Raw genomic sequence first — 108450 nt, forward strand, 5'->3', positions numbered from 1 at the left:
CCTTGTCTCGCATTTGGTACTGTCTTGTGTGAATCTCGTACGTCATAGGTAATTGTACTCTTGCCGTGTCTTGAGATCTGTACTGTCTTATGTCAATCACGCACGTCATTGCTTAATTTCATCCACGCCTTGTCTCGCATTTGGTACTGTCTTGTGTGAATCTCGTACGTCATAGGTAAATGTACCCCTGCCTTGTCTTTAAATTCCTCATGTCTTATGTCAATCACGCACGTCATTGCTTAATTTCACCCACGCCTTGTCTCGCATTTGGTACTGTCTTGTGTGAATCTCGTACGTCATAGGTAATTCTACTCTTGCCGTGTCTTGAGATCTGTAGTGTCTTATGTAAATCACGCACGTCATTGCTTAATTTCATCCACGCCTTGTCTCGCATTTGGTACTGTCTTGTGTGAATCTCGTATGTCATAGGTAAATCTACTCTTGCCGTGTCTTGAGATCTATAGTGTCTTATGTCAATCACGCACGTCATTGCTTAATTTCACCCACGCCTCGTCTTGCATTTGGTACTGTCTTGTGTGAATCTCCTACGTCATAGGTAAATGTACTCTTGCCGTGTCTTGAGATCTGTACTGTCTTATGTAAATCACGAACGTCATTGCTTAATTTCACCCACGCCTTGTCTCGCATTTGGTACTGTCTTGTGTGAATCTCGTACGTCATAGGTAAATGTACCACTGCCTTGTCTTTAAATTCCTCATGTCTTATGTAAATCACGAACGTCATTGCTTAATTTCACCCACGCCTTGTCTCGCATTTGGTACTGTCTTGTGTGAATCTCGTACGTCATAGGTAAATGTACCACTGCCTTGTCTATAAATTCCTCATGTCTTATGTAAATCACGAACGTCATTGCTTAATTTCATCCACGCCTTGTCTCGCATTTGGTACTGTCTTGTGTGAATCTCGTACGTCATAGGTAATTGTACTCTTGCCGTGTCTTGAGATCTGTACTGTCTTATGTCAATCACGCACGTCATTGCTTAATTTCATCCACGCCTTGTCTCGCATTTGGTACTGTCTTGTGTGAATCTCGTACGTCATAGGTAATTGTACTCTTGCCGTGTCTTCAGATCTGTACTGTCTTATGTCAATCACGCACGTCATTGCTTAATTTCATCCACGCCTTGTCTCGCATTTGGTACTGTCTTGTGTGAATCTCGTACGTCATAGGTAATTCCACTCTTGCCGTGTCTTGAGATCTGTACTGTCTTATGTCAATCACGCACGTCATTGCTTAATTTCATCCACGCCTTGTCTCGCATTTGGTAGTCTTGTGTGAATCTCGTACGTCATAGGTAATTCTACTCTTGCCGTATCTTGAGATCTGTACTGTCTTATGTCAATCACGCACGTCATTGCTTAATTTCATCCACGCCTTGTCTCGCATTTGGTACTGTCTTGTGTGAATCTCGTACGTCATAGGTAAATCTACTCTTGCCGTGTCTTGAGATCTGTACTGTCTTATGTCAATCACGCACGTCATTGCTTAATTTCATCCACGCCTTGTCTCGCATTTGGTACTGTCTTGTGTGAATCTCGTACGTCATAGGTAAATGTACTCTTGCCGTGTCTTGAGATCTGTTGGTATCTTATCTGAATCACGCACGTCATTGCTAAATGCACCCCTGCCTTGTCTTCCAAGTGGTAGTGTCTCGGGTGAATCTCGTAAGTTATCGCTAAATGTACCCGTGCCTTGTCTTCGAAGTCGTTCTACTGTCTTGTGCAAATCTCGTATGTCATCATTAAACGCACACCTGCCTTGGAGGATAGAGAACTTTTAATTATACAGGGGTATTCGAAACTAAATTTTTCAAAGGCATATAGCAGCCGATCTGCACCAATCTGAGAGACACAACTCATGTCAGTTTGAAGAAACGTATATATCATCATGTCAAAGTCACGTCAATGTAAGTCCAAGGGTTTGCAGGATAGAGAACTTTTAATTTTTCACGGGTATTCGAAAGTCATTTTTCCAAAGGCATATATGTCCCGATGTGTAGGAAACTGAGAGACAAAACTCATGTCAGTTTCAGGAAGTCATCGCTAAATGCAGCCGTGCCTTGTCTTCCAAGTGGTACTACTGTCTTGTGCAAATCTCGTATGTTATCATTAAACGCACCCCTGCCTTGGCTTGGAAGAGGTAGTGTCTCGGGTGAATTTCGTAAGTCATCGCTAAATGTACCCGTGCCTTGTCTTCGAAGGGGTACTACTGTCTTGTGCAAATCTCGTATGTCATCATTAAACGCACACCTGCCTTGGCTTGGAAGAGGTAGTGTCTCGGGTAAATCTCGTAAGTCATCGCCAATTGCAGCCGTGCCTTGTCTTCCAAGTGGTACTACTGTCTTGTGCAAATCTCGTATGTCATCATTAAACGCACACTTGCCTTGGCTTGGAAGAGGTAGTGTCTCGGGTGAATCTCGTAAGTCATCGCTAATTGCAGCCGTGCCTTGTCTTCCAAGTGGTACTACTGTCTTGTGCAAATCTCGTATGTCATCATTAAACGCACACTTGCCTTGGCTTGGAAGAGGTAGTGTCTCGGGTGAATCTCGTAAGTCATCGCTAAATGCAGCCGTGCCTTGTCTTCCAAGTGGTACTACTGTCTTGTGCAAATCTCGTATGTCATCATTAAACGCACACTTGCCTTGGCTTGGAAGAGGTAGTGTCTCGGGTGAATCTCGTGTCATCGCTAAATGTACCCGTGCCTTGTCTTCGAAAGGGTACTACCGTCTTGTGCAAATCTCGTATGTCATCATTAAGCGCACACTTGCCTTGGCTTGGAAGAGGTAGTGTCTCGGGTGAATCTCGTAAGTCATCGCTAAATGTACCCGTGCCTTGTCTTCGAAGTCGTACTACTGTCTTGTGCAAATCTCGTATGTCATCACTAAACGCACACCTGCCTTGGCTTGGACGAGGTAGTGTCTCGGGTGAATCTCGTAAGTCATCGATAAATGCAGCCGTGCCTTGTCTTCCAAGTGGTACTACTGCCTTGTGCAAATCTCGTATGTCATCATTAAACGCACACTTGCCTTGGCTTGGACGAGGTAGTGTCTCGGGTGAATCTCGTAAGTCATCGCTAATTGCAGCCGCGCCTTGTCTTTGAAGTCGTACTACTGTCTTGTGCAAATCTCGTATGTCATCACTAAACGCACACCTGCCTTGGCTTGAAAGAGGAAGTGTCTCGGGTGAATCTCGTAAGTCATCGCTAAATGTACCAGTGCCTTGTCTTCGAAGTCGTAATACTGTCTTGTGCAAATCTCGTATGTCATCACTAAACGCACACCTGCCTTGGCTTGGACGAGGTAGTGTCTCGGGTGAATCTCGTAAGTCATCGCTTAATGTGCCAGTGCCTTGTCTTCGAACTCGTACTACTGTCATGTGCAAATCTCGTATGTCATCACTAAACGCACACCTGCCTTGGCTTGGACGAGGTAGTGCCTCGAGTGAATCTCGTAAGTCATCGATAAAAGTGCCAGTGCCTTGTCTCCCGATCTGTAGGAAACTGAGAGACAAAACTCGTGTCAGTTTGAGGTAACATATACGTTATCGTCATGTCAAAGTCACGTAAATGTAAATCCGAGGGTTTGGAGGATAGAGAACTTTTAATTTTACAGGGGTATTCGAAACTCAATTTTTCAAAGGCATATAGCAGCCGATCTGCACCAATCTGAGAGACACAACTCATGTCAGTTTGACGTAACGTATATATCATCGTCATGTCAAAGTCACGTCAATGTAATTTCAAGAGTTTGCAGGATAGAGAACTTTTAATTTATCACGGGTATTCGAAAGTCATTTTTTCAAAGGCATATTTCTCCCGATCTCTAGGAATTTCAGAGACAAAAATCATGTCAGTTTGAGGTAACATATATGTCATCGTCATGTCAAAGTCTCGTCAGTGTAAGTCCAAGAGTTTGCAGGATAGAGAACTTTTAATTTTTTAAGGTTATTCGAAAGTTAACTTTTCAAAGGTATATACTTCCCGATCTGTAGGAAACAGAGAGACAAAACTCATGTAAGTTTGAGGTAACATGTATGTCATCGTCATGTCAAAGTCACGTCAATATCAGTTCTAGGGTTTGCAGGACAGAGAACTTTTAATTTTTCAGGGGTATTCGAAACTCAATATTTCAAAGGCATATAGCTGCCGATCTGCAGGAATCTGAGAGACAAAACTCATGTCAGTTTGAGGTAACATATATGTCATCGTCATGTCAAAGACACGTCAATGTAAGTTCAAGGGTTTGCAGGATAGAGAACTTTTAATTTGTGAACGTTATTCGAAAGTCACTTTTTCAAAGGCATATAGCTGCCGATCTGTAGGAACCTGAGAGACACAACTCATGTCAGTTTGACGTAACGTATATATCATCGTCATGTCAAAGTCACGTCAATGTAATTTCAAGGGTTTGCAGGATAGAGAACTTTTAATTTATCACGGGTATTCGAAAGTCATTTTTTCAAAGGCATATTTCTCCCGATCTCTAGGAATTTCAGAGACAAAAATCATGTCAGTTTGAGGTAACATATATGTCATCGTCATGTCAAAGTCTCGTCAGTGTAAGTCCAAGAGTTTGCAGGATAGAGAACTTTTAATTTTTTAAGGTTATTCGAAAGTTAACTTTTCAAAGGTATATACTTCCCGATCGGTAGGAAACAGAGAGACAAAACTCATGTAAGTTTGAGGTAACATGTATGTCATCGTCATGTCAAAGTCACGTCAATATCAGTTCTAGGGTTTGCAGGACAGAGAACTTTTAATTTTTCAGGGGTATTCGAAACTCAATATTTCAAAGGCATATAGCTGCCGATCTGCAGGAATCTGAGAGACAAAACTCATGTCAGTTTGAGGTAACATATATGTCATCGTCATGTCAAAGACACGTCAATGTAAGTTCAAGGGTTTGCAGGATAGAGAACTTTTAATTTGTGAACGTTATTCGAAAGTGACTTTTTCAAAGGCATATAGCTGCCGATCTGTAGGAACCTGAGAGACACAACTCATGTCAGTTTGACGTAACGTATATATCATCGTCATGTCAAAGTCACGTCAATGTAATTTCAAGGGTTTTCAGGATAGAGAACTTTTAATTTATCACGGGTATTCGAAAGTCATTTTTTCAAAGGCATATTTCTCCCGATCTCTAGGAATTTCAAAGACAAAAATCATGTCAGTTTGAGGTAACATATATGTCATCGTCATGTCAAAGTCTCGTCAGTGTAAGTCCAAGAGTTTGCAGGATAGAGAACTTTTAATTTTTTAAGGTTATTCGAAAGTTAACTTTTCAAAGGTATATACTTCCCGATCGGTAGGAAACTGAGAGACAAAACTCATGTCATTTTGTGGTAACATATATGTCATCGTCTTGTCAAAGTCACGTAAGTATAAGTCCAAGGGTTTGGAGGATAGAGAACTTTTAATTTTTGAAGGTTATTCGAAAGTCAATTTTTCAAAGGCATACATCTCCCGATCTGTAGGAATCTGAGAGACACAACTCATGTCAGTTTGAGGTAACGTATATATCATCGTCATGTCAGAGTCACGTCAATGTAAGTCCAAGAGTTTGCAGGATAGAGAACTTTTAATTTTTGAAGGTTATTCGAAAGTTAATTTTTCAAACGTATATATCTCCCGATCTGTAGGAAACTGAGAGACATAACTCATGTCAGTTTGAGGTAACATATATGTCATCGTCATGTCAAAGTCACGTCAATGTAAGTCCAAGGGTTTGGAAGGTAGAAAACTTTTAATTTTACAGGGGTATAAGAAACTCAATTATTCAAAGGCATATATCTCCAGATCTGTAGGAATCTGAGAGACACAACTCATGTCAGTTTGACGTAACGTATATATCATCGTCATGTCAAAGTCACGTCAATGTAAGTTCAAGGGTATGCAGAATAGAGAACTATTAATTTATCACGGGTATTCGAAAGTCATTTTTTCAAAGGGATATTTCTCCCGATCTCTAGGAATCTGAGAGACAAAAGTCATGTCAGTTTGAGGTAACATATATGTCATCGTCATGTCAAAGTCACATCAATGTAAGTCCAAGGGTTTGGAGGATACAGAACTTTTAATTTTTCAGGGGTATTCGAAACTCAATTTTTCAAAAGCATATAGCTGCCGATCTGCTGGAATCTGAGAGACACAACTCATGTCAGTTTGAAGAAACGTATATATCATCATGTCAAAGTCACGTCAATGTAAGTCCAAGGGTTTGCAGGATAGAGAACTTTTAATTTTTCACGGGTATTCGAAAGTCATTTTTCCAAAGGCATATATGTCCCGATCTGTAGGAAACTGAGAGACAAAACTCATGTCAGTTTCAGGAAGTCATCGCTAAATGCAGCCGTGCCTTGTCTTCCAAGTGGTACTACTGTCTTGTGCAAATCTCGTATGTTATCATTAAACGCACCCCTGCCTTGGCTTGGAAGAGGTAGTGTCTCGGGTGAATTTCGTAAGTCATCGTTAAATGTACCCGTGCCTTGTCTTCGAAGGGGTACTACTGTCTTGTGCAAATCTCGTATGTCATCATTAAACGCACACCTGCCTTGGCTTGGAAGAGGTAGTGTCTCGGGTGAATCTCGTAAGTCATCGCTAATTGCAGCCGTGCCTTGTCTTCCAAGTGGTACTAATGTCTTGTGCAAATCTCGTATGTCATCATTAAACGCACACTTGCCTTGGCTTGGAAGAGGTAGTGTCTCGGGTGAATCTCTTAGTCATCGCTAAATGTACCCGTGCCTTGTCTTCGAAGGGGTACTACCGTCTTGTGCAAATCTCGTATGTCATCATTAAACGCACACTTGCCTTGGCTTGGAAGAGGTAGTGTCTCGGGTGAATCTCGTAAGTCATCGCTAAATGTACCCGTGCCTTGTCTTCGAAGCCGTAATACTGTCTTGTGCAAATCTCGTATGTCATCACTAAACGCACACCTGCCTTGGCTTGGAAGAGGTAGTGTCTCGGGTCAATCTCGTAAGTCATCGCTAATTGCAGCCGTGCCTTGTCTTCCAAGTGGTACTACTGTCTTGTGCAAATCTCGTATGTCATCATTAAACGCACACTTGCCTTGGCTTGGAAGAGGTAGTGTCTCGGGTGAATCTCGTAAGTCATCGCTAAATGTACCCGTGCCTTGTCTTCCAAGTGGTACTACTGTCTTGTGCAAATCTCGTATGTCATCACTAAACGCACACTTGCCTTGGCTTGGAAGAGGTAGTGTCTCGGGTGAATCTCGTAAGTCATCGCTAATTGCAGCCGTGCCTTGTCTTCCAAGTGGTACTACTGTCTTGTGCAAATCTCGTATGTCATCACTAAACGCACACTTGCCTTGGCTTGGAAGAGGTAGTGTCTCGGGTGAATCTCGTAAGTCATCGCTAATTGCAGCCGTGCCTTGTCTTCCAAGTGGTACTACTGTCTTCTGCAGATCTCGTATGTCATCACTAAACGCACACTTGCCTTGGCTTGGAAGAGGTAGTGTCTCGGGTGAATCTCGTAAGTCATCGCTAAATGCAGCCGTGCCTTGTCTTCCAAGTGGTACTACTGTCTTGTGCAAATCTCGTATGTCATCATTAAACGCACACTTGCCTTGGCTTGGAAGAGGTAGTGTCTCGGGTGAATCTCGTAAGTCATCGCTAAATGTACCCGTGCCTTGTCTTCGAAGTCGTACTACTGTCTTGTGCAAATCTCGTATGTCATCACTAAACGCACACCTGCCTTGGCTTGGACGAGGTAGTGTCTCGAGTGAATCTCGTAAGTCATCGATAAAAGTGCCAGTGCCTTGTCTCCCGATCTGTAGGAAACTGAGAGACAAAACTCGTGTCAGTTTGAGGTAACATATACGTTATCGTCATGTCAAAGTCACGTCAATGTAAGTCCGAGGGTTTGGAGGATAGAGAACGTTTAATTTTACAGGGGTATTCGAAACTCAATTTTTCAAAGGCATATAGCAGCCGATCTGCACCAATCTGAGAGACACAACTCATGTCAGTTTGACGTAACGTATATATCATCGTCATGTCAAAGTCACGTCAATGTAAGTCCAAGGGTTTGCAGGATAGAGAACTTTTAATTTATCACGGGTATTCGAAAGTCATTTTTTCAAAGGCATATTTCTCCCGATCTCTAGGAATTTCAGAGACAAAAATCATGTCAGTTTGAGGTAACATATATGTCATCGTCATGTCAAAGTCTCGTCAGTGTAAGTCCAAGAGTTTGCAGGATAGAGAACTTTTAATTTTTTAAGGTTATTCGAAAGTTAACTTTTCAAAGGTATATACTTCCCGATCTGTAGGAAACAGAGAGACAAAACTCATGTAAGTTTGAGGTAACATGTATGTCATCGTCATGTCAAAGTCACGTCAATATCAGTTCTAGGGTTTGCAGGACAGAGAACTTTTAATTTTTCAGGGGTATTCGAAACTCAATATTTCAAAGGCATATAGCTGCCGATCTGCAGGAATCTGAGAGACAAAACTCATGTCAGTTTGAGGTAACATATATGTCATCGTCATGTCAAAGACACGTCAATGTAAGTTCAAGGGTTTGCAGGATAGAGAACTTTTAATTTGTGAACGTTATTCGAAAGTGACTTTTTCAAAGGCATATAGCTGCCGATCTGTAGGAACCTGAGAGACACAACTCATGTCAGTTTGACGTAACGTATATATCATCGTCATGTCAAAGTCACGTCAATGTAATTTCAAGGGTTTTCAGGATAGAGAACTTTTAATTTATCACGGGTATTCGAAAGTCATTTTTTCAAAGGCATATTTCTCCCGATCTCTAGGAATTTCAAAGACAAAAATCATGTCAGTTTGAGGTAACATATATGTCATCGTCATGTCAAAGTCTCGTCAGTGTAAGTCCAAGAGTTTGCAGGATAGAGAACTTTTAATTTTTTAAGGTTATTCGAAAGTTAACTTTTCAAAGGTATATACTTCCCGATCGGTAGGAAACTGAGAGACAAAACTCATGTCATTTTGTGGTAACATATATGTCATCGTCTTGTCAAAGTCACGTAAGTATAAGTCCAAGGGTTTGGAGGATAGAGAACTTTTAATTTTTGAAGGTTATTCGAAAGTCAATTTTTCAAAGGCATACATCTCCCGATCTGTAGGAATCTGAGAGACACAACTCATGTCAGTTTGAGGTAACGTATATATCATCGTCATGTCAGAGTCACGTCAATGTAAGTCCAAGAGTTTGCAGGATAGAGAACTTTTAATTTTTGAAGGTTATTCGAAAGTTAATTTTTCAAACGTATATATCTCCCGATCTGTAGGAAACTGAGAGACATAACTCATGTCAGTTTGAGGTAACATATATGTCATCGTCATGTCAAAGTCACGTCAATGTAAGTCCAAGGGTTTGGAAGGTAGAAAACTTTTAATTTTACAGGGGTATAAGAAACTCAATTATTCAAAGGCATATATCTCCAGATCTGTAGGAATCTGAGAGACACAACTCATGTCAGTTTGACGTAACGTATATATCATCGTCATGTCAAAGTCACGTCAATGTAAGTTCAAGGGTATGCAGAATAGAGAACTATTAATTTATCACGGGTATTCGAAAGTCATTTTTTCAAAGGGATATTTCTCCCGATCTCTAGGAATCTGAGAGACAAAAGTCATGTCAGTTTGAGGTAACATATATGTCATCGTCATGTCAAAGTCACATCAATGTAAGTCCAAGGGTTTGGAGGATACAGAACTTTTAATTTTTCAGGGGTATTCGAAACTCAATTTTTCAAAAGCATATAGCTGCCGATCTGCTGGAATCTGAGAGACACAACTCATGTCAGTTTGAAGAAACGTATATATCATCATGTCAAAGTCACGTCAATGTAAGTCCAAGGGTTTGCAGGATAGAGAACTTTTAATTTTTCACGGGTATTCGAAAGTCATTTTTCCAAAGGCATATATGTCCCGATCTGTAGGAAACTGAGAGACAAAACTCATGTCAGTTTCAGGAAGTCATCGCTAAATGCAGCCGTGCCTTGTCTTCCAAGTGGTACTACTGTCTTGTGCAAATCTCGTATGTTATCATTAAACGCACCCCTGCCTTGGCTTGGAAGAGGTAGTGTCTCGGGTGAATTTCGTAAGTCATCGTTAAATGTACCCGTGCCTTGTCTTCGAAGGGGTACTACTGTCTTGTGCAAATCTCGTATGTCATCATTAAACGCACACCTGCCTTGGCTTGGAAGAGGTAGTGTCTCGGGTGAATCTCGTAAGTCATCGCTAATTGCAGCCGTGCCTTGTCTTCCAAGTGGTACTAATGTCTTGTGCAAATCTCGTATGTCATCATTAAACGCACACTTGCCTTGGCTTGGAAGAGGTAGTGTCTCGGGTGAATCTCTTAGTCATCGCTAAATGTACCCGTGCCTTGTCTTCGAAGGGGTACTACCGTCTTGTGCAAATCTCGTATGTCATCATTAAACGCACACTTGCCTTGGCTTGGAAGAGGTAGTGTCTCGGGTGAATCTCGTAAGTCATCGCTAAATGTACCCGTGCCTTGTCTTCGAAGCCGTAATACTGTCTTGTGCAAATCTCGTATGTCATCACTAAACGCACACCTGCCTTGGCTTGGAAGAGGTAGTGTCTCGGGTCAATCTCGTAAGTCATCGCTAATTGCAGCCGTGCCTTGTCTTCCAAGTGGTACTACTGTCTTGTGCAAATCTCGTATGTCATCATTAAACGCACACTTGCCTTGGCTTGGAAGAGGTAGTGTCTCGGGTGAATCTCGTAAGTCATCGCTAAATGTACCCGTGCCTTGTCTTCCAAGTGGTACTACTGTCTTGTGCAAATCTCGTATGTCATCACTAAACGCACACTTGCCTTGGCTTGGAAGAGGTAGTGTCTCGGGTGAATCTCGTAAGTCATCGCTAATTGCAGCCGTGCCTTGTCTTCCAAGTGGTACTACTGTCTTGTGCAAATCTCGTATGTCATCACTAAACGCACACTTGCCTTGGCTTGGAAGAGGTAGTGTCTCGGGTGAATCTCGTAAGTCATCGCTAATTGCAGCCGTGCCTTGTCTTCCAAGTGGTACTACTGTCTTCTGCAGATCTCGTATGTCATCACTAAACGCACACTTGCCTTGGCTTGGAAGAGGTAGTGTCTCGGGTGAATCTCGTAAGTCATCGCTAAATGCAGCCGTGCCTTGTCTTCCAAGTGGTACTACTGTCTTGTGCAAATCTCGTATGTCATCATTAAACGCACACTTGCCTTGGCTTGGAAGAGGTAGTGTCTCGGGTGAATCTCGTAAGTCATCGCTAAATGTACCCGTGCCTTGTCTTCGAAGTCGTACTACTGTCTTGTGCAAATCTCGTATGTCATCACTAAACGCACACCTGCCTTGGCTTGGACGAGGTAGTGTCTCGAGTGAATCTCGTAAGTCATCGATAAAAGTGCCAGTGCCTTGTCTCCCGATCTGTAGGAAACTGAGAGACAAAACTCGTGTCAGTTTGAGGTAACATATACGTTATCGTCATGTCAAAGTCACGTCAATGTAAGTCCGAGGGTTTGGAGGATAGAGAACGTTTAATTTTACAGGGGTATTCGAAACTCAATTTTTCAAAGGCATATAGCAGCCGATCTGCACCAATCTGAGAGACACAACTCATGTCAGTTTGACGTAACGTATATATCATCGTCATGTCAAAGTCACGTCAATGTAATTTCAAGGGTTTGCAGGATAGAGAACTTTTAATTTATCACGGGTATTCGAAAGTCATTTTTTCAAAGGCATATTTCTCCCGATCTCTAGGAATTTCAGAGACAAAAATCATGTCATTTTGAGGTAACATATATGTCATCGTCATGTCAAAGTCTCGTCAGTGTAAGTCCAAGAGTTTGCAGGATAGAGAACTTTTAATTTTTTAAGGTTATTCGAAAGTTAACTTTTCAAAGGTATATACTTCCCGATCTGTAGGAAACAGAGAGACAAAACTCATGTAAGTTTGAGGTAACATGTATGTCATCGTCATGTCAAAGTCACGTCAATATCAGTTCTAGGGTTTGCAGGACAGAGAACTTTTAATTTTTCAGGGGTATTCGAAACTCAATATTTCAAAGGCATATAGCTGCCGATCTGCAGGAATCTGAGAGACAAAACTCATGTCAGTTTGAGGTAACATATATGTCATCGTCATGTCAAAGACACGTCAATGTAAGTTCAAGGGTTTGCAGGATAGAGAACTTTTAATTTGTGAACGTTATTCGAAAGTCACTTTTTCAAAGGCATATAGCTGCCGATCTGTAGGAACCTGAGAGACACAACTCATGTCAGTTTGAGGTATCGTATATATCATCGTCATGTCAGAGTCACGTCAATGTAAGTCCAAGAGTTTGCAGGATAGAGAACTTTTAATTTTTGAAGGTTATTCGAAAGTTAATTTTTCAAACTTATATATCTCCCGATCTGTAGGAAACTGAGAGACATAACTCATGTCAGTTTGAGGTAACATATATGTCATCGTCATGTCAAAGTCACGTCAATGTAAGTCCAAGGGTTTGGAAGGTAGAAAACTTTTAATTTTACAGGGGTATAAGAAACTCAATTATTCAAAGGCATATATCTCCCGATCTGTAGGAATCTGAGAGACACAACTCATGTCAGTTTGAGGTAACGTATATATCATCGCCATGTCAGAGTCACGTCAATGTAAGTCCAAGAGTTTGCAGGATAGAGAACTTTTAATTTTTGAAGGTTATTCGAAAGTTAATTTTTCAAACGTATATATCTTCCGATCTGTAGGAAACTGAGAGACATAACTCATGTCAGTTTGAGGTAACATATATGTCATCGTCATGTCAAAGTCACGTCAATGTAAGTCCAAGGGTTTGGAAGGTAGAAAACTTTTAATTTTACAGGGGTATAAGAAACTCAATTATTCAAAGGCATATAGCAGCCGATCTGCAGGAATCTGAGAGACACAACTCATGTCAGTTTGACGTAACGTATATATCATCGTCATGTCAAAGTCACATCAATGTAAGTCCAAGGGTTTGGAGGATACAGAACTTTTAATTTTTCAGGGGTATTCGAAACTCAATTTTTCAAAAGCATATAGCTGCCGATCTTCTGGAATCTGAGAGACACAACTCATGTCAGTTTAAAGAAACGTATATATCATCATGTTAAAGTCACGTCAATGTAAGTCCAAGGGTTTGCAGGATAGAGAACTTTTAATTTTTCACGGGTATTCGAAAGTCATTTTTCCAAAGGCATATATGTCCCGATCTGTAGGAAACTGAGAGACAAAACTCATGTCAGTTTCAGTAAGTCATCGCTAAATGCAGCCGTGCCTTGTCTTCCAAGTGGTACTACTGTCTTGTGCAAATCTCGTATGTCATCATTAAACGCACACCTGCCTTGGCTTGGAAGAGGTAGTGTCTCGGGTGAATCTCGTAAGTCATCGCTAAATGCACCCGTGCCTTGTCTTCCAAGTGGTACTACTGTCTTGTGCAAATCTCGTATGTCATCATTAAACGCACACCTGCCTTGGCTTGGAAGAGGTAGTGTCTCGGGTGAATCTCGTAAGTCATCGATAAATGCAGCCGTGCCTTGTCTTCCAAGTGGTACTACTGTCTTGTGCAAATCTCGTATGTCATCATTAAACGCACACCTGCCTTGGCTTGGAAGAGGTAGTGTCTCGGGTGAATCTCGTAAGTCATCGCTAAATGCACCCGTGCCTTGTCTTCCAAGTGGTACTACTGTCTTGTGCAAATCTCGTATGTCATCATTAAACGCACACCTGACTTGGCTTGGAAGGAGTAGTGTCTCGGGTGAATCTCGTAAGTCATCGCTAAATGCACCCGTGCCTTGTCTTCCAAGTGGTACTACTGTCTTGTGCAAATCTCGTATGTCATCATTAAACGCACACCTGCCTTGGCTTGGAAGAGGTAGTGTCTCGGGTGAATCTCGTAAGTCATCGATAAATGCAGCCGTGCCTTGTCTTCCAAGTGGTACTACTGTCTTGTGCAAATCTCGTATGTCATCATTAAACGCACACCTGCCTTGGCTTGGAAGAGGTAGTGTCTCGGGTGAATCTCGTAAGTCATCGCTAAATGCACCCGTGCCTTGTCTTCCAAGTGGTACTACTGTCTTGTGCAAATCTCGTATGTCATCATTAAACGCACACCTGACTTGGCTTGGAAGGAGTAGTGTCTCGGGTGAATCTCGTAAGTCATCGCTAAATGCACCCGTGCCTTGTCTTCCAAGTGGTACTACTGTCTTGTGCAAATCTCGTATGTCATCATTAAACGCACACTTGCCTTGGCTTGGACGAGGTAGTGTCTCGGGTGAATCCCGTAAGTCATCGCTAAATGTACCCGTGCCTTGTCTTCGAAGGGGTACTACTGTCTTGTGCAAATCTCGTATGTCATCATTAAACGCACACCTGCCTTGGCTTGGACGAGGTAGTGTCTCGGGTGAATCCCGTAAGTCATCGCTAAATGTACCCGTGCCTTGTCTTCGAAGGGGTACTACTGTCTTGTGCAAATCTCGTATGTCATCATTAAACGCACACCTGCCTTGGCTTGGACGAGGTAGTGTCTCGGGTGAATCTCGTAAGTCATCGCTAAATGCACCCGTGCCTTGTGTTCGAAGTCGTACTACTCTCTTGTGCAAATCTCGTATGTCATCATTAAACGCACACCTGCCTTGGCTTGGAAGTCTTACTAGTGGTGGTGAATCATGTACATCATTGATAACTCCCCTTAACCCTTTTCTGCCTTCAATCTTCTAGGTCATTGGTAACTGTACCCAAGTCAAATGCCTCGAAACTAGTAGTCTGTTCACTGAGTCATGTACATCACCGACAACTAAATACGTAAGTCAAGTCATTATCAAGTGGCATTGTCTTACTTCAATCATGTATACCACACAAAATTCCAAAACAGTGGTACTTTATTCATCGTCTCATGTGCATCATTCCTAGCTACAGCCAAGTGAAATGCAAGGAAACTGTTGTAGTGACTTCACAGATCCAAGCACCACTTTTGTAACAGTACCTAGGTAAAGTGTGTTCCACATGCTACTCTGTCCGATCAAACACATTCAAAATTGGTAACTGTAGGTAAGTAAAACATTTCGAGAGTGGAAGAGTGTTCACTGAATCGCGTACATCAATAGTCACTGTACCTAAGTGAAATACGTGGAAAGTTGTACTGTGTTTCTTCAGACATGCATATCAGTGTAACTGGGACCATGCTAAATGTTTTCTAAGGTCGCTGTGTCTTGTGTGAATCCCTTATGTCATTACTAAACGCACGCTTCCCTTCTCTTCGAATTGGTAGTGTATTGTGTGAAACTCGTATATACGAAATTGCTAAATGTACCTCACCCTTGTCTTCGAAGTAGTAGTATCGCGGGTGAATCACGTAATACATTCCTAAGTGGTACTGTCTTGTGTTTATCTCGTACATCATCGCTAAGTGTACCCGTTCCTTGTTCTAGAAATGAAAATGTCTCGGCCATATATAGTAAGTCATAGGTAAATGTACTCTTGCCGTGTCTTATGGAATTGATCTTAATAAAGTATAAATAACAACGCACTTGCATACAACACACCATGGCATGGAACAGAATACATCATCATACAGTAGCATAAGACACAATAAATTGCCATTTGAAATATCATAAATTGTCTGTGTCATGTGACATATTTTTGTCTTACCCAACAAAATACGAGCTACAAAACATGCATGATGTGGGTGGGTGCGTGTTTGGGTTAATCTTCGTATGGATACATAGATTGGTAAATACATGAACGGATGGATAGATATATAGATGGGTAAATAGATAAATAGGCAGACACATAGACAGGAGACAGAGAAACAGATACACACAGAGAGAGAGAGAGATATTCAGATGTATAGAATAGATAGATTATATAGGTAGAGAAACCGAGATATCTAAAGCCGGCCTGATAATCTTTTATACTCGTACTATTCTGTGGCCTGAGTGAACAACCGTCTGTCATCAAATGTTATATGAGTAAGGATCGCTTTTCACTACATCCTCGAAGTTAATTCTGAAAATACCTAAACCCCATCTCTAATGAGTATTTGTATTCATAACATATTAATAATATAATTGGCTTCTTTCTCTAACTAACGAAATTAAAATATTTAAACCAAAAATGTATTCCACACATACTCAAGTATATCCACTCATGCAGCCAAAAAACTATTGTCATACGAAAAAAGTATAGCTCCTACTCATACATGCGATGCAACGCGCCCTACCCGCAGGGGCAGTCACCTTTACACGTCTATCATAAAAATAATGGACTTTCAGCTTCAAAAATGTACATAATCCACATCTTACGAGGTAAGAAATTACTTTTCTTTTACATCAAACATAGAAACACAACCGAACTTTCGAATTTTTGTCCCTAGTACACGGCGCGCGCACACACACACACACACACAACAATGACGACCTGTCTCTCATGATATCCATGAAACAAACCATTAACCCAAAACGCGGTAATCGCATACAAAAGAACGACCCAATCAACATCATCACCTTCCAGTATCAAGCGCTTTGCCACCGAGACTCGTTGCAGATTGCTACCTACAGCCCTACTACAACACATTCACGAAATAAGTAATTCACAAAATGCCATATTTCCTAGCTACTTATCGAAAAGCACATGCGAGGCCCAGATCTAAATAAAGTTTTGCTTCCTAAGGCTGGACGGAAATGTTACCCTCCGTCAGGCACCTTCCATGATTCAAACGACCGAAAAACCTAACGACTATCTCTCGCTCGTAATTCATTCACCGCAAACAACACGTGATTCGCAGCTCTCTTAACAAAATTCCGACATCGGCCAAGTTCCTAATAGCTCTACAGAATAACACGTACGCGATTATGCACCAGTAATGGAACAAAACGTATCTCACATTACGTCGAGCTGCCATATTCGACAGGTTCCAATACCAATAAGAAAACTTTGAGCAGATGCAAGGATAATATTAATATCAATCTTACGCGACTATTATCGGAAGACACGCATTTCATTCTTCATGAGGCCTCTTGTGAGCACGGGAACGAGGATGCCATTTCCATGAATTTAGTTACCATTCACTTGAGCTGATAGGGTTATTACCTACGAATAAATACACCGAAAGCGGACAAGTGACAATGCGTCTTCAACTTGAGCTTCGTTGCTTCGTCGAGGACTAACAAACACGTGCCTTATCTCACGAAACATCACAGACAATTTTCAGTAGGGTCCCAACCAGAACATGTGGACCTAACAGACACAAAGTTTTTATTATTATTATTATTATTATTCAGTGTTCTGTCTTACGACAGGTCCATTGCTCTGCCCAAAAAGAGTTCTCCAGTCTTGCCTATTCTCAGCTTCTCGCTTTAACTCCAGAAACTTCATCTTCTGTCGTCGGTTAGCTGTATCAATCTTCTTCCCAGTCCTCTCTTTCCTTCAACCTGGCCTTCGGTGATATCACTCAGTAACCCATTCCTTCTCATAATATGTCCCAGCCAGTTAGCTTTCCTTCGTGTAATCGCCTGCAGAATGCTTCTTTGCTCGTTGACTCTCCTCAATACTTCTTCGTTGGTCACTCGATCCGTCCACCTGATCTTCTCTATTCTTCTCCAACACCACATTTCAAAACTCTCCAGGTATTTCTGTTCCTTCTTCCTGAGTGTCCAAGTCTCTGCTCCATACGTAACACTTCACTAGTTTCTTCATCATCTCCAAGCCCAACTTGCTAGTGAGAAGTATCCTCTTCTTGACGAAAGCTGCCTTGGCCATGGCTATCCTTGCTTTAGACACAAAGTACTTGAGATAAAAGTAATTATTTTCTAATCTGCCCCCAGATATTATTAGCACGAGCAAAACAATCCTGATGACAAGAACATACGACCGTGGAAAATGCATACAACATATTTTTCAAAAATATTTAATTCACCTTTAAAATCAAACTGAGGATCGGAGGACAATGTTGAATTAAAATTTATGTCCTGTATCTTGATGACGATCGTCTTGATTTTGTAAAAGCAGTGACTACGAAAGCTCGGTCTTTTAAAAAACGACAACGGACGTTTATGTTTCTGAAAACGCAGACAATTCGTTCATTGTCTGAGCGCCTGGCACCTGAACAGAATCACGTACGCCTAAGATCCAAAACTCATTCACGGAATGGGTTGTATTCATTTGACATCCCAAACACTTAACGTATAACATTTCTTCTAGATTTCAGTTACGAAGAAAACATTTTGTACCCAATTCGATACGTTCCTTTAAAAGTCTGCGTTATTATCCGAGCCCTACCAAGACAAAAATGAACACATTTCACTTGTTTACGTGCTATTTCTTCAACTTGCATTATGATCTAAACATAATTATCCCAAACTCTATTCGACTAAAAATTTCTCATCTCACACGTGCGTCATCGACACCCTGACCTCTCCTCTCCTCTCCTCTCCTCTCCATGATGCTGACAGTACAAAGTGCGAAGCTACAACTCATTAACCATTGTCTTCAAATTACTGTCCTTACCGTGCTTATTAATAGCAATTAACTCGTGGTCGCTCTGTTAATAAAATCCGGTTCATCACCTTCACAGCCCAAGTTCGATTCTACGAATTAATATCGATTCCATTTTTTTCTAGAGCGATTTCCTTTCAACGACAGTCGTCCTCGGGGGACCTGTTTACCGACGTCCACATCACGACGAAAACTGAGCACGCAGAAACAGAACATTTTTACATCGCCAGATACTTACGTTTGTAAATAGTCACAAATTCGAGAGTTCTACAATATCCCTGAATGTTAAAAATTACGTCTGTCTGTAACCCGCTTAGTACGACGTAAGCCACTGACGATGACGCGTGACGCATTCCCCCAGTCGACCTGTATTGACTGCGATTTTACCAACGCGACGCATAAGTAAGCCGTGTCTTGCACGACGTAAACCGCGTGTTTTCGGCGTCGAGTTCAACATACCTGATTAGTATCTGACACGATTCCCATAATTGTCCTCCTTCACTACATACTTGTCAAAAATTTTAAAATTAAACTATAATATAGACATAAATCTACAAATTATGTCTACCGATGTTCATTCCCGTGTTCACATTCAATTTTATGTCTTCCCTTCGGGTTTTCAGACTCAAAATCCGTATTCACTTGTAATTTCTAAGTCATATCCGATTTTTACCACGATTAATATTTTATTTCGGGACAATCTGCAAGTCCGCGGTTCAACTACCGACAGCGGCACAATCAAGTTCGGTCCAATTCAATAATATACACAGAAGATACCGTGAATTTTTCCTTCGGGTAAAACCGGCTGGAACGTGATGCTGTCCGCGTATCTCCATCTAGCTAGCTGTTAAAGATGCACGTACCTAAACCTTCAATAACCCATACGCCTTCATGCCGTAGTGCGTAATTAAACACGGACGCAACTTATCTTTAAAAAGAAATTAGTCTATCACGTGTAAGTAATAAGATGAGAAAGAACGAGAAGATGAAGATTTGCAATTCGTTTTCCTTCAAGGATGGAAATAAGGACTTCATTAGATAAAACCTCTCAACTACGGGATACTGGCAAAAACTAAGCTACAAACTACTACGACTACTGCAACATTGAAGAGATAAATTTCACCCACCAGCGATAAACTGGAGGTTTCTCAGATGACGTCGTCGCTGGACATGGCAATCGTCCGTTGTTTCTCGTGTCGTCTGCTACAAGTTCACTCACGTTTCAGAGCTAAGCGCTACCTCCATTCACAAAGCAATGAGCAATTTGAGTTGACGTCTTTTTGGGGGGGGGGAGGCTCTCTATGACTTCTGTATTATTTGATTTATATATAATATGAGCGACGTTCTTTGCAAATGACTTGACAATGCGAGCTTTCATAACTCTGAAAGAACAAGGGAATTAATAGAAAGTGTCGGATGCAAAGTTGTATTTTTGCCACCAAACTCGCTAGATTTAAATCCAATTGAGAACTTTTGGTTTGTCATCAATGCACACTTTAATTTGCTAGTACGCTACTATATAATTAATAATTATAATGTAACAAGTCATGGAAATTTTAGCTGCTGTTAAAATCTGATCTCATTGAAAGTCAACTCATATGCGAAAATTTAAAGACGAAATAGTGACATATGTCGTTCTTCTACCTGTTATAAAGGGAGATGAAAACAGAGGTATACAAGCAAGTGTTACAGTTTTCGATGTTTCTACAATCGGAAAAAATAAAAGTACAAGTTATTTATTTATTTATTTATTAAATAACATCTTGAACATATAACAATCTGAAAACTTCATTTAAAATCTCAGTGTCGGGCGTTTCAATTATTTCGGCTTCAAAAAGCCTGTATTATTTTATTCACACTTAATTTGCATGTGATTTCGTTGTCCACTACGTCTCGTCCCTAATTTCAGTGTGAATCTCCCATCAATCCACACTTTAATGTCCTAGTACCGATGCCTACGATATTACAAAATTTCAATCATTTCTCAATCACTTTCACTGAATGAACTTTGTCTACGTCAGAGGTGGTCAAATTTGGACTGTACGTCTGTCCTGCAATATGATTGTAATCTAAGGGCAAAGCTATGTAAATAAACAACGATAATGTAGTTTTCAGCCCCATGAAATTTTTGCAAATTGAAAATCTTCCCCGCTTTATAGTTTGTGTTAGCAGACGCTTAAGTCACCTCAAAATTACTTAACTTGAAAAGCTAGCCGTTACTCAGATCATCAAAACAGAAAATCCAAACTTTTCAGAATCCGCAAATCTTCTACGTGAATTTCCGAAGCCCACCACTGCAACTTAACGCATGGTCTGTGATTTATTCCTCAACATTTCTAATATTGTGGGCAAACTAACTGCGTCTTTGCTGGATTCCGCTGATATTCCGTTGCAGCGCAGCGGCTGGACTGCAGGGTCGATGATGTTGTTAGTGGTTAAGAATGCATGCAGCTACAACTCTACTCTAACCCGTCCATCCTCTGAGGGTAGGAAGAAGGCGAAAAAGAAGAAAAGAAAGAAGAAAAAGAGTAAATAGAAAGAATCTGGATTCATTTTTCTCAAGGGATGGACACAAGAAAAACATTAATTGGAAATTCACAATTAAGGAAAATTGGAAGGAGTTTAACCCCTGCACCCCAGACGTTAGTCTTGTGTTAATTTAAAATTAAAGTAATTCGTTTCACTCACCAGCAAAGATGGCAGAAACGAAATATGCCGGAGAGATGACCGCCGACACTGGAAACACGACAAGAGTGCAGCGTCCGGGTGGAAGCGGCTGCGGAACTCCGGGTTCCCCGGAGCGTGTAGACGCAACCGCGCGGGTGAAAATGCCATGAAGATCCTCCTCTGAGTTTCGGAACCACGAAGATTCACTTGCTAGTGGAAAACCTGCCTTTCCCCTGAAACCAGACAATGTCCCATATAATGACAAGAATTTATATGTAGGGTCTGAAGCTCCATATTATTCATATTAATGGAATATAATTTCTCATTGTACTCACACGAGTCCATTTTCGGCGTCTCGTGTTGAATGGCGTAACAGACTTCACGATTATCCTGACCGCCGCGGAAACCTTAATTAAATGTCACGTGGTTGTTACTGCTGACCTAGAAGCTGACGAAGCATCTCCTTTTTTCAGACCATTTTGAATTGCAAAAAGAGTCAGACCAATGATTTCAAAAGATATGCCGATATTTACGGGCACTGAAATTGAACTGATGGGCAGTATCGGAAGGTAATTGAAAATAGTAGTCCATGAGTTTCGAACTCAGTACTGCCACATCATATCACGCAGCTCCTGTTGGATGATGTAAGTAGCGTCTGGAAGTACCGGATACACCACCTGGCGGTACATGACGGCTGCAGGATACAAGCATATTCTGGAAAACAAGTAAATATATATATATATTATTGTCACTGGTTTTTAAATTCGTGTTAATTTTCCAAAATTCCAGATGCAAATATAAGACAGCTCCCAATATCCCTCAGTAAACATTAGTGTTGGTAGTAATAAATTACTCGATTCTATACTGAAATATCAATCTGGAGTCAAGCACGTTGGCTCTGAGATCTCTGGCACACGATGAGTGCGAGATATTAGAATAATTGAAATATAACAGAAGAATTTGATTTTTTGGACATCCAGAAGTATATAATTCAATTCTTCCAGGATTTGGAATAATCTCCCATATCATCTGCCATGAAAAAGGAAAAAAAAAGCTTTCGGAAACCTAGGAATAATTTTTGCCAGTATATTCTCATAAGTCTTTGAGCTCAAAATTAGCAGCTTTTGGATGCACCAGCTACAAAACCACACGGTCCATGACGGCTACTGTTGAAACCTGCAAGGACATGGACATTAAGATGACCTTGAAAACCATAAAATGAGGATAGACAAATATAAAGAAGTTCGGTTTAATCTACGTGTTACATTTCCAACACCCAAGGAGTTCGACATAACATAAACATAACAGTGTGTTGTTCATTAATATTTACAACTTTTATTTATCAGACTAGAAGACAAAAGATTCTAAATTCATGGTCAACGTTATTTTGATTAGAACATACAAACAGCTTGGTTGAAAGTTATCTCCTAAACACAACACACTCTTTTCTGAAATGCTAGACTAATTATAGAAAAAGCACTCATTAAAAGCAGCTTGGGGGGGGGGGGGATGCGGGTATTATCTGTCCCGACACTACGCCTCGGCCTCGCAAGATAGAAATTTGTGCCTTACATCTTCAATCTGCGCGTAAATTGTGGTGATTGTGATGATTAAGTTTACCGACGTTTAGGAAGTGATATTGCTACCTCCATCATAACAGCGATGATGGTGGGCCCTTGTGATGACGCAACATCACAAAAGACATTCATAAAACATTCTTCGGTTATGATTATTTGCTCCCAAGTGATTTTGGACCTTAAGGGATAACATTTATAAATAACCGTTGCCATGGTAACGCTGCTAAGAGATGATGGGTCTAATCGGATAATTATTATGATTATTATTGTTTACTACTTTACATTTTTGCCGTCATTCTTAGCGGGCAATTTATTAGTCTTAAAATTTTGTCCGTTATACACCATAAAATGGCAGGATTCTTCTAAAAGATGAACTTGAAATTACATTCAATAAAGCGATAGCTGTCTACATTTAATGTGTCTTAAAATATGCTTCAGAATACTAAAAATCACGAGAAAGATCTCTAACGATTGTCTGTCGACGGGGAGAGATTCGAACCCGAAACCTATCGAGTAGGACAACTCAATATTTATTTCTTGTATGTTTACTTACCCAACTCTCCTGATCTGTGGAACTAACCCTGACCGATCATTAAACAGACTACGTGCGCGATGAGGGACCATTACATCAAAGGAAGACAGTGATTTCTATCTACACCAAGACATTCGAACAGCACCAGGTTCTAGCCAGTGTGCTCAACGGTTAAACGGGTACGGGGTTACTGCGACCTGCGGTAAACATCTGACCAGTAACGAAGTATTACGGAACAGAGAATGACGTCCACACGTTCATAATCCCATGCTCTGGCAAAACAGATACGGGTGTAATTTTTCAATATTCGATTTAAAAGAAATTGGATAATAATCATTTTATGCGGAAAAGTTTACAAAGATATAAGAGACTCAAACAAGGAACAGAAATGTGATTAGTCCGTGAAACATTAAACAAGAATAATCTCTTTTAAAATTGACATATTGCAGAGGATATAGAGTCTGGATGTAATGACTCATACAACCCGGATTTAAAGAAATCAGATATTATTCGTTCAAATATCATGTGGAGTAACAAATATTTCCGAGGAACATATTTCTTCCATCCTCAGGGCTAAAGATTGGTGAGCATTAATGTTACATTCTACAACATTAGGTGTAACTGGGAGGATAATATTAAAATTGTTCTTACGGAAATACTTTTCAAGTTTGCGAAATGGATTAATATAGCTCAGGAAAGACACCAGTGACGGGATTTTGTGAACACTACGCTGAACTTTCCATTCAAGGCGGATAATTTGACTAGCTGAGCCTATTGTTAGCTTCTTACTCCCACCTCAGAAATTCGCAAGACTACCTTTGATGGTCATATCGATGGCAAAGCATGTAAAATTAAAAAAAAAAAAGTTGTACGGCATCTGGTGTCATTTCAATAAAATAAATTCTTTCTAAAATAATTAATAATGCCATACACGCATACGATAAAAATATAAAATAAAGTCTCACTGATTATTACAGAAATTTGGACATATAATAATAATAATATTTGCTTTAAAGGGTTATTTTGATCTGGGACCATGCACAGCTACTGTATAACTCACAGTCGAACGCACGTATATGTACGATGGTGTCCGACGCTACCAGAAGCTTGCTGGAATATCGGATGGATACCGGCCTTGCGATACGACCTTAAGGTCAAAACGTGCCCCCCATTTCCAAACAACCATTCGCAGTCAATACTCTTCGTTTCTAACACGTACTACTAACATTACACAGACCGATTTTCGTCAAATTCGATATTAACTGTATGTCACTATCTGTTACCTTCCATTGGTACTATCAGCCATGACCCTCGTTATTAATTTATGTATTAAAAGTACAAATCCACGATTAAGAATATCCATAAATTTAAACTGGCATGCATCTAGGACAAAAAATTCTGAATGTTTTAGGCATTGGACAAGGCAGGTAGCTCCAAAATTGACTTTCGATATTACGCCCGTGCGCACAGACATGTTTAATTTGTTACCATGCACTCGGGCAAACATTACACGGATCCCTAGGGTCAAATCAACAGGTCACGCCGCCATTGTACCAATTCTTTCAAGTACTGCATAAATTTTTGACGGCGTCTCCACGAACAGCGGAGAATTTTATGGAAGTGCATTAAGACGCACTCTTTCAACCAAGGTCAACAGTTTATGACACGAAATAACAGAAAAAGATAATTATTTGTCTGAATTCGATTCTACAAGGAATTTAATCCATGGTTACACGTGATATGAGCAACGCGACAAAGTTGGAGAATGTGTAATATTCCTAAGAATTCCATTCACGCAGTGCATTTATTGAGACTATCTGCTGGTTTCTTCCAGCTTAAAACATGTTTTCAAACACGGCAGCAATTTCTTTCTCGTACTGAACACGTACACGTGTTCAACTTATCAAATGGGACACATGCTGGAAACAGCGACTTCTTCAAGTTTTGTTATTATTCTCGAGACAATGTTCAATGGCGCAACAAATATTCGAGCTGAGGAACGACTGGATTTTAGAGCAACACACACCTGAACGCGGTCCTAAATTCGTCAGAATCTGTCGAGAATCGATGAACCAATTTACTGTAACCTGAGTGTCAACCCATCCTAATCTTCGGAACTTATTAAAAACACAGATAGACAGAGAGAGAGAGAGAGAGAGATGCTTCAACTAAGTTAACAGTCCTATAATATTTCTTGATGATTTAGACAGGCGTAATACTTCGTTTCTCACTCTGTAAGACAATCCGAACTTGAAAACACTTAGGGAAAGAGATTGAAGATTATTTACAAGCGAGTGGGGCGAAGTAATACTGATAAAGAAAAAGGCATGTAAACGGTACATTAAGCCTTCAACAGAGAATGCTAAATACCAATTAGTTCAATTCTGAAAGTTTACTTCAACGTATGTACCAAGTGTTTTAATTATGATGCCTTTTATATTTATGGATTTTCTATGATTCTCGCTATAAACAGCGATCATTTCCTTAAACAGCGTTAACCAGTTGATTTTCGTAATGGTGAAGAGTTGTGTTTTCTTCGCGGTACGGACTGGATTCTTAAATATAATTCAGACGACCTACGGCTTCATGGGGTTAATGATGCTTATTTTTACATTTCAAAGAGCACACAAAAAGTTAAGTTATGAACCCTCTTAGGAAGGGAATGAATTATTTCGGAAGATTTAGTAGCGGTGAGACTTAATATTAAACTGTGTTTTTGTATAAAGAGTATCTAGAGATGTGAATCAGACTGCAGTGACTCACGATAGACTCAAATTTCGGTGTTCTTGCAGTTGTAAACCTTCAGTTTCCATAACAGAGGAATTTCATTGATTAGGAAAATAGATCAGGTACTCAATTTGACGATATTTTGTATTACTATACACAGAATAAACTGAAAGTCGACAAAACTGCAATTTTTATTAGCGAAGAGTAATTATAACTGTTATAAATCACGCCTTCATAGTTTTGTGACTCGAGATACTGTAAACTGGTGCAGCTTTAATTCAATATATATCTCTACTGTGTTGCTACAAGTGGACTTGAATATCAACGCACTTCCTCTTGGTCTACGCTCCTGTATTCCATCACCATCCTTCGGGATACAACGCAGAACGACACTTCGTTCTGATGACTGCCTCAATCAAGCAAAGGATGTTGAAAATGTTTCTCCATATTTTGGGAACCTCTGCTCTATACAGCACTACATTCTAGCAGCTCTGTCTAATTCCATCACCGCGTAAAGAACGCCTACTCAGTCGCGTCCCTGGCAGACGGCTAATCCAAATCAATACAGACTCCGTACGCAATACTCGGTCCACCTAACACCAACAGCATTTCCTTACGAAATTTATCCAACAGAAATGAAGTAAGGACGACCAGTCAGTTTTTAAAATTTCTGTGTCTATACACGAAGAGAAAGGCTTTGACCAGTTAAACGACTGTCAGCTACACGATGACTGCCGTACATGTTTACATCAAGAGAGACGCAAGAAACTGGTCTCATACCGCAAGTGTGCGTGTCCATTTGTCTGCATTTTCTCCTTTTCCAATCTTTCCCATCAACAATTCTCAAACGATCTGTAACTTTTCCATTCTGTTTCCAACTCATAAAAGAACTCGATTCCTTACCGTACGTAGAGGGTTTCAAACATTCTTTGATTTTGGCGATATCGGTACCTTCGCGAAATCCCATCCACGCAGACCAGGCTTTACTCAGACACTACATTACCGTCGAGACATACTAATTTCTAATTTCCCACAGAACACTATCTACGAAAGTCATTATAATTTTTAATCGACCTCGAAATAATACATCACCGTACTCACCCGAGTCCATCGCTCGCTGGTGCCTCATCGTTTCAGACGTCTCGAGCCAGACGACGTCACAGAGCAGCGTCCAGGAGCGAGACGTGGAAAAATCTTCTGGTTCAGAGGTTCACGACGGCGATGAAGAATGATGATATCATAATCACCGTGAATGTGAAGAGGGCTCCGCCAATCACCTCAAAGCAGACATAATGACAAGAATTTATAATTACGTCGCTTCTGTACGTACGCTCTGGAACTCGATCAGTGGGCATTATCTGACAATTTCTCATTGTACTCACCAGAGTCCTTAGTTCGCTGCTGCTGTAATATAATTTTCGGGTTGTCGTGTTAGCGACCTCACGATGTAAGCGGCCGTCATCCTCACCGCTCCGTAAACCTCAAGTCTTGAACGAGTGTCACGTGGTTGTTACCACTGACCTAGAAGGAGACGGAATGCGTGGGCAGTATCACAGAACAATCAAAACGTAAAATAGAATAATATCTCAGAATACTTAGTTCAGTGTTGCAACGTCATTTCGGCCATCTTGTCTTGTGTGACGCAGGCCAAGTCACGTTGTATCGGGAACAGCACGCAATATAAGTTTTTCTCTCAACGTACTTTCAGAACTCTCTACTTCAGAGGACGGAATATTTCATGCAACTCACCTTGAATGACTTAAGTAGGCTCGCGTTGTACAGGACGTAGCACCCGAGGACACAAAACAGGACACATGTACTCTCGCATGTGCGTTGTCACAGTCCTAGAGAAAAATATATAGACGATCTTATATCACTCCACTTTCTCCATGGAAAAGCGACGTAATTCACCTGTAAAGCCGCCAGACAGAAATGCCGATAAGTCAGGGTCGTTATCTATCCGACCAGGTTAAATCTGTATTCATTATGATAAGGTCAAATCCAGGAGTCAATTATAATCAATATTACAATTTTCATCGATTTGTGCTTACATTACACGTACAGTGAATGGCAAAAGAGGTGGAAATCCACACAATAAGAATTTATTATTATTTTCGCTTCAGATTCCAGGATTACATTTTCAATGGTGCAAGGGTTAATAAAATCTAACTCAAAGACGTTTGTAATTTCTAGAGAAAATCGGTTAGTATTTTCACTATCACGAATTCGCCTGCATTCTTTGGAGCCTCGTACTACCACCACGAAAGCTTCAACAACTCTTTGGCTGTCGAATAGATCGAGAATTCAACCAAACACAAGCTGAGACGTAATATCAAAATGGCCGACTGAAGCCCCAACTTACGTAAAGACTGTGTACATCCGCGCTGTACCGGAGCAGGAGAGAGACAACCGGAAAAAACTCAACTTGTTCGGAGAAAACAAGTTTCGCGGAGCATGCTGGGAAAGGCAAAGATAAAAAACTCATCCACCGCGTGTCGGCAGAGATGACTAAGGGGCAGATAAAATTATACGTCCAGTAATAAAACACTAAAAGCGAAAATACTACGAGCAGCGAAAATTCAATGATTTAATAGAATGAAACCAAATCGCGGGACGGAGGGTGAGCCTCAGACTGTAAATGGTCGTAGAGAATAAAACAAGGCTCGAAAAACGTAAAATAAACGGCAGCGTCCTCTGTGCGGGAACATCGGGACCCACCAAAAGCGCCGTCCCCCACAGAGGGCGCAAGTTATTATTTTGCTTTAAGAGGTTTGTTTTAAGTTCCTATGACCACTTAGCGGCTGGGGTTGAGCCCCCCTGTTGGTATTATTCCATATCAATTACCGCGCTTTCGTTGCTGGTACTATTTTCGAATTTTGAGTGGTCCTCTCATTATACCTAATCTTACTATGCTCTTGCTATATCCCCTAGACAAGATCTGTTGCCAGGTCGGTTAGTCGAAAGACTTGGACGACTCGCCTCGCCCACAAGGTTCTGTTTTCCGTAGCGTGCGAGCGCAAAGCCAACGAGTTGGACTCGTCCGACTCGGGCGGTTCGTTGGAACCCGCCACGAGGCGCCCGGCACCCAGGCCATTGTCCGGAGCCGGGTCCGCGCCACTGCTCGCTCAAGAAACGGCCTGGGCATCCACCTCCCTTCGGGGGGGGTTAGGGCGCGGGGGGGGGGTTAGGGCGCGGGGGGGGTTAGGGCGCGGGGGGGGGTTAGGGCGCGGGGGGGGGGTTAGGGCGTGGGGGGGTGTTAGGGCGCGGGGGTGGCGGCCCCGAGTTTAGAATTCTGGTTGTGGATCCTATGTGGTATAATATGGGGATTTTTGGTGGGGAATCCTGCGGGATCGTGGGTAATATTATGTGGTGAATCCCTGGGAATCCTGGGTTGCGATCGTGGGAAATTCTGTTGGAAATGTTTGGTGGCAGATTCTGCTAGATCTAGGTAGGGAATCCTTGGTGGGGATCCTAGGAAATCTGTGGGGAATACTAGGATGGTTATGGGGAGTCCTGGTAAATCCGAGGAATCCTGGAGGGGGTTATAGGGGTTTCTAGAGGTGATTGTCTTCGGGGATCCTGCCGTGGTCCTAGAGGGCAGTGTCCCTGGGGTTCATCAGGGAATCCTTGGGTCCTAGGGGATGCTGTGGTTCCTGGGATATAGTGATGCTGAAGGGATCCTGAGGGGATGGTCCCGGGGGGGGCGATCTTGGGTAGGGGTGATCATGAGGGTTGGCCCAAAGAAGGGGATAGCCCTGGGAAGGGGTGCGACTGGGGTAGTGGCCCTAGGGTGGCTGGCTAGCAGAAATATTGGTGAGAAGATATAACCTTGAGATTTTTTAAGACCAGTATCTACGAAACTATTGGGCCGAATTTGTCGTGGCTTCCTTGACCTATACGTGACCTCATTTTGACATGAGTATGGTCAATCAGGTATTTACCGTTTGGCATAAATACGTATGACCTTGAGAATTTTAAAGACCTCTATCTGGCAAACTATTGGGGCGATCTTGTCTTGACTTTGTCATGACCTTGACCTAACAGTGACATCAATGTTACAAGAGAATAATCACTCTGATAACTGATGAAGATGTGAGGGCGAAATAATGTACAACAGTGGTCCCCAACGCGGTGCCCGCGTTGATACGGAAAGAGGTTATACTGAATAATAAAGGCCGTTCAACCATGAACATTATAAAATCAAAGCACAGTTCTCTACGTACTAATGCCCATCTTGACGATTGCGAGCAGCAACATCATCCTACTCTCCCAAATTTGTAAAACTGGCCGCTGAAATGCAGTGTCAAACATCACACTAACTTCCCACTTGAGTAATAATAATTGTACTTATAAAAGTACGTATCTTTGATTGCGTGGTTTCTTGTATCAGTAAACGTCGTGTTGTTTTGTGTATTATTTGGTGTCCGTATCTTATTTGTCCAGAGAAAGGAAAAAAAAGGTTGGGGACCACTGACGTAAGGCAATACATGCCAAACATTATCATCAGTGCTTTTGGTGTAATCACGCACGTCTGCTGATATCGAAGTTTCAACGTTCCTACGTGCGGATATCCGTATATCCCATGTACACACAAGATCGAGATTAAATACATTTCTTTTGTACATTCATGTATGTCTGATGGTTGATATGGGTTGCCATTATCCACACATTGAAGGCAGATTCATATTTATTTATGACGGACTTTGCTCGATTGTCTTAACTACCACGCACCGTGTAACATAGCCGCAGAGCTCGACCGTCCATGTACGACGCAGTGCGAAGAATGAAACAATAAGAGAAAGGGGAGGGGGGAACTCCAAATTAAAATATAAATAAACATCACGTACAAGCAGCTTACCGTGTCTCGTTTGTGTGCGGTGTGTGGTAGTTGGCTGCCTGTGTTCTCAGTCAAAGTCACACGGTGCGTGATATCTGACTGGCTAACTTCTTCGGTGCGTGCTACTTTCCGCGTTGCCTGACAGCACAAGTCCCTCGGCGATCCCGACTACATAAGAATAAAATTAAGAATATATATACGCATGTGTATATAAATATGCATATATATTTTTGAGAGAATAAGAAATTTTGGTAGAATCAAAAAAGAGTAAAAACATAATATAATAAGAAATCACATAAAGTACGTCGCCGTGGCTTTTGTGTGTGCGCGCGAGTGCGGTGCATGCTACTTGGTCGGTCGAGTTCCGAGTCAATGTCCGGCGGTGCGTCGTAGTTTTCTGTTTCGCTTGGCACCACAAACCCCTCGGCGATACCGACTTGGTAAGAATAAAAAATAACAATATATATGCATACATACATACATTTTTATGTACGTATTTATATATTTTTTTTTAAATAAGTGTTAGTGAGCTGTCACGGGGAGGCTGCCCGTGCCTCTGGCGGCAGCCGAGGAGCCGACTGCCGGTGACTGCCGGCCTGCGGACCCCGACGACCGGCGATTGCTGATTTACGGGTGGCTCAGAACGCAGTGCCGCGAGCGAGGCAGGCCTCGAAGAGGGGACAGATACAATGGTCGGCCGGTCGCCGGGAACTCTTTCGCGGGAACGGCCCCATGGCCAGCCCGGACGAGACCGTGAGAAGCAGAGATTGGGTGCTGCACAGACGGAGTCTCGCATGGACTGGGTGTCATTCAACGTTTCTGGTAGGTATAGAATGGGAAAAATTTCGACATTTTCATAAATTTTCATAATTTTTTTGAAAAAACTAAAATTGCTGGAAATTGTCAAAAAAAAAAACACAAAACCCAAAATTTTTTTAAGTTTACATTTTTCAAATACTTTAAGCTTTCTGCGTCCTTTCAAAGTAAAAAACTATATTGAGGAGACTTTATGGCCTTACAATTTAATGACATTGCACATTAAACAACAAAGGTCCTAATACAGATCCTTGAAAGTTACCAGACAATAAATCAAAAGGAAATGACAAAACTACAGAATAACGTACTTGCGAATGTCTGCTGGTTAGGTAACTAAGAAATCAATCATATAACCAGCAGACAGTTCATAGTCACCAAGTTTGTGCAAACGTAAGACATGCGAAACAACACTGATAAATGTTTTAATATTTTCCGTCAAATCACAATTTTTAATAAGATGATAAAATATAAAATATTTAAAATATCATTTCACGTTCCGCGTCGAATGATCGATTTACAAATTGGAACGTCTCTTACGACATGTTTCGGTTATATTTAACTGTCTTCAGGTATAAATTAGATTGGTAAATTTAAAACTCGAATTACAATCCTTTACAATGTTATGCAGTTTATTGAAGATGTTCTTATCAGAATTACTCTTATATATTAGAACGAAGGTATTGTTTTTTTATATGGCGTGGTTCATCTGATGTTCATTATTAGTCTGTAAAGCAATGATTTAAAGAAAACATTAATAAATATGGAGTAATATAGAAAACAAAATGATAAAATCAACATAAAAGGCATCAGCTTGAGACTGGGAACAAGCTAAAGGGGAAAATAAATCCAAAAACGTAACCAGATTAGAAGTGGTGGATTTGGATTTACTAAAACCATGTTGACAAGGGATTTATTTAGAATTAAAATAATAAGAAACATGGTATGTACAATAATTTCAAATACTTTGGAAACATTATTAATTATGGTAGTAGGTCTATAGTTTATAACAGAAGCAGTTTTGTCTTCTTTTTTGAAAACTGGAACAATAGCTGCTTGTTTCCACAAAGTGGGAAATTGTTGCTGAGAGAAGCTAAAATTCAAAATAAATTTAAAAATAGTAGCAAGGATTTCAGAACCCTTAATAATAACACTTGGTATACCATCAAGTGCAACATCAATGTCCGAGGCAGAAAATAAAGGTAACACATCCAAACTGAAGGGGAAAGTCGGGGTGTGGCTGTGTCAGGGACACGCCCATGGGTTTTCACATGAATATGTCTGCGTTTGCGGGTAATATTTTCTTTGCGATATGGGAATGAAATAAAAGTAACGAAATGGATATATGGCTTTTATTTAGCACAACAAATATACAGAGTCTTAGCTAGTAATCGATGGCAATCATTTTCTATCGATCATTTTGTGATAAACCACCTGAGATATTAATTCAGTGAGCAAGTAGCCACCTACAGATGCACCCTAGTCAAACAATATCTATGTCACTGAAGTGGTAGCTAGCTAAGAACACAGACAAGCCAAATCAACTCATCCACATGAGAAAGTATCCTGCTTTGGACGCAACCAAACCCAACAAACCTAAGTTACTAAGGACGTATGCTGTTACGGACACAGCCTAGCCCAACCAACCTGAAGCGGATTAGACGAACGAATGAAGAGAACTGTGGACGCAGCCTAGCCCGACTAAATAAAGCGTATGCAGTAGTATCCCGTTTCGGACGCAGCCATCTCCCGGTAATCTACACACACAATCTTGTAGCCTGTTTCGTACGCGGTTTACGGAAAATAACTCTGCTTCGAGCAAAGCCTTGCCTAACCAACATATGTTCGTAGTGAGGTCGGTGAATGGTGGTGACCTGTGTAGTATGTGTAAGAAGCCTCCTGAGCATACAGCACAGCCAAACTAAATTATGCCCATAACAGAGCAGATCGCTGCAGAAAAAATTGATAGGAAGTGTCGGACACTGCCGCAGTTATTTTCGTGAAAACGTCAATCGTGTATATTGAAATTAAACAAAATTTTTGTTTTGAATCGTTTAATTCATTTGCAACTTACATTTATTGAATACAGGGTAGTGGTATGAGAAGTAGGATACATATGGCTTTGAAATTATTTGAATACCTCTTGCAAATGTCAAATCTATACAAGTTTTCCCTTGCGTGGTTGGTTTGTCCAAATCATTCACTTGTTCAAGTTTAAAGAATTTCTGAAGGTACGCACATCAGAGTTCTAAATTTTCGTCACTAGTGTCGAAATCGCCCATCAATACGAGCGGAATGTCACTATTATATTCTAGTTCGAATGTCTCTGCGTATTCACTGTATTGTTTCAATTGGCTTATGATGAGCAGCTTGATGTCATTATAAGAGAGTCCAGATGCTTGCTAATTCTGAACGAAAATATTAGTTCATAATTAATAGTTTAACTTGGGGATATTGCAAACATAATCATTTTTATAAATGATTATTTCTTAATTGGTACACATCCATACTTGACCCAGGCTCGTCAGATGCCGCCTGAGTTGTCCGAGCGCGCTTACGTTGCCTATATTCGCGGCAGTACTGCGCATTGGTTTTGGGTCCGGGCCCGGGGTTTTCGGTGTCATTCTCTTTGGAATTTTGTGCTCTACGCATTCGTGCCCGATTTTTGTAATTCTGGTTTTACTTTGCCCTCATATATCCCGACATTTTAACAGACAGACTTAACTCTATCACATGACAAGCTCATCTAATACATCATATTGCTCATGTACTTACACAATGCACGTCAAGTTGAGACAGATAAATCTGTAGCAGACAGGAGTGCACTTCGTGATCACAGCCAATTTCCTGTTGCGATACCAAGTTCCCCACCCCCTCGACACAAATGCATAAACAAACAGCATTCTGATTAAACATGTACTTTGGTTCTGGGGGGCACACCACTCAGGCACCATTGCTAAACTAGCATTACTTCACGTTCCAAGGCAAACATATTTAAATTCCTCAAGTAACTGTACAACGCACCAAACCCGCAAATAATACACACTACTGAGTACATAAATGTCACTTATCAATGGCGTTCATTTATTCGATTCCAACCGACTAACGAGAACACCCCATAATTTCCAGGCTCTTATTCCGTAACCTAATAACAGCCCACAAATATCACTGTTTGCACACAGAAACTTACGGCAATGATTCTTGCATTATGGCATTTTAAAACTGAATATTTGCAATTATGAACTCAAATAAATGTAGCAAGCAAACATCTTCCACAGCAAAACACTAACAACTCGCTGCACATAAACTACTTATGCCAGTCATGCCACACCTCCATGACTCCAAAGACTAAATCCACGCAACAAATCTTACCAACTTATGTCTTTCTCGCTCTCTCTCTCTCTGCGAACTTGGCCATAACGAATTCTAGCAGCGAACCCAATAAACTACGTATTGCATCGACATAAATCATCGAACCAGAATCCCAATCTACCACACGCCTTGTAGCCGAAGAGGTAACGTACGAGACTCTGGGGGATGACGTCGGCAGTTCGATACCCAGCGGATTCTTACAGTAGTATTAAGTTATAGAAATAAAACGAGGGCAGAAACGGGTTTGGTATTGCATACTTTACCTTCCTGATTTCTGCTCTCTAAAAAATTACCGAGGGTTTCGTGGGTGCGATATGGGAGCCCAAGATGAGAGGAAGGAGGGGTTATGTAAAAATATATTTATGAGGGAGCAGCCAAGGTGGTCAACCAACACCAAACAGACATATCATTTCATTTCCAGGTCAACAATCTTTAACCAAAACCACGTGTTCAAAGCACTGCAGTCGAAAAAGAAAGAATCCAGCCAAATAAATAAACAAATCTAACTGTCATCTACTGGGCATGAGATTTTTGCAAGCAAATCCAAATTCATAACAAACACCACACCCCAAACTTACAAGTTTTGTAACCTATCCCCTTGCTCAACACAGCAAACTCCATCGCCTGCAACTTATTCAGCGCCTCCTGTACTGTTCTCACGCTCGCCAACAAAAACGATCTATGAACGTACACGGGATAATGGGCTGTCAACGCCTCTATTAAGTCTGCCTCAGACAACGCCGGCGATAGATTCTTTGCTAATAAGGCATATCTCAAGAAGTGTTCCGACATGCTTTCTTTGTTCTTGTCAAACTTGGCGCGGTCGCTTGTATCTGCTAATTCCACAACAATTGGGTTATGGCGACCTTGAACGGCTCATAACTCTTCAAATCTTTGTGTATCGCCGTGCACCATTGTTTAGCATAGCCATCCGTTTCTGACTTAAAAGCAATCGGGAGCCAAACCGAATCTGTTTAGAATGGTCGCTGTAAGTTGGAAGCACAAGATCTAACAAGTGCGCACCATGACACTGCAACGGGCCTTGCTTAACCAATCCCTGCGTAATAGTTGTGTTGTTGCTGCTACAATCTACAGGTCCATCCGACAACACTGGCAGATTTGTACTTATTCTAACTTCACGTTCACTCTGCAGATGTTCGGATTCATGGCGGCAAACAGGCGTTACTGATTGGGTTGAGGTCCCGGGAACTAAACCATCTAAATTGTCACCAGAGGGCCTGTCTTTCTCATTGGTAGTTGGCTGGTCAAAAAGTCTACGAGCACCTGATAATTTCTCCTCCATTTTGCCTAATCTAGACATTACTTCCTCTATCTTGGATTGACTATCCTTCTCCACAGCATCCACACGATCTCGCAGTCTACGTAATTTAACCTCATTTCCTTTCTAAAATTTTGCAAATCCTGCCAAAAAGTTTCTAACTCACTGTCTACATCTTGCCTATGGTCGACTATTTTTTTGTTCATTTGTGCATTAATTCGCTTTGCTTCCGCAATGATCTCTCGCATCTGCTCATTCACACTGGCAAACTGTTGTTTAACTTTCTCGTTTACAAGTTTAATTTCACGTCGGGTACCTTCTCTAAGACTCACCATTTCTCTGGATAATATGTCTGCAGTTGATTCTATACGATTTAAAATACCCTCATTCGTATCTCTGTCCTCCTGCTGATTCTCTCCCTCTCCTTTCTATCTTCTAGCAAAGCGTCCCAAATTGCAGCTAGCAAGTCTGCTTGTGATTTTGGCATTTCGTTATCATCGTTCTTTCCACTTTCGGTGACTATCCCCCTTACTACAGCATGCTCTCCCCCGGCCAAAGATGCCATCGGCTCCCGGAGTGGGCCTTCTACGTCTGCCGACACATGTGGTCCCTGCGGTTCCCCTGTTCCATAGGTTTCACTGTCATACAAAGGTTGCCCACACGGTAACTCAGAATCTGAACTGTCGTCTATTTCTACTCTCGCATCTTCACACATAACTTTCTTGCTTCTCAGCTGCTTAGCTGCCATTTAAAAACATTTACTACTTTTCAGGACAAAAGGTCTTCAATACTTTCTTCTTCTTTCCATAATGGCATTATAATTCAGAAAAGAAATAAATTAAATAATTTCCTCAATTTTTCATTACAAGATTAACAGCAAATAGGTAACAAATTAAACGTAGAAAGTGCCTGACAGCCTGATTACTCACAGAAGCTACTGACACCATATCTACTATCAAATGGATGAACTTGCCTGTGACTGCCATCTGGTGAGTGGCTCTCGCTTGCTTGTCCTGCAATCTGTACGGAATCCCATGGACTGCGGAGATCTCCACATGTGGATCATCAAAACTGCAACAGCGAATCACAATGAGTAAAGATAATTACACTCACATCCTAATGTTCAATGGTCACAACAGTGGCCAATGCAGTAGCTGCTTCCTAAATCAGCAACTGATGTAAGAGGCACAGAGCAAATGGGAAATCTGGTTTTATGATATGACAAAGAAATACATTACTTGTAGAAGCCTCCTGGTACTGGCAGGATACTAAACACAAACTAATTGTGATACAGCCTCTAACGGGCTCACTGTACCAGTAAATAATGAGCTCTGGGTGCTCAGAGAAAAATCTATATCAGTGCCTCATAGACTGCCTTGGGACTTGCTTACAATTCTGCGAAGAAAAGCCAGTGATTAACAATCTGTTATGTCATGTTAGTACCATCAGGCTGGAAAAACATCTTTTATTTTGTACACTATTTTAATATCAAGAATGAGGTTAGTTTGACAATATTCTTCTGCCTCCAACTGCTCTTATATACCTTGGACAGGAGAAAAGCTGCTGCACTCTATTCTTGTCATCATTAAAATTCAGGGATGCCACCAAGAAACAGCAAATTATTTCCCAGCACTGACGACGGTAGAACGGATCCGTCGTGCTTGACTTCAGAGCACTAGATGCTGTCTCCACGACCTGGAAAACACAAGCAACAGTTTCAAGTTATAACGAGTGACAACGCAGGCCAGATTCACTGGTAAGGGAAGTAAAATGTTTTAGTTACAGTAACTTTCAAGTACTGCAATTACTGTAATACTCTAAACACCTTTTCTCCACATCAGGGCGCATGTCATATTTATTTCCAGAACCTTTGGGTTTCATGGACACCTAGACTTTTATTTTGCAAGCGGAAACAAGTTTGACAAATCTCAACAACACTGAAATAAAAATTAACTACAAGCATATAATTTTTGTATAATCTATGCTAACCCCAATAAACGTCAAAAAGAAACGTACTATACGCGTATCAAGTTATTTAATGATCTTGCACCAACAATTAAAACTCTAAATGATTTAAAGGTGTTCAAGCGTGCATTGAGAGGTCACCTCTTCACTCACTCTTTCCATTCTGCAGATTATTTCACCTCTGCTGAAATTTCTTCAGTTTTATGTATATCTATAATCTATATTTAAAGTGGTTTTGTATTTTTATTTAAAATTCTGAGGTTTATGTATATTAATTTGTAATTTTTTTAATACCTGTATTGCAGAATCTGAAGGTTATGTACATTCACATGTGAAACATGTCCTTCAATTGTGTCAAAAGTACTGAGGTTTACGTATATTGAATGAAGTCCTGAAGTTTATGTTTACTGTATGAAATGACTTGTTCTGCATCCTTTGGATTAGTCCTAAGAAGGATCTATGGAATGCAAAGAAACTCTACTCTCTAACATACCTGAATAATGCAATTCCTTATCCAAGTCACAAACACTCCAGGTGCTTCGTTCTGTCTCGTTCTTCACATCTCCAACTCCAAAAAAGCTGCTTCCCCATCACGCACACAACTGATCTTCTGAAACACTGATATTCAGACAAATTGGTCTGCCATGTCTTCGTGTGACACCGTGATACCAGTTCACATGAAAGTTGCCATTCAGCACATCCCCTGATCTCAAACTCCTCTTTCAGACAGACAAGGCACTCACACTAAATCTATAACCGTACACCTCCTCGGAAAGCAAGGTTATCGCACGAGGGCCTGAGGTCTTCCATGTGGCATTGTGAGGCATGCTACGAACACCCCATACTTGGTCACTAGGAATCAAAAGTGTGCAACTGTGGTGCGGTGGCCACATAACCAACATTACAACCTGTAACCCTAGCTGCTTACTTCTAGCTTCTTCACTGCGATAAGCTCTTGCACAAATTTAAATCAACAGCTACTGAATTTCCACATGCAAGTCACAAAACCTGAGGCTGCCAACACGTGTCTGTGGGTCATCCCAACCGCATAGCCTGATCAATTGTGTCCATCATGCATAATGGTAATGTCAGCTCCCGGTGCAAAGTCTTGCTACCTTCGTAGTAATGATGGACTCGAAACTGCGTAACGGCTATACTATCCCATATGCTTGCATTCACGCCTACCTGAAACAAAACCAAATACCGAAATAAACATCCGCATTGAGAGACCAGTATTAATTCTTCCTACGAAGGCACTCTACACCTCATTAATAAACAACTGGCCAACTAAACCGACCTTCCATGTAACCAAAATATTTCCCACTTTACGTCCTTCACACAGGGGAAAGATGACACACATCAATTCAAATAACATCAAATTAACTTGGACGACTTCTCAAAATATATATATATATATATATGTGTGTGTGTGTGTGTGAGTAAATCTGCACTAGACTCAGAATGCATCCCACTATCACGCCAACCGCAGAAATCGCCATTTTCCTCATACGCAGGGACGGCAACATCTAAAAAAACAGCGAACACATCGCGTCACCGCTGAACTAGCGATATTCGATGATCGTTACATGCCCACCCTGACGAACTCTTCTACCATCTAACGTCAAAATGGATGAAGTTGATGTCCCAACTCGCACACTCCACTGCACTGCCGATTGAAATGCTGGCTGAAATACCACTCCACAGATCGTAGTGACATCTTCTCACTTAAAATTGGAAGGAACTAAAGAAAAAAATGAAGGTGAAACGAGCCTACCAACTTCGCCTATAAGAAACCAACTACCAAACACTTCCATAACCTATAAAATCTTAAAATAATTTATGAATCCAACCACACCCAATAAACTACAGCTCAATCAACTTAGCACGAAGCACTATGAAACAAGTAACCCACAATTCGCCACTAGATCGCCTACATCCTAGCGCACATTTATCACACAACCTCTCTGTCACCGGATTGTTACTGCACCGAGCAACCTGACACCCTGCTCAGATCGATACCAGAAACAAATCTTGAATACCTGCAGGTCTACCTATAAATCACCCAGTGAAATCGTACACGTCCTTTCCAACAAGAACTTATCCTCGTCACATTTCATGTTGGCAGTCAAGACATCACGCAAATTCAGCAGCGACATTATCCCTGCTCGATAATTTCTTACAACTAAATTTGCGGAAGGTCGGAGACGACTCGCCAGCTGCGTCATTTGAAAAGTCAGACCAACATCACCTATAAGACACCAACTACCAAACATTTCCATAACCTAAATATCTTCCATCATTTATGAAAACAGGTGGTATTTCGTAAACTACAGCTCAATGAACTTAGCACGAAACACTATTAAACGATTATTGCATATGTCCCCACTACACAGCCTCTCTGCCACCAGGTTGTACTTCACGAGCATCTATAACACACCCAATGACCAAGTCCCCCGGTAACCGTACTTAAGAACACGAACTTACCTTCGTCAGACTTCATTTTGGCACATGCAGCAATCAACACTTAATACAAACTTTTTTGGTTTTGTGCGCTTTTCAGACAATTTCCAGTATTTTTTGGTTTTCCGAAAATTTTGAAAATTCTTTCCACCTGATGCCTTGCAGAACCGGTCTCTGTTGGACTGTTTCTGACGTAGTCTCTGACGAACGGTTTCTGTGGTTCACACGGTCTCTGACAATGCCGACTCTGAGAAACCCACGTGCGGCGGACGCCACGTAAGGCCGAGACGGGCAGAGACAAGGTCAGTCACACACCGAGTCCTGCTGAGGCCGGTTGCTGCAGATGCCGAGGCAGTCACCAACCGGATGAGATAGAGGCCGAGAGTTTTGTAAAATTTTGAAAATTTACAAATTTTTCAAAAGATCAAAAAATGCTGGAAATTGTCTGAAAAGTGCACAAAATCAAAAATTTCGATTTTTTTTGAAAAAATTTTGTAGTCGAAATATTTCAAATCTTTTTAGTTTTGTGTGCTTTTTGGACATTTTCCTACATTTACCTTGGTGAGAACAGGCCGGTAAAGAAGGGACCAGGTGCAATAACGATCGTGTCCAGCAAATACGTCAAAATCAGGTTCAGTAGGGATGTCGTCCGGTCGGTAGCAGGGCTGTCGTAAACTGGGCTGCGCTTTCGGCATCCCAGGCATAGCCCATGTCATGCAGAGACCGTGCGCTGCAAAGACTGGCCCGGCGGAGACCGACCCCTGCCGAGAGAGGCCCCGAACAGAAGCGGCCCTCGCAGAGACCAGGTGTGGCAAAACCTACTTTTGGTACACCATACCCGGCAGAGACCGGGACCAGTAGACACCAGGCCTAATGCAGACAGGATTCGTTGGAGACCAGCTTCGGATTGGACTGGACCGACAGTTACCGGGGTTGTACCGTATCCAATAGGTGCCGGGCCCTACAGAGACCGTTCCCGGCAGAAGCTGTGGAGGCTGAGACCAGGAAGGAGGCAGAGTGGGAGTGAGTAAGCGATATAGGGAACTAAGTGAATAGCGAGTGAGGAATGAGGAATTGTTTGGGTGAGTAAGTGACTGATTCAGGGCTTCAGTTTATGAATTAGTTTGTTACTGAATAAGTGGGGAATGAGTGAGAAGGATCGGAATGTGCAGGTGGTACAGTGGGTGAGTGACTGATTGATTGAGCGGTGGAAAGAGTTGTGGAGGTCTCGGGTAAAGGAGCGAAGGATCGAGGAAGTTGGAAAGCTCGCGGGGGGATGGCAAGAACGAAGGACGAATGTGGGGGAGTGAGGCAGTAGTAACAGAGTGATTGGGTGAATGAGACGGTGAGGGAGAGTGTAACCGAGTGAAAGAAGAGGTGAGGTTGTGAATGGGCGAGGGAACAAAGTATCGAGTTATCGATGGCCGAGGGAGTGAGCGATTGAGGGATTTGGTGAGTGGATTAGTGAAAATGGGTGAGTGCGCGAGTGAAGGAAGGACGGAGGGAGGGAGAGATCATAGGTGTCAGGAAGCCATCGAGTGTGTGAGTGAGAGACTGATGGATTGAAGGTGTGATAGTGAGGGGAAATTAGTAAGTCATGGAGCAAATGAGCTCGGCAATGAGCGAGGGATCGAGTGAGAAATGCAGGAGTGAGCTTGAGAGAATGAGCAAACCAGGGAGTAGTAGAGTCTGGGTGGGTGGGATCGATCAATGGAGCTGGAAAGCAAACAAAGAGAGAGAGAGCGATAAAGCGATCGAGTGAGAGGCTAGACTTCCAGCTGATTCTGGCTGAAAAGTTGTCGGTGAAAATTGCCCAAATTGTAATAATATAGATGATTTTGGTGCGTCAAGAAGATATAAATTAACGGAAAAAGCATTTAGTGTTTCAAGTGTATGAATAATATTAATTATCTCAACGGTATGCAGGGTAAAATTATTTCAGCACAAAATTTGTCAGACAGTTACAGGTTGAAATCCTCAAACAAGCGGTTAACTTAAAATGAGTGGTCAAGCATCGTGAATCGATTTCTTGTTAGGAACCACTGAACGGGAGGCTCGGGCAGTCCCACAGCTGGTAATGAGGACAATCGTCCTTCCTACTGGGAACTGAACACCGACCAGTCACAAATCTCACTGAGATATCTTAGCGCTTACAAAATGGAACAGTTTTATTGCTGCACTATTCGACTTTTCTCTAAGAAATATATATAAAATAATTCATGTTGGTCTGCACAGTGCTGCCATCCGCCAAGAAATAATTTCAAATTGTTCATAATTGTCTCACAAACGCCGAAAATGTTGTTTTAAGTGTAATTCATAATTAATTATAAGATTACAGCATAAGGGTTAATTAAAATGATGTATTTCACAGACACGATGCAGGAATGTTAAGCCATTACAAAGCGCCTTTCTGCTTCTGCAATTCCACACTCACCTCTTCTAGTTTGGTTTCAAGAGCCTTCAGGCGCACCGCCATCTCATCCTGACATTCTTCTCTCGACAGAAGACTGGGATAAAATCGCTGCAAAATTGAGGCAAAGTAAGCATTAACAGTTCAAATGAGGGAGACGAGAAATGTATATAATATTTTGACCATAATGCTTTACGAGAAGAGACCACTAGCGAGACGTGGTCAGGACATAAAAATTATTTATTTTTTCATTTACGTAGTGAAGTTTTCAGTATCTCAGACTGTTTTTACTGAATCACAGGATGATAGTGAATGATGAATTGGAAAGGATGTGGAAGGAACTGGTCACAGCCCCATTTGAAGTGCACTATCCTGGCAGTAATCTAAAGAGACTGAGAAAAATCATGAAACTCCTCAGTGATACAGAAATTGACCTTTAGGATATGAGGGCATGAACTAGAATGATCTGAAGATGGCTGTTTATGGGTTGCAGCAACATGTAGCCTGGTACTTGCTGCCTCTATCATCAGAACAATGAGCACGGACCTCTGAAACGTTAAATTGTGGGTATATATGTATGTTTTTTCTTATAGCTCATTTATGGATAAACCAATTTACAACAAACTTGGCATGCATATGCCTAGGAAACAGGAGATTTTAGAACGGTGGGTGTCCTGGGTTCAAGTCCTGGGGAGGGTGGCTTCTGCAGCCTGGGAACTAAGTACGACAGAAGAAAGGTGACATGACTGAAGTTATTTTGGTGACGAGATTGCAAGAAGAACTCTAAAAATCTGTCCTGGGTCAGAGACCTGATAAAGATGGTTTCTGTAGCTCAGATATAAAAAACTGTTCTGGGTCTGAGTCCCAGTGAAGAACTAAAGATGTTCTAATACCAAAGTTATTCTTTTTTGGGAGGAGACTGCACCCCAAATTATGTGATGTGACAAGACATTACGTTAAAGGAGCCACAATTTTAGCAGACTACGCAAAATGAAACTGCATTTATTCCCAGAATACTACTAAAACAATCCCATCCAAACAGCTGGTTTGTTAAAAGTTTTCAATTTCCTGTTTAAACTATGTTGCACTATAACAAACTCATGCTTTTCAATTTTCTGCAGTCAGTAATACCAACATGACGATGACATCGTCCATATGCATATAACAACTTCACAATGGCTAGACCAATTTTCGTTAAATTTGGAATGCACATGCCATTGACGAGTACTCAAAAGTCATACATTTTAAATTCCGATAATGTGACAGATGCTTGAACTAGTGAGGTGGAAAGATAATATTATCTGTGATGTCATAACCTAACCTACAGTCTTCGATAAACGTGCGCTGATATCATCAATTCAACTGTTTCAGCTAAATGTTGTAACATTTAAGATATTTATATTATTACTGTTTTATTTTCTCATGTTTGCCAACCTATGACAGTATCCTTCCAGTATTTCATGTAATAAAAATCAAATCATGGCAAATTTGCCATCACTGCATATTATGCATCAACTTCTGTAAGTTTTGTTAAAAGTGTTTCCTACAAATGTACATCTCCTAAGGTGCCAGCTGGTACACATCACGTATTTACCGGTTGAGCTAATTAGCTAACGACAATGTTTAAGAAAAAAGATGTTTGTTCACTTTCGCAGAAAATATCAAAGAAGAAGAATAAATTCTGTCTCTCTTTGCACTGGACTGGATATTAATCGATCTTCTTGATTATTTAATGATGCTGTATCAACAGCAGACATTACACAGTTTGTCAGATTAATTATGAACAGTGGGTGTGGATATATCATATTTTCCATTTATGTGGTTAAACTGATACACTTTATTCCAGACGCTTCAATCTATATGCTAAGACTTTGAAGAATTATAAATTAATGAATACATAATTTAGCGATCCCCTTCTGCACGTAATTTACATTCATAAACACCTAAATTTGCCAAATACAACTTCAAGTTATAATCTGCTTACATTTTTGTAATTTTCAACATATAGAAAGGATTACTAACATATTTCGTGAAGATCTACTCACATGGTCACGTTGATATTAGTAATGACAGGAAATAAAAAGAAAATAAGTAGTTCTAAAAACCTGTGGCAGTTCTGGTGCCACTGTACGACTGTGAAGAATGGGCAGTGACAAAGGAGGATGATAATAAGGATCGTGGTGGAAGAATGAAGCTTTCACAGTCAGTCAAGGACGTCGAGATAAAAGAGGAATTAAAATATACTGTCAATAGAAGAGAAAACAAAAGGTTCCAAAATCTAACAGGTAGAACATCCTCAGACAATCAGCTCTGGAAGAATACCAAAGGGAAGAAGGTATTTGGGTTGACATCTTGTTATGGGAGGCTGAAGCCAGAACAGGAAATACTACAAGACCCTGAAGTGATAATGATGACAATGAAGTTAAAACATACAAATATGATCTCTATTGGTAGGATATTCATATAACGTTTCATTAAAATCTATAAAATGGCTTAAGATTGCTGTCTTCTGCACGATCATCGCCCTGATGATGGAGGCAGCATTGACCTCTGAAACGTTGGTGGACATCTACCGTACTACATGGCGCAACAACCCAGAAGACAGCAATTTTCAGACTCACCACCGTGAAAACCTCAAATCCCGTATAAAATGGTTCATAAGTTATTAGATCATGGACATGATGGCACCATAAGTCTGTCTGTCCTTACATAACACGATTAGTCACATGAAAGCAAATGTTCAATAGGTATGTAAAACATGTTTAACTGAACTCAAGCATTAAATATTAGAGATTAAGTCCCTTTTTTTTAATCGTCTATGGTCGTAGCCTGACCGTCGTGGCTCTCATGTGAAAGTACCACGGTGGTTTCGCCTTGCCTTCTGTGGCCAGTCTTAACCCACCAGACTGGAAGAGGAGGACGGACAAACATCCATGCCTTAGTGGGACTCACACCCCCGTTGCAGCGGCCAGGCGCACGAGGATAACGCCTCAGACCACGCGGCCACTACGACCGGCTAAGTCCCTCTACATGTATGAAAATAAGGCAGCTTAGTAAGTACCTTGATTCTTGCTATAAGGGTCTGAAGACAGAGCTTTGCTGAGGCCAGCATCTGCGCCGTCTTCTCTGGTCTTGGGCACTTACTGCAGCACAGTAACGTGGCTGTGGAAAGAAAGCAACGTTGTTACAGAACTGCAGCACACAGTGGCCCTAAAATTCAACGACACTGATGAATGCACGTGGAAATCTCTACGCACATTCTCGAAAGACGATTTCTTCTGTTTAGTAAAAGCTAACGCATTTTGGTTTTAGATGGCTGAACTGAAGTGAATTTAGAAGACTCACCATCAATCAACTGAGAAGTTATCTGCATGGTGCCCAAAGTATCCTTGATATCCTTCTCAAAGCCTGAGTCCTGGATGGCACTCCAGAATGCTTTGTGCAGGTAAGACACGACTTTCTCCAGTTCATCATACGTTTCATTGTCAATGTTAGTCAGCGTCAGCTTCGCAAACAGCTGCCACAACTTTACATTATTCCTCACCTGAAATATAATTCACAATTAAGTAAAGTCAACCACGGTTCAGGGAGTACATAGTGGGCAAGGATGTCCACGTGTGCTATTCATCATGACCTGTCATCCTATCATCATAATCCCACTGAGCCAGAGCCCAGATATCTGTACAATATCCAGGAACAGGTGCTGTCACCTTCAAAGTACAGGTAGCCCTCGATTTGTGCCGATTCAGAATAACGCCGATTTTGAAACCAGCAAGTCAAAAAGTAAATAATAATAATAAAAAAAAAATACTATTATTTATAACGTTTTACAATGTTTCTCGTACTGATTCGTATACTAAATCGTAATTCTGACATTGCTCATTTTGAATAAAAATTATAAATACAGTCATCTCTGCAATTGCGTATGTTTCGTTAACGTGAATTTGCTCCAATGAGATCGATGAATCAGTAAAAGTTCTTTGTGAAATGCAAACTTTTGCATATGCGAGTTTGCTATTATGCAATTTCATTCCTTTCGCTTTAAACTTTCAAAGGATTAATTTAAACTCTGCGGAGGTACTGGGGTTATTTTTACTACGCGACTTTCTATAGGTCGGCGTCTTACATGAATGCAACTATCGCATAACAGCAGAGATGATTGTACACATCCATCACATGAAAGAATCGCAGTCAATCGCGGGGACCAACAAATTGCCGATTGTAAGTGCATAAAATATATTTTTTAAATTCCCTTTATTTTATTTACGTTATTTCAGGGCTTTAAATGTAATGCCATTATATTACTCGTCAATGTTTGGGTGCTGGGAACGCATGTCATTGACTTCACATTGATTTACATTATAAAAGAGTTTCAATTTATGCCGGTTCATCCAGGAAAGCATCCTTGGCGTAAATCGAGGGCTACCTATATTAGTAGTGAGTCAGTGTTTCTGCTGTTCAAAACATTTCTGGAATTTATCTTCTAGAATGCTCTTCAGGATGGCCATCACATTTCCCTGAATGTTGGCAATTTCTGAAAATCTGTGGCCCTTCAGTGTTATTTTAGTTTTGGGAATAGCCATAAGACGCATCAGTCTTCTCTGAAGAAAAACCTCACGTAACCCTGCCAATATTTCCAAATAATAATGTGCTGGTTGACTGTTCAACATTATTAAAAAAAAAATGAAGTGAACAATGCCCATGTGGGTTGGGGGGGGGGGGGCACAATCTTCACTTGAGCTCCTAACATATGTGCCTTCCTGAACCTCTTTAAACTTTTTATGCTGCTCAACTTTTTCACAGCGTCAACACCATAAGCCTATGTTAACATCTGCAGAGTTTCTCTTGTGCTTTTGTGTAACTTTGAACAAAAACTTTGTGTTAATACGTTGCTCCTACAACCTATCACTCAATTTTCTGTCGGGACAAAAACAAACACTTGCGTAACTCTGCCACTGCTTCGCTACAACTGCCTCATTTGCTTCACCGACACACAAGAAACAACCACAGACAGACATTTCATAACATGTCGCTTACTCACTACTAGATGCGACAAATACGAATGCATTTCAGGAACTTAATTGTCACACTCTGTATATTATTTAAAATTTACTGTGAAATTATATCTTATTTCTTTATTTTTTAAATTCTGTTCAGTTTTCACTCTACATAACTAATTAAACAGGCCAAAGTTTTAACCTGTTCATCAAGATATTTAAGAACGTTTTTACTTATTTGGCCAGAATCATTAGATTTTTAACACAAATTTCTTGATCCACAACATGTGTTGAATAAATTATAAACTTTTACACAAAACACATCTATGGGTTGCAGATTGCAAACCGCTGGACTATATGACTTCGCTATGCGTTGTATTCAACCTAAGAGTAAGGGATGGGTTGCAACTTACTCTCAGACAAGATATAACTTACGCACGACACATACTGATATATATCTGTCGACTGTTTGCAATGGGCCATTCCTCTAGCTGGTATGTTCAAGTTCTTTCCAAATCACATTACTTTCACAGCGTTATCACAGCTAGAAAGAAGAGGGCGCAATCTTTACCTCAAATATTTTTTCTATGACAATAAACTTACCTGTTGTGTAAGTCGAGTGAACAACTGCTCAGCCTTCTTTTTCAAGTCCCCTTGAGCTTCTGAGCTGCAGACACCATCTACTAGTATTTCCAGCACCAGCGTGTCAACATGCTTCTCTTTTAGGTCCAGGACCCTGTTGTAAGCCTGTATCACCTGAGGAAGAGCATGACAGAAATTGACCAAACGACATGATCCTGAAATTATAAAGAATATGGTGAACATCCATTAACAAACAGTTTCGTTGTTTGTATTGTTCTCAATTTGGAATGACAACAGACAAAATCAGAACAAATGAATATGTTGAAGGAACGAGGTAACAGGAAAACGCCCCACCCTCAATTTAGCCAGATGAGGAAGCAGCTCAGGAAGACATCTGGAAATCTAGAAAGATTATATTGTGATTCCTGTAAAAAGCCTCCCTCAGGAAAGGATGATAAATGACTAAATTTATGAATTTTAAAAGCAAAAAAATCTCCCTACATTATATACAACATCCAACATAACAGATCAAACACTATCAGATATTTTGCATTCGTCTTATCCTGGAGAAAAAATAGGAAAGGGCCCCTACAATGGGATAGGAGTGCTGTACAACATTATTATTATTAAAATTGGAATACCCCTTTAACTAGTTAGGCTAATTAAAACGCAAACCTAAAGTAAAGTTACAATGTAAATAAGCACCTAAGATGACTGATAAACAGTAGACTTTGATTGTGATTATCATTAAATTCCTTGATAAGCGACTGTATATATTTAGAGTGGCGGAAGATCAGTTTTGGCCTGCCGAAGGGAAGCAATTCTGCGAAGATACTTCAGATTTCCTTCCAGTGAAAATTAATCTAAATCGTATGTGGCAACAAAAAAATTTTCTTTAGGAGCATTGAAGATGGGAGGAAAAAAGAAAGAAAGAAAGAAAAAGAAAAGCTGTCCTGCTCCACGGCATGTAGGCGTTTAGAAGGAAAGGAGGTATAGCTCCTATTCATTCTGAACCTCAGCACTAGACAGGGGAAAGCGGTCAGCGTCACACACCAGCCCCACTTTACCCCTGCGAAAGGACCCTGGTACACAATGGACAAGAGGCTGGGAGGGTCCCAGGACACAGTTTTATACAAAGGATATGCCTAAGACTGCACTTTTAAGATGTTTTCCAGCTTAAGAAGTTCGTATTGCATGGTCCCTTGGAGAACTACAGAAGAGGAATCCACTGTACTGAATTTTATTCAGTACAGTACAGTACAATACACATGTATTTTAAAAAGACACTACAAATCTTGAACTGAGCCATGGACGTGTACTATGAGAGTGGAATGTAAATTGCAAGCAGTTGAAATGAAATTCCTGAGAACAATAGCGGAAAAAACTAGGAGAGATCAGATTAGAAATGTGTGTTGGGTGACAGCTCAAGATGGAGGAAACAGAGGACTGAGATGGTCCAAACATGTTAAATGAGTGGGTGTGAATAGAATACAAGAAATATTGGATATGACGATGAGTGGAAGAAGAACAAGATGGACAGACAAAGTTAAGTGAGATACAGAGAGGCGAGGACACTGGAGGACGGTAGATAAAATGCAAGGCTCCTATGCAAAATAACTTAAGGAGGAGGAAGAGGAAGGAGAAACAGCAATATAATAAATCAAGATACTTATAAAAAAAAAAAAAAAAAAATCAGTTAACCATCGAAATTGATGTAGTGTCAGACAATTTTTTACTTCTACAAAGAATCATATGTTACTGATGCCAAAGTGTGGTGACTGGCACTCGTGCTTTTACGCAGAAAATACCAAATCCATATCTCAGCCAAAAAAGCCAGATATCTCAAGGTGTTTGTGGTGACACCGCAGAATGATGCTGGACTAAGAACTTAAAATAGTTCAGCCACTTCTTCTGACTTACAGCCTGAACAGCCGATAAATCTTAAGCGAACTTCGAAGATGACGTACCTCGTGGAACTTGCCGATGCTAGTGCTCGCAAATATGTAATTTTCCCAAATATGCCAGTTCTCATAGTTCCACTTGAGAGATTCCTGCAGTGCCATCCATGCTCGGAACTTTTGGTCCATCTTCGAATATGCTTTAGACAGGTTGTTCCAGGCTTCAAAACTCTGAAACATGATCACGATTCAACTGCTTCAACTGGAAAGTTAAACATAACGCGCCCCAAAAATGTTTCTCTGACATTTCATTTAACTTCACACAGTGTGGTAGAGTCTAAGGGTTAATAAACTTTTTCACCAGCCACGAAACTAATGCAACTAAGCAGTACCATCCGAGTCTTCATGTCCGAGAACATGCAAATATGTAGAGGGAGGCACTCCGCCACTTCATCTGGAACTACACAAAACAAACTTCAACACTCATGTGGATTTTGTGAGTTTGCATTTTATTTATCAATATTTTCCCCATAAGACACTGCAAACATTTTATTTGAATTTTTTTGGCATATGTTAAAATTAAAGAATTATTCGAGAACGCAGAGGTAGGTGGGACAACCTGGTAGTTTTTCGGCTAAAGTTGAATTAAGGATAAGAATTATACCTCAGGATCAAGTGCACAATATCGCTGATAAGCTGTGGCACAGAGGGACCAATTCTCTTGGACCAGAGCAGCAAACCCCAGGAAATACCAGAGAGAAAGCTGCAGACTATTGATGGCAAGCGACTCCTGAAGGTGAGGAATGCTTTCAGCATACTGAAACACAAATAATCCATTAAATGGGAGGAAGTGATGCATTCTGTAAAAAATATTCTGTGCATTTCACGACGCAGTGTGATTCATCACCATCATTATTTTGTCAGAGACCAGGTCATATGTTCTGTTACAGGCGCTGTTTAAGTATTAGAGTTTAAATTCAAAACTGGTCCCAAACTAATTTCTCGTCTCCGAGTTTGCTGAATAAGGAGAACACATTCATTATCTGTTCCAAAACAGTTGTCTGTGACCATTTCAAAATAAGCTTCTTTTATGTTGCCTACTTACAAAGGAACAGCAAAGAGAAAACGGAAGCAGTCCTTCCTGGCTACAATCATATAAGAGATGCCTTACTTGGAATAACACAGTACGTACTTCGTTTGAGATGCATTTCAATAGCCAGTACTTCGTAGATAAATGCAAACATAAGCGAGAATATGAGCTACCTTCTTCTTGTTAAAGTAGTACAATGCCCAGTGCCGCTGAGCGCGCCCACTCTTGTGGCCTGACAACTCCCACGCCTTCTCATAGCACAGCGGATCATCTGTAGCATCTCCCATCAAGCACCACAATGTCACGGTCTCCTTCTTGTGTAGTTCTTTCTGTATTATTTCTGCAGCCTGAAATACACACATGAGACTCCATCAGATCTAACACCTCACAAAAAACTTGGTAACTGCAAAATTTCTCAAGCAAAGACATATAAATTCTTTAAAAGATAATACAAAGAACTTTACACAGCCTCTGACAGAAATGTCTGTTCTGTTTTACCTTATGCCTAAGGTTCAACAGGTTGTAGCACATGATAACTTTTTCCCAGAGTTGAAGTCGTAGGAAGATGTCCAAAGCACTCTTCACAACCCCAAGGGAAACTAACAGATCTGCCAGTTCAGTTTCAACCTTCCAGTGAGGTGGTAGATGTGAACAAAAAATGTAATGATGTCTCAGTCCGGCATGCGGATTCCTTTTAGTGAAGCACTGCACTAACTCCTGCAATAAACAGACTATAATGGAAACCACAGTAAGAGTCCGTAATTACGGCTGGTCTGCACCACCAGTTCAACTACTAGACAAACTAGGCAGTTGCAGTGAAGAATATGAACAGCCTACAACACAAGATTGGATAAGAGTGGCAAAAGAACTGCTGTTTGTGTTTGTGACCACTGCTAGCATGCGTACTCTTACATCACAATGCATATGCTCTTGTTAGTCAGTACATACATGAGTATGCATTGTACACTTGCTCATTTTAATAGTTCTTTTACAACGCCAGTAATCTTTCGTGAGTTCTAACTCGTCGAAAAGTGCTCTCAAATAAACTAAGAATAATTTAATACTTATAACTTCTTAAATTACAACAGACTGTTGAAAAAGAAAACATAAAATGTTACCTGACTTAAACTACTTGGCATTCTGTAACACTGCACATTAATTACTAAGCAAACTGAAATTGCTAAAATCAGTCCAGCTCTGTACGTATTACTGCTTTACGCTTCTACCACCAATGTTAACGGCCATTCCACTATGACTCAGTGTCAAGAGCCTAATCAGATTACACAAGTTCCAGAAGCCATTAAACATACTTCAGTCCGTACCCAATAACCTAGCGAGAACTTAAAAGATGGACGGAAGGTTACACCCATCTGACTGTAAAATAAATAAAGAACAAGTAGGAAACATAACCACCTACCTCCGTTTGCATCATGGCTCTCTCTACAGTGCGAGAATTGTGGCCTTCAAGACGGCAACGTTGGAGCAGAGCTGACATCTGCAAACTCCACAGAACGGGGTGAGACAAGAGACACTGTAAGAGACATTAATCACTTAAAAATGACCAACAGTTTATGCGACATACGTATCAATCAGTCGCAGCCCAAAAAATAAAAGTGCCAAGGTGGTCTCGCACAGAGTTCAAGGCTCAAAGAAATAGGAGGCTGTTTTTATCTTTATGTAAGCTATAAGTTCTTGTGTTTACAATGTATATAGAACTTCTAATATACTCTCAAAATCTGTTTTAATCATAATTTAATTCATGCATTTTTAGGCATTAGCACCACTGCTATATGCAGTGCTTCACTAATTAGAGAAGTAATGATGCCCGCCATATCTGTGATGTTAATGTCAAGAGTCTTCATGAAGAGATTAAATCTTTCCTGTGTGTACATTCTGAAGGCAGGCGCTTCCCACTTCAGTCTGAGCCATATTAAAATATTTCTGTTTATTTCTTGGTACAATCAACATTACTAGTGACATTACATACATGCACCACAATAGACTATTATTTTGTTGCTGAACACATTTGGAATTAGCACGAGGCACATACAAAAAGAGTACGGACATATATATGTTAGGGAGACAAGCGGTTTTAACCCCATATACTGCCACTGTAACTACTACATGTGATATGTTCATTTGAGTTATCTCGTTGGTTTTAAATGAGAGAGCTCTTCGACACAATTTTACTAAACCAGTCTATTTGGGCATCTGAGAACCAAGTAGGATTTGAGGTTGTCACAGCAGTGAGCATAAATAAATGTTGGTAAACTTCTACCAGACTACACAGCATGACAACCCAGAAAACAGCCATCTTCATCCTCAAACTAATTCGCATTCTGTAATAGACACTAACCTCACATATCAACATTTACACATCACAAAAAGTGCACTGAGACAAAATACGTCACCTGTCTGTTGCCTTTTTGTACCTTTATACAATGCGGATGGAAAGATTCGTATTGCTAATGACAATAAAATTCTAAAATGGCATAATTTCACAGCTTTCTACGAGGCGCGTCCCAAAAGTAAGTTTCCCTGAGGCCGTTTACAGAAACAAAACACAATTTCATGGAAATATTTATTGCAACAGATACAGCAAGTGTCCAGCTATTTTTCAACATATTCGCCACCGGAATTGAGACATTTGTCATACCGTGGGACCACCTGTGTCGTAGAAGTCTGCCGCCTGGGATTGGAACCACTGTGTGACAACCATCTCCGCCTCTCTGTCATTCTCAAAACGCTGACGCTGACCGGACAGGAATTTCTTGAGGTGTAGGAAAAGATGGAAATCACTGGGAGCGAGGTCCGGGCTGTAGGGTGAATGATTAAACACCTCCCAGCTGAACTCCTGCAGGAGACTTGCTGTCCGTCGAGCCGTGTGCGGCCTAGCGTTATCGTGCAGGAAGACAATACCGGCACTAAGCATCCCGCGCCGCTTGTTCTGAATGGCCCGTCGCTGAAAATTGTCTGCACCAGCGACGCACCATCTGCTTGCTCATAACGTTAGGCCCATAGACCCGGCACAGCTGACGATGAATTTCGATCGGCGCTATGCTCTGTGCATTCAAAAACTTTATCACTGACCGCACTTCACAGTCGGCAGGAGCTGGAATAAGAACCTCCACCTTCAACAGCTGCAACGATGCTACTGTGAGAACGCGGGAAGTACCGTTAGTGCATGCGCCATGCTACGTCATTGCTCTATCACGTACGCACAGTCGCTTCGCTCAATATAAGGTTTGCTAGCTGTGGGACGAGTGGGAAACTTACTTTTGGGACGCGCCTCGTATTAGAGAACTAATCCCTCTGACTGGATTGGCATTAGGACTCTCTAATGGGCCCAACTAAGTAGGCAATGAAGGCATGAAAAGACCCAGCTCCTGAAACGTAATGTTCTATTCGTAGACACAGGACAACGCACAAAGAAAAAAAAATCATACTAACTGTAAAATACCACTATCAGTAACTTTCACAATAAATAAAGAATCTGTCCTGCTACATGCCATGTAGACGCTTGGGAGGAGATACAAATACAGCAAAACCCTGTGAGTGTCCCAGTATTTTCATGTTAATCAATTAATCATAACAACTCCACTTAAAAAAGGCTATTCAAACATTCAAGTTGGTAGTGGAAACTAACCCCGTGGAGGAGAGTCCTTCTTGAGAAGGGACTAGTTGCTTGGCTAGTCAAAAAAAATTCCTGTAATATTTTTTTAAACTTTAGGCGCCCACAACAAACCACCAAGCCTAAGGTCATGTGCCATCTTCAGCCTTGCGACCAAACTCCTGTTTGCTGGCTGCCTGAGACCGCCAGTGAAAACAAGACGTAATTTAAGGATTTTCAAATATCAAACAGCTTAATCAGAAGGAAGTAACATGTAATCATATGTTACTGTTGTTGACGTCAAAGTATTTTATGATATGTGGTGCTGTGTTGTATTACGACACAGTGACGCGCTTCAACAATTCATAATGTGATACAATTCTTAACCATGATCTTAATATGGTAGAATATACAAATGATGAAGTTTTAACTGTTCATATTTTTATATTAACTTATTTTAACATACACTCATGTCGCACACTATTAACCATAATTTGAATTCAGCCAGTCAATAGGACACGACTTATGTGCGGTACTGCATAACAAAGATAAAAATGTTACGTTTTCACAAGGTTTCAGACACATGTTTTACGCTACTATACCACAATCAAGGCACAACATAGTCGCGCAGACAATTACCTGACGCCCGATGACGGACCGTACGTCCGAAACAGATCGCTTAGTAAAAAAATTAAATACTTAGACATGTAATTGAATGCTAGAGCTTGTAATATCTATTTGTTGCATGGAGACAGACAATAATAATTTTATCTTCTTCAGATAAAGCAGTGTTATTAAATACCCTGAGAGTCAATGAATCAATTGAAACATCAACGTTAACATTTCAGATTTATAACCTCGGAAATAAACTCAATTGTCTCTTACCATTAAGTACGGCATCAATTCTTCATCTGCCAGTTTGTCTTTGGGTTGAGACTTCAGGGTTTGCACACTGCAAAAACAAAAACAGTCCTCACAGCCCTTCATGGGAGGTGACACAAAAATGTTGGCAATTAGAATCATAAAAATGCTGACCCCAGATGACACCCAGTTTGTTTTGCTAGCTACACCACTTACTTGAGAACTGTTAATTCATGTTTCTCTGGTCCAAACTAACTTTTCTGAGGAAAACATTTATCAATTTAAAAATGTGGGTGCTTGAAAGTGAGGAGGCTAGGGCTCGATTTTGGGCTGTTACGCCATAGTAGTAGTAGTAGTAGTAGTAGCAGCTTGAAAGTGGACACACTCGCAATACAACAGCGCTACTTGTCTGCATGATGCCATTTAAACTTTCAAAACTTCTGTTCGGACATGTGCTTACAAAATTCCCAGGACAACAGCTTGCTCCAGGGGATGCAGGGTTGGAAATTCACCATCCGTTTCATTTGAGAATTTGATCTTATCCAATCTTACTTCATTATTAAGTCTCAAATCCTGAAACAATTCATTATAATATCAAAGTAGTGCAAAATAACTGTGATAAGTTCATTTAGTGTTACAAGGAAATGGTTTTTCTTTCCTTCAGTGTTGCCATCATGCCACAAAGACATGCAATTTCAAACAAAACTGCAGTGCTCGCAGCAGACGAAGCCAGCAGATAAAATCATAACACTTCACTTGAAAGCAATCACACACAGAAAGCTAAAATGATGTTTGAAAGATGGTGACTGACTCATAGCAGTAGCCAACTGCTACAAAGAAAAAGATCATAAAACCAGGGTAATTTAAATATAACCACTAATTACACACAGAAAAAAAATATTGCTAAAAATGGCAGGAAAATAAGTACGATCTAGGAACAAAAATATGAGGTGTCACTGTGTGTAACACTTTTTTTCATTCTTAGCATTACAATCCGCTGCCTAAGCAGTTCTCAGTCTGCAAACATTGTAAGTGTATTTGACTTTCTGGTGACAGCACTGATTGGTCAACATTACCTGCAAGCACCATTTCTCAATCTGACTAACGAACTCTTGACGTCAATAAAATTCAACACTTATAATTTATGCAGCCACAAGACATATCCAAATTTGGAATTATATGTAAAATGCAAATATAAATTTCCCAACACAAAACTGAAATTAGACAATGTATTAAAAAGGACTGTAAAATACTAAATTTTATGGACGTCTGTTCAGCCAGAGTGAAGATTTTTAAAACTTAAACTTGCACTCAAGAACAAGAGCATTCTGAATATTGCTAAAAATAATTAGACTGAAACATGTTACCTTTGGCAAGTGTTCTGACTGAGCAATGGGGAAATGAACAGGCCTGCTGCTTTCATCTACAGACACTCTCAGAGTGAGTTGGGCCAGCTCCCTCATTTGGAAGTGCGTCCTCTTACCAAGTGCACCTAAAGGAAATTAAAATAATTGTTACTTGGTGAGATTTCAGGTTCTCACAAGCAAGCACAAAGGCAGCAGTCCTCTGGGATATTGTGAAAGCTGACTAATGTTTCAGAGGCGCGTACTACCTTCTTCATCATGGCGATGAGTGTTACTTCCCGAATTGATGGATCTGATGTCAAACCTTCAGTATTTCTCTGTTATGGTCTGTGTCTTAGACAATAAATTACAAAGGGTCACTGCACTGTGCAAAAATTTTGAACTAAATATCAATTCAGGCAAATGTATAATTATAAAAATAAGACAGGGGGGCATCAAAAAAACAAAAATGTAGTAATCATAAGATGAGAATTTAGAAAACTTTCGAAGTCAAACAGTGACAAAAGGAAATATTGAAGAACTTACAGAAAAATTATACGTTATGAACACCATAACTCTGGAAATGCCTCACAGTGGGTAAAACATGCCCACGTAAAAGCTACTTTTCATCCATAGTAAAGTATGAAGCTGATGTTAGCACACCAAAGCTTAACATTTGCTGAGGCATTCAACAGCCAATCACAACAGCAGGGTGGGGACAGCATTAAGAGACATTTGTATTGTGGGAAATTCAGAGCAGTGCTGTCATGTTTTACTATTTAGTCATCGTGGGTCTGACCTGAATGGCCTTAATCAGCGGTACAATATACTTGGCGACACTTGTGATTTTGGCTCTGTACCATGAGATGAGTCAGCCCACCTCACGCACCCCATCCTGTTTCACAGTGTTCTTCTGATTAGCTTTCGCCAAAGATTCACGGAAAATGGAATCTGTATTAATAGCAGCAGAGGTATTTTCAGAGAAGCAGAGAACACAAAAAGAGCAAGAGAATTAGCAATGAGAAAATTAGAGAATTTATAAATGAACACCATGGAAGGCAAATCAAAAAGACAACAGAATAAGATGACATGGACATATTTCAACAATTAATGAAGATGGTGCCAAAACAAGGAAGTAAAACAAAGAATACCCAAGAGGGAGACAGATCAAGAGAACAGCTTATGAAGGAAGAACATGGGCAAAAAGTGAGGAGCTGTGGGAAGACAGAATAGTGGCGAGGCTTGGTTGCAATGCAATGATAAATTATAACATGTTGGTCAATACAAAAACAATTCAAGGCTGCCACTCTCACAAAATTGCTACTACTTCTTTGAAATCTGCAGTGATGCATAAGACAGCTTCCTGCAGAAAACATGTAAAGCTTATGAAGATTTCTGTCTTCTGGGTTGTTGCGCTGTGTAGCCTGGTCAATGTTAACCAACTTAACTACTTAGGTTATGTAGTTCTGAATGAGAAATCATAAGCTGATAACGCGAGAATGTAGCAATGGTTTTCAGCTATCAGAGGTACTATTCACGAATCTTCCTGCAGGGACTAACAAAATCACAATCACCTCGGTCAACATAGCTGGTACCTGGACAAGATTCAATTTCCCAATGAAATTTCCAAACTTTTGGAATTCATTCTCTTGGTGTTTCAATTCAAGCAGCTAAGAATAAATCACTCTTACTACCCTTCTGCCTCACCTACATCATGACACTTCTCAACTTACCAGTAAGCTCTAAGTTCATGTTAGCTGCCTTCAGTGCCACCTTACAGTGCTCTTGCGACTTCACGACGTGCCTGTAAAAGAGATGGATCTGCGCAGCCTCCAAATGGAAGCAGATGTGGTTGTGCTCTTTGGCCATCAGAGCTTCGCATTTCACCAGTTCTTCCAAAAGTGCTGTAATGCCCTTGTGTAGGGTAGGGGAAAACTCATCCAGGACTTGTTGGTGAACAAACAAGCATCGCAGGAGCCACCACTTGCTGCCCTGAGAACAAACAAAAACATTCTTTGTGTACTTCAGTTTTCACAGTCTGACTCCCCCTACAACTTGGTGTGTGCGTGACATCACAATTCTAGGAAATTTATATCAATTCCACTAGTAATTGAAAATGTACTTGACTGCAATTCAGAACTGAAACCTAAGATAAATGTTTTCAGTAAGGGACAGCCTAGACTTCCACAAATTACGACCCGCCCGTACGTCGTTCACGCGCCACGTAGTTTGGCCATAGTTATACTCTCAAAATACTGTGACCCAGTATAATTGAGCCAGAAGTCACACCATTACAGCACAGTTTAAACAAACGACCATGAAATTGATTATATCAAATTATACTATATTAATGTCTTAAAGGACATCTATAGCATTGAATGGTTGTGAAATTTCATAAAACAAAAATTTGCAACATTATATTTCTGACAAAAGTGTATCACAGTAGAGAGGTATTACTTGTGTGCACAGCAATAATAACACAATTATATTGTTTCTTTAGTGTGACAGAAGACGGATGCCAGAAGCATGTGAAAGATTCCCAAGGGTAATATGGTATTCCTGCAAATACACAAATGATGAGAATTTATATAAAAGAATGACCTGTACAGTTGGTAATGCTGTCATATTACTTGAAAAGGTGTTACTAATGACGTTTTCAAAATATATAAATTAATGTTCATATTATGCATATTTGAAATTCAAGATTCATGCAACTTGCACAAATTAGAAATTCAATTATGTAGTTCCTCTCTTCTGCTCATTCTGCACCCATAAACAATGTTTTTAATGGATATCTAGGGGAGTTAGTTCTGGTGGATAACCATGACCAATCCATTGGTCACGGAACTATTCATTCAGGTAATCCATCTTGTTCCAACTGAAATGTGAGGGTGCCCCATCACACTGGACGAAAACCTGTAAACGTGTTTCTGTTTTGTATAAGATGCTTGACTGACCCTGATGTTCTACATAAGGTTCAAATCATTTTGAATTTCAAATATCCACAAATACATAACCATTGAGAATTAGACCTGTATTCATATGACTTCTCTGACTCAGAATGACCTCATGAATAAGCTCCTGAAATATTCATATAAAATCAATGGACACATTCTATCAGATTCCTAATAATTTAATCTTCAAATGTAAATATCCATGTACTAACTAGCAGAGGCTGCGGCCTATCACAGCAAACTTGTAGACAGACACGTGCTAACAGCAACAGTTCTGGATGACTCATGACAGGACAGCAGATTTCTCCATCAAGAACCAGGCAAGCTGTTACCTCATCTTGTAACTGTTTCTCGCTCATGATGCTACCTTTATACCAAGACTGTAACCATGGTACAATACAGTCGTCGCAGGCTGGATACTGGTAATTTTCCAGTGGTGGACCTGTCCAATTGCTCTGTACAAATGCATAGAGACTGGCTATACCCATACAAAGAACTTCCAACTGCCTGTCAAACAAAAGAGTGATAAGTAGGATTTGAGGTTTTCACAGCAGTGAGTATGAAGAATTCCGTCTTCTGGGTTGTTGCGCTGTGTAGTCTGGTCGATGTTAACCAACGTTTCAGAGGTCATACTGCCTCCGTCATCAGCGTATGAAGATTTCTGTCTTCTGGGTTCTTGCGCTGTGTAGCCTGGTCAATGTTAACCAACGTTTCAGAGGTCATACTGCCTCCGTCATCAGGGCGATGAGTATGAAGATTTCTGTCTTCTGGGTTATTGCGCTGTGTAGTCTGGTCGATGTTAACCAACGTTTCGGAGGTCACACTGCCTCCGTCATCAGGGCGATGAACCATATTCATCGCCCTGATGACGGAGGCAGTATGACCTCTAAAACGTTGGTTAACATCGACCAGACTACACAGCGCAACAACCCAGAAGACAGAATTCTTCAAAAGAGTGATAAGCGTAAAAACCAGAATACCATAGTCGGAGCATTAATTTTTATTAAGTGTTTTGGAGTTACCAATACACAGAGTCAGACATAAATTGTAACCCACCTATTAACTTCTGATAGTTACGTTCTGTGTTGCGAATAACTCATTTCCTGGCAGTATGTTGCCATGGCAGGTTCCAAGTTAAGTGGGATAGTATTATTTTGGAAGAAGTTCCTTGCAAAGCAAACTGGAGATACAACTCCAAGAGTTAAAAAAGATATAATGGCTGGCACTGAAAGGTTAATTACATCCTCAAACATAAAAAATAACAGTTATAGTTAATGAGATCTTCATCATCAATATGCACTAAATTTCTGTACAATGAACCATTTTTAAGAAACCTGATAAAATTTAATTTCAGCTTCAAGTAAGCCAGTGTTATAGCAGACTGAATTATTCTCTACTAGTAGAACCTGAAGGTTACACATGCCTAACACGTTTGCGACTGGACATGAAAGCGAGCCAATCTCCTTTCATGAAGACCTAGATTAATTGCCATTTCTTGATCTTACAAATGGCAGTTCTCCCCAAGTCCAAAATTTTGTATGTATTTCTTGTGTCTCACATCCAAGCTACATCATAGCGTTGCAGATTTCACTTCCTCAACATTACTAAGTGACCTGCACAAATCATGAAGTTCCTCGTTATATAATAACATGAACTGCGCACTTACTTCATCCTCTTTAGGTCAACACAATTTCCTAAGCCATTTGCGTTCAAACTCTTGTTAGACTGATGTAACCATCTCATCAATTTCAGCACAGGAAATACCAAATTTCACTTACACCTGCTGAGTAATCTTTGGCATAAGCAGAACCTCCCTGCACCCTACAATGCATTCATTTTATGCTCCTTGTGCAAATAATGCTCAAAAATTAATCTTTATTATTCTATGATATAACCTTTGGTATAAATTTCTAGTGATCTACAAATTCTCACAACTCTGCAGTAACTTGTTACTTTCTTGTAGCAATTTCACTGAGTTGTTTCACAAACAATTACCCACAAACATGAAAACAGAGTAACAAAAATGGATACTCCTATTTGTTGAATGCAAGAAGAAAATGACTTCATACTTACTGTCTTGGTGTTGTACAGTTGTGATCCATGTATATTTTCACAGATTTCTCTAACAATACATCAAGGGTAACACTGTCACAATTGCCATCTAAATACTGGCAGTACACTTCTTGACATTTGGATGTTGTCAGTAACTCCATATACCTGCCATTTCTTATATCGTCCATAAACTGATTGACACTACCTACAAGAGCAATTGAAAATATTACTATAAATGTCTGGAAAAGTGACATTGACACAAATAAAAGTAAGCTGTGGAAAAATTATATAATGTCTATAGTAGAACGAGTGGTTAGGTTCTGCTCTTTGTGACAGGCCGAACAGCTCAAGGGCTAGAGCTCAGTCCGTTCAGAAGCTGTGTGACAGAAATATCAACAGCCAAACTATATTTTTGCAAGTTTTTACTTATTCTTTGCAAAGTGTTATTACTTTATTTCTCAGATGGAGAAGAATGGAGTGGATCTGTTTTGCTACGCTTTCAAATTACTATACAACATTCATGTGTACCTAATACTTTACATGCAAATACATTTAAGAAAACAATTTGCATTCACTGGAAACCACATTCCACCACGCTACATTTGGCACTACTGTAGGTTCCAATTCCCTTGCTTCATTCCCCCTCCTCGCTCCTGCCTTTACTTCTTTCAAAGCCACAGTACTTGTGATTGGTGCAGGTTTCAGCCGCCAATTCTGTTGAAAACACGATAACCAACTCCATAAAGCAGGGTCATTTCAGAAAGGCTAAATGTTGCTCAGTTAGTCCAAATATTCCCTGTTGTTTGTGAAACCTAAAGGTTTATTATAAAGCCAATTTTCCCATTAACATGTAATGCTTTTCAAGAATTTCTGTTTCTTTCTCAAGGATACAGCTCCCTCCTGTTAGAAATTCTTCACAATCTAGTGTGGATGAAGAATCCTTTGTGGGCCCATCCATGTCTATCATGTTTTTAGGAGGCAGGAAAATTGCATAATGAGATAAAATGGGAGATTCACCATGATGTTAAGTGAATGGCTGGGGATTTCCCATATGGAATTCCCCACCCAATCACTTTGGCAGGCAGGAAGACATGTAATGTGCATTATGAAATATTACATTCTTTACATGAAGTGTATGAAATAAATGCTTAAAGGGTTAGCCATGTCTCTCCAGCCATCTTCTTGCATGATGCAACATGAAAACCAATGATTTTAATAAAATTTGGTGTAGAGGCATACCGAATGAAAGTACTCACACTTTATACTTTTCCTGCTCTCCTACAATTTTTCTAATTATCTCTTCAGAAACTTTAGCTGCCTCTTTAAAACCATCTTTTGCACTTTCAACAGCCATTTCCTGTTTTATCAATAGTAGGAACTTCTAATTTCTCTACAATTTGTTCTTCTACCCAGTACTTATCTTCTTTCAAAGGAACTGCTAAGATTTTGGCACTGTAGACACATTATCTGAGGAATGTAATTTCACAATACTTTACATCAACACCAACCACCTGACCAACACTTATTTTCCAGCACAGCACACCAAGGCTAAATTTTCTTGGACAAGGAATATAATTGTTTTCATTTTTCTGCAAACTCTGAAACGTGTAGTTCATATTAAGCAAAGAATGCAGACTTTTCTTACTGAAAACAATCAATGCTGATAAAGCAGTAACAAATGAAATGGACATAACTGTATGAATGCTCTTGGTTTCTGCTACCGAAACTATTCTATTCCACATTTGATCTAATACTTCCTGATGTGATACATGATGGGCATATATGTAAAAAAAACTTATGCTGTGGAATCTCTCTCGTACAATACTTACAAATGCTTCAGCACTACTCACTGCATGCTGACCAGCTTTGCAAGTTGTACCTACTGCCTGTTTTACAGTTTCACCAGTTCTATCAACACCTTTACCACATGTGATGTGGCACGGAAATGCCATGAAACTGTCACTCACGACGTTCCTGGCAAAATGCTAAATTTGCAAGAAGGAATCATTTGACCTAACTACTTACTACCTCCATTCAACCGTCAGTCAATAATTAACAGGCTACACGTGCTATATCCCAGAAGAAAGATCAGTCACTATGTGAAAATCAAATCTCACCTGTTCCGTTAACATCGCCATCCAGAACCTCTTCAAACATCTCAATTTCTTCCATTTTTCGTCACGATATATTAACTAATATTTACAATCAGCGTGCTTTTCACACACAACACTTATTTCGATCAATAACATGCACGTAACCTACATTTCTGCATCACTGCAAGTTATACCAACATAACAATATAAACATAAAAGCATTGATCATAGCATTGCTTAAAGTTCATCAGTTAATCAGTGCCTTTGACCAGACGTAATGTGACACCATGCGGTTTTCGTTGTTCAAGATCGGCAACTTTGTGATGAAAGGTAACATTGGGTTGTAGCACTGTGTAGTCTTGTATGAGTTTACCCTGATGATGGAGGCAGCAAGGACCTCTGAAACGTCGGTAAACTTCTACCAGACGACACGGCGCCACAAACCAGAACACAGCCATCTTCAGACTCACCGCCGTTGAAACCTCAAATCCAACATTTCTGAGATCTTTGCAGCCTATATTCACGGCAATAAGACCTGCAGTTGGCAACGCACTTGTTCTGCCATCTATTATTGTCCATAAATAACACAACGTCGGCGAGGTGTCGGCTAATTCGATAAAACGGATAACTGTTATTCAACCTATATAAATTCTTCCCACCATTCATTGTCACTGCTGAACCTTTCTCATTATTAATCGAATGAATGATTTTGAAACACTGGTATTTTGGGGGGATACTGTACCATTTGGGTTTTTGCATGTCTAGCAGACTACATGGCGCAACAACCCAGAAGAGAGTAATCTTCAGACTCGCCGCCGTGAAAATCTCAAATCCTACAACTGAAAAGTAGTCTCCTTCTGCAATATTCATGTTTCACAGTGCTGGCTGAGGACAGAGTTCTGACTGTTTGTAATATTACTTAATGATGCTGTTTCAACTGCATAGTTTATTACATAATGTCAAAGAAGATTGGAATGTTACTGCAAAAGATATGAGTGTCAGAATCTGGGAGCAGCGAGTCATAGTCTTTTTAAAATTATCATCTTGGCATCGTTGAGTAAAACTATGAAAAACTCGGGATAGCTGGTAGCCTGATCTAAGCTTGAGCTAAATACCTGTGAAAAACAAATCTATTCCATTACTACAATACCAAGGTGCTTGGTAAAGGGAGGCAGTCCTCAAATGATACTGTGGCTAGAAAATGCTGCAGTAGTTGTCTTGAAAGATCAAGACCAAAGAATCTTTGCATAATTTGCTTTTTTTGAAGCGAGTAGAATTAATTTCGCTGATGGGAAAATATCTATTTTTACAGTAGCCAACTGTCCAATAAAAGTCTGTCCATTTCTTCCAAACAGTGTACTCTAAAATAAAAGATAATTACAAAAAATTTCCCAAATGACACATTTTAAGAGAAATGTGGTAAATACAAGATTTTCATGGAGAGAAAACACAAGGGGAATTATGGAGTACTGTATTTTTAACATCAGGTACAGGGATGTGCAAAATGTATACAATAGCACATTTCTTCAAAATATTAAGTCACATAAAAATAATAAATACAAAAGTGTTCCTCTTGGAGAGACAAACCCAGGAATAATTATATTTTGTTTTGATACTTTAGCACAGGAGTGTCCAAAAGAGTCACACAGTGTCATATAGAGAAAACAATAAATACAAAAAATGTTCCTCTTGGAGAGAGAACTTTGGGGAAATGTATGATATTTACCATTCACAAAATGAGACACAGGGCTGCCAAACATATTTATGCAACAGCATGCTATAAAAAATGGTGAAAGAGTTCCTCTTGCAGAGACAAACCCAGAAAAATTGCTAATTGTTTCTGTTTCAAAAAATTAAACACAAGGGTGTCCAAAAAACTTCATGCATTATAGAAAAATATAATCTTTCATGTTATGAAGACTGTAATTTCAAACAACTAAATATTATTTAACAGTGGATCATATTTTTATGTATTTGATTTCCTGTTGCATGTAAATTGTCACTGCTCGTCTTTCATAATGCACAATTCTTTGAATGAAGCTGTTGATGTTTCCAAGGAACCAAGTGACTACATCTTCAGAATATACCCTCCTTGCAGATGAGCCAGCAGTTCCCTGTGCAAAATCAGAATCTTCCTTCAATTTAACATGGTATTACTAGTCAACATAGTATAAAGATCACTCTGAAAACTTCCCTAGTCTTAAAAATTTTTACATAATATTTTTATAAAACATTTCACTTCTCAGGGGATCCTGTGTATGTATGGATCTCGTGCCTACATATTCAGAATCGGAGACTTTGGTTTATTACTGTCTTATTATCATTCCACCAACAAAAACAAATATTGTTCAATCATATTTGCTTGAAAAATGACACACATAAGTGACCGGACGACCTAAAGCAGCCCACATTACTGAAATTAGTGAAAGATACAACAATGTTTATATATATTACAAATTACAAATGACACACTTTATTCAAATTTACGTAGTCACAAAATTTCAGTTATATTTACAATGGATTGAAGCCTTGCATTTTTTTAAATCATCACATAAATATAAATATTGAAATACTGAGGATTTTGAGTAATGCACATTTTGATGAAGAAACTTACACCAGAGGTTTAAAATTGTGATACTTAAGTGTCAGCTGGTGTGGTGCAGACGTGTATGAACAAAATCAAACAGTAGTTGTGTGTAACAAATTCCAAATTTTTGTTCTCTTTATCTTTTGGGCATTGATCTGAATTATTTTAGTGCAGCAGTCCATGATCAACTACGGCTAATAATTGTCGTCTTTGTTTTACCAACTTCAGCATTTAGTGTTGGTACTCACTCCATGTAGCAGTCATTCTAGAGAATCTGATAGTTGTTCATGTAATCAAGATATTCTTTGTCTTTTACGAAACCTTACGGCACATCAGTGTGTTCACAAGGGCCCTCCATGTGTAACATTTACTAACATGCTGGGTTCTTTTAAGAAGTTATCGGCCCCTGAAACTGCATATCCAACATACTTATAGCTACCCTCTATATGGGAAATGTCTGTTCTATCAGGAACCTGAGGATGTGCCATGCTGTCATAGTTACTTAAGTTATTTGGAACTTCATTGAAGCCTACGATTCAGTTAGGAGAGAAGTATTTTAACTGAACTCAGAATAGCGAGAAAAGTAAAAGGTTGATTAAAAATATGTTTAAATGAACATATGGCAAACTCCTTATACATTAACATTTGATATGTTTCATACTTAGAACATTTTGAAAAAAGGAAATATATTATCACTCTGTTTTTGTACACTTTGCCATCAGAAGAGAACAAGAGAAGAGACCGCTTGGAACACACTGCCAGACAGAGACAATGTCTTAAACAAGGACACAGAAGCTGTGCAACAAATTAGGAGGTTGGTCTAGAAATGAACGAGAAGAACTAAACCTTTGCCCATGCGTTGTCACCAGAATGCAAATTATAATAAATCCTTTGACAACGCAGCATACAAACTAAGTTAATGTTGGAATTAAGAGCAGATTAAATTAAGAAAGATCTTACTACCATTCAGTTCAGACCAAGTTATTGAAATACTCTACAGCCTTGTACTGAAAATGTATTTGTAAAAGTTACAGAGTAAGCTGAAAAGGAAGAGGTGATTCTTACTTACAAATTTTAGCTGTTAGTTGTTAAGGGAGGCCATACAAAAATATTTATGACAGAAGGAAAGGGAATCTTTCAAAAAGGAAATGTTTGAAGGTTTTATATATATGGTCGTCTTTCTAGAGTACACTGATATTGTTTTCATGGATCAGAACGCAATACGGCAACCGTAAAGTAATGTTACATGATGTGATGCACGCCACGTCTTAAAGTCTATGGTGGAGCAACTAGGGATACTAGTGATGTGTCTTAAAAACACGCTGGACCTTTAAAGGTTAAATGGATTTTAATAATACAGAATGATGACATTAACTGGATGCAGCTGTATCAGGCCATGGTTCATGTGAAAACAGCGGGAAGTCCCAGGTTCTACAAAAACAGGAAGTTTCTTGATCAGTTGAACAGCTGCCAGCTTGTGAATGGAGAACCTGCAGCCTGAAGTTGGTCAACAGGAAGTAGGATAAAGAAAAGTGGAGGCACTGGTAAATTAAAATGAAAAGTGTGCGTGCTCTTGACAAGTGCTGATAGCTCCATGGATCACTTGCTGAAAGCACTTTCCATGTGCAGAATGTTCCATTTAAAACGCAACATTAAACGCTACACATAAATCCTTTCATGCAGAGAATGACGAAACCAATGGCGATACTGAATTCCTGCAGCCGCGTCTCAATGTCGCAACCGATGCACTGCTTGAAATCAGTATGGCCATAATTTCAGCTGTTTGCTCGATCAATGGGCAATCGTCACAGACATTCACTTCCTGTGTCCTGAAATGTTGTTACTAATTGGTGTATTTCAGTATACCTTGTCAGGACACGCACTAACAAATATTTTACAGACATCAGCGAATGATTTCAATGGAAAGTAATATTTGGGAATGAACACAATATATTTGCATTTGAACAGCCTTTTAGAAACTGGCATGAGCAGCAGCCTAGTAACCAGGGTGACCTTGACATGAGTGCCATGGGGGGAAGTTGGGAAGGTTTATTATATAGCGGTGGATCGACTTCGGATTTAATTTTTCTTATAGTATGTGATTGTTTTTGGGTTGCATTTTAAATGTTACATTCCATGTATGAAGCATTTACATGCACTAAAATACTTTCTTTTCCATATTCACCTTTAAATCGCTGATGTATTTTATTGCTTTTCTGAACTGAACATATTCGACCACTGTATAGAACATCCTTTGCTGTAGCGTATGGTACCATATTTAAAGAAGTTTGACCTTCAGAGTCCTCACCCTTTGATATGGCTGTTTCCTCTGCACAGGACACTCGAGTTGAGGGGTCACATGCAGGCTTCCCGCTGATTGCGCAGACACTGCTCAACCACTTGTGAACTGTCTTCAGTTTCTGGTGTTGAGTTTTTGCAAGACCTTAGAACGTTTGACCAAGTTTCAGGTGTGGCATATAAATTTGTTTTGCTGCTGGTTAAAGGTTTCATGGTGATGATCATGTCTGAAACTTCATCGCAGTCGTATCTTTGATTCAAAGAGCAGTCATAACTCTGGCACTCACGACATTTCTTGTAAGTGTCTGGTAGTGTGTCACAGTTTTGTGTTCTGTTATGTTCTTGTATTCCTCTCGCTGATGTTGAATTACACCATAAAACAGTGTGTGTCACTTTGTCTAACGCGTTGTTGGGAACGTCCCGATTCTTTGAGTACCTGTTAAATGAAGCGAGTTGTCTCATTTCTCTGTGGTTATTAACAGACCTGTTTAAACAGATAAGCAAATTGTAGTTGTGATGTTATCAAGCAAAGATGTGCTGTGAATGGGGTTGCTAATGTACAGATTTACGACTGTAGACATAATATTTATAGTTTCACCCCAGCTGTGAAGAAGATAGAGAAACTTATTTTTGGTTATGTGACCAACAGTTTCGTAGTTATTATCGTTAGAATGAGTGATGATTGAGTCCTGATAGGCAAGGAATTTACTCTCCACCGTCTTGTACAAATGAGGCTCACTAAAGATTCTACTCACCATGCATCCAAGGCTATTCACCCAGGGAGGGTGACGCCGACCACTTACCTCCGGTAATGCGTCTGCTCCCACCTAAACCTTTCCTAAACCTTCATGGCATGATCATCATTAATCAATGATGGTGTCAGTGCAGTTGGTCAGGATGAACAAGAATTGATTCTGATATCAGACGGTTCTTTACATTAAATTGTACCTGAACCCCTTCACATTTTCGTGAGTACATTTTTGAGAGAATTTAGCTGGAAAGAAATTTTAAAGATCTGACCTGGAAACACAGTTGTATTATTCAAGTACATTTTACGTTCATTCTTTGAATTTATTTTGTGTTGGTCTTGTATTAATACTTTATCCATTGTTTGACTTTCTCTTTAAAGTCTTTAAAATTTTAAAACCTTCAAAACTTCTGTGTTTTGAAGGAAGGATATTCCTTCATCTTGAGGTAGAAGGGGGTGGGGAGATGCCTATTCTGTTGCATCTCGTAGACCAAGCTATTCCTGATCTGCAGAGCACTTATTAGTTCACCAGTCTAACAGAGCCCTTTTTTACTTTGAAAACAAAGGAACATCAATCCTTTGAATGACAGTGATTTCTAAGGTCCTATGATTTCAGATTATAACCTACAGATGGGACAGTTTTTAAGCAGGATTTGAGGTTTTCAAGGCGATGAGTCAGAAGATGGCTGTCTTCTGGGTTTTTCGCATGTCTATCAGACTACATGGCACAGCAACCCAGAAGATAGCCATCTTCTTGGGACAGTTTTTGTTCTGTAGTCTTGACATTTGATTCACACTTATTACCAAATTAACCTTCAGACACAAAGAATTTGGTTTGAGACGGCAACAATCTAATGTCGAGGTGCGTATGTAAGTATTTCCATTTGCTACAGAACATGTTATTGCACACTTACGAGAGTCCTGATGTATAACCTCCACTGTGCCATGAGACTGCACATAACTTTATACTCAGACACTCACACAGAATGTAAGGAGCACTGATTGGTTTGGATTAGAGGATCAAACAACAGCTCAAGGAATAAGAAAAGGAAACGTCACTAGTTCCATCCTCACATGCAGCAATGAACAATGTCTACAAACTACACAATGCTAAATATGTGTCTAAGACAAACCTGCAGTTGTCCAGGTGAGAATTGACATAGACGACTGTCGTGTTCTTGAAAGACGATGCTTCTTTGTTCTTACCGCTATCGGACGGGCCGCAGCAAAGAGTCTTGTGGAAGGCCAGGCGGTACTTGGCAGACATGACATTGTAAAGCACAGGGTTCACTGTGCAGGAGAAGTAGTAGAAACATCCTATAACATATTGACAAATCTTTACGATAGTTGATGTTTGAAAGAAGTGATGAAATACGTCTTACCGTTGTATACAACCAGTAATATGAAACGCACTGTTCTGTACTTTCAATTTGCACGTATTTCCCCATGTTGGCATTTGGGTGTCAGAAAGCACTCTCATTGCCAAACTAATTATTTACCTAACAAAAGGTTTCGGTGATCAAACAAACGTAAGTTGTGTTACAAAACATTTCTGAGCATAATATTTTTCAAAGTTAGATTTCAGATTTATAAGGCAGTACTGGTATCAAATATTTTGGTATCCACTTCCAGGTCCACGTGGAAGCTTTGAAAAATTTACAGATAATTTTAATGAGTAGGCATATTTGTGCAAATACAACATTTGCATTAAAATGTATTCAGACATTGGGATTTGAACTTACAGATGCTATCTTCGCGTAAATGCCAGTCCCTAGCAGTGCCAACTCTATGAGGGAGCATGGCTACCAACCGAAGAAAAGCTTTAACCTCTGTTTTGCTTTCAGAGGTATCAGCAATGTCATTAACATTAATTCAATTTTTTCTTCAAATTAGGCATACGTAGTGGTGTCTGTTTAACAGAAAGAATGGAATTATGATGCCAGCTGAGCACTTACATCTGGTTCAAGTGCTTATTTTTTTTTGTGCAGAGCCTACAGTAGTCACATTCACACCACTCCTAAGAGGATCTGTACAATTGGATAACAAAATTAAAGAATAGATAAAATTGAGGAATTTATGATTCATACAGTTTGGAATCTTTCATCTTTCGATATCATTTGTAGAAACAGTGCATTCGATTCACGAGTATACTTGGTGTTGGCAATGAAAAGGTTCACAGATGTGTTCAACTAACCTGTGATGTAGTAGGCCCACTCATTGACCTTGTCGAAGTTGGATGACTGTTGGCCATAGATATAGAAGAGTCGCTGCATGTGAAAGGGGGCCCAGCACAGAAAGAATGTGACTACCACTGCCGCTGCAACACATTAAATGCAGTTTACTGGACATGCTCAGAGAAGTTAGCTTCTTGTAGCGCATTTTTGAGGCACAAACAAAGACATGCTTGTTTTTATAGTAAGCGTTTGAAACACCTGGATGTTATAATTTCACGAGAGCTCATGCCTTGACCTGCACAGCTGTCAACATACTGACGTTGCTTTGTAAACACAGTAATTTACCAAGCATCCTAATGATGGGCTTGGTCCGGGAGTCCAGGTGCTTGGCTTCACCTGGGAACTTGATCATGCGACGACGGATTGTAATGCCCATACGAATGTACAGCATTGCAATGATCACCATTGGTCCAAGGAAGAAGAGGAATGCACTCAGCTCATACATGGGCCAATAGGAAGGGCGAGCATTGTCCAACATGGCACAGAAGGCAGATTCTGGTATTTGGTGTGCGGAGCCTGAGATAAAAAATCATATTCAACCCTTTTAGTACAAAGATTAATTAGAGTGACTCCGGAAATAAGCGCTAAAAGATGTTGCAGAAGATGTGGTCCTGTGTAGAGTATCGAATGATCAGAATGTTTAAAACTGGAATAAATTAAAATGTATCTGCGATAAACTCCCTAAATTTAGAAATTTTAATTTTTGGTCTTGTGTTAAAATTTCAGGAGATGGGGTCTGGTGGTATCTGAAATCCAGACACTTTTCTGGGTTTATAGTATTACACGACCCTCTGAGCACAGCGAAACATAAAACAAAAAATCCACTCAAAATTTTTAAATGTATTTGTAACATGTTACTATACACAAGCATTACATCTCAATTAATTTGATTGGTTAACTAATTCCAAGTAACAGTGCCGTAAGTCATTCAACAAATGAATATTTTTTTTAATTTTTAATGTGCCTGAAGCTCCTACTTCCCGTCTCTGAGGTCCAGACAATCTGTCCATGAAAATATTTTGCAGACGTCAAGACTTATTTTCCTGAATTATTCATCCAATGAATGTTGTGTAGCTTTTTCATACAGAAGTTCAGGGTCCACATGAAGAACTCTGCTGTTGTTCAGACCTCGCAAATTCCTCCAACGTTGGTAATTCAATAATGAACTACTGAACCAGATTTAAGATCTGTTGACACAAAGAATAATGCGAACACTCGAAAAGTAGACTCATAATAAGTAAATTTAAATTTGGTATTGACTTTTTATCAGAAAAAGATATAGGGCTCAGTCACCAAGGCCTTTTTTTTGCAAAAATGGGGTGCGCCATGGTGAAGGTTATGTTACAATTAAGGCGGGAGAGATTCTATTCTGCAAATCACATTCCTCATGTCACAAAATTAATCTGAGATATGAAGGGCGTCGATACATGACACGGACTGAACTCTCTCACAAAAGGATTTATGGCGTTGATGATGAAATGTCAGCGATTTACCTGTACCTGGTGGATACTGCATGTAGTTGATTTTGGTGTAGACAGCAAACGGAGTGGCACTGACAAGGGACACGCACCACAGGATAACGATGACTCGTAGGGCGATCCTGGGGCTCGATGTGGTGTAGGAGTGGATGGGCTGGCAGATGGCAATGTAGCGCTCTGTGGAGAATGCCACGATGGTGAGAACTGATGTGTAGGAGGACCTAGAAAGGCACAGGCAAGTTTTAGAAAGAAGCAGGAAGCTTAAGTGGAATGAAGGAAAGACAAAGGAAAGGATAGCAGAAGGAAATAAAGAAGTTTTTTAAAAGAAAACACAAAGGAAGTGAAAATAAAGAATGGGGCAGAATGATAAAGGACAATGAAGGAAGGAAAGGGTCTCATATTAATTACTATTGTTCTCATCTTTGTCAGGTCCTTTCCTTCAGGAAAAAGTGTAAGAAAAAGGAAGAAGGTGAGTTCAGGCATTTTGATACAGAAGTTTAAAATGTGGAATCACAGGCTGAAATGCTAGAGAACCAAAAAGTTGACTTTATTTTACAGCGGATAAACTGAATGGATGGAAGTGGCCCTCACCGATTCCCAAGGATGATAGTCCACAGGTGATACGTTCTTATCCCGGAACGTGGGACGGACAACTGTACATTACTTCATAGTTAAAATATGAGGCGTTAAAACTAAAGAACGAGGTGTGGGCACGTAAAGAGACAGCCATATTACCTTAATTTGGGGAGTTTTCTGTATGGAGTAAACGTGTATTTTATTCAGCTTACATACACAAAATTAAGAATAAACCACATTTATTGCATGAAACCAAAACAAAATAAATATGAACGTGGATAATGTCAATGGTCATTCTGCAAGCTCAGGTCAAATTTCTCAGCATTTGAAAACTTCAAATGTTTGTCTTACATTAATATATATTTAATTTAATGACTCTAAATTCCAATGACACATAAAATGAAATTCTGCAACCTAAATATTTGTAACCAGCCACGATCCAATACAGTACAGTACATCTCCGATCTCTCATAAACCTGATACGACATTACTTCTTGGTCCATATACAAAACATTGACATCAATACGAAATACGAAATACAAACATATTAGTGACCTGTGATACTACAACGAATGAAGAAACAATATAAAGGACAAGAACATCAGAAAAATGAAGACTAAAAGTCATTAAAAATCATTAAAAAATCAGTAATTCAGTGAAAAGTTTTAATACATAACACCTGATGATGGCTATATATAGCCGAAACATGTCGTGTATGTTCCACATGTAAATCGAGTACTCGATAGGGAACGTAAAATGTTATTTTAATCTTTTAATAATATTATATTGTGATTGACGGCTAATTTTAATATATTTTTAATACTAAATATTTGTGTTTATTTCCTAAACCTAATTATAATACCACCCACCAGGACCAGAGTCTGAGGCCCTAAGCTATATTAAAAATAAGATGCCAAAAAAATTTTGGAGGCAAAATATGCATTTATTACTCTGATTAATGTGAACATTGAAGTAGAGTGAATGAAAATATTTTTTCATTGGTACACGGAGGTGACGACGTTGAGCTACACATTAAAAATTGTATTGTAATTTTTGAGCTGGAATGCAGTGGCCCAGGACATGCAAATCCTGCCCACCAAATCTAGAAACATGGATCGGATGATCAGGGAGGCCATCCCAGTGTAATGAGCCCGTAGTGACTTACATCTCGGATCCTAGGGCCCGCAGTTTGCACAGGGTCTCTCCCAGCACCCAGGGATATTGCTGCCAGTATATTCCCAACTCGTACGGCAGCCCTGCAGACACAGAGTACAGGTGATCAGGGTGGCAGAATTGCTTGGTGTTCGACGGCCTCGTACTTGAAAGTTTTATAAAGCACTGATACAAGAAGATAAAACATCACGCAAACCATTCTTGACTCATGTTCTCTCTGTCAAAAAATAAATAAAATTAAACAAGAAAAGGTGTTGTCTTAGGTGTTGGAAATGCCCGCCATGTTCAGCGACGCCTGAAGGAACCCAGTGACGTTTGAAATGCGCAGATCAATATTTTTATACACGTTCTGCTCAAACAACCCAAAGACAGAAATCCGATGGCGACAGATCAGGTGATCGGGGTGGCCACAAGTATCGAGAAATAAGGCGACCACCAAAAATACTCGCTCAAAATCGGCGTTGTGGAATTCGCTCTATGTGCTTTAGTCCGTTCTTAATGGAAAAAAACATTAAAATATCTATAGCACTGTGTAGGAATACATTTCCGTAGGACAGTCCACTCTGAAGACAAACTTTTATCATTGATTTTCGTGGAGAACGTCACAAAGTTTGACGGATATCGTCCAAAGAATTGTCACTGCCCGCATATTTCCTTTGTCACGGGAACGGTTGACCGTCGATTTGTTTGCCACAGGAGAATCGGCAAAGATGTCCACACATTCATTTTTGCACTCGTGAAAAAGACATCATCGCTCCTCCATTATCTGAAGACAAATGACTGACTGCGGCTAACATGACGTCACCTGCTAGGCCTCGTGTATAGCCACAACGATATTGCGTGTTTATTAATCCAATCAAACTGTACTCAACCGCAGACATCACTAAATATTTTAATATGGATAGCGCGGCATTTCGAACACCCTGTATTAACTTTTTTTTTGTATATGCAGTAAACGCGTGACGGGTTTCACATGCCTGCCTGCATGTCGGCTTCCCCGGATCATTAATTTATTTTACGTAAAGTTAATGCAGTATATTTTACTCTCATATAAACCATAATAGTAGGTAATTTGAAACTTCAAGTACACTACTTCATGAAATTAAAATTCAATCACGTGTACGCTGGGTCGAGTGCTCTTTCTACATACAACGGATATATCGATTTTCACCAAACTTGGCACGCTTATTTATTGAGACCAGAAAGATATCACATGAGGGCCACACTACCGAAAACTGTCCTGGGTTCCATTCCTGACGAGGAAATTTTACGTAGCTCCAAATTTTAGAGAAAAACGGAGCCAAGGCAAAATTTGTTAGTTTCGGAAAGGAGATTACAGAAACTAAGGTCAAAACCCGAAATCCCTCCTGGGTTCAAGTCTCGATGAAGATTTTTGGTTTAAGGATAATTGTTTCTATAATCTTCAACGATATTTGATGGTAGGGAAGACAAACATGACACACAAGAACTCATGACGACAGGCCCGAACATGTCTGAAGACGCGTGAGTCCTGTTTGTTTACCTTCCCTGAAAAGTGGAGTGTAGCCTCATCAGAGAACATGATTTTCCTCAGGAAATTGTCTCGAGCATGGTCAATGCAGTGTCCTTACGGGCGTAACTTCCTGCACCACTTGTAAGTGTAAGCTTGCAGAAGTAAACGTTTTCATAACATTCGATGCACTGTTGGATATGGTATTTGCAAATCACGTGATGCAACTCGCGTCGATTTACGAAAGTGGACAGCGGGCAGAAAACCTGCGCATCCATTCGACATTTTCATCAGACACGCGTGGACGCCCGGAACCTTTCTGATGCAGACACTTCCGGTCTCCTTAAACTGCATGTACCAGGTCTTGACAGTGGCGTCTTGTGATGCGTTGTTCTGAAAGGACTTTGGACCTGATCATCCGATTTCATTTCTATAAACTGCTCCACGTGCCGTGCCTTTTCCCGTGGGGGCGACTAACCTGACTCACCAAGATGGATGCTGTGCAGTGGAAAACAACGGGTGCTACCATCTACCTGGAACTCTGTAAAACTTTGAGAGGTTCTGTCGCAGATGACGCTCAAACACTGAGTCCATGTGTTTTAATGAAGGTTCTACTCACGAGTAAAGTTGTAAAGATGATTTATGAACACCCTGTATAATGACAATTTGTGACTGAAGACGAGGGTAGAGGAAACTACTTAAACGTCGCCTAGATGTATGTAAATTTTACTTCACACAATGCGTAACATCAAACTCAATACTGTTGTAAGTTACAGAGATTTTAAACATAAACCAGCTTTTGTAATGAAGTTTATGGAAACTTTCGGGTTGCACGAGGAATGAGACTTCGTTTGTCAAGTTCAATACATATTTTTTGCTCATAGAAACGAGTTATTTTTGTACGGCGCTCGAGTCTTATCTGTTACAGTCCGGGTGTCCCCAAATAGCTGCGTCATTTCAGGACGTACTCATTATCCATCGTCACACAGAATGTTCCGTTGATGAGAAACAATTGTTTTATTACAGGCTGATCGACGCGTTTGATAAGTTATCATCAAACACCTAACGAGCTTCGCATTTCCAAACTTTCAGGCTGATTGGTAACAGGCCCCAGCCAATTATAAAGTTACTGGCAGTTCATTGTTTATTAACGAGGTGGAACGAAATGAGTGTAACTTTGCTCGTTGAAATGTACATCAATCGGCGAGGACAAGTTGATCGAAGTGGCAGGGATTTGAGGTACTGAAGAAGTGGCTCGTTGTTACATGATCCATTTATCGAGGTTATTCGATAATAATTTTATCACGCATGTTACAATAAAACGAATTCAGAAGTGTCCGTTCTTTATAATATGTTTGAAATAAAAATAAACTTTATCGAGAAGCTAACAGTCGCCGAGCCACAAAAAAAGAAAATTCCTCGGAGTCCATAAAACCCAACGTTTCAAAACCGTCTCTACAAAAGCCTAGCACTAAACCCACCTTGTCCTAAGCGACAGAAGTGCAGTGAATATCCTAACCTCACTTTTCGTTTTTTTACATCCATTTTAATATTGTCATCCAACATCTCCAAAAGGAAATTCTCTTAAAAGTTTTAAGAATAAATTTCGTATGCTTTTATCGTGTCATCCATACATGCATCACCGACATCTTCCAACTTGATTTTATTGTATGCAAATGGTAAAAGGTCGTTTCTACGTGAAAAGATACGTACAAGAAACGAAGTTAAGAAAGTGACGCTGCTGATTCCCTTAATATCTTTGAAAATTACAACGTGCAATTAAACGAGACGGAAGGAAAATAATTTCTAGTGGTTCAGTACTGTGGTACCTGTAATGTAATTAGATTACCACAATTGACTACTGTCTGTAATAAAATAATACCGAAGTCAACGAGACACACAGAATTGCAAAGTGTGTATTTTCATGCTCTGCCTGAGATTTGAATCTCTAAGTTGGCCTACGCTAGTGCGAGGTTCTTAAAATTATTGGAAATTTACAATTCATGAGTTCAATGCAATATGCATGAACAAACAGCGCCCACACGTGTTAATGAAGGAAATGCTGTAGCAGCTGTTCGGTTAGACGTGAAGAATCAGAAATGTTAGGACCAGGGCCTGCGTAGGGAATGGGCTCTGTCGCATAGTTTCACCTCGGGAATCTTACGCGGTGAAAATATGATTCTGGAAACACGTCGAAGGGAAAAGCGAAAATTTCACGCGTAATATTTTGTTTTAAGTTCTTCCGAAGAGGGCTGACTGTTCTCATACACAAATAAAAGCCACGAGGGTTTAAACCTGAGGACCGCGGGGGCCACGAACCTCGGCTTATGACTCGTTCGCCGAGCGCATGGAATGTCTCTCAACACTTTACTGTAAATACGCTAAATGTGCGCTTTTTCGTTGGGTCGAAGGTGTCGAGTTTCAAACACACCCACACAAACAACAAAAAATCTTTTGGAAAAAAATGGAAACATGTTTTATTGATGAGAACCGCCGATGTCTAACCGCTGTTTAAGTGATTTGTCGTAACGAGAGGCGAGGATTCTCCGCTGGAGATGGAACCGCCCAGAGTTCTGACTGATTTAATCATATAACAGAAATGATTTGTCGTTTGGCTGCCGAATTACTTACACTTGAAAGCTCCTCCCATTTGATAAACTAGCGACGCGTTCGTCTTTCGATCACATGACTGAATTGTAATCTACATCCATTGTGTTGCTTCGTCATTCGACTGTGTCCTAATCCACTGGTTCTGAGTCTTTTGTAGCTTGGGACATTCATTTCGCTTTGGCACACAAGGATTAGAATACAAAACTAACAGACATACACGATGAGCCCTTCATTCACTTTGCGTAAAGAACGCGTTAGAATAATTGCAAATTGTGGTCGCTTATTTTGAGAATCATAAGAACTCTATGAATACACTGGGAGTAATATACAGAGTTACTTATTGCTAAAGCATTGGGTTTAAAAAGTTAATCTCGTGCTTGAAATTATAGGTAACGAAGAGACGATTTCGACGCAAGAAGTGGCCAGAGAAATTTACATTTCTGTAAGGAAACCACACGCGGGCCTGAATTTGAGAAACGTGACCTCGTTGGTTGATGATAATTAGAAATTGTGCTGTAGTGACCGACTGGGTCGTCACATTCTTAAGACCAGGTTAAAAGAACACCGAGATTCTTTGTAACCGGAAGGTTGTTCCCGTACTCACCAGAGTCCGCCACCGGCAACCGAATTTTTCGAAATATTGAATCCTAACCTCTCGTTTCCCCATTGCGTTCTACATTTCATGTATTTTAATCACCTTAAAATAAGGCACACGAAAGTTCCTGGTGAGATATGGAGAGGCGCACTGAGCCAGGGCAATTAGACGGGGAACAAACTCCATCTATAATTTTAGAAGAAGCGTTCGAAGGCCCACGCGTTAATTTATATGGATTATGGGATGACTCATGAATATTTTACGAGGCGATGTGCATTGCAATGATAATGATAAGGGCTTCACATACAGAATCCGCACCCTCAGAGGGTGGATTCTGGGTGAAGATTTGCGTTCGTGGATGTAACATGTCTGCTACATTTTTCATAACCTTATATGACAGAAAAGAGAGAGAGAGAGAGAGAGAGAGAGACTCTGAATATGAATTAAGTAAATTTAATGTCAGGGCTCTCTAGACATAACACAAAAAGCAAAATTCTGGAAGTAACGTATCTTTAGGAAGGTTCAACACCGAAGTAACATGCAAAATCGATTTGCCATATATCACCGCACATTTACACTATAAGAAATAAATTGTTCTATCAATGGCCTACTTTTGTAGTTCCTCTCTTGAATGTTGATTATCATCATCTACTTTCAGACTGAGCTGTGAATTAAGACGTAGTCTTTCAACTAGGTGTGTCGTTGCTACAAATGACGTATGCAGACTTTCGCACACTTTTAGAAAATATTTACGTCTCCTTTGAAGATAATTTCTACAGACGAAGTGTTTAGAGCGATCACACGTATGAGTCTATTTAATATGCATATTTATTAGTACAATATATTTTTTTTTTGTGTTTGTGTTATGTTAAAACACAAACATGACGCAATTAAGATATAAATTATATTTATTAGTGTTTGCTTGTCGTAGGTTTTTGATGTTGGCAAACACCCTAATAAAGGAATTGAATTATTATAATGAAAGAGTTTAGGAAACTAAAACTCATCCGTTGGTGGTTTTAAATTTATTTTCGTTTGATGTTTTTTTCCACTCACGTTATTGAACAGAACAGAAGGTCGTTTGACGCTGATCCATTTGTCGGCGCACTTACGGATATTAAGTGTCGGTCAGAGATAAATATTTGCCCTTACTTTGTCTAATTGCCCGCTTCATCAGGGAAAACGCATTTCTCTTTCGTTTGGAACGAACAATGGTCAGCAAATTTTTGTACGTTTTGAGGCTTAAGTAACGTACCAGAGATCTGAATCACCCTGTACATGCAGATTTGAGAGACGCCACATGATGACAAAAACCATAACAATCACGTCTAATTCTTCAATACGCTCATGACTCCAGAAAGGGCTAGACACGAAGACGGACAGACTGTCAGTCGCCATTCCTAACTTCAGCTTTGATTATGGAGGCAGCGTGTTCCTCTGAACCGCTGGTAGGCAGCCAAAATACTACACGGCACAGGAAACCAAAGGACATCCAAACAAACTGTCTATGACTTCCACGTTCTTATTGAGGAATCGTTTCCGCTCTGTCCCCTTCCTCATCACGCCGAAGACTTTACGTAGCTGTCGGTCCTACACAACGACGTTATGATTAACCTGCCTGCGTCTTCAGCCAGCTGGCTCGCTAAATTTAGACGCATGGGACACCCGAGGTTAAGTTTAATTTTCCTTTCTTTAAACTCGTCTTTAGACGCAAGTACCTACTCTAATCGGAACGCTGCTATGTCGATTTTACTACACATTTATATGAAATGGTTGTAAAAAACAGGAAATGAAGGAATGACACAGAAATAAACGATAAAATAATTCGGCTCTACGCGTCATAACTTATCAAATCAGAGACAGTCCTCTCTCTGTTCGCATGGGTCACGAGATGACGAGCCTTAAACAAGGCACAGATATTCTTGGCTTGTAGGTGTGTTCATGATACATGACTCATTTTCTCTGACATTGCTCAGTACTCGGAAATACAGCAACGCAAATTTCGTGCAATGGAATCGATTTCAGAGAACGACGTAACTCTGGAATAATTTTTTTTTATTTCTCGTACATTTGTCTACGGGTTTTGCTACACTCCTCGTAATTCTGGAAATGCATAACGAAATTGTTCTTTTTTTTTCTTCCAAAAATAGTTTCAGTTCAAGTACAAACGCGAAATTAAAGTTAATGCTATTTGTTCAAAATGTAAAGGGATTTCCGACCTTCTGTGACTTTTTTCCGTAGACGCAACTCAAAACAAAGCGGATAGAATAAATTTAAAAGTCCGTCAATTCTTTGTAGATTATAACTAGACAAATATTTCTTCCATATCTGCTGTTACAGACAAGTTACCAACAAGAACTCTTTGAAATATAAACGATTTTAAACTTCACTTAATAACCTTTTTACCTTTGAATACACGAAGTAAATAAATCAACACCTCCGCGGTGTCGTTTCAAGTGTCCAGGGTCTGATCCCAGACCCTTGGAAAGGCGAAGATCCTTTCAGAAATCTGGAAGGGTTACAACCGCCACACCCCTGCTTCGTATCTGTAAGGTACCGGGTTCTAACTCGGTCCGAAGACCGACTGCTATGATTGAGGATTTTTGTGGGTTGTCCCAGTCCCTCCTGACAGGAACACTTCGCTTCCTTCCATATCCTTCCCAATTCATTATTCACCAATCACCCTATTATTCGACGATGTATATTCAGAGCGGCTGGCAACGTCGTTACGTAACAGCGTCTGGATCTTAAGTCATCTGTTTTCGGAAATGAATGAAGTGATCTTTGTCCTGGTGAACGGCGGTAACAGAACATTGACGAACGCTCACAAGAGAGAAATGTGGAAGACCTGGCGAGCAGCGGATGCTCTCGGCACTACGTAGGCGCAGGCTATAAATATACCTTCGGGATCTACAACTCGCACATGAAAATAATAAGCGCGTTGTTCAATGCGAGAAAACATTTTCGCGAACATTCACAATTCACGCAATGCGATTAGCTCTGTTACAGCAAATTCCGCCAACATCAACTTTTACGGATTAGGCCTCGTTGCCCGTTTCAATTCAGAACTACTTCTGAAATAATGAATGAGTTAGGCATTTGGCAGGGTTCCTCGAGCTAGCGATCAGCCGGTCGCAAGGCCACGCACAGAGACGAGAACGAACATCCATGCCTTGAGCGGGGTTCAAACCCACGATCTTATTGTCCAAGCGACGCTACACACTACAAAGAGCTGTAAAGTTTTGTGTTGTACAAACAAAGTTCATAGGCTGGGTTGTGTGATCCGAAGGAAACAAAATTTACTTGTGTACCGACGAAGAGGGAAATTAAGGTACATTCTGAAATAATGGATCTGCGATTCTATCCGCCAATCTCTCGTGCTGCACGCGTGTGACGTCTCTAATGAGGAATAAGAATTCAAAACTGTGCTAACCGCGTTTTAGGTTAGAACGCAAAATGTAATTTACAAGACATATTTTAGACACAGACGATATTTAATATGAAAGTCGTTGATACATCAACAGAAGTGAGCCATGGAAAATAATGGATAACTGAGGAAGAAATTCTGGAAAATTTGTGATAATATATGATTCACTATACCAATATTATTTTGGATTGTATATAGAGAACGGATTTCTACGTAAAAATAAATCATCTGCATCTGTTTCAACTCACGAAAATCTCTATCGGCTAAGATACCTCTAGTGTTGCTTACGAAAGAGTTTTATGTGAATAAAAGACTTTGTTTTTACTATAAGAACCAAAATACAAGTCGAAACATGCAGCTTGAAAACAGCATTGCGTACAACGGAGATTATACAGGTTACATAAAATGCATTTGTTTTCTGTTTGACGGACAGTAATCGACCTAACTTTATATTTCTTTACGTGTTTAAAATTTTGGAAGAGAGGGAAATTTTATAAAACCTACAGTGAGGGACACAACAGGGAGTAAGTTATGTGTCTTAAGTTTCATAGTTTATTCTAACACAGCTCAAAATGTGATTATCGTCATCCTATGTCACTGAGGAGCACAGGACCCACAATTTATAGATTCTATGTTAATTGTTTAACGAGGATGCAAGGGTTTCATCAATAATTAAAATCAGCGAGGTCCTTACCATTTTAATATTTTGAAAGACTGAAAATAATCTTTCCCTTCTTACGTAATTGGATAATTCATAGCATTGTTGTGCTTCATTTCAAATTTTGGCAAGTGTACCTCAAATTTATATATTATTTAAATTACAGCACTAAAATTGTGAACTGCTTTAAAACTCTAAAAATAAGAAGCCATATTGCTCCGCCCAAAGTTGAATTTATGTTTTTATATTTAATTATTAATTTACTGTTCAATCCTATAAAACAATTAATTTAAGCGTTAATGCTGGTCTGCTGATGTGTGTTTCGGGTGTTTACCGGTCCCTGTAACACCCAATTTTACATTAATTTTAACATTATTTAAGGACTCCGTATCAACTGAGAAGTTAGGCGTGCCCAGTGTCAAACGGGGCACGGAGTCCGGTCACGTGCGATGAATTGGAAATGATTTCTCCTCACTTTGGCACCGTTAGGGAACAATCTTCCAGACGAAGCTGAAAATTCTGGCACCAAATATCAACAGTCCCACTGGCACACAAAACCAAATGTTCCACTTCACGGCTTTTGCCCGGACATTTCTGCACTTTATGAACTGTGAAGCGGACGAAAGTGCTTAAAAGAACCTTGAAGTCTGTAAATATTGGAATTAGGTCTTTCGGAGGGGGAGGGGCTTGGCGGAGAGGGGAAGACGAATGATAAGAAACTGCAAGCTTAGAATCCTTACGTTTAGACCCTCCATCTGAAAGACACATTCCTCTGCCCACGCTTCCATTTAAAATACAGAACAGTGATGTTTAAACTGTGGTCCGCAAACCCTTGAGGTTCGAGAGCTCCCTTCTTTTATTTTTTTTTCCCTTTGTTCATTCAATGAATCTTTGGGACCTGCAGAATAAATCCAGTGGCGAGTTTTGCCTTTTTGGTTTATTTAGCGACTAGCAGGGGGCCCGCTCTGCGGGGAAATTCGACATATTTTTTACAATTCTTTTCAACCACTATTGCCCTAAAGCTTGTATTAGGTCTGGCCACAAAATTTATTCCGTCGAATACCACAGAAACCGTCCCTGAAAACGTCTTAATCGATTCGGAACAAGGACACTTATCGGTTTTCTTACCTTAGTTTCTGTAACATCCCCACCGGAAAAAAGTTCCTTTCAAGTTACTGGAACAGTACTCACCGGAGCTTAAACCGGATTTTTGACCTTTCTAAACTATCTTCCTAGTCTCAAGGTATAACGATGTTAAAATTGGCGCAAATCTGTATGTCCGATCTCGAGCTATATAGGAGCATAGAGACACATACACGCAATTCAAATCTTATTTGTGTTACAAGAAGAGGACACCTGTGAACGAAATAGGTCTATTCTATTGCCCGATAAAATGCAATAGGTGCAGCTGGTTAATATGGGACGCATATTCAGAAAAAGTGCGGTCTATTCAGGTGCAAATATATCGTTAATTCATCTCGTTCCCTGAAGACTTACATATTTCATGAAATTTCAATCTCAAGGTAATCCCGTTACAATTTTATTTAATCGGTAACTAGCGTTTCAGCATTTTCGGTGCACGAATTGACAGATATGACCCCAAGATGACGAAATTCGTATCAAAACATCGCCTAATGTTTTATGCTTTCCATATTGTAATAAAAGTTCGTGTTTACGGTGTCATCTGGATGGCAATTTACACATCGAGGACGTTGTGACATAAAACCTGGTTTGTGAATGTTGCGACGCTGTAATTTTGTGTCTTTAAAATCAAAAACATTCATGCTTAAACGATGTACGAGTGACAATTATCGATCTGCCGATCTTTTCGCGAGAACAAAATATGTTGCAGATCAACTGCTTTGCTTTATTTTTATATTTGGATTCAATAAATGAATTTGATTTATTTGTGGTTTATTAAACGCGTTGTCAGCTACTCAGACTGTGTGACACACAATGATAAAACGATCAGTGATCATGAACTGAAAAGGAGGCCGAAGGACTGAGGAAAATCACGAACACGTTTAGAGGGATAGTCGATTTTCTGGCCAAGATTTGAACTCGCAGCTCGAAGACAGGCAGATGGTTGCCGGCCAACGGAGCAGAAGACGGAAAGCCAGTGCTGATATCAGTCACGTGTCGCAGTAACAAACCATGGAGGTGTGTGGCGGGCGTGGAGGAAGCGGCCCACACATTCTCGGCCTTGGTAGTAGGTAGAGAATGGTGGAATTCGGTCGTTGTGAAGAATCATCTTCAGCCACTGGACAGACGGCTGGTTCTGTGCTGCTCGTTGTAGCGATAAAGGCGGTAGGAGTTGTTGTTGTGGCCTACGTCAAAGGGGCGCGGATGGCAGTGGCTGGCTGGATGCTGCATAAGGCGGATTCCCACATTCCCAAGAATTGCTTTGCTCTCTGGCATTCAAATTTATCTGCACCTCCTAGGGTGCGAACATCAATTCCGTACCAGCCGTTCGTCTGGACCTTAACAGAATTCCGCTCCGAGTTATAGCCAGTTCAGTGCGAAAGCGGCCTCAGTCTCTCAGTGTCACGCATTTTGCGTTTTATGTAAACCAACGGCATTTCATTTCTAGGATAATTAAGACGTTATTAAGACATCCCTCACGGGTTTGTGTTTCGTGTTATTAATCTTTTGGGAGATGTCTAAAAGCAATGGCGTCTCTCCAGTTTCTGTGGCGCTGTGGGGCGAGGCGAAGCCAAAGATGGGACCTAGTGACAGTTGGGCCCTGGTATTTTTGGTCACGAAGTCGATAAGGTTAATATATGTATTCCAAAGCGATGCACAATACATTTATACGGCTTATTGCAACTAAGTAATCAAGTCTATGGATCGGAGAGTTTCTTGAGAAGCTGATGGTAACCCTGCTAGCCAAGAAATTTGCAGAAACTTAAAGGAACCCGAAGGCTTGTTACCGTGTTTACAATCGCAAGTCCAGTGTCAGGGGATTCATAGAATCAGCTGACATTTTTCACAGCCAGTTTCTTGAAGACTCGTTACAGAATTATCCTCACATCTATGTCTGGGTCTGCCAAGTGGGCTTTTCCCACTGAAAATTTATAAGCATTCGATCCATCGTGATGCCTCGTCCATTTTCTTGATCTGACCAGCTTGGAAACATTTTGCGAAGTGTACAAATTATGAAGCTCTTTGTTAGGCCGAGAGAATTTGCCGGAGCTCTGTCGTGCTCCCTCTGTCTTGGGTCAAAACATTGTCCTCAACACTTTTTTTTAGAGTTCGCTGCTAATCTGTGTTTGTCCTTACGGAAAATACCAATTTCCATTTCCATATAGAACAAGTTAGGTTCTAGGTTTCAATGTTTTAATTTTGGTGTTTTCAGACTGGACGATAAGAGTCTGCAAGAATCTGCTCTCGTAAGACGTCTAACCACCAATAATTCCAGAACGTTGTTTGTTTCACACGAACTGCTGGAACCATAATAACGTGCTCGCGTAACTAATATTTGTTCCTTGCACAATAATTATATATGAAGCTGTGACGGGCGTAGACTACAAAATTCAATAAATATCCAAGTTTATTAGGTTAATTTCCGGAGTAAATATTTTCATGCCAGTTTTATATGGTACTGCATGCGTGGAAAACAACTGAAGTGTACGGTCCACAAACGCAAGGCCTAACTTAGCTTGTACCTTCTTTGGAATCCAGCAACAATTTAGAATTTGACACAGCGGGATGTCGAGTGTCATACCAATTACGTGAACGGCCGGTCATTAGACTACAAGCCTTCTGGCATCTGGGCTCTGGAGGGCAAGTCAGTTGAATATTAACAATAAGCAGCAGGAAGGAAATGTCTGTTCATGCAGTTGAAGTTTTAAAATAGTTTAGCTAACCAATCAGAGTCTGCCTCTGACGGACGAGGCTAAATATAATTATAAAAGAGTGATTGACTTCAACCAATCACGTACGCCGAATTCAAGGAACGGTTGAGGGGGGGGGGGATATTTGGAAGTCCGCGGAATTTTGAAACTCCCACGCTTTTGCATTGGATGGACGTTTTTCTGTTAATCAGGAAAACTCTGTAGAGAAATTTCAGTTTTAAGAACAAGGATAGGAAATATTCTGTAAGTCTGTATAATTAGAAACTGATTTACAAGTTCGTAATATTGTTTTAGTTAGAAGAAATTAGAAATCTCAGAATTTCAGAAAGGGCAATTCGTGCCTAATGGCATTACTGACAACATTTTAAAATACGTTTATTTTCTTCTTCTAATTCTTCTCCTCAAACGCCACAGTCCGTTGTGGACTTGGCTTCCAGTCCAATTTTCCTCCATTACTGACGGTCCATAGCAACTGCATGCCAGTTTCTTATTCCCACAATCTTCAAATCCTCTTCAACTTTATCTGTCCATCTCTTACGTGGTCTACCTCTTTTCCTTGTTCCTTCCATTCAAATTGTCATTTTGTATTATTGTTTCGCTGCCCTGAAAATTACCGGGACTTCCAATCCAACCAGAAGACCAACCAACTTTACCGTGAAGATGGCTGTCTTCTGGGTTATTGCGCTCTGATGATGGAGGCAGCAAGGACCTCTAAAACGTCGGTAAACTTCTACCAGACTACATGGCGCAACGACCCAGAAGCCAGCCATGTTCAGAAAACCTCAAATCCTAAAACTTTACCATGTTGACCTTGAGATCCTACGCTGAAATACTGACTCTAGTCAGACTATTGCTAGCCAATTACTGAGATTTACGTTATGTTATTTTCTCCAGTCACTTCATCCTTGTTAGATCCGAATATTCCTCTCGGCATCCTGTCCTCAGACACATTCAATCGGCGTTTTTAAGTTAAAATCAAAGATGAGGTTTCGCACCCAAAAAATGTCACTGAATTTGGTCTGTTCTTAATTTAGTCGTGAATGCATTCCTAATTACTACCACCGTTCCATTTGCTGCATTTTCAAAGTATCTATTCGCTTCCTTTACACATTCTTGATAACTAGATCTTTGGCTCGGGAGCGTTTGCTGATGTGACCTCATTATCGCTGTCCCTTGGTTTTCGTGTCACTAGTAACTCCCCTGCTTAATCCCTATTCGTTTGTTGATAGAACACTTGTAATGGCGACGTTGCCTCAGCAGTAACTGATACAGCATCGTGTCATAACTAACCCAATGTATCATAACCATCCTTTTGAAGACAACATTCGCTCACCTGGTCACGCACTGAACCTGCATAACGTTATACGCCACGTAGGTCGCTTGGGGGGAGAGCTGGTATAGCTCCTATTAATTCTTGACTTTGGCGCTAGATGGGGGTGGTGCGTGGTCTTCGTCACCGCCAGAACTGCTCAGAATTTAACAGGAAATACATTTTCTTTTGATGCCAAATCATTCTGGTGACAGACTACAAATGTGGCTGATGCCAACAAAACTCGGGAATTGAGCGAGACGGCTTGGATGCACACGAACCGAGAACAAGCGAGCGCTGTGTATGCGAGGTTTATCGTCAGGCTATTAATCATTATGCATTAAGTGTTTAAGACGGCTGCCCTTGTGGCAGAGATAACGGCTGTAGTCAGACACATCGCAGCCGAAAGAGACTCACGAAAAGATGTTGAGCAAAAGAACAGCTCCGTTCTGCGTAAACGTGTCCCTGTGCTTGCATGAAGACGTGTGGCGGAATGGAGGTACAGCTCCACTCGCCGGCTGGTAAACAGCATTGAATGGGACAGTTTTCTGTACGCTTTTAAGAAGCGTTCTTTTTTTCTGGATTTAGCTGGACTCCTTGTGCACGGATTCGTCCCGTCGCAAAGGCTTTTACCTACACAGAACACAACAGGACAGAAAACGCGGGTTCCTGAAGAAGGACAGGGACCCGGTGTTCTAGCGGTTAGCCCGCTGTGACCGGTTTCCATATTATTTAATGACGTCATTGTCCTCTGTTTAAAACTGCATCGTATTATTATTGTTGTTTGATGTCATGTCCTGCCAGTGCTGTGCACGTATGTTGAGAAATGCAACGGAGGATAATATCTTCCGTGTTTCCCACTTCTATAACTCCCTCCCGTACTTTTCGTACCTTTATCTCCTTCCTAGTTCCTTCCTCAAACCCAATGTTCTAGGACTGCTTCGCCCTTCTCTTGAATCTCATCCATGTTTTCAGTTCGCACGTGAGATCCTCAACCTTTTTTGTTCGCGTGCCCCCAGATATAATTTCTCTTCAACTTTGTACCCCCTAAGATGTTGGTGTATAATTCAAGTTATACATAGTATATAATATACATCTAAAATAAATTAAATAAATTACATTACTGATTATATATTTATTTTAAATTTCACGTACCCCTTAAGATGTATTCGCGTACCCCAGGTTGAATACCACTGCTCTAAAGCGAATTATTTTAGTATAACATTTCTTTCCCAACTAGTTCACAAGCTCACATTAAACAGAGTAATGCCCGCAGTTCATAACAACGTAGCGTACAATACCAATCAGACAGGATTTATTCCACTGAAACTACGTCATCGAGAGTAACGCAATTATACAGTTCTGTCTTTTGTAAATGGGTCATATATAATAGACGAAATTTTGTTAGGAACAGGCGAAGGTAGGCAAAATGGCTGCGGGAAACGAAAATGGAAAGGAAGTTGTGTGGACTGGCGAAATGGGAAAATAAAATGTTTGGACGCGAGCATGCAAGATTGGCCCAGGTCGCAGAACATTTTCAGATGTGGCCATCAATGGAGTTTTCCTTTTTCGGATTTGGGTCGCGTATCTTCCTCTGATTTGGACTAGTACTCGCATTCCTGAGTTTAAGTGAATTTCGGCTGTGAGTCTCCTGCCAGATTCGGCGTCAGGAGATTTGTAAGATCTTACAGTTGCACGGCAATCATTTTCACAGGACTCCATCAACAACAAAACAGCATAGCGCAGAGATCATCAGAGAGTAAACACTGCACATTTACGTCATGTGTTTGACTTTCATAAAATGTTGTTGTACTTGTAATTGTCATCCTAGTCGTAACTTTGTGTTCTACTCCGAAAGTGGAAATTTTTCAGAAAATTTCTGAAGGTTTTTCAGAGCGAGAGTTTACGTCCATTCAACCACGCGCGGAGAATGGTGTGTGTGTGTATGTGTGTCGGGGGTGGGGGGTTGGTTATACGATGCCTGATCATTCTACTTCCATGACTGGAGAAGTTTCCGATGAAGCACGAATTTATACGTGTGTATCTTAATCAAGCTTAATTGCACGTGAAAACGTGGCATTAGACAATTAATAGAGCACCAAATCAGGTGGGTTTGCCTCCTTATTGACGCCTACCACCAAAAGAAGACCGTATAAATGAGTAAGATGCTTACCAGGGGCTCACAGCTGCAATAATTCAGAAAATATTTATATTCTAACAGTTACCTAAATGTAGCTTCATATAAGTTGCGTTTCTCGATACGCTCCTACGTGCTTGATGAAGAGGATGTGTTTGTTGCTGGTGGCGTTGTAGCAACACTCGGTTGTCTTTAAATAAGACAGCCGCATGCAAAGAATTTTCCAATAAACAATTTGAGGTGTAGACAGAAGAGCCGTGGTTTCTGGTTTGCATCAACCGGTGCAACCACAGATCCGGCAGCGATGATGGATACACACAGAAGACTGGCTGCAGTGCGTTCCTGCAACCACAACGAACCTACTGCCCTCAGCTTCGTAGTAGGCAAGGCAACGAGAAAATATTTTAAGCAACAAATTTTAATTCCTGAAACGTCATCTTCTTTCCTTGCTTAAGGTCGTCAGTTAGCTGTAGCCTTAAGCTATTAAGAAGTAAAATGTCGGCAGGGAAGGTCCGGAAGTAACTCTCATCCTAAATGGAGCTCTATGAGAACACAAAGGCCTAAGAATTTGGAGCATGTCGACCGTCACGGGAACTGGAGATTAAACCTTAAACTGACATTTTTCTTGCTTCGAACGAAGCCGCGAGGAAGGGGTTTACGTCGACATTTTTTTTTTCATTGCAGAGACTTCATTGGCGGGAAAATCATACACTGAAAACAGATGCACATGAAACGTGGAAGTCTTTTCTTTGACTGTGACTGTGAGTAAGGTACATAGACTTGAGACTCACCCAGAAGCAGGAGGGTGAGGTCGGACACGGCGAGGCTGAACAGGTAGTAGTTGGTGGCAGTCCGCATTGATCTGTTGCGCGCAATCACCACGCAAACCGCCACATTGCCGATGATGCCCGACACAAAGATGACGACGTAGGTCACGGTGATCGGCAGCACCACCGCGAGAGGCAGACGTTTCGGCCCCAGCGTCCTCCCGAGATACTGCTCTATGGATTCGTTCATAGAACCGAGACTGGTGTCGTTGTCTGAACTGCCCAGCAGGAGAAAATCCGACGCACTCATTTCAAGAGTTCGTAAAACGGCCTGAACAACTTATGACACATCTATAAATTTTCACTGGAATAATAGGGGTGGCGGTATTATGTGATACAAAGAATGCCCGCAGGAAAAGATCACCACCAGTCAACGCTCAATCACAAAAACTTCAGAAGAGATTTACTCTTCGCACGGTCATGACTTCGTCCATCATTCTAATCGACAGACGCCTTTTGCCTGAAACAGAAAACAAATGTCTTATTTCTTCTAAACTATTTCGGACTATTTGTCTGCTCGGCGTGTTATTTCCAACGTCTCAGAAGTCTGCGAATTATGAATGTGAATAATATTTTAAGTTTCGATTATATTACTGACATACTTCTCTTGTAATAAGAACCAAAACTTGAACTCGATTTTAAATTATCGTAATGCACTCAACATACCAGGAATTTGTGACAAATTTTAACATCATCTTCCGTCTACAAGTGGCTTCCGACATAAATCCTAAAGAACGATTTAAATTCTTACGTCAATCATTTTTAATTTGGCGAGTATTGGAAAATTTTCCGTAATTAAGACGGCTGTCTGATGGGTTGCTGGAGGATGTAAGTTGGTAAAATTCCACCAGACCACGCAACCCAGCACTGACAACCTCAGATCTCACCAAATATTCAATCGATCTTATGCATAAATAAGCAACTAATCCCTGTATAAATAAATGAGCAGAAACTGGCCCAGTGGATGTTGGATTCAATAACAGTTACGTGCATCTTTATTACATTCCATGGATCCTTAACTCAAATGATAAAATAATGTGGAATAAATCTTAATAATACAATACATATTACATATATTATAAATGCTGTTCATACTGTTATAAACTTTCATATATTCTAAACACAAGGTTCACGTAAACAGTGATATGTTACAAATACATCTACCAATTACATTCAGTAGATAATTCGTAACACCCATTTGTGCTACACGAAGACAAGAAAACCTTAATGAACACTAAAAATTTATGAACAAAGTAAAATAAGTGTTTAATTAAGTGTCTTTTTAATCCTACCTTAAATTGTAGCTCTATATTTATGACTTGTGATAGTTAATGGTACACTATTAAAACGGATGGAACTAACTTAATATGCACTCTTCTGAAAACACTAGAGGTTGAAAACTGGTCTGTGTAACTGAGTATTTTTCCTTGTACGCATTGACTCTGTGTATAGCGGAATTAATTTTAAAATGCTCTTGGTTATTTACAGCGAATTTCTTTAATGAGAATATGTATTCACATAGAGAGCTAAGTACGATCTATAAATTCCTAAACTGACGTCTTTATGATTTCATGGGCTTGACACGAGCCATTAAAGTGAATATTTTTTCTCTGTTACAAGAATTACCTCCCCAAATTATTTCACAATTCATTCCCTATGAAATGAGTATTTAAACAAGTAACCAACAAAGTAATTACCTCATTTACTAAATAATCAGCTAATTCACTAAAACGTTAATGACTTTCCGGGCTTCTCTAAGCCCCTCTCATGAGGTATTTTGAAATGGGGGTGTAGCTCCACTCGTTTTTAACCTCGGCACTAGATGGAGATGAGTGATGAGCTTCAAGCCCCGACTGCCTTGCACCCGGAAAACGAATCTCCGTTTTTCGTCATACGAGACCGCGGTTCTCAAAGAAGGTTTGATGTGCTGGCGAGGAGACGAACCCTGATCCTGTGGGAAATCGAAGCCTGATCGGCCTACTCACCAATAATACACAAACGAACTAAATAAATATATCCTATAAGTAATTAATTTCGTCACGATGATAAAATTACCCAATTCCGTAGCAAAGTACCTTCTGTTTCTTAGCAAATCAATCTCTGTGACGTATACGCACCTAAGGGAGCATTGTGACACCAGGAAGACAGGAAGCAGCGTGCTCTGAAGGTGTTTTTGGGCTCCAGAGCTTCAGATGTGACGAACGTACGGTACGCCTTTCGCTGCCGAGTTGAAGACGTCTGTTTGCCTCGGGTGTCTTGCAGAGGCAGAGGCAGATAAGGCCAGAAGCGCGCTCTGTTTACCCGTGTCACGTGGGATTACAACTGAAGCCCTTATTTATGGCAAACAGACGACTAACTGCTAACTAAATAATTACGCAACTAAGACTCGAATTCACTACTTAAGTAACCAAGTAGCTAACCCAGACTGTAACTTCCTAAATTTATAAAAAAAACCTGCAGTGGAGCTTGGAGTAAGCATAACTCTACGACCTAAAATCGTTTATCTGATGTTCGTACACTAACTTCTTAAGTCGGATCAGCCATCGACCAATGGAAAAGAAAGTTTTGTGTCGCAATGAAGAAAATGGGACGTCCTATTTAACATCGATTTCGACAAAAATTGATTGAACAATGAAAAACACCTATTTTATAAATTATAAATGAACGCTTCTTTTCTGCGCACCGAATCAACGGAGCAGAATAAGTCTTCTTGTACACAAACTTAGTTTTGTCCCACACAATCCATACGAGTTTAATTTAAATCCGTTCATCCGTTCATTTTACCGAAGTTTCGATAATTTCTTTTGCGTCATCCGATATTTGGTACGTGGCTTTTTAGCAGAAAGAGAGAGAAATGAAACACTGCGAGTCTGCACTGGTACAGAGTCAACAGTATCACAGATACAAATTGCACACCGGGACGTACCTACGTCACACAGACAACCAATCACTCACACAGTACGAAGCAAAGAACAGATAAATGTGTGCAGAAGGGAGCAAAACACCCTGAAAGGAAGAAGCAACTGTAAGAGTGACATTAGCAGGAAAACTGACAAATAAAATCCTTGGTCAAAGCCAAAAACAGAATTTTACCAATGAAGAAACTACGACATTTTCCGTGGTTGATTACATCCAGGGGTTATCGGGAAGAACTCCCAAGCTCGGGGGAAAAAATGGTACAAAATTCTTCGTGAATGGGGTAGCTAATAGACAGGAAAGACAGGAACACAGACCACGTGACATAAGAATCACCGAAAACAAATGCAAAACACAATTAAGCTCGCAAACTCTATTGCGTACCAAAATTGCATAAAAAATCCTCATGCATTCTTTAACGTGCATTTAGATGTTTCAAATTCTCCTTGTTCGACATTTCTCACTTTGGCCACCAGATCGCAGCATCTCAACGCCCGCCTCACGATTTTCCTCATTCGTCATTATGTTATCACCGCTCGTAGGACATTCAAATGCACGGTCGTGCAGAACGGCACAATATCCACATCAAATTTTATCCAAATCCGCCCAGTCGATATCTATTTTAATCGACTGTGCAGACGGACGGACGGACAGGTCAATGACAGAAATTAACCTAAAGGCGGGAGTACAGCCAACTTCCGAAACGTCGTGTATATCGTATACACCTCAGTCAATGGCCAATGTCCAAGCGTCCATTTCAACATACCCTTACAGAATCATTTATCATACATATTGCCATTCGACACTTTGTAGCAACTAAAATAAAGAAAAAATATACAGATTCGAATTAAACTATGCACTGTGAAAGGGTCGATAATTAAGTACATGTTGAGGTTTAGATGTAATTAACACTAACCTAACCCAATCTGACCCAACCTAATCCTAACCTAACCCAAACCAACCTAACCTAACTTCGGGGGACAGTTTCCTTGAAAATAAAATAGTCGCTCAGCTGAATACGAAATTTCCTCTCGTTTACGGAACCCAAGCGCTGACGACGCCGCGTTCTTAAGAACCCATCACTGGGCCTTATCCTGAGCCAGATAAATCCAGTTCACATACTCATTGTCTTCTGCATGTTCGTCTCTCAATTGCTTCATCGTTTCTGATCAAAGTTCACAAGCCGAAAAGCTGCTGATACATGAAGTTGGTTGCGTCTGACTAATTAGCGAACTACAATCACATTTGTCTCTGTTCTTCTACATCGGAAATTATTCCACATTCATGACATTAGTGTAAGTGTTGACGAAATTATGACAATAATATTTCCCTGAATGACAAAGTAATGCATCCATCTTTTATAAGGCATTAAAAGACTGAAAAGTCAACAAATTAATTATAGCGAATTTATTTAGGTACATCGAAACACAGCATAAAGAAATAGTTTAAATATGAAAAATACGAAGATGAGAATTTATAGTAATCAGACGAGAACAATGCGTGAAAAAATTGATGTTAAGATCTTTCTAAGACAAAGACTGTGTTTGTGCCTTATCAAGGAATCATGATGGCGGATACGTCTATCTGAAAGCTGGTTGATGGGCATTAGAGAAGAATTTTGGTCCATCGCATGACCGAGATTGTAAGTGACAACATAAGTGGTAAAGGGTAACGAAGCGGACCTATAAAGCCTATGTCCCCACATGAATTATATGATGAGCTCTGCAATAGTTCGTTAGCTTTTGAAATTATATGTAGAGCTAAGTGCAGCTATCACCCGCCCGCCATGTTAGTATTCAACGAATTTAAAACACAAATTAAGGAACAATCAGGAAACAGCTATCTCGTAATTCATGTAGCGTTTTTTTTAGAAGGAACCTTAATATCGATTGAAAAAGTATAAAAAATGAAATCGATAAGGAATTTCGTGATTTTACGTCAAAGTAATAATGCTGACCACATCAGTGAACACGTTCTATGCACATTGCATGAGAGGCCAAAACATACGTAAACAAATGTAGACTTTACAGACCTGCAAAGCTAAACAGCAAAGACAAATTTCCCTGACGAATTTTAAGATATGCATCCCACGTGTCATGCTTCTGCTAACATGGGGCATGCATGGACAGAGTTTACTCAAATAAAGCTTATATTATTCACGGAGATATCGTGAATTAAAGAAATCTGAAAAATTAATAGCGTTGCTGTTATAATATTTGTAACTTAAATACCCTTTAGACAAGCGAGTTCCCCGAATTGTACAAAATCTGCACATTTTTACACATCATCGATTCGATAGATTTAGAAGTATATTATAATAATTCTGAATGACAGAATTTCTGGTAAGAACACTTGAATAAGAATTTAAGAAACGTCTGGAGAACGTGTGTCTGTAATTGATTCTGTGCACTATAATATTAAAGGAATTTTATGGTTAAGAAGTAATGATGTCCAGCATTTAGCGGAAGAATTTAACAGTGATTATGGACAGGTTAAAACTTATCGAAGTCTACATTCCACAGATTGCAAAGACGTTTCCAAGTGTATTCTGAGTCATGTGTCATATACTCTGATGTCTTAGTAGAGCCACAATCGAGGCGACTTCGTACGAACACAGCACTCGATATTTTCATCTGAACACGCCGACATCAACAGCAAGAATAAACAAATATAATTTAGTGACACATTTCGTATAATCTCCATGGAGACGTGAACTCGGTAGATTTAGGCCTATCGCATTGCACACATACGAAATGCCCAAGTTAGACGGATATTGGTCGCGCAATTTTAAAAACTGATTTATTTGGATATCTTTAAAACTGATTCATATTCCACGATAACGTTTCAATCCAAACATTATCAACAATCACAGAACAAAAACAAAAAAAAAGTTTTTTTGTTTACTGTATAAAAACGAAGTCAACCGGGAACAGTCCAATTTCAAATTATTCATAATCTGATTGCATAAATTTTATTCTTACACACATCGGAGCAAAGTCAGCTTTCACATCCCACATGCCCCCGTTCGGTTACAATGTCAATCTCTACACAGAATTCTATTTTTAGACATGACGCACTCTTTTAAGTTTGACGACCACAGATATCGCATACTACAATTATCGGCACTAGTGCTGATATCGAACGAGAAGTTTTCTCACTTGCTACGATGGCAGAGATTTACAGAATGCAGATGTGAGATAGCGCCCAACTTTCATTGGAAATCTATCAATACTTCACAAGGGGACAGACACAAACACGTGCTTAGTGGTATGAAAAGCCTACATTTATTTTGGAATGAAAATGGCCCAGAATCATGGATTTCTAAACAAATCGAAGTTTGAGACATGATGCAGGTTGTACGCCGTCAAGGAATGGAAGCAGATGGGAGCAAGATTCCCCAGGACTCACGAGGGAGAAAATATAACTCAGGAATTTCCAGGAATTTTATTTATAAGACCTGAAGAATGCAAGGTGCTTTCATAAGTTTGCGTCGCCTTGCTGAACGTCTTTCCACCTTCTGTCGCACGTCCATAGAAACTGGTCCAGCATAAAGAATACAATTTTAATTAAAAAACCTTGCGAATACGTCCATCAATACTGCAAGAGTGAATCAATATAATCAAGAAAGTACTTGGAAAGTTAATGTCAGCGGTAGTTTCTCCAAATTGTACATCCGAGACATCTCTCCACGTCCTTTGACAAGATCACCGTCGTACGTGTTCGCGAATTTCTCTGAGTTTCTAAGCAACCAATCCGCGAGCGCCGCGTCACGGTCCTGTCCCGCTGTTGTCATGACAACCAACTTTCATCTCTGTTTCTTATATTTCTATGTACACACGCTTGCCCGAATAAAGATAACAGTTGTTAGCGATGCAAAGCAAAGTTCAAAAGCTGCGAAGAAGAACAGAAAATAGTCTATTAAAAGCGTAAACTACACACACACACACACACGCACGTAGTCCATGACGTCATTCGCGGACTGCTAGGGAAGAAACCACTTGGAACTGAAAAGCAGACATAATATAAAATATATCTTAGAGGTTGGATCTGGTTCAGGGTGGAAATGTTGTAACATAAAGATGAAATTTTCGGTTCTATAAAAGTCCGGAAAATTCTTCACTCGCTCGGCAACTGTTAGCTTCTGCGAGTAGTCAACACAAGTTGACTGAAAGGTTTACCGATTGTCAGATCGTGTCCTCTGACGATAAATCCGATATTCACGGGGGGGGGGGGATCCATTTCTATAAACCTGTGTTACAGTAAGGGGAATTTAAACTCACATTTCAGTTCTACAGGCCTAGATCTGGAGGCCGTATCGTGGTTAATGTCAGCAAACTTCTTGCCATGTGAAGGTCAGTGGTACTTGAGGACTTCGTGAATACAAGTTCTGTTCTCTAAGTTTCTGCGCAAGGTACAAGCACCTCGTGAGCCCCTTCATGGTCTGTCTTTTAGGTACCACCTGCCTCGGTAGCCGCTGAGATCTGGGAGACCTCCAAGGATTCCCAAGGGACAAAGCGAATCCAGCGGATTTGAACATAGGTTTTTCACTCAACTGGACTCCCCCACAAGGGTTATGTCGCCCAGGGGGTCCTGTCGTCTCAAAGGCCTGCACTGAGTGGGGGCACATGCCCCCATCCCAAGTGTTAGCTTCTTGCTTACTCCTGACGGGGAGTACATGAAAGGAGATGTGGTTGTTCTATTTATCAATTGTTATTTCTTGCAAATTTTTGACAAAGTTCCCAAAACAATGTGAGGCTTAAAGAACGCCTTTGGAATTTTAGTATAATCCAAAGAGTACATTTGTCCAGTCCATCTTTGAGCGCCAAAGAAATAAGAGGGGATTATTTTTTTTATTTTAATGCAAACTATAAATTAATTTAACGAGAATCATGAACAGCGGTATTTACATTGCGGAGGATATGAACATGAGTTTGTCTCATAATCGCAGGTTATTGTAAATGTCTCTCACTGTTTGTTTCCGTCAACATGCCACAATTAACTAACTACTGGTAGTGAGAATTGTAACTGAGAGCATTATGGAGCAGAGCAGCGTCGCCCTTAAGACGCTGGAAAATAAACACGTAGCAGTTAGACCCGTCAACCTTCTCCGACCCACGACAAAATATCAGGCCTACGCACAACCAACTGCGTGCAGTCTCCAACGAAAAAGCCATTCTGCGGCCTAGCCGAACGTTTCTTGAAATTGATTCAATAATTTAGATTACATAATCAATAAAAACAATTAATCGAAGCTATACATTACAGAAAAAATGTAACAAATTGGCCTGTTCACCACATGAAGAGGTCCATCCAACTCTGGTTTATACTTTAATTGTTCTTATTATAATTTTAAGAACACGGTTGGCCCTTTCAATCAAGACATTGGCATAAAAATGAAAGGTTAACATCAAAATATATTTCTACTAATTAACTGAGAATTTCAAGATTTTAATCAAGTGTTTTTAAAGCGACAAGGGGAATACTTTATTAAGAGATTTAAATGAAGATATTTAAAACACATCAAAATGTATACGAACAGCGTTAGTGCATGTGAGTGACTGAAAGTACGAAACGTCTGCTCATAATATGTTGGACACTGCCCGCTGTCTGGCGTGCATTATTAAGTTTCGCCAGTTAGTTCAGGTTGATGTTTGCCGTCGCACTGCTCTGCCGGTTACTGATTAACTCAGCCTCGGTTTTATTACTAATCTTAAAATAAAACGTAGTCAGTAATTTGTCAATATAATTAAAAATTACCTCAAGACGGGAGTGCAGTCAATACCGAAACGTCCTATATGTCATATATACATCAGAAAGCGTACAAAATAATATTCTGATAATTAACTGAAGACTCTAACAAACTCTACGCCATAATATGTTATGAATCATGCTGACGTGTACTTTGTTACTCCGAACACAAGTTATGTAATTATGTTGTTCTTGAAGGAAACTGTAGGACAGACGGTTTGTGCAAAAGTTATGTAAATAATTTAAAGGAAAAAAACTTATATCATAGCAAGTAAAAAAGATTACTTTTCGTCATCCCAAAATGTGCATCAACGCGAGGAAGAGCCAAGTTTGTGAAGCTCTTCGGTTTGTGCCATCTTCGAGTCAAAACTCAACAGCGCTTTAAGGGCATGTGCAAATTTCGTGAGCTTCATAGCCTCTAATTTCCCGCAGATAATATTCGAGTAGTCAAATATAAGAAAATACGACGGATGTGGCATGCACCGACCAAGGAAGAGACGAGATTTCGGTCGAAAAACCTACTTGGAGACATAGGGCCTCGGTGGGGGATTACGAGGTGGGTATTTGGACAGGATCCATCCCGGGCTACGAGTATTGGAAGGATTGTCTTACGGAAGCTGCTCCGTGAAATTTGTGCACAGATATACCGACGTGTCAAAGGTTCTTATTGACTGAATAAATCATTACCCTGATGCTGGACACAGTAATCACATCTGAAACGTCGGTCAGATTACACAAGATCCCAGAGGAGCGTTAACTCCACGAAATCAATTACGAACAAAATTTGTCTGTGTATTTGGTATAAGTCAATAGGCAGTGAAGGGACCACCGACTCTCTCATGAAATATGCAACAACCGAACGTTGCTGAGTGGTTAGCATTCCTTCCTCTTTATGGACAGCCCCGGTTTCCAATCTCGGCCAGGAGATTGGCTGTCCTATACAGGATTTTAGAGGTTTTCATCCAGCCACGTTAACTATACAATTTTACGCTAGTCTGCGCTGCTGGCGGTGTCTTAAAAATTTCATACAAATTAAATAAATACAGGGCAAAGAACATGGCTGTCCCAGACGTAATGTGCACGTCTCAAGTCGATGAAAATTGCGTCTCATGCACAAATTTAGGTTCTAGGTTCGTCATTAAAATCTGTACTCGAGATCAGCTGAACGGATTGTCATAGAATCTGATATTTGAGTGAAATGCTTTAATTTTGGTTTAAATCAATCAAAAATAATGGGATTTTCATATGGAGCCCAACAAGCGTTTCTGCGCGGAACCAAAAACCTACCATGATTAGGTTGGGCATCCACAGACAATACAATCATGACATGGCGTCGTTTCTTACCGAGGCAGATGCCCCAGACACGTATTCACTAACCACAGACAACTTTGAGAAGAACGCCCCGGTATTATTTCTCTACAACTTTGTAAACATGCTTTTTCTAACGTTAAGGGAGACTTTGTCTCTCCCAAATATTATTTCCTTTCCTCGAAAGGAATTCATTTCAAAATGACATTTCGCTTTATATACAGAAAACGCACCTTTGAAAATTTTCAGACTGAGAAAATTTCATACGTGACATACTTTACACAAAAATGTATCCTATCCTACGACAAGAACAGCACAAGGGAGGCAGAAATACAGACACACGGAGTTGGCCAGCGTTCATATTTAATTTAAATGATACACAAGTCGACCACAGTTTATTCAGATTTATTCAAAGTAATGACAAGCGTTTAGCATTATTGGGGAAAATTATAAGAAAACTTACTTGTTAAAAGTAACACCCGTTACATGTCGTCAATAAGAGTGATTCACTGATACATTGGATTCATAATACTTTCCATTACACACAGGAACATGGCCGGTGATATGGCATTAATTTCTGTTTGTGGTTACTTAAGTCTGCCGGACGTGTTTGAAACACTCTGCTGTTCCGGTAGGCCCGTTCATTGTCTGCCGAGCAGTTTGTGACATGCTTCGAATTTATCGACATACTAATCTAATGCGACCGTCAGCATCGAATACTGACTTTAAATAATTGTAGTTTTTAAACATAATTTGAAAAATCGAACTATACTCCTAATTAAATATTTATAAACTAATTAATACAAATACATTTTCAAAACAGCGCGTTTAATTTATTTACACGAAAGAACTATTGTAGTTAAACGCATATTTATTCCGAATAATCAATTAAAATTTCTCCCTAAATTTATTTCAATGACTGGATTTGCAGTTTACTGGGTAGTTACGAATAATTAACAGTCTCTGTATGGTAACAAGGAATCAAGCAAGATATCAGTATACTAAATTTATATCGATACAAAGTGCTTCTCCCTGGTATCATATCGCACTGATGTATCGATTATCAAGTACAATCCCCAATAACATTACGATTTGCTGTCTGAAAATTGATCACAGTACGAACTGAAAGTCGTGATCGAGTGGTAATCACTCCTGCTTCGTAATTGGGAGGTTAAATGCCAGTCCGGAGACCGCCTATCCTACCTGAGGTTTTCCTCAGGCAAATGCCAGGATAGTACGTTAAATTAGGCCACGACCGCTTCCTTGAACATATTTTTTAATTTATTATTCAGTAGCATCGTCTTAATTAACGCTATGTAGTCTGATATACTGAAAAAGCGTCGTTAAATAATTATAAATAAACAAAATAATAAATCACGCTACTAGCTCACGTCAGTGAATCAAGGAAAATAAATTTTAATTTATATTAACGTCGTGAAAACGGAAGATCACGTCTCGTTTCGAACGTCGCACGATTTGCGACTATCGCAGTCGACTACTTCAGTGTCTTTTACTTACAAACTTCGCCGCAGTCCGCGGCCAACTCAAGACGCCGAGCGCGGATTCGCCGACTCTCAGCGGTGGCCACATGGAACAGACGACAAGCGCCCCAACTGATCAACGATACGCCTGCTCACAGCACGCACTCCGTGCGACAGACGCCGACAGACCCGCGCCGCGACGCTACGTGCCGCCAGCTGAAAATCGCGCATGCGCCCTCACTAACTGGACCATCTGTCCAAACAATCCTCTTCAGACGATTGATACGTAATGTTATTTAACGATGCTGTTTCATTTCAGATGATATGCAGCGTCGAATTATATGGATCTGTAAGGAAACGGTCGAGTTTAAAATAAAGAACGTTTACCTGTCAGATGATATTAAAATATATTTCTAAGTAATTTAGGCAAACACGAACAGCCCCATTGCTTCGCACTTTTCACTGGTCTTGAGGAGCTGATAGTTGCTCAGATAATCATAAACTTCCCTTTGTATTCATATGCCCGAAGGTTCATTACCGTGTTCAGAAGAGCCCGCCACTGGTCCATTACGGTCAATTTTAATATTATCATCCTATCGAAGCTTAAATGTTACTAGTGGTCCGTATATTCATGTTTTTCTACTGAAAATTTTGCACCAATATAGAGTTTGTAAGAAGGATGGCTGTCTTTTGGGTTCCAGTGCCGTGTAGTCTAATGGAAGTTTACCGACGTATCAGAAGTCCTTGCTGCCTCCTTCATCAGGGCGATGAGAATTTCCATTATACTCCATATGCCAGAAAGTAATAAAAGAATTCATAAAAATAACGTTTTTCAAAAGTGAGTGAAATTCTGATTTAATCATTCACATAATACATAAACTACATGGACAAATCTTTCACGAAAATGTGGATGTTATTAAAAAGAATCTGTGCTAGGAATTAATAGTGCTGTCAAAAACGTTCGCGATAGTTCATCTTTCATATTGCAAAATCTTCTCCATTTTTTTTTAAAAAAATGTATGTTTTAAGTATATTATATTCAGCTGTTGGATTTATTTTGTTCTAGTAAAAAGATGCATCCTATTTCATTCCTACTACATCATTTTGTGTTCACAGTCTCAGATTTTGCGAGTAGTAGTCGCCGTTTGGACGGAGACAAAGAACTTTTGAATTGCAGAAACGTCACTATTGTCACTAAACTTAACATGCAAATCAGCAAAACGAAAACTTAGACGCAGCCCAGAAAATGTCGTGAGCAATTTTGAATGTGTCACTGGCGTAATGGACCGACCATCGTCGCAAACCTTCGGCGAACGCAGAAACATGGGGCATGAATGCAACAAAATTAATTTAACTAGCATTTGAACGGAGACACGAAATGTAACGAGAGTGGACAGACCTACAGTAGTAACGCAGTCACCACATTTGTTCTCGATCGCTTGCATTCTGCGATGCTGTCAGCTGTTTGGTAGAGATTTTATAAAGACGTTGACAATATTACGTACTAAGACGTCCCAAATAATTTTTCTTCTCCCTTAATATTCGTCTGTTTTTCGGACGGACGTCGGCTGTTGGGCGCAGCGACGTGAGCCTCGTCTTTGTTAGTCCTGGGTTCTGCTCCCGGGAGCCTTCCTCACCGACATGAAGTTTATTTTTTATATTTAAGTTTTCGCAGATGTAACTTCGGATTTTGTGGGAGAAGTTACGTCAAATGCTGAAAATTATCCAACGTTTCGAGTAACATTGTAGTTACCATCTTCAGGGCGAATGTGTCGAGGTTTGGCGTTTTATCAAGTCTTATATAGGGAAGGCAGTACTGTCGTATCGACGATTTGTACTTCTCAGCTCCGTTTTGATCGACAAACTAGAGGAGAAGGAAAATTATTCTTGCTGCAAGCCACGTTACAACGGAATAAATTCATACGAAAAACATTCAGACGTGGGTAGAAAAACAAATTCCTACGAAATACCAACCAAATTTCTTGTAGTTAATTTATTTTATAGGGCGAATCCGGTATTTCACTCCGGGCTCAACTCGTTTTTTTTTTTACGGAATTCTGACTTCTTAGCCCTAATTCTTCATTGATTAAAAACATTTAAGAAATCAGAAATTGAATATCTCATCTCTGAATACCAGATACTCGTGGATGGGAAGTCTTCATTCCCCCTGGAAAATGTTCATAACCACCGCCACCGTGGGCGCAGTTCGGACTCCGAACTGAAAATAGGAATTAGCAATCGCACGTGGATTACAGCGTCAGTGGTAACAGAGCAAGATGACGCAGTGGCTCTCCTCTTATTGGACACAACAGCGTTCCTGTCGTTTGACAATGTTTGTCATCCAAACAAACGCAGGAAATTGTTCTGGAAACACGAGTGTCGCCAGACGCTTTTGTGTAACGCCTCAGCGTCTCGTTTCATAATCTCGAAGACAGTGACACCAACTTTAATGACAGATATATTTACAGACACAGAGGAAATGGTGCAAGATCGTTTAAGCTGTCTTGACTAGTGCACGTGGATAAGAAATTACACAGTAATTAGCTCTTGCTAATATTAAATCGTCTCATCAACCACAAAGATTATATGGCTCGTGACCAAAGATTCTCTGAATGTCTGCGGCACTGATCAACTTCATTCTGCTGGTTTTATTTCGTAAACAGCAAAATTTTTGAGGCATTTCTTGTTTACTACGTTTCGTTGGTTATCGCGTTCTCTGGTAGATCACCGCAACGCGTAGATGTTTGCACACTTAATATAAGAAGAAACTTCGAAATCGGCTCTAACTGCTCAAATTTTTCGTGCTCCGTTGATTTCGTAACGAGGTTTCCTCGGAGGCATGTCGTCAAATGTGGTGCGAGTGTGTATGGGAGCGGCCGCGGCCTATTTAAAAGCTCTGTGGCAGCGGTTACAGGAGGAATTGAGGCAGAGAACGCAGTCTCGTTTAGGCCAGACGACAGCGAGACCGTCAACAGAATCGGGGAAGTGTCGAAGGTTGGCTCGAAACAGAGGCGAAAGCTGTATCAGATTCTCTTGTGCGTGGTTTGAGAACAGATGAAATAGTTTCATTACGGAGGAAACTTCAATTAATGATCAGCAAACTTAATTAGTTAACGGTGAAATTTTCACTTCTCACAGCAGTGAAAGTTAGACTACTCTTCTGGTTTAAGACGCACTGAAATTTTGTAAGTGATTACTAGTTTTCAAAGGAACTTACCACCTCCATCTTCACGGTAAACATATAAATATCTACCCGATAAAATGACTTCCAAGACGGTTAAAATATTCTTATTCTGGGCTGTAACGCTGTGTGAATGTTTACGTTGATGCCAACATTCAGAGAAACGCAATTCCTCCATTTCGAGCCCTGAAGATAAAGGCAGTAAGTACCTTTATTCCGAAACATTCGCATGAACGTAAAAGCCCAAACGGCGTTGCTTAACAGAAGATGAACATCGACATATTTGAAGATCGAGAATTTATCTGCCACGGATGATTGTATTTTCGGCTGTGTCACCGTGTAGTCTGGTAGATGTTTACCGACGTTTTAGAAGTCCTTACTGCCTCCATCATCAGGGCGATGAGGCGGGAAGGACCTCTGAAACGTCGGTAAACTTCTACCAGACGGCACAGCCCAGAAGACATAAATCTTCGGACCCACCTCTCTGAGAACCTCAAATCGTGCAAATCTGCAACAGTTCGGCTGTTACGACCATTGAACTTGCTTATTTAAGAAATTGAAAACCGAATGAGAAGGCGAAACGTCTACCCAACACGAATAAAGGGCTATATTTTTAGACATAAACGTAACGAGGGTGGATTTTCGCTGGAGTGATCCATAATTAATGGAATCATTTGCGTGCTTCAGCGTGCCGAAGAAAGTGAAAACATTCAAACGGTTCTGAAGAAATTACTGAAGGGTTCGCCCCGCCGAGGGACGGATTCAAACGTCATCTACACGAAGAATTGCAGAGGTAAACAACGTGGCTCGCAGATGTCGCTAAATGAGAGGCCTGCGCCACGGGAGAACAAAAGTAGATTGTATCTTAGGCTTAACTGCACGCACCAATTGATATTTATTCATTGGATTCATACTGAAGACAAACATTGATTCTTAGAATACGACCTTCGAACAAAAGCTTGGCTGACATAATTCCTTCCAAATCCTTGCTCTCACTTTAAACAAATTTAAACCAGTTTCTAGTGCCTAAATTAGCCTCTTCGGAATTTTCCAACACAGAATTCTGCATAAATAAGGGTATTTACTACCTAAACCGCCATCTTAGTCCCCTTAATTCGTCTCGTCTAAAAATATTTACGAACTCGCTCGGTACACATA

At 40.2% G+C, this 108450-nt stretch overlaps 3 protein-coding genes across 19 annotated transcripts; all 3 read right to left on the reverse strand.

The window, feature by feature from the left end:
- Positions 1-22295: 22295 nt before the first annotated feature.
- On the reverse strand, positions 22296-41248 carry LOC147872938 (uncharacterized). 12 transcript variants are annotated; one of them, XM_087353246.1, is made up of 10 exons: positions 39606-40778; positions 39424-39493; positions 38802-38926; positions 37887-38038; positions 37317-37414; positions 30901-31047; positions 27792-27886; positions 27425-27563; positions 27144-27319; positions 22296-22382 (listed from the first exon to the last, which is right to left on the reverse strand). In XM_087353246.1, exons 4-8 carry the CDS (start codon positions 37927-37929, stop codon positions 27542-27544), a joined length of 405 nt encoding a protein of 134 aa, XP_087209372.1. In that variant the 5' UTR covers positions 37930-38038; positions 38802-38926; positions 39424-39493; positions 39606-40778; the 3' UTR covers positions 22296-22382; positions 27144-27319; positions 27425-27541. The 12 variants fall into 12 exon arrangements, 8 of the variants coding, with proteins under 8 accessions (XP_087209372.1, XP_087209373.1, XP_087209374.1 ...); XM_087353247.1 differs by lacking the exons at positions 39424-39493; positions 39606-40778 and adding an exon at positions 40793-41248; XM_087353248.1 differs by lacking the exon at positions 39424-39493.
- A 77-nt stretch (positions 41249-41325) lies between these two features.
- Positions 41326-65126, reverse strand: LOC110826530 (tetratricopeptide repeat protein 27). Of its 2 annotated transcripts, XM_022057252.2 has the most exons (17): positions 64683-65126; positions 62587-62770; positions 60726-61020; positions 59293-59551; positions 57584-57708; positions 56677-56789; positions 56241-56307; positions 53163-53276; positions 52244-52462; positions 51919-52092; positions 51320-51472; positions 50725-50886; positions 48779-48931; positions 46524-46722; positions 46240-46340; positions 43203-43289; positions 41326-42484 (listed from the first exon to the last, which is right to left on the reverse strand). In XM_022057252.2, exons 1-17 carry the CDS (start codon positions 64735-64737, stop codon positions 42476-42478), a joined length of 2469 nt encoding a protein of 822 aa, XP_021912944.1. In that variant the 5' UTR covers positions 64738-65126; the 3' UTR covers positions 41326-42475. The 2 variants fall into 2 exon arrangements, with proteins under 2 accessions (XP_021912944.1, XP_021912943.1); XM_022057251.2 differs by lacking the exon at positions 41326-42484 and having other exon boundaries at positions 43109-43289.
- Positions 65127-66115: 989 nt separating this feature from the next.
- Positions 66116-94934, reverse strand: LOC110826533 (neuropeptides capa receptor). Of its 5 annotated transcripts, none has more exons than XM_022057255.2 (9): positions 94776-94934; positions 92623-93118; positions 75745-75835; positions 74019-74224; positions 72811-73041; positions 72486-72608; positions 71425-71608; positions 69554-70027; positions 66116-66772 (listed from the first exon to the last, which is right to left on the reverse strand). In XM_022057255.2, the coding sequence occupies exons 2-8, from the start codon at positions 92906-92908 to the stop codon at positions 69601-69603; spliced, it is 1548 nt and encodes a 515-aa protein (XP_021912947.1). In that variant the 5' UTR covers positions 92909-93118; positions 94776-94934; the 3' UTR covers positions 66116-66772; positions 69554-69600. The 5 variants fall into 5 exon arrangements, with proteins under 5 accessions (XP_021912947.1, XP_021912949.1, XP_021912950.1 ...); XM_022057257.2 differs by lacking the exon at positions 66116-66772 and adding an exon at positions 67099-68676; XM_022057258.2 differs by lacking the exon at positions 66116-66772 and having other exon boundaries at positions 69426-70027; positions 74025-74224.
- Positions 94935-108450: the final 13516 nt, after the last annotated feature.

This window comes from Zootermopsis nevadensis, unplaced genomic scaffold (assembly GCF_977971745.1).
Source record: "Zootermopsis nevadensis isolate Lab colony 2312 unplaced genomic scaffold, Znev_1.0 Znev_ptg000022l, whole genome shotgun sequence".
NCBI lineage: Eukaryota > Metazoa > Arthropoda > Insecta > Blattodea > Termopsidae > Zootermopsis > Zootermopsis nevadensis.

Coding starts and splice junctions, on each gene's coding strand:
- LOC110826533 (XM_022057255.2), bottom strand. CDS start 92,908: ATGAGTGCGTCGGATTTTCTCCTGCTGGGCAGTTCAGACAACGACACC. Junction 74,225..75,744: donor CGGGCCCTAGGATCCGAGAT/GTAAGTCACTAC, acceptor GTGCCTTTCTAG/GTCCTCCTACACATCAGTTC. Junction 71,609..72,485: donor GTGGGCCTACTACATCACAG/GTTAGTTGAACA, acceptor AATATGTTATAG/GATGTTTCTACTACTTCTCC.
- LOC110826530 (XM_022057251.2), bottom strand. CDS start 64,737: ATGGAAGAAATTGAGATGTTTGAAGAGGTTCTGGATGGCGATGTTAAC. Junction 52,463..53,162: donor GAGCCATGATGCAAACGGAG/GTAGGTGGTTAT, acceptor TGTTTATTGCAG/GAGTTAGTGCAGTGCTTCAC. Junction 50,887..51,319: donor ATTGTGCACTTGATCCTGAG/GTATAATTCTTA, acceptor ATCATGTTTCAG/AGTTTTGAAGCCTGGAACAA.
- LOC147872938 (XM_087353247.1), bottom strand. CDS start 37,929: ATGATGACAAGAATAGAGTGCAGCAGCTTTTCTCCTGTCCAAG. Junction 37,415..37,886: donor CAGCTTTTCTCCTGTCCAAG/GTATATAAGAGC, acceptor TCGCTGTTGCAG/TTTTGATGATCCACATGTGG. Junction 31,048..37,316: donor TCACCAGATGGCAGTCACAG/GCAAGTTCATCC, acceptor ATTCTTATGTAG/TCGGGATCGCCGAGGGACTT.